Source organism: Sarcophilus harrisii, chromosome 5 (assembly GCF_902635505.1).
Source record: "Sarcophilus harrisii chromosome 5, mSarHar1.11, whole genome shotgun sequence".
Lineage (NCBI taxonomy): Eukaryota > Metazoa > Chordata > Mammalia > Dasyuromorphia > Dasyuridae > Sarcophilus > Sarcophilus harrisii.
In genome coordinates this window covers 238363319-238507497 of record NC_045430.1, presented here as the reverse complement: position 1 = coordinate 238507497, position 144179 = coordinate 238363319, and the positions used below count along the sequence as shown (strand labels likewise).

Genomic DNA, 144179 nt, shown 5'->3' with positions numbered 1-144179 from the left:
AATGTCACCTCTAGTAGCTAATTATATGTCCTCTCTTGAATCTCATTTGTAGAAAGCTATCTGGATTTTACTTCTCTCATACATTTATTATGAACTGTTTCTATTGTAGTTTTGGGGGTATATATATCATATGTCCCCCTAGACTGTAAGCTCCATGTGGGCAAGAATTCATTTATTTAATCTTTATTTCTTATATTTTCTCTAAAATATGTCTTTCCCAAGAGTCCATATAGTGTTTGCTTAATACATCTTTGTTTAAATGAATTAAATTATTATTCTTTTAAAGAACACAAAGTACTTCAAACTCTTTACAGGGGTGATTTTAAATCAAAATGTTCTGTGAAGTATGTTTTAGCCATCTTCAGCATTTCAGTGATTATTTATTCAGGATTAATTATGTTCACAATTGATATACAAGTCCAGGTGTTCCAGTTAACTTAACACTTGCAGAGAATGGTCCCAGATGAAGCTTCTTCCCTGGATCTCAAAGAAGTTTTATGAACACATGTAGCCCACATGACCTGGGGCCCTCACATATGAAGATGATCAGGATTCAGAGTTAATATTCAAGACCAGCTGTGATATACACTTGCTTAATTGGCTTGCAACTTGCCTTTTTCAGGTCATAGCATCCAAATGACTTGAATTCTGTTGCTAAAAAAGCTCTCATGTTTTTCCCAAACAGCACTGTTTTGGTAGTTGGCCAGTCTAAACACAGAGAGCATACTGAGCTGAAGACTTGTGCTCTTGGGTGTGTGACTTGGTTCTCAAATATGTGGCTTATCACACATTTCAGAACAAAATTTAGAACACAGTGTTGCTCTTCATAAATATTCACATTGAAGAAAAGGTTGGTGATGACTAATGTTTCAAAATAGATGCTAGGATTTGGGTCTGGAAGGGATCTCAGGTCTGGGTTGTCCAAACCCTTCATTTTAAAGATGAGGAAGCAGAGATCTGGTGAGAGAAGGTAAACTGGCTCAAGATCACACAGGTTGTAGTAGCAAAATTGGGATCCCAACCAAGATGCTCTGATTCAATACCTACTGCTCTTTCACTGACTCAAACAGGAATGGGAGGGGGATTTATCCAATTGCCTTTTATAAATTTTGGGTATTTGTGTATGTTCTTTTTGTTAGGAAAGTTGTTTCCTTTGACAGCATTCCTTGAGGTCAGGGGCATTCTTTTTACTTTTGGATTGCTAGTATACTATCTGGCATATTGTAGTTGTTCAATAAATGCTGATTAATTGAAAAAGAAAATTGAGCTTCAAAGAAGGAGAATGACTTATGATTATACAAATAGTAAGTAGTAGGAACTAGATTTCAATCTTGGTGCTTTTATTCCAAATTATGCCCTTTTCCTATTGTGCTATACTTCCTTTATTCATCTGAGCATTCTTACTTCCATTTGGACTCACATATAAACCCTGAGATTTAGAATTGGAAGCAAATTTAAGGCCATAGGTCCAACTCCCTTTCTTTACAAATGAGAAAACTAAGGTATAGAGGTTAATTCAGTTACCTAACCTCACACCACTAGTTGATATCTGAGTCTTGATTTGAACATACGTATTCCTGCCTCTAAACCTAGTGCTCATGCTTCCATATTCATGGAATTCATTCAGATTCATGACCCATGGAGACCATGTTGTATAAAAACTCATAATTAATCAGAAAAACAGAGAATACTTTTATAAATACTGGGGAGGTACAATCTGGTTGATGAGGTTATCTCAATCCCTGATATATGTCCCAAGGATTTTTTTGGTTTTCCATCAAGTTTCACAAAATCAAGAATCTGCTTCATAGAAGAAAATGGTAAAGATGGTGATTGGACAGTTCCTTAAACTAATTCTTCACGTGGTGTGCAAATCCCATGCTTTGCACTATCTTAATTTCTTTCCTCTGGATGTTCTTCAGTTTAACAGTGACTTTTCAAAATGACAGTACCCAGAATTGAAGCTAATATTCAATTATTCTGTCTGAGGCCACGACTAATCCTGAATGCCATACCTCTCAATGCAATACAAGATTGCAGGAATTTCATTGACTGTCATATCACGCTACTGTCTTAGGTGGACTAAAAGTGCTAGGTCTTTTTCAGACAAAATGAATAAATGAATGAAAAATGTTTATATTGTTGTTATTATATTATTTGTTATATACAAGGGAATAAGATAAACTATCCATGCTTCTCCCACATTATCAAAAGATCTTAAAAAATCATCATTCAGCAAATATTTATGACATTTATATCATGCTTATAGGGAAAAGGATTAGACCTGTGATTTCATTAGCATTGGACACTTCTAAGGAAGGAAAATTCTTCTACTAAAACCGAGTGCCACAGTACAGTCATGCTAAATATATTTTTACATTGGTCATGTTGTAAAAGAAGACTCAGAAAAAAAGGAAAAACTATGAGAAAGAAAAAAAAAGTGTAAATAGCATGCTTCCATAGTTCTTTCTCTGGGAGTGGTCTTCATTTTCTATCACAAGCCTATGGAAATTGTCTAGAATCATTGCATTGCTGAGAAGAGCTAAATCTATTACAGTTGATCATCACATAATGTAACTGTTACTATTCACTTTGTTGGACATCAGTTCATGTAAGTCTTTCCAGGTTTTTCTGAAATTTGCCTACTCACCTCTTTGTTCCATTATGTTCATATATCACAACTTGTTCAGACAGCCCCCCAATTTCCAGTTCTTTGTCATCACTAAAAAAGCTATTATAAATATGTTTGTACATGTGCATCGTTTTCCCTTTATTATGATCTCTTTGGGATACAGACCTAGAAGTGATTTTATGGAGTCAAAGAATTTGCACAATTTGCTTGCCCTTTGGGCATAGTTCCAAATTGCTCTCCAGAATAGTTGGATCAGTTCAGAGCTCCACCAAGAAGGCTTTAGGTATCCAATTTTCCCATATGTTCTCCAACATTTATCATTTTTCTTTTCTGTCATAGCCAATCTTATAGATGTGAGGTGGTACCCCAAAGATGTTTAAATTTGTATTTTTCTAATCAATAGTGAGTTAGAAGATTTTCTTTGACTAGAAATGGCTTTAATTTCTTCGTCTGAAAATTGCCTGTTTATATCAATTGATCAATTGGGAAATGACTTGTATTCTTATAAATTTGAATCAGTTCTCTATATATTTTAGAAATGAGAACTTTATCAGAAATACTGGCTGTAAAAATTGTTTCCCAGCCCTCTACTTCCCTTCTAATCTTGGTTGCATTGATTTTGTTTGTACAAAAGCTTTTTAATTTAATGTAATCAGAATTTGTTTTTGCATTTCATAATGTTCTCTATCTCTTGCCAGTCATAGATTCTTCCTTCTCTGTTTGCAAACTCCCAAATATTTTATGTTGTCTACAGTTATTTTATTTTATTATTATTTTGCTGAGGCAATTGGGGTTAAATGACTTGCCTAGAGTCAGACAGCTAGGAAATGTTAAGTATCTAAGGTCAGATTTGAATTCAGGATCTTTTGACTTCAGGGCTGGTGCTCTATCTACTGTACCACCTAATTACCTCTTGACTACAGTTATTTTAAATGGCATATTTCTTGCTGCTGGATTTTTTTGTAATATTTAGAAGTGCTAATGATTTATGTAGGTTTGTTTTATATCCTGCAACTCTGCAAAAGTTGTTAAATGTTTCAAGTAGTTTTTTAGTTGATTCTTTAGGATTCCCTACATATACCATCACATAAATACAAGAAGTAATAGGTTTTTTTTTGCTCAATGCCTATTCCAATTCCTTCAATTTCCTTTTCTTCTCTTCTTGCTGAAGTTAACATTTCTAGTATAATAGTGAATGATGTTAGTGACAATAGAGAAACTTGTTTCACCCTTGATCTTATTGAAAATGCTTCTAACTTATCCCCATTACATATAATGTTTGCTGATGTATTAGGTAAATACTGCTTATCATTTTGCCAGAATAATTTGGACTTACAGAATGATCATATCCCTTAAACTTTAAAGGTTTCAGTGACCAAAACTTATATTTCTTTGGACGGAGCATCCACATATAAAGATATGATGTCCTGCATAGACAGAGGGAACAGAAGGGAAAGAAGAAAGAAAAGAAGAGAAAAAAAGACTTGTGTTGCTGAACTTGCTACAAAGGTTACTTGTCCTTCTTTCTCAAAGCTGGGTCCAGGGGCAAGATATAAATCAGAAAGAGTGAGGAAAACTCCATTTATTCCTATGCTTTCTAGTGTTTGTTTGTGGGTGTGTGGGGGGGTGTTTTGGTATTTTTTTGGTTGTTGTTTTGTTTGGGGCAAGACATTTGGAGTTCAGTGACTTGTCCCGGGCCATGTAGTTAGTGTTAAGTATCTAAGGTCAGATTTGAACTTGGTTTCTTTTGACTCCAGCGTCAATGTTCTATCCACTGAACTAGGTAGTTGCCCCTCTCTAGTGTTTTTAATAGGAATAGGTGCTGTATTTTATCAAATGCTTTTTCTACAACTCTTGAGAAAATCATATGATTTCTATTAGTTTTGTTATTGATACAATCAGTTATGCTGATGAGTTTCCTAATATTTAACCTTGCATTCCTGGTGATAAATTGCTGTAATATCTTTGTATATTTTATTTAAAATTTCTGCATCATTATTCATTAAGGAAATTGTTTTTTAATTTTCTTTCCCTGTTTTGACTCTTTCTGATTTAGGTATCATCACTATATTTGCATCTTAAAAGGAATTTGGTAGGAATCATCTAGTTTTCTAAATAGTTCACATAATACTGGAATTAATTATTCTTTAAATGTTTGATAGAATTCACTTATAAATCCATTTGGCCCTGGAGATTTTTTCTTAGAAAATTCATTGGTGACCTGTTCAATTTGTTTTTTTTTTATGGGGTTATTAAAATATTTTATTTCCTCTTCTGTTAACCCAGGCAGTTTATAGTTTTATAAATATTCATCCATCTCACTTAAATTGTCAGATTTAATGACATACAGTTGGACAAAATAGGTACCAATTATTGCTTTAATTTCCCCTTCATTGGGGGTAACTTCACTCTTTTCATTTTTGATATGATAATTTGGTTTATTTCTTTTTTTTCTAATCAAGTCAATTAAAAGTTTATCTTGTTCCCCCCTCCCCCGATAAAACCAGCTCTTAGTTTTATTTATTATTTTGATAGTTTTCTTATTCAATTTTTGATTTTTATAATGTCTTATTTGGTATTTAATTGGAGATTTTTAAATTTGTTCTTTTCTAGCTTTTTAAGCTGTGTGCTTAATTCACTCTTTATCTATTTAATTCATGTAAGCATTTAGAGAGATATAATTTCCTCTAAGAACTTCTTTGGCTGCCTCCCATACATTCTGGTATGTTGTATCCTTATAGTTGTTCTCTTTAATGAAATTATTGATTTTTTTATGATTTGTTGTTTGATTCACTCATTTTTTGGATTAGATTATTAGATTATTTAGTTTCCAAATAGTTTTTGGTCCATCTTTCCATCACCCTTTATTACACATAATTCTTATTATATCATGAGTTCAAAGGGATGTATTTAATATTTCTGCCTTTCATTTGGTTGCCATGTTTTTATATTTTAATACCAATTTTTTATGTAGGTGCCACATACCCCTGAGAAAAAGGTATATTTCTTCCCATGTCTATTCAGTTTCTCTCTATATAACTTTTTCTAAAATTCTATTCACCTCAATTTCCTTCTTATTTATTTTATAGTTCAATTTACCTAGTTCTGAGAGGTGGTTGTTGGAGTCCTCTACTGAGGTTTTGCTGTCTATTTCTTCCTGTAACTCACTTAACCTCTCCTCTAAGAATTTGGATGTTATACTACTTATAAGTTCTTTGTGTATACATACATATGTACATACATACATACACACATATAAATGCTATGCATATGCATATATGTTTGATGTTGATATTACTTCATTATCTATGGTACCTTTTAGCAAGATGTATTATTTTTCCTTATCTCTTAATTAAATCTTTTTTGCTTTTGCTTTGTCTTTGATCTGGATCTGCCATCCTTTCTACCAGCACCATCTTTTCTTAACTGTTTTCCTTTCTACTTTTGCCATCCCTTTTATCAGTTCATATTTTCCCTTTTTAATAGCTTTCCCCCTCCTACTTCCCTAAGTTATAATAAATTTCCAAATTCTACTGAATGTATTTGCTATTCCCTTTTTAAATCAAATCTGATGACTCTCACCCTCTCACTTCTTTCCCTCTACTATAAAAGGGCTGTGTGTGCCAAAGTGATATAAAATCATGTATGTCTTTTTATCTAATAATACCACTACTAGGCATGAATCTCAAAACAGAGTTTTTTTAAAGGCAAAAGATTTATATGCACAAAAATATTTATAGCAACTGTCTTTTTAGGACAAATAATTGGAAATTGAGGGGATGCCCATCAATTAAAGAATGGGTGAATAAATTGTGGTGTGGGATTATGATGGAGTGTTATTGTTCTATGGGAAATGATGAGCAGGATGCTCTCAGAAAAACCTGGAAAGTCCTCCATTGATTAAAGCAAAATGAAATGTACTGTGTACAAAGTTATAGTAATGTTGTAGGATTATCAGTTGTAAATGAGTTTGTTCTTTTCAGCAATACAATGATGCACAACTACTCAGAAGGACGTATGATGAAAAATAATATCCATACCTGGAGAAAGAACTGATTGTGTCTAACTACAGATTAAAGCATAGTCTTTTTTTACTTTATTCTTCTTGAGGTTTTATTTTTGGGGGGGGAATCTATGGGATTTTTTCTCACAACATGACTTTTATGAAAATATATTGTATAACTTCACATGTGTCTTCTTAAAGGGGCTGGGGCTGAGGAGGAGGGAGAGAACCGGGAACTCAAAATTTAAACAATAAATATAAAACACTATTTTACATGTAACTAGAGAAAATAAAAATATTAAATATAAATTTTTAAAATATTTTTTTTCATTTAACTTTTGTACCTCCTTTTCCCATTTGGCCAATTCTCCTCTTAAAAGAATTGTTTTCTTCACTAGCGTTTTCCCCTCCAATTTAGCCAGTTCTATTTATTAAGTAGTTGTTTCCTTCAGCCAATTTTTGTAACTATTTTTTTCCAGAATTCTCCAGCGTAACTCTAATTTCCCACCACTTTTTCTCCTACCTCTCTTACTTGATTTTATAAATCCTTTTTGATTTATGAGCAATCTCATGCATCATCTTTTACCTTTTTTTTAATCCATGGCATTTAGCACAGAGCCTGCCACATAATAGGAGCATAAAAATGCTTGTTTGACTTGATTTAGGCATGGATGCTATTCTCATAACATCATTTTATAGAACAAAAGACAGAGGAATAGATAGATTATCTATATTGTAAATAAAAGGAAGAAAACTAGAAATTTGCTATGAAAATTTTCCTGGGTTATAGTAGGATCAGATTAATAGAACTGATAAAACTAAAGCTGTGGGTTCCATTCCCTTAACATTTTTACAGAACTCATTTCTTTGCAGATTAACTGAATTTTTTTGATGTCCTGGTTGGAAGCAGAATAGGAATTTCTCATCACTGAGTCTCCATGCTGTACTGGGGCCCGACTCCCACCCAGTTTGTGATTCAGTGTTGAAATCACATTTGCCCATCTCCTGCCCTTCTCCCTTCCCTGGCTACATGGGGAGAACATTTCAGTAGTGAGGCAGAGATGACCTGAACTCCTGTGAATGGAGTAGGAATAATACTGGGTTGCCAAATTCATCTACAAGTTAGACTATGTCTGCCTTCTATTTACTGCTGTGACACTACTCATAAGTATGGACTTCACTCAAAGTGAATAATGCTCCATCAGAACAAACATGTTCTCTTCCAGAGATATTTTAATGTAGTCAATGGAAAAACAAATGGCTAACCCTGGAGTTCAATTTTCAAAGCATTTCAAAGCCTGGCTATCAAAGCAAATATTTGGCCGGGTTGTTTGCCTAAAGTTGTAGCTCTGTTTCTTCTCTTATTCCCTCCCTCCACCCCCAATGAAGTTTACTAACCCTGCCTAGAACCATAAGAACATCACATACAGGATGTACTTTTCTTTTAGGTACATTTTATTAGCACATTTCAAGAACCTCTAACCCTTGTTAGGAAACTCTCTTTTGACAAAAAGGGAACAATGTAAGTCCTAATTTTCTTAACCTTTTAGCAGTCTGGTGAAGTCTATGGCCACTTTAGGAAAACAAAAAAAATTAGTTACTTACACTGGTAATCAAAAGAAATAACGAAATTTTACTTAGCAGTTAGTGAAAGTAATGATGATATTTTTTCTCCATTTGAATTCATAGACTCCTTGAACTTTATCCACAGATACCTCCTGTGGATCCAAGTTAAAAGACTTTCCTCTTCTTTTACTCCTTACACCCCATCTGGAAACCCTTCTGAGAAAGCCTCTGTAGAGGGTATCATGTTCTACCTACTTGCAAGTCCCTATTTGCAAGAATTCCTAATAGTACAGAGGAAAATTGTTTTAAAGAAGGAATACAAAATGGAAATGTTAAGATGAACATCCATTCAGCCATGGAGACTCTCAAACATTTAGGTATATCACTAGTCCCTTATAGTCCCAGATATGAGAATTTCCCTGCAGGGGTCCTCAAGCTTTTTAAATAGGGGCCAGTTCACTGTCCCTCAGACTGTTGGAGGGCTGGACTATAGTAAAAACAAAAACTTTGTTTTGTGGGTCTTTAAATAAAGAAACTTCATAGCCTGGGTGAGGGGGATAAATGTCCTCAGCTCCTGCATCTGGCCCACGAGCAGTAGTTTGAGGACCCCTGCCCTAATGGAATAGAATCACTGCCCTTTCTCAGGGGAGACAATTGAATTTCGAGAATCTTCCTATCTTTGAAAGTCATTTCTAGAGTATAAGAGGGTAGCAGAGAAAAGCTTTCCCACAACTCCATTTTGCTCTGGTTATTATTGCTTGCTTCTCTTTTGATTTTTTCCTCCCTCTGTTGCCAGGCCCACCCATCACCATATATATTTCTTAAGGGTAGATATACTTAATTTTCCCCAAATTCAAACAAGGAGAGAAAGAACAAGTATTTCAGGACTTATATACATCATCCTGTCTACTCAACAGGCTAGATTTTTTCAAGTACTTTCTAACTTGTTATCACTAGCAGAAATGGATGCTTCCATTAAAACCTAGGAGAATACTCAACAATATTTATTTCTTATTAAAAAAAACAATCATTTCTGTAGTAACTACTATGTGTCAGGCACAGTACAAATATTTTTTCATTTGATCCTCATAATAACCCTGTGAAATAGATGTTATATTTTCCCTTTTTACAGTTGAGGAAACTGAGACAAACAGAAGTTAAGTGACTTGCTTAGGATCACACAGCTAGTTAATGTCTGAAGATGGATTTGAATGCAGGAACATGAGTCTTCCTACCTCCAGGTCTGGCACTCTATTCACTGTGTCATCTAGCTATATCCTTTCCCCTAATTATCCTCCAAACTAGACCGTGTCTTAGAGAAAATAAGGCACTCCACTTTGCATTCCCTGAGATGCTGTGTCTTCATCTTTACCCTAGATATTTTTCCTAGGCTGCCATTACCTCTTCTTAACAAGCCCCCTTCCATTCTCTATTTCTCTGAGAACTGCAATCAATTCACCACAACATGGCCTTTGGGCAGGGCTCATTAACAGAATGCTCTATTTTCCATTCATTTTTGTTGTAGCTTTTTTATGACTTCCTAGATCATAATTCTTTTTTTTTCTGGCCACTATTCTCTATAATGTTGTTGCTACCATTAGAATGTAGGCTCCTTACTCTGATCAACACAATGACCAATTAAAATTCTGAAGGACTCAAAATGAAGCGAGCTACCTATTTGCAGAGGGAAAAGAAATGGATTCAGTACAGACTGAGGCATATAAACACACCTATATTTACACACAGAGACATACACATATATGCGCATATATAAATATAAGTAAATATATATATATATATATCTAGATATATATCTATATCTATATATATATATATCTATATATATATATTGGACATGACAAAAGTGAGAATTTGTTTTGCTTGACTACACATGCTTTTTTTAAATGTTTTTTTTTTTCCTTGCTTTCTCAATGAGTGGGGTAGAGGAGGAAGAGATCGAATTCAGACTTGAAAACACAATAAAATTGAATTTTTAAAAGAAGAATGTAAGCTTTTTGAGGACAAGAAGTACCTTGATTTTGTATTTAGCCAGCTCAGCATAGTGCTCAGCATATAGGAAATAAATGCTTTTTTTTCATTAATCTCCAGATCTCATGAATTATATAGATGATTTTTTTCATCTTTAACATTTTAAAAATATAGCACGAAAGATCAATGATCTCAAGGAAAATAGTGAACAATAATGGAGAAGAAAAGAACATATTTCAAACTCTACTTCAGAGCATTCGTCATAAAAATGATTTAGTAAAATTATTTCAATGATTTTTAAAAGTAAAAAGTCATTCAGAACAGATTAGGTACATGTTATAGATATGGCTCTACAGTGAGAACTCTCGGTTCAGGTTTGATATTGGGGCAAAATGAGGCAAGACTTGAGTCACTGAACATTTAATAAAGGAAGTTTGCTTTGCCATAACTCAACAAGAACATGCAGCAATGATACCCTAGCACATAGCATCTTCTCTGCATGTATACCCTATTATTTTTCTCTGGAAATTTGTCTGGTCAGTCAGTCATCAGCAAATGGGGACTTGTGGTTGGGCACCTACCAAGTCCAAGAGAAACCTCTAACCAGAAAGTTGTATTAGGTCCTTACACAGAAACAAGCAGACACAATAGTTTAGTCTTTGACAAACTGTTGAGAAAATGGGAACGTGATCTGTCAAAAAACAAAAACAAAAACAAAACTATGTATAATGAGTATCTCACACGGGATAACAGATACTTTCCAAATGGATACTTGACTTAGACACAAAGAGAAGAATCATAAACAAATTAGAGGAAATAGAAAGAAATTAACTTTTAATTCTTGAATTAGTGGAAGAGTTCATGATATGATGATAAAGGATAGAGAGGATCACAGATATTCTGTGCTAATGAATCTCATTAGCAATTTTGATCACATAAAATTAAAAAGATTTTGCACAAGCAAAACCAGTTAAAATTCAAGGGGAAAATAATCAGAGAAAAGTTTTTGCAGCGAGTTTCTCTGATAAAGTAATGGATTCAAATTTATAAGAATAAGGGCATTCCCTAATAGATAAACTATCAAAGGATGTGAATAAGTAGTTTTCAAAGGAACAAATTCTAGCTATCAACAAACATGAAAAAAAATCTCCAAATCGCTAATTAGAGAAATACAAATTTAAACTAATCCTGATACTCTACTTTATCTTCTTCTGCTTAACAAAATTACAAAAAAAGGAAGATGAAAAAACTAGAGAGGCAGTGTGAAAAGTTAAACTAATGCATTGAGGCAATTTGGAAATATATTTAAAAAATAATTGAACCATGCATACACTTTATTCAGTTTTCCCACTACTAGGTCCTAATAGGATAAAAGAAAGATTAAATAGACCTGTATGTGCAAAATCATTTATAACAACTCCTTTCTATAGTGGCAAAAATTGAAACTTAAAGGAGAGAGGGTTCCCTTCAAATGAAGAATGAATTACTAAATTATGGTATGTCAATATTATAGAATACTATTGTTGGCAAAAAAAACCCAAAAATGAAGAAATGGACTGTTTCACAGAAACCTGGGCAAGGCTTGTACGAACTGCTCCAGAGAGAAGTGAGCAGAACAATTTATAAAATCATATTATAAAGAAAACAACTTTAATAGACATAACTGAGATCAGAGTTATGGCCAACCATAATTACAGAAGACTGATGGTGAAACTTGTCCTTTTCTTGACAGAGAGGTGGTAGACTCAAGATGTCTAATGTCATCCATTTTCAGATGCAACTGATATAGGAATTTGCTTTGCTTGACTGTATTTGCTGTAAGAGTTTTCTGTTTTTGAGGGGAGGAGGGAGGCTGGGGCAGAGTAGAAGGGAGAGATTAATATAGAAAAGCAAAGAAATAGGAATAGGTGAAGCAAAAAGGAAAAAGAAAAAGAGAGTCAATGAACATCTTTTTAAAACCAAAAAAGAACAGAAAGAAAATCAGAAAGAAGGGTATGTAAGGAGAGCATCTAAAGCATCAGATTTATGTTATTAAATACTGAAGAATGAAAGGCAGCCTCACAGAATAGATTTGGAAACCTATTTTATGTTTTTCTAGGCAAATACACATTCTACTTAGTGTTTAAGTTCATAATAAAAACCAAAATTAATTTAAAAAAACAAAGTAAATCTTACACAGGACAACATACACCCCAAAAGTCTCTTATGCACATAAAATATATTTCCTAGGTTTTTGTGGAAAGTAAAAGCTATTTTGTCGTGGGAGAGAAAGTACATGGTCAGGAGAAAAGGGTTGGGAAATGAATTCTTAGTTATTTAAGAGGGAAAAGATTTTCTGGAGTTTTTTTTCCCCTTTTCTTAAACCAACAAAGACATAAGCACAACTTTGAGATTATCTGGACCAACTAAAAGGAGAGTCTATCAAAAGAAGTCAGAGATCCTTTGTATAGTTGTAATATAATCCTAGTAATTAGATTTAGCCTCTTTGGTTCTGGCCAATGATTTGGAGAGATGACAATAATCGAGATAGATAAGCTGTGTCAATTAGACATGAGAAACTAAAAACTATACTAAAAGTACAGAAAGTGGGATTCCTTAACCTTTTAGATAGAGGTGAAGTTAGCCACTGAAATTTGGGTTACCAGCTGGAATCAAAGTGTCTTTGTTTCTAAATGGTGCTAAATTACAACTGCAGAGAGCTTGGGCCTATGGTTCTCTCTCTCTGTGTCTCTCTGTCTCTGTCTCTGTCTCTCTGTCTCTCTCTGTCTCTCTCTCTCTCTCTCTCTCTCTCTCTCTCTCTCCATTTCTCTCTCTCTCCCTGCTCTATTTCTTTCTCCTCCCTCTTTCTCTATCTTTCTATTTCTGTTTCTCTCTCTCTCTGTCTCTGTGTCTGTCTCTTTTTTGTCTGTGTCTCTGTGTGTGAATGTGTTGTGTGTGTATATGTGAGTGCATGTGTGTGTGTGTATGTTTCCCCATCCCCCAGAATGATGGCAAGAAGGAAGCTTAAGGAATCAGACCTGACCCATGGCTTTCCTGTTCTGAAATTTTTAGAGAGAAAAAAACTACCTACCCCAGACCCTCTAAAATCTCATGTGGAAAGATTCAAGACCGCAGATTCTGGACAGACTTTAGTCAAGCCATTAATAGTTTGTTTGCTGTTACTGAATAAGGAAAGGCAACATGAAGCTGTCCTAGCCCTGATGGGACCTCCTACTTTTGGCTCTTAAGGCCCTTCCTGGTCATGAAAGTAAACTATTCCTTCGTTTGGCCTCTTCTGCCAAGGTCTGCACTACGTGCAGCTAGAAATCTCCAGAGCTCTCATACTAAAGAAATAATGAAATCTTCTTTTACTGTTAAACCAAAAAAAAAAAAAAAAAAAAAAAAAAAAAAAAAAAAAAAAAAAAAAAAAAAAAAGCCCATACCTCTCAAACCCCAATCCCACAAAACTACCCTTCTGGTCCCCAAATCCAACCAAAAAATTTAAACCTCAAACCATATATTTAAATTTAGAAGCATTAGAAGATTTTTAGGAAATTAGCTAAAGGAAAGTAAAATCAGCAACTCTCATTTAAACACTGAATCCAGAACATATAATTATATTCCCATGATTATGACACAATCCCTAGGCATCAGTGGATTTGATCTTAAAAAGAAAGCTGTGTATTTTGTCTTGATGGCATCGTTTCATACCCTCTCATGCTAAATAGAATAAACACACATGCTGAATTTAATACCCTTACTAATAGCACTTTAAATTGCTTATTAACATAATTATCTTTTCAAATAAATATATTCTATGTTTCAGGTCAGCTAGGAAAACTTTCAAGAAGTGAAAATGCAAGAAAGAAAGAAACCGGGTACATTAGATATATTTCTGGAAAGGCCATGATTGATTTTATCCAGAGATCCTGGGGCCAAAATATTTCTTCCTTTTTTTTTTTTTTTACTATTACATATGTATGAGCCTGGCTTAATTTCAGATGTTAACCTAACGATTCAGCAATTTTCATGGAGAATTTAATTCAACTAGTTGATCAAGTAAAATAAATTAATAGTGGGAATAGACACAAAGGTAACAATTTCCCTTTAAATCAAGGGTTCTTGACTTTTCTTGCATCGAGGAATAATCTAGTGATTAATAATCTGGTGAAACCTATAGATCCCTTCTCGGAATACCATTTTATTGCCTATATTCTTAGTTGATAGAAATAATAAACTTCCATTAGGGTTAATGAAAAATAAAGATGTATTTTTTCTACCATTCAAGTGTATGGACCTCTGAAATCTAGTCATCTTTTCATCATCTATGAACCTCAAGTTAAGAGCCGCTATTTTGGAAACTTTTCCCTGTACATAACACTCAACTTGATAACATTTATTGATTTATAAAATATATATATATAATGATGTGGCTTACCATTCTGAACTTCGAATTAGGTTTCCAATGCTAGTAATAAAGTCAGATGATCATTGATATACAGCTGACAAGGGATTTAGAAATTACTTAGGCCTTGGCTATCACTGTGTAGGCAAAACAAATGGCACATAAAGGGGGAAATGATTCTCCCAAAGAGAAGAAATAGTATAGTTGAGGTTTGAACCCAGTTCCTTTCAGTCCAAATCCTTAGCATGCTCTCCACTGTACTGCACTGCTGCTTTATTGTAATGCTGATCTGAACACACTGTTTCATGCAATTCCTTTGATTTTCTGTTTTAATGAGAGTGTTTTGATAGAATGATGTAGTAACTGGAACAACAGGAATATAAAAGCTGAAAAGAGATAGGTGTAATTAGCTTGAACATCTGGGATTTTATTCAGCATCTGGGACAGGACTCATCGTTTGTGATGATAATAGAGTGTCTGGTTTTCCCTTTTCATTTATTGCTAATAATATTATTTAAACATGTTAATTGAGATGTCTATTTCTCCACCTCTTAGTAAATACAAAAAAAATTCTATTTATTTCCATATTGTGAATATGACTTTCCCAGAGCTGAACTTAAAAGTTTAACTTTGTTGTTATACCTTATATTGAGATTTCTGCCTACTTGAACTATAACCCAGGAGTCCCTTTAAAGCTACTGCTAAGACTTAGTGGCATTGCCCACCATTTTATTAACTTTTAAAAACATGTTTATATAATACTTCACATATTTATGAAGCAATTTTCTATTTTTAAAAATGTGGCAGATCATTCAAGTCCTCTTATCTTCACTGGACTAATGAGAAAACTGAGGCCCATAGAAATAAAATACTTTGTCCAAGATGACACAGACAATAAATGGTGGGATTGAAACTGAAACTGAGCTAAGGTCATTAACTTTTCCATTATCTTTCTCTTGTCTCTCAATGGTAAGAATGCTTTCAGAAACTTCAAATCATTTTTTGTACCTTTAAACTGGCTCTTATTTGTTCAAAACTGTGATCTGGAGCTATTTAAATTTAAATTTTTTTAAATTTTACTTAAAAACAAAATAAGAAAAAAAGAAAAACAGAAAAGGAATACAAAACAAAAGAGAACATTGTCATGTGCCCAGCAGAACATCAGGGAGGATTCAAAATATAAAACAACATATTGCTATTTCAATAAAAAAACTCAATTAAAAATGATTGTATGCAAATATTTTGATATAATTTCTTGAGGAAAGAGTATATATCTTATTGCTTCTATGCTTATTGACTATTAAAGTCAATCCATCCTTGACAAAAATAGAAAAAAAGTTGCTCCATCTCTGACAAAAGTAGACGTCAGCATGTTTCAGATCTACATTAAGTATAAAATGTTACAATAGTATCTGAAAAGTTTAGAGGGAATTTGATAAACATGGTAAACTCCTTCCTGAGCCAAGCCCTTGACAGGCTTTTCTGCATTGGAAATGTGTTAGGAATGACATACAGAAACAACAAAGTGAGACATAAAGAGTATCTACCCCCTCCCTCTCTTGAGATTTAGTGGCTCATGATCTACCTTATATGCTTTAGAAACATAAATGACTTAGCAAAGAATTACATTTTAAAAAAATGAAACAAAGGACAAGGAGGAGACATAAAATATCAAGTTTTGACAGCTTAAATGACAGGATGAGAATGGAAACTTCCAAGATCCATGGAAAGTAAGATGAAACTTTTAGAACTCTTTGGTGAAAGTAAATCAAATGGCTCTTGATTGGTTCAGGCTTCCCTCCTCTTCTGACTTCTACTGTATCAAAACAGAATGGAAAACTCCTAGCAATGATGTTCTTTCTCTTTCCTCTTGCTACCATCCCCAAACTCTTTACCCAAGCTCTAGACTCATGTTTCCAATTACCTACTACAATGCCATCCCCTCAAATTTATTGTATATAGAAACAGACCGAGTTACCTTTCCCTCCCAGATTGCCTCTGCTTTTCAGATCCTTTCTCCCAGGTTATTCTAAGCCTCAACAACCATTTTTGACTCCTCCTTCTGCTCCCCTATATCCAGTTGGTCATTATGTACATGCTGTTGATTTTCCCACAGTCTTTCAAATTTATAGATAACATATATTTAAAACTTTAAGATTTATGAAATATTTTGTGTAGGTATCTCATTTGATCGTCAAAACATCACTTGGTGAGTTGGCTGTTATTTCCCATTCCCTTCATTTTATAAATGAAGACTTGAGACTGAGAAAAACCATGTGATTTGCCTGGAATCTCACAAACTAGGATGTGTGGGAAGTGGGATTCAAACTTGGGTCTTTCTTGAGTCTTAGGTTAGACCTATACCCACAGCACCATGTAGCTGCTTTAAAAATAACTTATTTAGATGGCTTCTTTGTGAGGTGCTTCTGCTGAGGAGAGGTCATTGTACCCTACAACAGCCTTGAGGGTAAAGGCAACACTAGGCAAGAGCAGCTCTAACATTCATGGTTAAATTTTTAGCAGGAGCATTTACATCTCAGAAGTGGGTAAAAGCAACAAATCAGGGTTTAATTTTTGTTCTGTTGATTATCCAGGCTCAGCTTATGCCATAATGTTTTTTTTTTTTTCCAGAAAGCTGGTTGTTAAATATTTATTAGCACTCCCCTAGGTAAATGTTATTACTAATCCTATTTTCCTTGAAACAGGTTCAATGAGGGTAAGTGCCTAGGATAACTAGTATCTATGGTGGAATTTGGATTTGTGTTCTTCACCTGACAGAGCAGTCAGGTGGCACGGAGGAGAGAGCACTGGGCTTGGAATCAAGTCCAATTCCTGAGTTCAACTCTGACCTTAGACATTTACTATCTGTGTGATCTTGGGCAACTCATTACTTTCTCCAGTTTCCTCATCTGTAAAATGAACTAGAGTAAGAAATGGCAAACCACTCTAGCATCTTTGCCGAGAAAATTCCAAGTAGGGTCATTAAGAGGCAGATATGACTCAACAGCCTTCTTCCTGATTTCAAGTTGTGTGTTCTTCCAATGACTAAATTACCCTTCTTGTTTACTATTCTCTCTTCCTTTAGTTTAGTCTGAGCCCTGATCATTTCACTCCTGTGTTAATGAAATCACTTTTGGACTGCAAATGAGGAAATGGTAGCTCTCCAAAGGTTAAGTATAATGTCCTTTCATAGCCAGCAGGTGTCATAGACAGAGTCCAAGTCTCTCCTGACTTTATCATGATCGTCCACTCTGTACAAAAATAAAATAAAGGAAAAAGAAAGTCTTTTTTTGTTTACTCTGTAAACGTATGAATTGTACAGAATGTGTTTCCTCTATTAAATTTTTAACAAGATTTCATTGTGTGTTTACAGACAAAATGTTTTAATTTATTAATGCTTATGAGACAGCTGGAAATCCCTCATATTTTATTTCTTGCTTCAAGTGTTTGTTTGAGATTATTCATATGATTTAATATGTAACACGGATTAGTGAGAATGAGAAAAGCAGTCACTGACAGGGAGCAAAACATTCATGCTTAATATTAATCAGTATGTTACTTTAATAGATGACTGTGTAAGATCATATACATCCTAATGCAGGTCACTGTGAAAAAATTCTCTCCATTGTAGACCTAAGTCCTTTGATCCTGTGAATTTCAGCTACCTTTAAAAGTTGTGGAAGGATTCTTGTTCAGGTATAAGTGGTTATTAAGATCTCTTCCAACTTGGAACTTTGGTAGTTCTGGGATCTCATAATTGCTACAGAAGAGTGAACCTGAAGAGATCGCATAATGGTGATAAGGTTTACAGCTCTCACTGCAATGAATACTTTCTTCTATTCTTGTGAACCTTGGTCCTTTGCAGATCTGGGCAAATGTACCAAGTGTCTTCTAATTTCTCTAGTGCATCCCCCAAAGCAGAAGCATAATTGTATTTAACTTGATACTCCCTTCATGGCCATAGCAGTCAGTCACCAAATGTTTATTAATTGCTTACGATATGTTAGATCTGGTGGTAAATGTTGGACATACAAGGGAAGACAAAAACATAGTCCCTGCCTTCAAGGAGCTTACAATCTAATGAGTTCACATGCAAATAACAACAGATAGATATAAAGTTATATATAGTTATATATATAAAATAATATGTAACAGACTCAGACATATATATTCTATAGAGTAGATGGAAGGTAATTTGAAAGGGAAAGGCACTAGCAGCTGGGGAAGAAAGTAGGAAAGACCTCCTATGGGATCTTGAAAGAAGCTAAGGGAACCAAAAGTTGAAGGTAAGGAGTCAGTGCAAAAATATGGGCATGAAGCATGGCATGGTATGCTTTAAAGAACATCAAATAGGCAAGTGTAAGTAGATTATAAAGTAAGTGGAAGGGAGCAAAATATAAGAAGACTGGAAAGGTAGGAGGGGATCAGGTGATGAAGTTTTAATACCGAAAGGCAAATTTTACATTTGATCCTGGAGGTAATAGAGAGCAGATGGAAGGTAGTTTATTGAGTGTGGGTAAGGTTTTGTGATTTTGGAAAATCATGCTTACTAGCTGTTGGGAGTAATCTCTGCTTAGATGGCCAAGAAGTCCAGGGAAATCTTGCTCATGAGCTAAATCTGCTAACTGATGGTCAAATAACTTAAGAAACTAACATGAAAATGAAAAGATTTGTTTGTATGCTAAGGAAGTCTGCTTACTGATAACAATTTCAGCTATTCAGGATATAGTTTTGGTTTTCATAACTTTCCAGATTCATTTGGGATGTGTAACCATTTATCAGCATTCTGCAGCAACAGGACAGATAAATAAAGGATTTCACAGAAGGGGAAAGGGAAAATCAACTGAGGGGAGATTTTTAAGGAAATATTTGTCATGCAGCTGGCATAATTTGTCATTAGAATGAGAAAACATACCCAGCAAATAAAAGGACGTGACTAATTACTTTTACAATTTTTGAAGAAGCCTACTAGATTCAAGCCAGAGGATTGAGATAACCATTTAGACAAAACTTCAGGTGTCTCTTATCCAAATACAAAAAATAGTTGTTATTTTTACAACAGTGGATGGGACCATACGGGAACTTACCTACTTTGTTATACAATATTACATTTCTTTTAGTTCTTCCCTTTTGATTCCATGTGGAATGCATGAAATCTATATTACTCAGGAGCTTTTGTTTGTTAAGATTTAAAAATTCCTCTGCTTGATCTTGTCTTTAGTAGTTTCCTTAACAATTATATTTTTACTTGAAAGATAGTGATAAAAGGGCTTTTTACTCCCTTTCATATTATATTATATATTTATGTTAATTTTATATTTATAATATATATTTTATATTATATTAAGAAATTATTTATTTTGAAGCTTTTAGTATTGATGAAATAAAAATAAATGGATGATAAATGATACATAGTGCAGAACACTTTTTTAAAGACTAACAATCATCTATCAGTCATACAAAATAAATCCAAAGGGGAATTAAGAAAGCAGCTTAAATAAACCTTAACAAGAATAGGAGGGTCACAATAAGGAGGAAAAAGTTTTTACCTATGCAGCTTCTGGAGTTATTGTTTTTAACAGGGGGAACTATTTGGCAAAAAATATCCACATGGAAATGAATATGTAGATGTCAAAATGATTAGCTTTTGGAGGGAGATTCAAAGTGCTTGTTGACTATATTATTACCAGTATAAAAGATTGGGACAAGAAGAACCTGGATTTAAATTACTAGGTCTGTCTAATCTATCCCTCTACCTTTACAAAAGGATTGGGCCACTGTGAGTGACAATGAATTAAAGTTATAACTTTATGATTAGTGAAACAAAAAAGCACAAGGAATGAATCTTAATGTTTTTTAGATAGCAAGTTTTTCTTGTTCTGTCACTTGCCATTTAGCTATCTACTTCATGAAGTCATCTACTTTGGAAAACATTTTTTCATTCTTTGTCAAAGAGGTCTGCCCTTGGCCACTATTTACAAATTGTCCATCTTTGCATATTGATAGTAAGAGATGTTCACACATGAATTAACAGCTTGGATTTTTTTCATTGTGGTATTAATTGTTAACCTGTTAACAAAAAGATAGGCCTTTTGACTTTGTTTCTAGGATAGATTTGCAGAGGTATTTGTTCCAGTAGATCTATTTGTCAAGTACTAGGTCATTCAGTGTCCCTTGAACTGGTCTGTTAGGTAATGCTACTCAGATGTGCTAGTGATAAAACTTAGAATTGTTTAGCAGAATCTGAGAAAACCCAATTACTATGGCCTTCCAAATAATTATTTTTCATAATATTAATGATTTTAAAAAGCTGGTACAAATCTGGTGATATTTACCTGATAATTATCAGGGCTATAGGAAGAACATTACACCTGTGTACCTACAACTCATCTGGAAATTTGAGAGTTTCCATTTTCACATATCAATTATTTATCTTTTTTAAAAATCTTGTTTGAGTTCTGAAGATGATATGGACAATGTAGTTTATAGGTTACAGGAAGGATCTTTTTTTAACTTTTTTATTTTCAAAATACATGCATGGATAGTTTTCAACATTTACTCTTGCAAAACCCTGTGTTTCAAATTTTTTCTCTCTCTCTTTCCCCTCCCAAGATGTCAAGTAATCCAATATAGTTAAATGTGTAATTCTTCTATACATATTTCCACAATTATGCTGCACAAGAAAAATCAGACCAAAAAGTTAAAAAAAAAGATGAAAAAGAAAACAAAAAGCAAGCAAATAACAAAAATTGAAAAGACTATGTTGTGATCCTCACTCAATTCCCAAAGTCCTCTCTCTGGATGCAGATGATTGCATCCCAAGCCTATTAGAAATGGCCTGAATCACCTCATTGTTGAAAAGAGCCATGTCCATCAGAACTGATCATCACATAATCTTGTTGCTGTGTCTATAATGTTCTCTTGCTTCTGCTCACTTCACTTAGCATCAGTTCATGTAAGTCTCTCCAGGACTTTCTGAAGTCATCCTGCTGATAGTTTCTTACAGAAGTGGATGGAAGTGGATATTACATTCATATATCACAATTTATTTAGCCATTTTCCAACTGATGAGCATCCACTCAGTTTCCAGTTTTTTTGCCACTACAAAAAGGGCTGCCACAAACATGTTTGCACATGTGGGTCCCTTTCCCTCTTTTAAGATCTCTCTGGGATATAGGCCTAGTAGAAACACTGCTGAGTCAAAGGGTGTACACAGTTTGATAAATTTTTGAGCACTAGCTCCATATTGTTCTCCAGAATGGTTGGATCAGTTCACAGATCCACCAATAATGTATCAGTGTCCCAGTTTTCCCACATCCCCTCCAGTATTCGTCATTATCTTTTCCTGTTATCTTAGCCAATCTGACAGGTGTGTAGTAGTACCTCAGAGTTTTCCTAATTTACATTTCTCTGATCAATAGTGATTTAGAGCATTTTTTCATATGACTAGAAATGGTTTTAATTTCTAGAGGAAGATCTTAAAAAGGATCCTTGATGAGCTGACCCACAAAATGAGCTCTTTTGTCACCGAATATTCTAAGAAAGAAATCTCAAATTGGAAAAAAACATGATTTATATTTTTCTTTACAGCTAATAAAGCAATTCTATATGTGAAAGGCTTAACTTAACTTGAGAATTTACAGTTAATTACTAAAACATTCAAAGCTTTTTTATTTAGGCATTTGAATGAAAATCATCTGTGGATATTCAAACAGACATTCAGAAGGAAATTTACCATTTCACTCCACCTTTTTCAGTCTTGTTCTCTCTGACATCATGGAGCAAGTATAAAAGGATATTGTTTTTTTCTGGACCTTTTGACATTGTTTCCACATGCAGAACAGAAGTTCTTTTCAAAAAAGTTTTAGATAATATCTTATTTTTTCCCCAATTACATGTAAAAACAATTTTAAACATTCCTTGTTTTTAATTTTCCAAATTCCCTCCTTTCTTCTCTCCTTGAGATGCTTATCTGATATAGGCTACACTTTTGCAATTATTATTATTATTATTATTTTCATGTTAGTAATTTTGTATAAGAAAACTGAAAGAAGGAAAGAAAGAAAGAAAGAAAGAAAGAAAGAAAAAGAAAGAAAGAAGAAAAGAAAGAAAGAAAGAGGGAGAAAGGAAAGAAGGAAATAAAAAATAGTATGCTTTGGTCTGTATTCAGATGACATAAATTCTTTCTCTGGATAATATTTGAATTCACCTACATAAATTTTTAAAATTTTTAAAATTTTTAAAATTTTAAAAATCTTTTAAAAATTATTATTATTATTTTTTTATCATTCTATCCTTTTTAAAACTTGAGTTCTAAATTCTTTCCCTCCCTCCCCCTTCCCTCACATACTGAAAAGGCAGCAAAATGGCATCAATTAATTATGTACATGAAATCATACAAAACACATTTTCATATTAGCTATAACTCAAAAAAGAAGCAAAAAAGTAAAGTGAGAAAATTATACTTCAGTTTGTACTTAGAATTTATTACTTCTCTCTTTGGAGGTGGATAGCATTTTTCATCATACATATCTTGGATCATTTTATTGATCCAAATCATTCACAGTTGATCATCATTACAACTTTACAGTTACTGTATACAAAGATCTCCTGATTCTTATTCCCTTTGCATCAGTTCTTATACATCTTGCCATATTTTTTTGTTTTTGATTTCCCTGAAACCACTCCCCTCATCAATACAATAGTAATCCATCACATTTGCTACAACTTGTTCAGTCATCTCAGAGTTAAGTTCTTTGTATTTTTCCTTTCTTTTTTTATTTCTGGGATACAAAGCAAGTAGAAGCATTGCTAGATAAAAGGATATGCACAGTTTTATAGCCCTTTGGGTACATCAAATTGTTCTGGTTGGACCAGTTAACAACTCCACCAATAGTTTATGGTGTACTTACATTTCCTTATCCCCTTCAGCATTAGTTATTTCTGATGAGTATCCTGTGTTATTTTAACCTGAATTTCTCTAATCAATATTGATTTAGAGAACTTTTGTCATATAACTTTGATTTTACATAGCTTTATTTCTTTTGCAAAATGTCTTTTCATATCCTTTGAACATTTATCAATTGAAGAGTGGGTCTCATTTTTTACAAATTGAACTCAGTTCCCTATATATTTAAGAAGGCCTTGATTAGAAAAACTTGTTAACTTTTAAAAATATTACTCCATTGTTGACAGCATCTTTTAGCAAAATGTAGTTTTCCTGTTTAATTAGATGTTTTACTTTGACATCATGATTACTACTTTTTTTTTTTATAGGACCTGAAGTATAATTGATTCTGCTCTAGTTATTTAACACTGTCTTTCTTGTTTGAGTGTGTCTTTTGTTGAATTATGGTTTCTAATCCATTCTGCTCTTGACTTTAAGAATAAGCTTATCCCATTCAGTTATAATTGCTGTGTATTTTCCTCTATTCTCTTTTCTTCTGTTTGTTCTTTTTTATTTTTTTATCTTATCCTTTCTCAAGTCTGTTTTGCTTTTGATCCCTGCTTCCTTTAATCCACTTTTCATTTTATATCACCTTTATACCCCATCCCTTCCCATCTCCTATCTCTTATTCCCTTCCCTCTCATTTTCTCTATTGGATAAAATAGATTTTTATACTCAAGCATTCTTTATTACCCTCAAATTTTCCATCCACTATAAAAACATTCCCTTATTTATCTTTTTTATGTAAGAAAAATTCCCTCATTCTACTTCTCCCTTCTGTTTTCACCAATTGCATCCTTCTTTCTCACCCCTTCATTTTTTTTTGAGATTGTCCCAAAATAATGCCCTGTGTCTACATAGACTCCTACAATCATAAAAAATAATAGTTTTTTTTTAATCAGTTACATGTATCATCTTCCCATATGGGAATGTAAGCAGTTTAACTTTATTGATACTCATGATTACACTGATATTTACTCTTTTATGCTTCTCTTGAGTCTTATGGTTGATTGTCAAATTTTCTTTTCAACTCTAGTCTTTTCATCAGGAATGCTTGAAAATCCTTTATTTCATAAAATATCCATTACTCCCATAGCTACCCCTGAGGATTATAGTCAGTTTTGCTGGAAAGATTATTTTTGGTTGTAATACTAGCTCTTTTGCCTTCTGGAATATATTTTAAGTCTTCTGTTCATTTAACTTAGAAAGTGAAAATTTTTCTTTTTATTATTATAGCTTTTTATTTACAAGATATATGCATGGGCAATTTTTCAGCACTGACAATTGCAAAACTTTTTGTTCCAATTTTTACCCTCCTTCCCCCTCCCGCCCCCCACATGGCAGGTAGACCAATGTTAAATATGTTAAAGTATGTGTTAAATACAATATATGTATACATATTCATAGTTATTTTGCTGCATGAGAAGAATTGGACTTTGAAATAATGTACAATTAACCTGTGAAGGAAATCAAAAATGCAAGTGGACAAAAACAGAAGGATTGAAAATGCTATATTGTGGTTCACACTCATTTCCCAGAGTTCTTTTGCTGGGTATAGCTGTTTCTATTCATTATTGAACAAATGGAACTCATTTGATTCATCTCATTGTTGAAGAGAGCCATGTCTGTCAGAATTGATCATTGTGTAATTTTGTTGCTGAAGTATATAATGATCTCCTGGTCCTGCTCATTTCACTCAGCATCAGTTCATGTAAGTCTCTCCAGGCCTTTCTGAAATCCTCCTGCTGGTCATTTCTTACAGAACAATAATATTCCATAATATTCATATACCACAATTTATTCAGCCATTCTCCAATTGAAGGGCATCCACTCAGTTTCCAGTTTCTGGCCACTACAATGAGGGCTGCTACAAACATTTTGGCACATACAGATCCCTTTCCTTTCTTTAGTATCTCTTTGGGATATAAGCCCAATGTAACTGGGATCAAAGGGTATGCACAGTTGGTAACTTTTTGAGCATAGTTCCAAACTGCTCTCCAGAATGGCTGGATGTGTCCACAATTCCACCAACAATGTATCAGTGTCCCAGTTTTCCCGCATCCCCTCCAACATTCAGCATTATCTTTTCCTGTCATCCTAGCCAATCTGACAGGTGTGTAGTGGTAGCTCAGAGTTGTCTTCATTTGCATTTCTCTGATTAATAATGACTTGGAGCATCTTTTCATATGGCTAGAAATAGTTTCAATTTCTTCATCTGAGAATTGTCTGTTAATATCCTTTGACCATTTATCAGTTGGAGAAAGGCTTGATTTCTTATGAATTAGATTCAATTCTCTATATATTTTGAAAATATATCAGAAGTAGGTGCTAAATTTTATGAGATCCTGACTGTGACTCTACAATGTCTGAATTCTTTCTGATTGCTTGCAAATATTTTTGCCTTGCCCTGGGAGCTCTGGCGTTTGACTCTAATATTCTTGGAAGTTTTCACTTTGGGGTCTCTTTGAGGAGGTGACTGATAGATTGTTTCCATTTCTGTTTTACTGTCTAGATCTATGCTATCAGGGCAGGTTTCCTTTATAATTTCCTTGAAATAATATGTCTAAGATCTTTATTTATTTAAATTACAACTTTTAGGTGATCTACTAATTCTTAATTCCAGGTCATTTTTTTTTTTTTCCCCAATGAGATCTTTTTCTTTTTTTTCATTCTTTTGATTTTTTTTTATTGTTTCTTGAAGTTTCATAGAATTGTTAGTTTACAGTTGTCTAAGTCAAATTTTTAGAATATTATTTTCTTCAATAAGCTTTTGTCTCCCCCCCCCTCCCCCAAGTTTGGCCAATTCTACTTTTTAAGGAATGCTCTTCAGTTAATTTTTGTACCTTCTTTTTCATTTGGTCTAGTCTGCTTTTAAGTTCTTTTCAGTGAATTTTTGTGCCTTTTTTTTTTTTTTTTTTTTTTTAAACCATTAGACCAATGCTGTCTTTTAAGGTGTTATTTTCTTCAGTATTTTTTATGCCTCTTTTGCCATGATCTTAATTCTCTTTTCATAATTTTTTTGGCAACATTCTAATTTTTTCCTCTATTGCTCTTACCTTGCCAATGCTTCCAGAATTCTTGTTAGTAGTAGGTTTTCTGTCAGTAAAAGTCTTTCAGGCAAAGGGTAGATGACTACTCAATGGATGTGTGATGAGAGGATTGTTTTTTCAGATATGGGTCAGATTTGACGGCCTCAAGGATCTTTTTATTTCCTGAGACTAATTCTGTGTATGCAATAAATTGCTTCTTTCCATTTTGCCAGTTACTGATTAAATGGCATGCTCTCACCAATATCTTATTCACTTAGCCAAATCCCATGTCTTACTTCAGGCAATTCTTTCATGTATCATAGGAGTGTCCTTATGGGGTTTGAATGGAGTTATAATAGATATCTTTAGCTCCTTCTCTCTCCCTCCCCCTTCCCCCCCTTAAAAAGGAAAACTTTTAATTCAGCCAGGAGGTTAAGTAGATTAGATTCAACTGAAATCTGGCTATTCTACTGGGCTCATAGAGCAGGGATACTAGACTAAAATAGTTATCTTCTCCCTTAAATATTTTTAACTTGAGGGTTTTCAAATCAAGCTACTTCTGACCAGTTTCATTACCAGAGGAAGAACCCCAAGCTTTATATCCAAGACTTGACTCCCTTCCCACCAAATACAAGTTTTATATTGAGCAGAGGAAGTAGCAAAGAAATCTATTTGTCCAATTCAATAGCAAAACAGAAATTAGAGAAGATATACATGAAAATATACATCAGACAGTGAAGGAGATTTTCCATTGGGAGTGTGGGAACTCAACTCAATTCCTTCTCCTTTTTTGTTTTCTACATACTATATATATCTGCCCAAAATATACTTGAAAGTTCCAAAATTTTTCCTTTCTTCATCCCTGTGTTCATATAGTCAGGTGATAAAATCCAACTTGTAACTTGGGTTCCTTAAAAGAATTATTCTGAGATGAAAATATTGCCATGATGTTTGGTTGAACACAGTAAAGCTAGGACTGAGCTCTTGACATTTTCCAGATCTAATTATAGTAGCTAGCTCTATACTCGGGCATAGGAGATGTTTCCAAGTTTATACAAACTTGCATCACTTCTTTCTGTGTTAACAACTATTTAACCATTGCAATGAAAATGTGCCTTAAAAACAAACAAAATCTCAGACAGGCATCTGCTAGACAGATTTCAGATTTATTCATAGCTCTGAAGGCAAACAAAAGTCTTTAGGCTTCTCTACACTCAAACTTTGAATGCTTTAGTTTCATTCATTTAATCATTTAAAATTAGTAATGAGGAAAAGGAAGTTAAGTTATTTTTGACCTAGTAGAAGTCAGATGTTGTAGCACAAAAACATATTACCTCTGCAGTTTACAAAATTATCAAAAAAAAAAAAAAAAAGAAAAAAAGGTATGAACAAGATACTACAAGTATCTAGATGGAGTAGATTTTGGTTAGGGCAAATTTGGAGACAGGTTAATAATAAAGGGAATGACTTTTGAGATATGCCTCCCAGGAGAGAAAGGATTTCAATAGGAAAAAGGGAAAGGAGAGAGAATATTCTAAATATAGGGATGGAGTGAACATAAGAAGGGAAAGTGTGCAATGTTTTTAGAAAAATTTTAGCTCAATTTGATTAGGATTTTTTTTTTTTTTTCTTTTTTGGTGAAGTGTGGTAGTGGAGGGTTGAAAAGTAAATTGAAATTTTACCATGAAGAACCTTGACTACGAGGCTAAAGTATTTGGACCTTATTCTAAAGGCAACAGAGAAGAGCTAATGAGAATTTTCAAGCAGTGTAGTGACCGAGCTACATGTGAGAAAGGGGTAAATAGTGCATATAAAACAGTTTGATTTAGAAGCAATATAGGCGAGGCATATAATTCCTGGCATAAAATGATAAAAGCATCATTTATATCTATATAATAGAAGAAATAGTAATAGTAGATGTTAGTAATTCCTAAATGAACAACAACAAAAAGGTAAACTATGTTTCAAAGCCCAGAGTAAGTCATACTGAAAATTTTGCCTTTGTTTTCTCTCTTTTTGCTTTTTAATCAAATTTTTCTTGTGAAGCATAATTGTAGAAACAGGTATAAAAGAATTGTACATGTTAACATGTATAGGATTATTTGCTGTCTAGAGGAGGGGAAAAACTTAGAACACAAAATTTTGCAAGAGTGAATGTCGAAAACTATGCATGTTTTGAAAATAAAAAGCTTAAAAAAAAAAAGTTTTGCCTTTAGAGTATATATGCTAATTCATATCATTTGAATAAGGTTATTTAAATCTATGCACCCAGCCAGGTGGTATGTTGAGCTTGGAGTTAGGCAGATGAATTTAAATTTGGCCTTATATACTTAGTAGGTGCATGATCAAGCAAGTTTTTGTCTGCCTCAATTTCTTCATCTGTAAAATGGAGATAATAATAGCACCTACTTTGCTGATTATTGGGAAGATCAAATGAAATATTTGTAAAGTGCTTTGCAAACTTTAAAGCATCACACAGATGTCAGCTACTGTTATTGTTGATATTAGAGACAGATCCTTCTAGAATACCTGTTGACCAGGTAGGTCAATAAGGAATATGTCCACGTGGGTACTACTCAGCCTCGAATTACAATGTTATTGCTGCAGGTCCTTTTCTGCAGAGTGGGGGCATTTTCTCAAGAGGAGGATAAGAACCTTGGTAATCTAGAAACTCCTGACTTGGTTCATTTAGTATTTTTGCTGGTTTATGAGATCTACTCCCGAGTTAGACAGATATTATCAACACTGAATGTAAGAAGAGATATTCATTTTGGATAATTAATGTAAAAGAAATTCTAGGTTATAGTTCAGGAAAAAAATCTGTTTTATTTAGAGCCATCAACTAGGATCATAATAAATAATGTAATATACTAATGTAATAACAGATGTTCTCATGCAGTTAACACAGTTACAAATATACAAGAAAGCTGGCTTACATAGTTGTTGGGACAAAGTCAGAAGAGTATTTGGCAATACAATAAAAGTGAACAGTTACAATTGTAGTACAGAATCTGTTGAACTTATTTTTATATTCCTTTCATAATCTCTGAATAAATTAATACATCATCCTCTTAAATTTCTGCCTTTCAACATGCCAGATAATTAAGCTTAAGCAACAGATAACTGTCAAAAGATGGAGTTGATGATTTATGTTACATAGGAATATTTCTGAAGTGTACCATCTGACCAACATTTGTACGAGCTACTTAGTTGAAAAGGGATTTTAGAAAAGAAACAACAAAAACCCAAACTTTTATGCATTTTAGTGCTGAGGCTAAGCTATGATATGATGTAAGCCAGCATTATTTAAGTAATAAAACATGCTTGGATGAATTAAAAATACAAGCAGAAGTGAAGTTTTTCAATTTTCTAACGTACTGTAATGTAATAATGTTTTCAATTTTGATATCCAGTATGCAGATGTTACAATGCTGGACCTTCATAATCTGCCTGTAAGGGATAGCAAATTATCCTAGACTTTAAGGGATGGCGAATTGTCCTAGAATAAACACATTTTATTTAAAGCTTAGAATTATTTTTTATTGTCATTGTCACAATGGCCCCAAATGATAAACTTTAACAGAAGACATTTAAAAAGAAATATAAATTAAATATATTCCAAACACTGAAAAAGTGTTTTAAAATTATTTACAATTTATCAATGATACCAGTGTATATCTTCATTTAGCCAAAGTATAATATTTTACATCTAACTGCCATTTTTCAACCCTTCCGTAAAGCATTTGTATGTACCACCTTCCTTATAAACACTTGGGCAAATCAGTTCAGTGAAGGAGAACGGTCTGTGGTCCAGAGCAGCTCTATATATGGCCATTTGGTTTGGAGACAGCGTTTAACTGGAGTGTCATCTGTCTGAAGCATAGGATCTTCAAAGCCCATAACAACTGCTGTGCCTTCAACATACATGACCTGTAAATAAAGATGACACCTACAAATTTAGCCTATGTGTTCAGAGAAACTCCATGAGGGATCTAGGCAATCTTTAGGATAAGCAAGTAAACTCTTCCACTTGGGTACAAAACCTTACATCTGATTTTGTCTCGTAGAAATTATGCATAAAACTATCTGTTCTTAGGCTACAGACTGGGTGCATTTGTGGCATTTCTAGAAAAAATCCAGAACTAAAAAATAATGTGTATATATGCAATAGCATATGGCTGGCTGACAGATTTGTTTCAGTTTAATAATTAAAAATATATAAAATATTTGTGACCTCACAGAAAATATGCAAAAGAGCTCTAGTCCATCCAGAAAGAAGACATTAAATGAATAATTTTTTTCTGATTGTTTAAACTTTATATATTCATATATATAATATAGTCTATATGTTTCTTCATATAATATAATATAGTTTATGACATATTACACATATATGGAATCTATAACTCTAATGACCAGATATTCATGCAGTAACAACTGACATATCCTAAAAGGCTCTTTTTGCCATAGTTCTCCCACCCTCAACCTTCAGTAAATGCTTCCGTAATTTTAATTTTGTTTTGCATTGGGTATGGACCTGTGACTTCATCATTGTAGAGAATTAGAGGTATGCAAATTTTTACTGATGCTAATCAGCAATGATATGTAACTTGTAGACTTAGAAAATGGCCTAGTACACTAAAAAAATTAAGCCATAGGCTAATAGTATGAGTCAATGGGAAGTCTATAGAAGAATCAATAGTAGAATAAATATATCTTATTTGAATACTACGTTAAAAAAAAAAAAGAGTGAATAGATAAATATGTTTTTTAAAAAAAGAAATTGGAAGCAATTGCAAAAAGGATATTAGGAAGAAAGACACATAAGAATAAAAATAATTTTATGGAAGGGAATAGCAGTCAGAAAATATTTACATGGGGAAACTATATACACATCATAGAAAGAAAGAAAAATAGATAGATTGGTAAGGAGCTTGAACTCCCTAAAACATAAGACTAAATGAAAAACAAAAGAAAAAATTTTGACCCAATTGTCTGCAAAGGATAATACAGATAGAATAAAGGAAAAATAAAAAGAATTTTGAGCTCATGTTGTAATGTAGAGCTCTTATAATACTTATATCCTCTGAACCAATAAAAATAAATAATTTATTTAAATAATCATACCTTTTCATTATAATTAGACTGCTTTAATCCATTGTAGTGGTATACAGTAAATGACTCTGGCACACTGGAATCCTATGACAAGTAAAAGTATCATTAAATGTTTATATCACAAACCAAATTGTTTCTAATTAGTAACTGAAAGTTTAAATGTCAAGACTTGAAAAGGATTTTAAAAAGCTGTATCTAGAAAAACATACCCCAGAATTTTATTCTCTTCTACATCCAGACTCAGAAATCCAGACTTATTTGCAGTTGTGCTCATTCTACTGCACAGACTTTGGATTCTCTGCATAGAATGTGCCATGAAGGCTGTTATTCTACATGAATTGGCCATCTGAAATATGACTTCTAGCTAACTGTAAATTCCCTGAAAAACCTTGTGATTAATCCCTGCTGCCTAAAGGGTAAAGAACAAACTGCTTAACATGGCATTCAAAGCATTCTGTACTCTGGTCCCTGCCTACCTCTCCAGGCTTTATTTCAGGGACTAATTTTCATGAACACTCTGCCACAGCCCAGGTATTTTATTCACTCTTCCTCAAAAATGCTTTCAATTTGAGACACAATTTTCCTATTAACACCAGACTATCAACTGAAATTTCATCCCTTCTCTCTAAGGGCTATGAACATTGTTTATTTTTTTTTCGAAATCCAGGTCACATTCATGTCCACTGACCACTGGGAAGTGATTTCCTTCTCCTTTTAATTACTATGGAAATTCTTTGAAACATTCATTGGTGATTGTTCACCTCTTGCTTTGTTATATGTCTGCCTGTGATAGAAAGTGCAAGTAGCTACAGGGAGCAAACAGTATCCTAATTGCTCTGCATTCTCTGGTATGTCTTACACAGCTGGTGCTCAATAGTTTTTTTTTTTTTTTTGTAAGAATTTTATATATAGCTTGTGTGTTAATAACAACATTTTAACAAGAAAATCTATAAAGCCCAAATGAAGTGATCTAATAAATTACTTGACAGTGTCAATAAACTATAATTTGAAAAAATGCATCTAAACAGATAACCCGACTTCTAAATACAATTCTATACAAACACATAGCCGTAGGACTTTTTTTTTTTTTTGGGGGGGGGGGGTAGAGTACAGTTTTAAATAGGAGGATATCCTACTTCTAAAAAAGTTAGAAATTACCTCAAACATTAAAATTTTTTTTAAGATTTAAAAATAAGATCCATTTTTATGAATCTTTCCAGTAGGATAACACAAAATTAAGTATTATATGGGTGGGACTATATTTTTTTTTATTTAAGATATCATTGAGAAATATACTTAAGATTACATCAGAAATGCATTAATTAAAAATCAGAGTTTTATTTCAACTACAGAAAACAAAGAAGATGAAATCTATCACGTTTAAATACTTAAGAAACCTACCATTTTAAATGTTACATTTTAAAACACTGGAAATCACTGGAAAATACTTTTCCAACTTTCTCATTATTAAGTAATGCAAAGAATGTTTTAATCAACTGTTTAGGATTTGAACCTCTATTTAAAAAACAAAACAAAACAAAACAATAACACCCTCCATTCTTTTTTCCTTTCTCAAATTTCTGGGGCAGTAACAGTTTTAGAAAGTAGGTGCTTTAGTCATTTAAAAGATGATCAAAGTTTTATGTTCATAATGCTATTACCATTTTAAGAACATTAAGTATTATAATTCAGAGCAATATGAATCTGACATATGGGATTAACAATTTAAATTCTTTTATACTTTTCTAAATGACTATTAAGTCTTTAGCATTTTTTCCTTTCTATTCTGAGTTATTTTTCTACTTGGCAGCTATCTCCTTTTTGTAATAGTGGTGAAAATGATATGGGTAATTTTACAAAACCACTTAACTTCAAGTTACAATTGTGTTATTATTTGAAAAGTAAAGGACCAAGGTATATTTGGGTAACTGAGCAACTCAGTTAAGTGACAAAATCTTACATTAGAAAAGAGATAAGGAACAATCTACAGAAGAGTAGTTAACTTGCCCAGTATTCAATGGCTCATAGGAGACCAAGAAGGGAAAGTCAAAACTGTTTTGCAGTAGAGCAAACACACTCTCTCTTTCTCTCTATCTCTTGTGAAATTTCTATCCCCAACCTGTGTGTGTGTGTGTGTGTGTGTGTGTGATTACCACCCACCCACCCCTCCAGAAGAAAGAAGGTATCTTTAAGATAATTAAGTTGTCCTTGGGAGAATTCTTACCATTTGCCGCCTTGGCTTTCTTTCTGGCAAAGAGATCATTTAGATTTTAAAGATTCCAGGATATGGGAACTGGCAGAAGGAACCTTGCTGCCATATAATCCTAGTTATGAGCTTCAGATTGAGTAGAACTCATTTATATCCTACATTATGAAGTGATTTTACATGCCACAATGTATTTTTAGTACACAATTATGAAATGCTATTTTTTAAATCACAAAATAAGCAAGAGCAGTATAAACAGCAATTTCTCATAACTAAGTGAACATATACAAATATTTGGAACTCGAGATAATCTTTCCATTAAATACAATGTAACTTAACTATGTCCATACACAAGCACATATATTATCAGTATGAGAAGCTTTAAAAGACTCTCAACATAAATTAAATCTATAAGCAGGATAGTTTTAAATGTGTAGGAAAATTACCACCATGATCTCTGAGGACTTCAACCATATTAGGAATCAACTAACAATTCCTTACGTTACCTGATCGGGAAAGAACTCTTGGAGAAAAGGACCCAGTAAGATAATTCCTAGTCCTTCTGGGTCTAATTTGTTCTTCATGAGGTTGACACTAGAACAATATCAAAAAATACAAAAACAATAAGTCCACTGGTACATTTTTATTCTTACATGATTAAAATATGTGGCATTACAACACATCTCACTGCCAAAAACTTTTGAGAGTTGTTCTTTTTAGAACCTTAATGACAAATACATAGGAATGGCACTTGATTTGCCAAAATGTGGTTATTTTTAAATCAAAGTAATTTGTTAACATTTACAATTTAAAATGTGAAGATAATTTTGAAGGTTTGTTCCTTATTAGGTAAAGTAATTTTAAAATTGGGTGTTTATAAGCCTAGATCCATAGCAATGCCCCCTGCCAGAAGAAGTTTCTTTCTTTTGTGTTTTTAAAGAAAAAATTTTATAGAAGTATATTTCACTGTGAAAATATAAATCATTCATCTACTTTTTCTCCTCCTCTTTCCTGGCAGAGTATAAAGTATACTGAACTGGAAGTCCAAGATCTTGTTCCCGGCTATTATGGTATCCAATTGTGAAATCTTGAGCAGATCAGTTTCTCTAGGCTTTATTTCGTGATCTGTGAAATAAAAGCTTGTACTTGTTCAATAAGGGTCCTTCAAGCTTGATCATACTATACTACTTAGGTATAAGAATGACAGTGTTATAGAACAGAAAGAATGTTGGGCAAAGAATTAGAGACAGCTGAGATCAAATCTCAGTTCCAACACTCACTAGATGTGTGATCATAGGCTTTTCTGTGGTTATTGTTCATCTATAAAAAGGCATTTATACTAACATGTATTTATACTAACTACCTCACAAGGCCGTTGTGAAGAAACACAATATCAGTGGGGAGTATAAACATGAGATCTTCATAACAAGAAGTGAATTTTACCACTCACTAAAAAACAAACAAACAAACAAACAAAAAAAAAACTTTTCAATTCTTTATTTAAAAAAAAAAGTCACTTTCAAGAACAAAAAAGTAAGCCCATGCAGTAGAAATTTTTAACCCATAAATCTTGGGGTAGAAAAAGGAAATTATTTATTCCAGAAACAGAAATGTGATATGGTTTAAAGTGGGAATATATGTTAGGCTAGTCGCTAAAGACCACAAAGACAAACCACATTGTGTTTTACCCCACTATTCCATTTTTATTCCAAGTTTTATTTGCTGGGGAGAAAGAATACTGCACACCAGTACTAAGGAGGACTGACAACAGAAAGTGGAATGAAAGGTAGAAAATAAAATTCTTCAAATCTGAAATTTCTATTTTAAAGCCAGCAATTTAGGGTTCTTTGGAATACCAAAATATAAAAATGTTATTCTTATTCATTTTTTAATTCTCTGGTGTGTCCTTTAAAGCGTGTATGTCTCTCTGTGTGTATTTACATGTAGAATAAGGACATCAAATTACCAACTATCTTAGAAAATAAAGGATTTGAATATTATATTCTATCTAATGGGTCTCAGATGATTAGGTCAGTAGGTTTGAACAGGAGGCTAATGAAATCAGACTCACGGATTCTAGCCTACTTAAAAATGATGGACTCTCCAGAAGGGAACAAGTCATTCTACTACCACAGACTGGACCTCAGTCATTTTAAAAATGTCTTTTTAATTCATCCCTACATACAGCTAGAAAACAATTTAAACAGATCACTGTTGCCTACTTCATACAGCAAGGATACCACCAAATATTATAGTAAGGCATGAGAAATGTGGATTAATTTAAAAATGAATTTAGACATGGGAGTGGAGGTAAGTTAAGAAAGCAAAGATTTGATCTTAAATGCCTCTGATTCTTAGTCCAACATTTGCTCTACTACACAACGCTGTCATTCTTATACCTAAATAATATAGAGGAAAACTGGCAAACCACCATCATACCACTTGCTAAAATAGCTGAAGTTCCTTTAGACATCTCCTTTATTTCTACCTATGCTTACCTATTGAATATGTCTAAGTCATAATTTAATATAAAATTCTTAGATATTAATTTAGATTTGATTAGTATATGTGTTTATATGTGGTAGTATATTTACAAAGAGATCACATCTTAAATTCATCTAAAAAACACCAACAGGATTGTGAATACCAATATTGTTTATGTTGCTTACACTGAAATTCCTTGTTGCAATACTTTACATGTTAAAGTTTATTTTATTATTGTCAGCTAAAAATCGTGCAGAGCCTAAAAACATTAGAAGCTATCATGCCAATGTTCAGAAGAAACTGTTCAAATTTCCAGATTCAATTTCATGTTTGATTGATTAATATTTCACTTAGTATAATAAAAATGCAAATTATCCCTAAGGAGAAACAAAATGAGAAAATGCTTTTTAAAGGAAGCTATTATATAATTTAAAAAGTGCCTCTGCATAACACCAACGTTATGAGGACAAGAAAAAAAAAATGAACAGAAGGACTAGATTCTTCATGTACTAACACTTAAATTATTTAATCCAGATCATTTAGTTATCTAGAAGTATTCAATATTTTTGACTGCCTTTAAATATATATGGTTGAAGAGTCAAAGGGGGGGGGGGGAATTGGTTATTGATGAAAAACACTATTATCTATAATAAGACTGTTATAATTTCCTTCAAAGTTGTCCAAACCAAGTTCAAAATGTCAAAATAGAAAAAAAAAATTCAAAAGTTTTAGTAGTTAACAGCACAATACTTTGAAATTTCAAAAAAAAAAAAAAACAAAAAAAACCACAATTCCAACATAACTTTTAAATGCCTAATAAAAAGAGACAAGAGTATAAACAAGAAAGGTAATTTAAATGAAGTTTTAAAATCTTTTTTATCCATAATCCAAACTGATTATTCCTTTAATTATACTATTATCCACTATGACATTTGTGTATATTAAACACATTGTGTAGAATGTATATCTCAATAAAATAATTAATAATGGTATGGTAAATTTTGATTTTAATGGAAAATTTATTTATGGTTAAATAAAAGCTTTAATTTTCTATTCTCTTACTATTCAGGATCTGAAACAAGGTCCAAAGCTTTCATCACATCTTCTAGAAGTGTATCAGGTATAAATCCATTATCTGTAAAAATACCAGAAAATAAGAAATTATGACAGAAAAAGTCAACATCAAAAATCATTGTAGCCATACAAATTCTTATAAAAATCAAATGAGAGGGTTGTCACATCCTCATTTGGACTTTTATTTCGCTTAACTTGGACTTTCCATGGCTATTAATTTTACTGGCAAGAGCTCAGCATTATAGTACAATCACATTTATATCCTAACTTGTTCATCTATTCCCCAATTTATGGGTACCCCTTTATTCCTTCTTTCTTTTCTTTCCAGTTTCCCTGTGGTGTGAAAAGCATCATATTTAGTTTTGCTGGCTAAGTTGTTCTTGGATCTAAACCTAAACCTTTTGCCTTCTAAAATATCATATTCCAAGTTCTCTGTTCCTTCAAAGTGGTAGCTGGTAAATTCTGTGTGATCCTGATTATGGTTCACTGGTACTCAAATTCTTTCTCTTTGCTTGTAGCATTAATCCATTGAAGGGATTCTATATCGACTTTGCTTTCTGGTTAAGATATATGGGTAGTTTTCTTTTCATTTTTTTTTTTTAAGTATGATGTCAACGCTCTTTTTTCAGTTATTGCATTCAGATAGTCTAATGATTAAAATTTTCTTTCTCCTCGTCAGTTATCTACATCAGATGTTTTTGCTATGATACTTTACAATCTGTGGATTTTGATTTAATATTTTTAGTTGCCTCATGGTGTCACTGGCTTCTAATTAGTCCATTTCAATTTTCAAGGTAGCTTTTTGCTCAGACAAGATTTTGTATCTCTTGTGCCAAACTATTAATTCATCTGCTAATTTTTCTTCCATGGCTTTCAGTTTTTTTTTTTTTTCCTTTCAGTTTTTTCTTCAAGCACCTTCATTCTATATATAAAAAAATATTTTAAATTATTTATTTTTTAAACTCTTGCTTCATCTCTCCCAGGAATTCTAGCTGAGTGTGTGCCCAAGCTATGTTCTTATTCTGTGGCTTTGTTTGTAAATATTTTGGAATCATTCTCTTATTTAATGTCTGTGTCTTGAAGGGTATGATTTTTCAGCTGATGCTTTTCCTGTTTCCTTGGGGTACTGAGTGTTGTATTATTCCAGGAACTCAAGGGAAAGGCTAGGACACAGAAGCTTCTAGTATTTCCAAAGTGGGCTGATCCACAAAAAAATTTAACTGCTGGCTTCCTAGTCAGAGTTCTTACATGCTCCTGAGCTGAGATTAGGGCTGAACAAGAGTAGACCATTACTGGATTAAGCTTCTGTCAGCCAGTTAAAAAACTTTTTTGGTTCAGAGTGGGCTCCTCTTTGGTTTGGGATTCCTACTTAACTATTCCTTTGCAAGCAAGCTTAGATGCTTCAATTGAGACTTTGTCTGTAATCTGAGCAATACTGCTTCTTCTGGCTTCTAGGCTTTCTCCTCTCAGTACACTGTCCAGCACCTCCTTCCCTGGAACGCCCCTATCCATGCACAGGTTTGTTCAGGAAAACTAGTGCCTCTTAAGTCTTGCTGAGCTCTTTTTAGGGCTCACCCACCTTTAGTATCCACCTGTTTCGTCCAATTCTCAGTTGTGGCTCCAAAAACCTGTAGCATGTTCAGTAGCCACACCTCACTGAAACCATCTTGGTTGGCAGACTAAACCCAGTTGAGGTCTCAAATCTGTCAGTGAGTTAGGCAATATCTACCCCAAGCAGTGGATGATTTCCACTAAATTTTCTGAAAAGGGCCAATAAGAATTTATTCCAGCAGCCATTGAAGGAGGCTGAGGCGGGCAACGCAGAGGGCTTAGATCTTGATCTAAAGATGTCTGCTCATGCTGGGCCACCGCTGGCTGACATGACGTCTGTTCTGTCACTCTGCAAGGATTCAGGAAGAGAGAGTGAGGCTGACAACTTGGTGCCCATCTGCTCCACAGAATTTCAATTCATGTGCAAGTCATCGCTCCATGATGTCATGGGAACTCTTTGAAAACAAAGTAAATACTGTCCTCATATCTGTTCTCTGTTGTCCCTGTCTCTGTGCTCCAGGAGTGGCCACAAAGTGGCTGCCTGACACCCACAATATGGGTTCGGTGGCCCTGAGACTTATTGTCTGGTTCCTCTTCCTGGGTGTCGAGCTGCTGCTTGTAGGGTGTTTCTGGCAAACTTAGTTCCCAGTGAGTGCACATATGTGTCTGACTCTTTGCTGAGCCCAGCTGGACAAAAAGGCTCATTGTGACTTTAACTAGATTTCCCTATAAGGAAATGGTTTGGTGCAAATTCTCACTTTGTTTGGAGAAGACTGAAGTGGAACTTACTGTGCTGCTTCTTCCCACATTGACATTGTAGCCCTGTTTACTTAAGGATATCTTTTAATAAAAAGTATTCTTTTTACTACTGTTGAAATAATTGCCACAAGTTCCAATTACAGAATACTATCACCCTTTTATCACCCATAAGACATACTTAACTTCTGAAAGGAATTCAGTGATGTTATTTTTTTAGATAGATAAAATAGATAAAAATCAAAAATCTTTACTTGGATCTAATTAAAGAATATTACAATGTTAAAATGCAGAGTAGTATTTAATGTGGATAAAGACCATTTTGTGGGGGAAAAAAAAAATCCCTTTTTGGCACAATGGGAAAACTATATGGGTTGTGGCCAAATCATACTCAGCAGAGGAAAAATATGACACAGAAATGTTTCTAAGATATTTTAAAATTAAAGCAGTTTTAAAGAGACATCTTTTTATATCCATAAATGTACACTGCCCTTTCCCCATACCTATTAATTCATTCCTGAGGATTTTCTCAGTTTTAAAATACCTTGCATATAATATACTACTTAGCAGTTTTACATCCTGCCAAGTAGAATAGGGTATTTAAGAACTCTGCTTCTATAATCAAACAAAGCAGTCAAGTCAAAGCAGCAAAGTAAGATTTAGTTACTCTTCAACAAAATGTGGAACATACTGTACTGCTTTCTTCTCAATATGGTATTTTTTTTGGCTCATAAGCAAAAATAAGTCCATGTGTTGATCTGGACAAATATATCAGTGGGGCCTGATTAAGTAATGAGAATCATTTAATAAATTTCAAAATTAATATACTTTCAAGTGATTTACAGTAATGTACATGCCAAGGTATCTTAACATAGAGATAAGCAGAAATTTAAAAAAGACATTTAAGTAAAGTACTTATGAGCCATTCAAGCTTAGAAAACTGTAGTGGGCAAAAAAAGGCTTACAACTATTTATTTTGTTTAGTTGTATTCAGAACAATAATATTAAATAAGTTTCCAGATTTGGATAGAGTTTATTTATTAAACTACCTAGAGAAAGACATCTCAATATGAAAATGAGCAAGTTTCTGTTCATGGGGCATAGCATATATGGCCCAATCCTATTTGTGTATACTAACAATTATCTTTTTAGTAAGATTACTAGACTGGTGCTGAACCATCCATACATGATCACCTAGTCTCTATATGGTAAAATAGCAACTATCTATGAAGCCATTGACAATTTCATGCTAAAGAAATTTTCCATTTGTTAATGCATACAAAGCTTATTGGGTTTCATGAGAATTGAATCCACACTTTTATCTATAAGACAAGTTTCAAACTCTTAGTCTACAAAATTCCCAAGTACAACAAGAATTAAATTAAATTGTAATTGATAAATGTTTACTAAAATAAATAAAAATGCAATATACCACAGATAATGCTAATTAATTTTCTAAGTTGATACGCAGTCTACATAAATTTGTCCTGAGTTTGACAATTCTGATCTACAGTATGCTCCAGTCTTAGTATCATTTAAACAACCTCTACATAACATTACTTTGATTCCTTAATATAAATATGCAGACCTACCCTACCTATGTATGTACATAAAGTGAAACCAATATTGTCTATTTTCCACATATCTCATTCTTAAACTAAAAACATACTGAAAATATCCTAACTCAATTAACGTGTAATACATTCATTAGTTCAAGAAAACAGTTTGAGATGACCAAGGTACAGAATATTTATAGTTTTTTTCTTTATTTTATACTCTATCCAATCATGAAAACTTGAGTAGAAGGATTTACTTTTAGAAAGAGACCAGAAATATTAATTCTCAAAATATAAATATAAAAACTTCAATAATCCAGTAGCCAAGCAACCAATATTTTTAAAAAAATTGGCACAATGGGGAAACTGGAAATAGGAAGAGATTGAAGAATACGTGTGTTACCAAAAATATACATTTTGAAGAAATTTAAAAGAAAACCTCACTAGTCATTTTCCTAACTAGGAACCTCTGTATAGTTGAAAATCTGATTGGTTTGTGATCTAGCCATAAAATTACAAAAGCCAAGATCTACAGAAGTTGGAGCTCAAAAGTGAGATAGTATTATATATATAAATGTAGCATAGTGCGGAAAGGCACTAGACTTGGGAGTCAGGAACCTGAGTTCAAATCGTACCTAAGTTAGCTATGAAACTCCAGGTAAATTACTTGATTTGTGACTCAGTTTCCATATCTGTAAAATGAAAGGGGTTGGATTTGACTTCCACTAAGGTCTCTTCTAGCTCTAAAATTTTAATATCATCACACTAGCCACACTAAGGTAAAAAGAGAAGAAAACACTGTATAACTTCTTTCTGAATTGCACTTTTTTTTTTTTTTTAACATGACCAAACCGTTATTTTGCTGTACAAAAAGAATCGGACTCTGAAATATTGTACAATTAGCCTGTGAAGGAAATCAGAAATGCAGGTGAGCAAAAATGCTTTCAGGAAAGCCACTAGCTACTGAGAGCTGAGCATGAGCAGAAGGAAATCAAGGCATCAGTGACTGTCAATTAATTCATGCAACAGGACAAAAGGCTTTTTAAATATTCAAGCTATAAATTAATTTGCCAGGAAACTAAGTTAAGGTTGATCATCTATGAATTTTCAAATGTTTGGAGCTACTATGAGACAAAATATAGATTTTCTTAGGAGAGGAAAACAAATTTAAGTAATTGCTATTGTTTAATGACAGTAATGAAGTTATTTGTGTTTCTCTAAATTTTGTACTGTAATCTTACTTTAAAATAGCTTACTTTAAATTTTAAAAAGTAAGTAAAGGTAAGAAGGAAGTTATTTAATTAAAAACATATTTTTAACAGAGGAAAAAAAAAAGAGATCTCTGGGCCTGTAGAAAAGATAAATCATGGGGTTGACCTAACTAAAAGGAAATCATTATAACTCAGATGGTGGTAGTAATTAGACTTGTATTCATAGTACAAAAGTGAAAATAAACTACAGGGATTTCTTTGCAAATCCAAAAATATCAGATGAAAGTATATGGTACAGGTGTCAAGAAAGGTATGATTGCTAAGACAAAGAAGAGAAATGCTTATGTGTATAGCAATTAGCAAAGCAGTGAAAGACTCACAGCAATCACTGTAAGAGAAGCAGCCCCACCTTTCATGGATGTGTATATGTGTGTAGATACACACACACACAATTATTTATTAGAAATATTTTCAACCATAATGATTGAAAAATGAGAGAATTTAAGTCAATTTTTACCAAAGTATATATAATGAACTGAGACACTGGGATAATCATCGAGTCTATTAAATTACTATCCAATAATTCAACAAAATAAAGTGCTTTCGATTGCTATGATTCCTGTTCTACGAGTTCTAGATTCAAAGAACATGTATACAAGTATAAATTTTAATATTCTTGAAAAACATTTTAAAATCAGATCTGTCAAAATTATTTGATATTTGCTACTTAGTATGTATTCTGATTCCATTCTCATTTGGTAATGTGTTTCTGAAAACATCCTTTTGAATTTATATACACACAGAAACAAATAGGAACTAAAAAGAAAAAGAAATCAAACTATTACATTTTCTTAGGTCCACAACCTGATTTTTATTAACTTTGTCTAATTAGCTAAATTTAGACCTTGAACACATGGGATAGTGTTTATTTTTACTTTCAATTAGGAATTACTCCATAGGCTAGGAAGTGAATAATGGAAGGTGATCTGCCAAGGTCTTTGTAAAATTAAAATATTGGTAGGATTCCAAAAGAAGAAATAAACAGTTTAAAAAATATATCATGTATGCAAATATATATATCTTAGATCTTATTTTTAAAAGTATGATAAGCATATTAAAATAATTATCAGTCTTCTAAGATTCTAAGCTAAATATTTCTTGATCTTAGACAAACTGAGAGTTAAAATCAGTCTCTATAGTTTCACCTTTTTGGGGTTTTTTCCCTTTCTCATATTTTTTTCCCTTTTCCCCTTCAAAACACAGACTTTCCTTTTTTTTCCCTGTGAAGCATAAATATGGAAATATGTTTAGAAGAATTGTACATTTTTAACCTGTACTCGATTATTTGGTGTCTAGGGAAGGGAGAGAATTTGGAATACAAGGTTTTGCAAGGGTGAATATTGAAAATTATCTTTGTATGTATTTTGAAAATAAAAAGCTATTATCAACATTTAAAAAAGAAAAACTTTTATATTTCAATAAAAAAATAAAATTTACTACATGTGTAAATTTGAGAAAGATAAATAATGTTGTCATTTGTGTATTTTTCTCTAAAAATATTGGAATTGACGAGAAAAATGGTTCAGTATATTAGTATTAAGAAAACTTATTTGGGGCAGAGTCAAGATGGGGAAGTAAAGGCAACCTCTTCCCCCAAACCATTCCAAATTCCTTTAAATAATGACACCAAACAAATTTTAGAGCATCAGAACATCCAAAAAGATGGAGTAGAATATTTTTCAGCCAGAGACAACTTAGAAGATCAGTAAAAAAAAAAAAGGTCTGTGATGCCAGGGTGGGAGTCTAGTGTGCAATCTCAGCACAGCCTAGGCCCTGGCCCCAAGCCTCAGCCCAGACTGACCTCTGAATCAGCGGCAGTACTGGCAGCTTCTGGACTTCTCAGTCCAGAGTCACCAAAGAGGACCTGGAAGGTCAGCAGAAAAGATCTGTGGGACCAGAGTGGGAGTGTGCCATAGCCCCAGCTCAGGTCAGCTCATTAGATCTTACAGTGAGGCAGGGATACATCTGACAGCTCCAGGGTAGAAAAGAGTGCTTGTGGTCAGATTCCTAGAAGGATTTTTGAAAACAGTTGCACAAATCCCTTGAAGCTTGAGATAGTGTACCTTCTATCCTGGAAACAAATAAGAGAAAGGAGAAAGAGGAGAGACAGAGAAACAGGGAGAGATAGAAGGGAGAGGGAGAGAGAGAGACAGAGACACATAGAGGGGGGAGAAAGCAAGAGAGAGAAGGCGAGGGAAAGGGAGATAGGGATGGGGGAGAAGAAGAGGGGGAAGAGGGAGAGAGAGGAAAAATTAGAAAAAGAATTAAGAATGGTACAAAAAGCTAATGAGAACAATGCCTTAAAAAGCAGAATTGGCCAATTGAGACAGGAGGTACAAAAGCTCATGAGGAAAATAATTCCTTAAAAAATAGAATTGAGAAAATGGAAGTGAATGACTACATGACAAATCAAGATAAAATAAAGCAAAACAAAAACAGGGAAGAAAATGGGGGGTGGGGGTGGCATTTTATTGGAAAAAAACAATTGACCTGGAAAATAGATCCAGGAGAGAAAATTTAAAAATTATTGATCTACCAGAAAGGCATGATCAAAAAAAGGAGTCTAGACATCATCCTTCAAGAAATTATCAAAAAAAAAAAAAAAAGAAATTATCAAGGAAAATTGATATTCTAGATATTCTAGAACCAAGGAAAAAATAGAAATTGAAAGAATCCATAGATCACCTCTTGAAAGAGATGCCCAAATGAAAACTCTCAGAAATTTTATAGTCAAATTCTGGAACTTTCAGATTAAGGAGAAAATATTGCAAACATCCAGAAAGAAACAATTCCAAGTATATTAGAACACAGTTAGGATAATACAAGATTTAGCAGCTTCTACATTAAAGGACCAGAGGGCTTGGAACATGATATTCCACAGAGCAATGCAGTTAAGATTGCAACTGAAAATCACCTACCTGGCAAAGCTGAGTATAATCCTTCAGAGGAAAAGGTGATCATTCAATGAAATAGAGGATTTTCAAATACAGGACTCAGGAGAAGCATGAGGTAATCAGGAAAGTGATATCATAAGGGATTTAATAAGATTTATCAATATACATTCCTACATGGGAGGAAGTCATACTTGTAACTTATTACAACTTTCTCATTATTACGGAATCTAAAAGAAGCATATATGGACAAAGGACACCAGGCATTGGTATGAGTTTAATATGAAGGGATAATATCTATTTGAAAAATTAATACATTAAGGAGTAACAAGGAAATGTACTAAGGGAAAGGGAGAAGTGGAATGATGCAAATTATCTACCATAAAAAAAGAGGCAAGAAAAAGCTTTTATAGTAAAAGTAAAGAGGGGGAGGAGAGGGAGAGTGAGTGAACCTTATTCTCATCAGAACTGGCTCAAAGAGGAAATTACATATATATTCAATAGGGGTATAGAAATCTATGTTACCTTGCAGGAAAATAGGAGGAGAATGGGATATGCGAAGGAAGGGTGATATAAAAGAGGGCACATTAGGGGAAAGGATAGTCAATACCAAAATACTTTTGAAAGAAGGACAGGAGAGAGAGAATAAATGGGAGAAATACAGTTTACAAAAATAATTATAAAAAGAATTTTGATGCAAGTTTCTTTGAGAAGGCCTCGTTTCTCAAACATAGAGGGAACTGATTTAAATTTATAAAAAGTAAGAGTCATGCCCCAATTGATAAATGATCAAAAGATATGATCTGTGCCCAAAGGGCTATACCAAAAAAAGATTAAAAAAAAAAAAAAAAAAGGAAATGATCTATATGTACAAAAAAAACAGTCACAGCAGCTCTCTTCTAAGGATAAAACAAGTTAGAAATTAAGAGGATGCCCATTAGTTAGGGGAATGGCTCAATAAACTGTGGTATGTATTTGTGATGGAACATTATTGTTTTCTGGGAAATGATGAGCAGGATGCTCTCAGAAAAAACCACTACCACCTGGAAAGTGCTCCATAAACAAAGTAAAATATACCGTATACAAAGTAATAGTAATGTTTGGGGATGACCAGCTGTAAATCACTTTTGTTATTCTCAGTATACAATTATCCATGACTACTCTGAAGGACTTATGATGAAAAATCCTATCCATACCCAGAGAAAAGGAACTGATTGTTTCTGAATACAGATTGAAACAAAACAAAATCAAACTTTATTTTTCTTAAGGGTTTTTTTTTTTTTTTTTTAATTTTCATTAGGGTACAAGATTTTTCTTTTACAACTTTACTTTTATGGAAATGTTTTGCCTAACTTCACCTGTGACTTCTTAATTGTGAGAGGGAATAAGGGAGAGTACCTAGAACTCAAAAATTTTTTGTAAAACATGTAAACATAAAATTTTATTTTGAATGTAACTGGGGAAATTTTTTAAATAAATAAAATGCTTGGGGGAGAGAAAACCTACTTGCTTGTCATAGAATTATTAATTACTACAGTGTGACCTCAGACAAGTCACTCTGAAATTTCAACTATAAAATGAAGATAATAATAAACTGTCTGAATCTCCTAAGACTGCTGTAAAAATCAATAAAAAATGGATGGAAATGTCCTTTATGAACTCAAATAACTTTTTTGTTGTATATAACATTTTCTGACTTTCCTCCTTTCTCATGTCTGCCTTTCGAGTTTTCTAGCTTCCTTAATGTCTCAGCTAAACTTCCACCATCAACAAGATTAGTACTTAAGATTTATTTGTAGATAAATAATATTTATATATATATAACATATATTACTATATATAATAATATAATATTACTCCACTAAGTTAATGTTTATAGACATTCTAGATATTAATTTTTGCTGCCTCCTTCTTGCTTTGCCTTCTCCTGGTTGATTTTGTACTTTTGTTTCTTGAATGGGCATAGTTAGGCTTTAGCACCAGGTGGCCAGTAGTAGACCTAAGCTGATCCTTCGACTAGCATTGTACTTCCAGGCACATTATGATCTGCTAGAGCCCAAAGTCTCTTAGAAAGTTGGGATCATTTTCATGTCATTATGACACAAGGCAGGTCGTTATGGAAAAGTGAGAGGCAGGAAAAGCCAAAAACGACTGCAGAGCAAATAGATAAGAGAGAAACTGACATTATTAAGGTATAGTTGAGTTGCAAAGATCTGACAAATAAGAACATATGGAAAATGGAGGAAAAGGCAGAGTCAAGGACACTATAGGCATATAGCCAATATCAGAAGGAATGAAGAAATTAGAAGAGTAGGATTTTTAGAAATGTCCCCCATTTTTGTTACAGATTGCAGGACAGAGATGGCACCTCAAAGGTCATCTAATTCAAAGCTTCTTAATCTTTGGGTCATGACCTCATATGGGTCTGAATGTGGTGGCCACAAAATTATGATTTATTATCAGCAAATGCTTGATTTTTTTATACCTGTTTTACTTACATATTGGGATCACATAAATATTTCTCAAGCAAAGAGAGGCTGTGAATGAAAAAAGTTTTAAGAAGCCTTAATCTAATCCAATCCTTTCCTTTTATAGCTGAAGAAACCTGGTACCAAGAGGTTAAATGAAGGTTATTAAATGGCAGAGTTTATAATAAGACCTGGGTCTTATGACTGCCTATCCAGCACTTTTTACTGTATTTTGTCTTCCACCAGGTTAAAATTAAAAGTGCTCTACGAAAATTTCAAGGGAACCAGTGCAAGAGACCATAATAATAGGGAAACTGAGCTGAGCTTGGGAGAAAGAGAAAAATGGATATTAAAATATGGACACAAAAAAAAAAAAAAAATATGGACACAATGTGGTGTGCATTTTGGATATGGAAGATGTCCTGTGGAAATGCAGGGAGGCAGTGGATGGCATTTAAAATTCAGGGAATATCTAAGTAGTCTAATTGACGAACATAATATGTGAACATATGCAAATAAGATTATGAAGCATTTTAAATGTCAGATAAGGAAGAAGTTTGCATTTACCCTAGAGAGTAATAATAGGGACCCCATGAAGTTTTTCATTTCAATTCAGTTTAAAAAATATTAAGTACCTACTATATGCAAGGCATACTCAAATCTGTTAATCTCACTTATCTGGAAGTTTGCTTTCACAACGTAAAATTGCAACAATGCCTGTAGATGTGTAACTCCCATTTACATCTGCTACAACTTCACCACAAAAAGTCTACCTGTGTTAGAAGTCTTCTTTGATTTCTCGATGCATTGCAAAGACATCAGTGATCCACTCTAAGCCCCTTGTTCCTATCATGAGCCTCCCCTATGTTCTTTTTTTGTTATACATGTCTTTGAGAGGTTTCTTTAATCCTAGTCCTCTTTGAAGTCTCTCATTGGTTATTTTTGTGTTGTAGCCTGATGGCCCACACCTAGATCCAAGTATGGCCCACGCTCTGTGATCTTCATTTTCAATCTTTCTGAGTCCACACTGTTTCATGTCTTGTATCCATAACATTATTAGAGTACCAAAATTAATGGATTAGGCTTTGTCTCTGCACGAAGTCTGGGTCATTCAAGGAGTTTTGTAAATTCCTGAAGATATTCTAGCTCAGGCTTCTTGGCCCCAGGACTGGTCTTTGTTATTGTGTTCTTTACATCCATTTTCTTGCAGTCAGGGTGTATACCATTTTCTTGTAACTCCACTTGTTTTCCTCTTCATTAGATCCAATAGATTTTTCCATTTTTCTCTGTACTTATCACATGCATCATTTCTTCCTGCATAGTAACATTTCACTACATTTATGTGCCATAATATTTAGCCTTTCTCCAAATGATGGGCATCCTCTTTGTTTCTAATTCTTTGCTTTCACAATAATTGGTGCTATAAAGATTTTGGTATATATGGAGACTTTGTTTTTATGAATGACCTCTTGATGTTTGACATGTTACTTCTTACTTTACAAATTGTTCTGTTATGTTTATTTTTCCTTCTGTCTTTCCTGTATATTTTAAGTAGTATTTCTCTCTTTTCCTTTTTGGCAGGCCTATTAATAGTTGCTTCTTTCCTCTAAATAATGAAATATATATGTACATACATATATACAGACACACACACACATAAACATACACATATAATAAGCACAGTCAAGCAAAACAAACTTCTATTTGAAACAGGTGCTATCTTCAACCATAATCTTTCTTCTTGAAAAGCAAGTCAAGTGTTTTCTGATTAAGGCTTTTTCGGTCTGCTTTTCAAGGCAATGAATTCCTATCAGTTAAAATTCTGTATAAAATTACAACAATAGATGTCAATGCCATTTATGTGTTCATTACACATTATTTTTCATGTCTTTCCTAACTTTTAAAAACAGATTAGGATTTTTTTCCCAACCGCAGTGTGTCTGTGTGTGTGTGTGTGTGTGTGTGTGTGTGTGTGTGTTCTCATGATTTAGATAACAAAGACAAAGATGTAATAGATCTTGTCAAAGAACCTATATTTTATTGCTAAGGTTACTGAGCATAAAAGAAGGACATGGTCTGATCTATGCCTTTGGGATGAATATTTTGGCAGCTGATCAAATAAGGGCAAACAATTAGAAGGCTTTAAGAATAATATATGAAAGGTGCCAGGAGATTTGTATAAAGGAAGCTGCCATCATTGGAGGTAAAATGAATTCCTTAGAGAATTGATAAATAAGGGTTTTCTGTGAATATTAAAATCATGACAAAGATTTCAGGGACAGAGAGAAGAGAAAGAGCCTAAGTGCTAAAGCCACTATGAAAAATGAATGTAATCATGGAGGTCAACACATAGCAGAGACAAAGAATGGAAGAAAATGCTATAATAGGATTGTTATAAAGCTCAAAGAGGAGGAAATTTTTGAATCACAAAGGGAGAGCATTATTTCTTTTTTAATGTGTCACTGCTGTTTTTTCCCCCATTCTCTTCTTTTCTTAGAAGCTTTATCTTTATCTACTTCTCTCCTTAGAGACTGTTCTCTCCTCATCCAATCTCCCAAATCCTCTCTTGTTACAAATAAGCCAAAAGAAACAAATCAACAAAATAGAAGTATCTGGAAAAACTATCTCTTTTAACAGCTCTACTCTATAATCTTTGTACAATGAATTCGGGGAATGATTTATTATCAGTTATTTGGATTTGTGTTTGCTCATTACATTGATCGTGGATATTGAATCTTACAGGTTTTTTCCCCCCTTTACAATGTTGTCATTGTTTATTTCTCCTGATTCTGATTACTTCAATGATGTTCATGTAAATCTTCCTAATTCATATGAATCATAAATTCACTGGATTTGTTCTTTTCATCATCTTTTTATGATACAATGCATTCATGTTACATTCACATACAGTTTGGCAAATGTCTTTCATGTAATAACACTTTCACATAACACCAGAGGTTATTTGGAAATATCATTTTTCAGATTAAATATAGATATAATGTTCTGAATATTTAGCAAATGTAAATAAATTAGTCTGATATTGTGACCATATTTAATATAACATTAATTTATATAATTTCTTTCTCAAGTTCTGAGTTTATAAACTGCTCACTAAAAACCTGCAGTTTGAAATTTGTAATACATGACTAAAATATTGGCATTATCTTACTCAGAAAGTAATATTACTCCTTTCAGACTGTGCCCAAGGTTTGAGTACTAGTATAAACTTAACTGTTAATTTTGATGACCCAAAATAATTTCTAACAAGTAAAATGAACACAGAATGAAAAAGAAATAGTTAACTAGAGAAAAAAAAAAACACTTAAAAATAAATTTTAAACAAATTCCCCTAGTGTCCAAATTTTCAGGAAATTCACACAAATATAAAATGAAAACTATTCCTAGATAGCTAAATAGAAAGATATGAATAACTTCAAATTACTACATGGAGCTTATCAGCTATCACAATTTAAAAAAGGGGAAAATTAAAATAATTTTGAGGTTTTACCTCACATCCACATGATTGACAAGGATGATAGAAGAAGAAAATGGCAATTGCTAGAGGGACCATAGAAGGACGGGGCACTGATATAAGTGTGGGAGAGCTGTGAACTAGTTCAACTATTCTGCATATCCTTTAATCCAATGATAACATCTTTAGGCACATTAAGAGAGGACAGATACAAACAAAAATATTTGTATCAGTCCTTTTTGTTGTATCAAAGTATTAGAAACAAAAAGTGTTGATCAATTAGGGAGTGGCTGAGCAAATTATAGTTTATGGATGTAATGAAACATTACTGTATCTTAAGAAATGATGAATCTGATGGATTTAGAGAAACTTGGAAAGACTGATTCAGAATGAAATAAGCAGAATCAAGACAGGGAAAACTTACAAGTTAATTATAGAAAAGGAACTCTGAAGGATTATAGAATTTTGATCAAATTAGAAAACAATCAAGATTTTACGCAACTGATCCACATATTGGCAGAGAGGTAACAGAGTAGAGGCAAAGAATAAGACTAATATCTTGATTTATTTTCCTTAACTATATTTGTTACAATTAAACAAATTTACTTGGAGGAAGAGAAGTTAATACTGACAGCAATGTCAGCTAAAAAAGCATCAATAAAACATCTTAATCATATACAAAAGAAAATGAAAACTCTGAGTCTTCTTGTTACTATTAAGTTAATTTTGATACATATTTGAAAACAAAAGAAAATCTGTTTCATAAATACAATTTTTGTTGTCCACTGAAATATACAGAAATGTTTGACATTTCTTGATGTTTAACTCATAGTTTTCACCTAATTATTAAATGATGAGTATGACTATTCTTTTTCTGTTTTATTTTCCACTTTGCAAGAAGTGTATTTTATTTTTTATCTGATTTCAAATTAACAATTTATTAAATATTTTTTGGTAAGATTGAGATGAATATCACTAAGTATCAGTTTATGTAGGGACATAGAAAGATAAAGTCAACAAAAGTGAAAACAATGACGTTTCTTACCTTCAGGGTCATATGTTTGAAAAACTCTCCTAGCTTGTTCTGAAGGAGCTTCAGGTGCAACTAAGGCCATATCCTGAAAAAGATAAAAATTTTTAAATAAATTCAAATCAACAACTCAGAGGGGTGGAGCTATTACTAAAAAAGGGGGGGAGGGGAAAAAGAAAAAGAAAAAAGAGACAGGAACAAATGAAGTAAAAGTTACCCAAGATCAGTTTTATTCACTATTCCACTTAACTACTTCTGCCTCTGCATAGACCAAAACTCCCCAATAAATAACCATCAAAGAATAAGAACAAACAGCCCTTAAAGTAAAACTGACAAACTATTAACAACTGTGTGAAAAATCTTTCTTAATAAGAAAAAAGCAAAGGAAAAACCCAGAGGTTTTAGCTAACACAGCAAACTGGCAAAGATACCAAAAGAAAGGAATAGTCAATGTTGGCAGAGTTGTGAAAAGCTAAGTGTACTGCTATGTTTTTGGTCAAGCTATAAATGAACACAACCACTCTGGAAAGCAATTTGTAATTATGCAAATAAAGTCACTCAAAATTATTTAGATCTTCTTGACCCTGAGATTCTAAGGTTTACTATAAGAGCGCTGACAAAAAGAAAAGCTCCATATACTTCAGAATATCGACAGCAGTACTTTTTGTGGCATCAAATAACTGGAAATAAAGTGGATGTCAATCAGTTTGGAAATGGCTAAACAAATTGTGATAGGCAAATTTAACAGCATAATTCTGTTTTCTAAAAAAATTTAAGCACGATGACTTTAGAGAATCATAGCTAGACTTCTATGAACTGGTGAAAAATGGAGGTAAGACGACTAAGGAAAACAATATCAAAATAACTACAACAATATAAATGGAAAGAATAATTGAAACAATCAAAAATGAATGTGGTGAAATTATAAAGAACAAGTCTGGCTCCACCGAAGAAATAAGAGGGAAAAAAAAATTTTTTTCTTGACTCATTGCAGAGGGGAAGGGAAGAAGCACTTCACAAGTGCTGACATCCTGTAATAATGTCAGATAGTTTTGATGTACTCACTGTTTTTGATGAATTTCTTTTAATTAAAAAAAAAACTTTCATTATAAGGGATAGCTTGTTGAGTAGAGAGACAAAGAAAGAAATCTAGGTGATATAAAAACAAAGTATCTCAATAAAAATTCATTTTTAAAAAAAAAGTTACTAGAAAAATATTCCCAATACACATTTGTGAGTAGAACACCTTTCTCCATAGCTCTTTGCTCAAAAAGCTTTTGGCAGATGTCCAGTGTTCAAAGGATAATAAAACATATGCTAAGCTCGACATTTAAGGTATTCTAAAATTGGGCTCCAAACAATATTTTTAACTTTATTCATTCTTCTCCTCTAAATTCCATACAAACTATACCTCTAATCTGTTCCCTTATTTTATCCTTTCTGAATTCGTGAGGCCTATCTTACATAATTGAACTGTAGTGTTATATCAGAATTGAAGTCATCTCCATTAAAGCCTTCTCTCTGATTTTCCTAGCTCAAAGTGTGTAGCATTTTGTTTGGAAATCTCCTTTGCTCTCACTACACTAAATTATATTTATCTTTGAACATATCTTATTTCTCATGTAAGTGCTTAAGTTCCTTAAAGACAAGAATTGTTACTTCCCACCATGCTTTGCACTATATAGATATTTAAATTAAAAAATAAAATCATAGTAGACACTCAAGTCTTTTGCAATATCCACAGTGAGTGAAGGATGAAGAATCAATAAGGAATAAGGACAAGAATTCATCAAAGAGATCAGAAAATAATCAGGAGAATGATATAGAAGCAAATGGAGGAGAATATTTCAAGAAAGACTGGATGATCAACAATGTAAAATGCTCCAAAGAGAGCTGAAAATGAAGACTTTTTTTTAACCTCTGGTTTGGATAAGAAAGAAGTAGAGATCAATTTTTAACAAAATAATAACCATGGGGATAAGGAATGTAAAAAAGGTTAACAATCTAGATCAAAACTTTAAGCTCATTGAAAGGCTATTCAGTTAGTTATTAGTTAAAGTAAGTTATTATTCTGAATAGTTATTCAGAGAAGAGGAGATATAATCATTATCACCATCTCATGTAATTCTTTCCTTGAACCTACTTTCATCAGATGACTTTACTTTTGCAAGTCTTCTCCATATAAGACTAACCTTTGTTATTTAACTTCCAAACACTCTAAAATTATGTAGCTGAAAGGAAAGTAAGACTTGGAATCCTTGCCAAAAACAAATGAATGCCCACATATTTTTAAAAGGCTTACTTTAAAAAATATCTAAAGATGAAGCATCTAACTACTCTAGATAACCTATTCTAATATTTAGTCAATCTGCTTATGTCTGATCAAACTATTGAGTCAATTTAAACCCACTCCCTCTTAAAACAGGTTGTTATGAATATAAAAATAGGAAGTTAACAAAGTATCATTAGAGATGGCATATCAACTCATTAATATTTAACATGTTAATAGATGGCTTTTTTTCTTTACAGTCTAAGTAACATGTGTATAACAAGTTAAAATATACATCTCTAACCATATAAAATACTTTAGGTTAGTGGGATAACCCCCACTTTTCTACTCTGGAGAAGAAAGTATGTTTTCTTTTCTTTTTTCCTAGAATTTTTATTATTTTTCTACCCATTACTTAAAGTCCTTTTAGTAATCAGTTCACTTACACTGCAGTAGTCATTCAGCTTGGTTTCTTTGGTTTAGATTATTTCACTAGGATAGTTTCTTAATATCTTCTCATGTTTCTCTGAATTCCTCGTATTTATAATTTTTTTGCTCTTCAATAAGTCTATGAACTCAGATTATTTGACAACTTCCCATCAGATGGGCACTAGCTTTGTTTCCAGTTCTTTGCTTCCACAAAGGGTGCTGTTATGATTTTTTTTTTTTGTTGTTATATAATAGATCTTTGTTTCTTAAGATCACTGGATCAAAGAGAATTAGCTCTTTGGGCTCTGAACCTGGGGCCTACAACTTGTTTAATAATATTTTACAGCTCTATTATTCATTCATGCATGCATTCATTTAGTTATATTAAAACCTTTTATTTTCAAAACATATGTGTGGATAATTTTTTAACATCAACACTTGCAAAATCTTGTGTTCCAATTTTTCCTCTCCTCTAGATGGTAAGTAATCCAATATATGTTAAATCCAATATATTCACACGTATTTATACAATTATCTTGCTGCATAAGAAAAATCAAATCAAATTGGAAAAAAAAATGAGAAAGAAAATAAAATGCAAGCAAACAACAAAGAGTGAAAATGCTATTTTTGATCCACACTCAGTTCTCACAGGTATAGATAGCTCTCTTTATCACAAGATCATTGGAACTAGCCTGAATTATCTCATCCATCAGAATTGATCATCGTATAATCTTGTTTTGCCATTATAGCTCTACTTTAATAGAACTGGTTTTTTTGTAATCATATTTTATTTTATGCATTTACAAATATTGTGTCTATGACACAAGATTACAAACTTCTGATTTAGTTACTTTTCTTATATAATTAAAAACTGGAATCCAGAATACCTGGATCACTTCATAAGATATCACTATGATGATGGATAAGAATGTTTACATTCTCATATGTCCTTTTAACATTGATATTCTCATCTATGATCTTTGTCAATATATATGGCTTTAAACCACAACTCAAAATTGTTTTAAGTTGCATTTTTTTTAGTTATTGGAAGAATGTGTTTTCATAGGCATTTAAAATCTGAATTTCTTTTGAAATTGTTATGTTTACACCTTTTGACTAAGAAATAAATTTTAGTGCCATATAATTATATCAATTCATTATATAGTTTGGATTTCGAATTTTTATGTTTTTTTGATGCATATAACTTTTATTCTCTTCTGACTTTATTTACATGAAAAGTCTAAGTTTACTTGTCTGTTCCACTAATTTGCTCTTCTGTTTTTAAATAGAATCTGATGATTACTGCTTTATATTACAATTTGAGATGTGATGTTATGCCCCTTCCTCAATACTTTATTTCTCCTTTTTTCCCCTAAAATCCTAGACTTATTTTTTCGAACAAATGTGGCTAACATTTTGTATAGTTCCAAAAGGGCTCTACTCGGTAATCTGAGTACTAAATATATTTAGATTGCATGTTATTTATTAAATTATACTGGCAGCTGATCCAGCAGTGTTACTACTGGGATTATATCCCAAAGAGATTATAAAGATGGGAAAGGGACCTGTATGTGCACGAATGTTTGTGGCAGCCCTTTTTGTAGTGGCTAAAAACTGGAAACTGAATGGATGTACATCAGTTGGAGAATGGCTGAATAAATTGTGGTATATGAATATTATGGAATATTACTGTTCTGTAAGAAATGACCAACAGGATAATTTCAGAAAGGCCTGGAGAGACTTACACGAACTGATACTGAGTGAAATGAGCAGGACCAGGAGATCATTACATACTTCAACAACAATACTATATGATGACCAGTTCTGATGGACCAGGCCATCCTCAGCAACGAGATCAACCAAATCATTTCTAATGGAGCAGTAATGAACTGAACCAGCTACGCCCAGAAAAAGAACTCTGGGAGATGACTAAAAACCATTACATTGACTTCCCAATCCCTATATTTATGCACACCTGCATTTTTGATTTCCTTCACAAGCTAATTGTACAATATTTCAGAGTCTGATTCTTTTTGTACAGCAAAATAACGTTTTGGTCAGGTATACTTATTGTGTATCTAATTTATATTTTCATATATTTAACATCTACTGGTCATCCTGCCATCTAGGGGAGGGGGTGGGGGGTAAGAGGTGAAAAATTGGAACAAGAGGTTTGGCAATCGTTAATGCTGTAAAGTTACCCATGTATATATCCTGTAAATAAAAGGCTATTAAAAAAAATAAATAAATATACATATTTTTTATGTATTGGCAAAATTATACTGGCAGGGCACATCTACAAGCAGTGAACAACTCTCCAGTTAAGTCTCATCATATTTCTATAGGGTGTTTTGTGGTAATATTCTAAATTAAAACTTTCTTGGTAGGTAAACTCCCAGATATTTTATGTATTATGTTGTTCTTCTGAATGGAAATTCTTTTATTGCCTGTTTCTGGTTTTTTGTTAGTACTGCTTAGAAATGCTGATTTTTGCAGATTTTATATCAAGCTACCAGGCTGAAGCAAGTCAACTAGTTTCTTTGCTGATTCTCTGGAGTTTTCCTAAGTAATTACATTATTTGAAAAGAAAGATATGTTCTAGTTTTACCTATTTCTAATGGGAAAGCCTCTAGTATTTTTCATTTGCAAACCATCTTAGCTCTTGATTTAAATCCCTTAGTTATCTCCCATACAAAGATCTGCAACACTGGTTTATTTGTTGTTGCTCAAACCGGGTACATCCATCTCCATGCCTATGCACCAGCTGTCACCATGCCTGGAATGTCTGCTTCATTCACCTCCATCTTTTAGCTTTTCTAACTTCTTTCAAGATTCAGCTCAAATCCTGACTTCTGAAAGTAGTTTCTGATATATCCTTTCCTATTACCTCCCATTTATTTTATATGTTTCTTGTATGTATTTAATTAACTGTTTTATGCCATTCCTTGTATCCCAAATGCTAGTTCTCTGAACATCATAAATACTTAAATTTTTGTGATTGAGAAAGCATACTAGATATTCTCAAAGCAGTTATACTAGGCTCATTTGAATACCATTCCCTTTTCAAGATATAAAGCAATTTGCATTTTAAATGTTTACTATTTTCCAGGAATTATGCTAGATTTGGGGGATGCCTTTGATAAGATAATTAATAACTAATTCTGTGAGGGCATGAAGTAAAGCTCAATGGTTTATATTTTTCAGATGTCATTCATTTCCCCTTTGTAAAATTAGGACCTTTATCCTTTTCTAGTTCTGTGGAACTTCCATAATTTTCCATAATCTTTTAAAGATCACTATCAACAACTTAGCAATCACATCTCCCAATTTAAGTTGGCTGATTACTGGACATCCTCTATGATAATCTCTAGCTCTAAACTGATGATCCTATGATGTATATATTTTCAGGCCATGAATAATTTGCTTACTATGGGTGGACATGCTGAATTTGAGATGCTTATAGAACATACTGTATGACATATCCAAAAAAGACGTTTGGTAATACTGATTTATAACTCAGGAGAGATGCTAACTGGATATAAATATTTGGAAATAATCTGTATGAAGATATTAATCTGATGGTAGCTGATGAGATTACCAAATAAGACAGTATAACTTGAAAAGAGAAAGGACTAGGGCAGGAATTAGGGGATATCCATGGTTATAGGTATATAGAAATGGAAAAAAAATGCTAAAGAGACTGAGGAGGACTAGATGAGAGTACTGTACCCAAAGTATTATCACTAAAAAAAAAAATAGTATCCAGGGGATGAAGGTGATCAATACATCAAATTCTACACAGAGGAAAAAGAAGAGTAACAATGGAGAAAAGTTCATTATGGGAGGGGAAAGGAGAGGAAACTAAGGAGATGCCCATCATTTGGGGAATGGCTGGATACACTGTGGTATATGAATGTATGTAATGAAGAAGATGGTTTCAAGAACCATTTAAGACCTAAATTAATACATGGTGAAGAGGACAGAACCAGAGCAACAATTATAAAAATGAATCATTATGAAAAATATGTGAATTTTAATCAACTATAATTCCAGAGAACTGATAAAGAAAAATATTGCTTTCTTCCCCTTTTTTCTGCTTTCTTTCAAGTAGATAGGGAGGATGTGAGAAAGAGAAAAAAGAATGCCCAACAACTGACAACAATAAAAGATAAAATGTTCATTATTTCCATTAGTATCTTTAGATTTCTTCTTCTAGGGAAAGGGACCTGCATGTGCCAAAATGTTTGTGGCAGCCCTATTTGTAGTGGCTAGAAGCTGGAAAATGAATGGATGCCCATCAATCAGAGAATGGTTGAGTAAATTGTGGTATATGAATGTTATGGAATATTACTGTTCTATAAGAAATGACCAGCAGGATGAATACAGAGAGGATCGGTGAGACTTACATGAACTGATGCTAAGTGAAATGAGCAGAACCAGGAGATCATTATATACACCTCAACAACGATACTGTATTGATAAAGATGCACTGGCTCCAGCAGACAGGTTTTATAACCCACCAGAAGAGCAATGTCCAGTGAGAGCAGCTCCACTATCTTTAGATAATCGCCAGGTGATGTGGAGAGATCCAGAAAGTGGTGAATGGAAGGGACCAGATAGGTTAATTGCTTGGGGGAGAGGGTTTGCTTGTATCTCCACAGGTGGAGAAGGAATCAGATGGGTGCCAATGAGTCGTATTCGCCTTGTCCATTAGAGAGAAACAGAAAAAGAGAAAAACCTCTAAACAAAGGAGAAGATTTAAGAAACATCTGACACTGAAGGAGCATGGCTGACAATGAGACTGTTAAAATAACTTTAAAATCTTCAGAAGTCATTGGATTTCTAACACAAGATGAGACTATTTCAAGTTCTTCAAAAACAAAGGAGAAGATTTAAGAAACATCTGACAGAGCATGGCTGACAATGAGACTGTTAAAAGAATTCTAAAATCTTCAGGAATCATTGGATTTCCTAACACAAGATGAGACTATTTCAAGTTGTTGAAAAACCAGCAAGAATCATTGGATTCCTTGAGATGAAAAATGGTTGATGAGACTATTGCAGTACTTCAGAGCTTACAGGAATTATTGGATTCTTGGCACATTAACTAATGGATAATGAATTCCTTTGGGGCTATTTTTAGGACTTATGGACATATAGAATTCTGTATGTTGATTCATGTTATGAAAAATTGTTTACTTCAAAGCTTACAGGAATTATTGAATTCCTGGCACATGAACTAATGGACAATGGCTTCCTTTTGGACTATTTCTAGGACTTGGGGACATGTACAAATTTTCATGTTATCTGTTACATTACTACTAGCCTGTATTATATTGCTATGTGCTTATGTAACTGTGTTTAATGCCTCCCATATTGATGGATTTATGTACACCTTGTTTCATACTTGTTTCAAGTGAACCCCTTTAGAAACCCGCTAATCTGATTTGATTTTCTACTTCCTTATGGTGTTTTTACTCCTTTTTTGAGCAGTCTGGGAAGGTATGATCACTTTTTTGGGGTTCTCACCTCTGTGAGAAGTCAGGGAGGTCATGACCACCTATGTTCTAAATCAAAAGAAAAGGGGAGATGTTGGAATCTTTACAAAATGTTAAGTCATTAGAGCTGATAGAGACAATAATTATCTAATTTAGCATGGTTCAGTATGATTAATCTGATCCTATGAGGAGATGTTATGGGCCAGAACTTGAAACAAGGTACGAAGTACAACTGATAGACAATAATGCTTATGTTCACATCTTTAGAGAGCTCTTATAAGCAAGAAGTATTTAAGTACTCATTGGAGTTCACACGTTTGGGAGATTTCAGGGTTTAGTATGAGATATCTGAATTCACACCTCCCGTGAAGCTCTTAGGGCACTCTGGGAGATAACCGATAATCCCATTCTCTCAGAGGAGGAGTTAACCTTTGGGAGATCATATATATAGAGGAAGCTCTTAGAACTTGGAGAGTCTTACTTTGGAACATTGACTGGGGTTGGAGAGGAGCACTCTGGGAGGAAGCCCACAAAGCCCTCTCTCCCAGGCAAGAGAGATTCATTACAACTTTCACCTTGTTCCTGGCTGGAGGCTGAAGAAAGCAGAGGCAGAAGCAAAGGACAAAGCTACAAGAACTCTTAGAACCAAGCGGAGAGATATGCCTCTGAGCTAACTGAGCTATATTGAAGGACACAATAAAAGATCTGAACTTTTATCAGCTGGCTGCGATTTTGGGTGATTATTTACTTTCAATTGAAACTAAGGCTGCCTCCAGAAAATCTCCCCGAGAAACCTGCCCTCTCCCCCAGAGAGAACCATCATATTATATTTTAAAGAACAAGAACACCACACTGTATGAGGATGTATTCTGATGGAAGTGGATTTCTTCGACAAAGAGAAGATCTAACTCAGTTTCAATTGATCAAGGATGGACAGAAGCAGCTACACCCAAAGAAAGAACACTGGGAAATGAATGTAAAGCTTGCATTTTTGTTTTTCTTCCCAGCTTATTTATACCTTCTGAATCCAATTTTCCCTGTGCAACAAGAGAACTGTTCGGTTCTGCACACATATATTGTATCTAGGATATACTGCAACCTATTTAACATGTATAGGACTCCTTGCCATCTGGGGGAAGGGTGGAGGGAAGAAGGGGAAAAATTGGAACAGAAGTGAGTGCAAGGGATAATGTTGTAAAAAATTACCCTGGCATGAATTCTGTCAATAAAGTTATTAAAAAAAATTCTTCTTCTATCTCACTAGAATTGCTTTTTGTATTTCATCATGAAGCACTTCTCTTCCCTTCCTTTTGTTCAGTTCTTTTGTAATAATTTAAAATAAAAGATGTCACCCAGGCCTTCCATGAGCTATGTAAAAGCTATTCCTTATAAATCTAGATTATCTTCCAAACTTCAAGAAAGGGCTGGAGTTTGAGCTATGCCTGGAAGGATGGCTGAGATTTCAATAGAAATAAAAGAGGAAGGAAGCATGTCAGCTGTAGAAAATAAAAAATATGGGGAAGAAGTGGCTATTTGGGGGGAAATTCTTAGTTTGGTTTTGATATTCAGTAAGATAATAATCACAATAATTTGATAGTTGATGACTTACAAGGAAATAAACATTAATTATTTCAAATGATACTCATAATTAGTCCTATGCTATAATTAAACTCATTTTACTAATTAGGAAAACTGATTCTCAGAGAACTAAGTGATTTGCTAAGAGTTACAAAGCTAAGAAGTATGTGAAGTTAAGATTTACAACAAGAAGTTTTAGGTGCATAGGTCTAGATTATACATTGCTGTTTCTCAGCTTACAACAAGCCAGCAATATCAAGCCAAGGAGTTTTGCTTTTGTGTGTGTGTAAGGCAATGAAGATTAATTAAAATTTTTTTGAGCAAGATTATCAAAATTACAACTGTTAATCGAGAAAATGTGTATATGCTAGGAGTAATCATTTAAAGAATAACATTTCAATTAGAGTTATTGAACATCAGTTCAATACAATTTAAAATCTAAATCCAAACAAAACAAGAATTTTAAAATGTGTTTATGAAATAAAGAATGAGATTAAAAGAATTTTTAATTTAATTTTCCATCTTACTCAAGAAAAAGCCTTAAATACACTGAAGGATCTTTTTTGCACTACTTACTTTACCATACAAGTGAAAAAAGTTTCAAGAAAATATATTCTAACAACAAAAATCCCTTAAACATTAAACCTTTTTTTTTTTTAATCAGTAACCTAATCAAGCTGGTCACCTCATCTATCCAGGAATATAGCAAGTACCAGAAATCAAAGGGAAGTTTTGATTTTTTTTGGGGGGGTCACTCAAAGTATCTAAAATATGCATAACCATATGAGCTATTTTTTTTTAATACATGTATACAAGCAAGGGAAGCTAGGTGGCTCAGTGGATAGAGTATCAGGCCTGAAGTCAGAGATTCAATTTCCAGAGTTCAGATCTGGTCCCAGATACATACTAGCTATACAAATGTGGGCAGGTTATTTTACTCCATTTACTTAGTTACTCATTTGTAAAATGAGGTGGAGTAGGAAATGGCAAATCATTCTAATATCTTTGGCAAGAAAACTCAAAATGGAGTCAAGAAGAGTTGGACATGACTGAACAACCCCAATGCTGATGAATTTCAATATCCAAGCTCAAAGAGCAAAAGTGGCAAATTAGAAGTGGAGAAAAAAAGCTACTACAGGTAGACATACTGATAACAGTGGACAATAATAAAGGAGAAAGAACACTATAAAAAGCACAAAAACTGAAAAAAATATCATGCTGGAGTCACTTGGAATAAGGAAAAATTGCTCTTAAGTAGTTTATGAGGTCATCACTGTTTTGTAGCCTACTACAGTAATGAATTTGGCCAAGTCATTGAACTTCTTTGATGATTTCCAACATCCTTTTCAACTGTATTATTCTGATTCTTTTAATGACTGAGTAATAAAGGTTGAATTATATTCAGAACATTTTTTTTTTTTTTTGCTGAGGCAATTGGGTTAGATGACTTGTCCTAGGTGACACATCTAGGAAGTGTTAAGCGTCTGAGACCACATTTGAACTCAGAGTCTCCTGACTTCAGGGCTGGTGCTCTATCCACTGAGTTACCTAGATGCCTCCAGAACATTTTATTAAACATATTAAGACACCTGTAATATATTTTAAAATAAATTTCCATCAACATGATTAATCAATTGTATGGAAAATCTGATTGTTCCAAAATGATTAATTTTTTCTGAAAGGTTCCCAATAGTCAAGATTTTATTATATTTGGTTTGGAAAGTATTATGTGATTGTACTACCTCATATTTACAATTTTAATTATGTTTCAATTAGGCTGACAAGAAAATTAATATTCATTTTCTGGGTAGTGAAGATATATCCCCAAAGTGTATTAAGCAGTGAGAAGATGAAGCTTAGAATTTAAAGCACATGTAGATTTTTAACAAAAAAGGTCACTTTAAACTTGATTCTAGAAAATTGTCATATATCATATATATATACATGCATTTTATATAATTTTCTACCCAAACTCTTCTACGTTTCCCCTTGGAATACAGACAAAGGATTACATTTAAATGCTCACTTTTTTTCCCCTACAAAAAATTAAAGTGTAGCAAGTCATAGATATTAAAACACAGTAAAACCCATCATTATTTGTACCAGATTGCCAGGACAACCAACTACAGTAACAGATCTTTCTCTGTAAAAAAAAAATAAACAACACATTACTTCCCTTTCAAATCAATGTTATAATGGAGTTTTGCTCCATTAAATGTAGAGAAATTCACTGAAGTGATAAAATGGATGTCAAATTCTCAAAATACCCACATATCCTTCTTCTTCCAGAAAATTAAAAGCAAAAGATTTTAAATGGATTTCTAATATTACATAAGTGAATAACAGACAAAAAGAGCCTGACTGCAGAAACAATCCTATCTAGTCTCCCAGTAACAGATATCACAGTAAGAACATTGTCAACAAACCCAGAAAGGTCAAATGCATTTCTCTTAGTCTCACATAAAACTAGTTTCCTTACATATTTAAAGTTTAGATCTTAATGTGTTTTAATGTACCCTCAGTCTGAAAGAAAAACTGCTTCATCACAAGAAAGGTCAAAGTTAGTACTCTGTATATGTACAAAGAGTCCCTATGTAATCATGAAAGGGGAATAATAAAAGGATGAAAGCAAAACTCATCATTTCCTGCCACATCAAAAGAAACTTTGAAATGGATTTCCAAGTAAATTTAGTCACCCAGCTTCCGAAGAGTGAAACTAGATGCCATAGGTAGGTTTCAATGTTTGTTGCTGTTACTGAATCAGTAGCTGTACCACCACACAGTAAGGTCTTATGCCCAATCATTCTGTCACATGAGAAAAAAAACAAAAGGATTTCAATTACCACTTATTAATGTAATTTTAAAATCAGTAACAATTTTGTGGTGTTTTAATTAATCACATTTTCTTTAAAAAAAAAAATTGTCACAAAAAATAAAGGAGCCTAGAAAAATGTTCCTAAAATTCAATTCTGGGAGACAAAGTAGAAATTTAGGGATGAAAAAAAAAAAAAAAAGAACAAAAGGGAGAAACCTGAAGGCAAAAATTCATTATTCGAAGAAATATCCATATATAAAATATATCTACATGTGGGAATTTTTAAAGAATCAAAAAAAAAGTACTATTTAAGATTGAAATCAAGTGCTAATTCCTCATCGTTCCCTTTATTCAATTTTTCTCACATTAAGAACAATATACTTTAAAGATGAATATGGATAAGATTACCTAACAAAATGGATTTCTTATAAATAATGCTTTTTACAGTCTAATTTATCACACCAAAAGTACCACTTTACTCCTCAACATCTGTAACAACAATCTCTGAATTACATTCAATATTCAACATCTGGAATTAAAAAGGAAATGGGTTGGATAAAAATACAATTCTAACTGATTACATGTGTGTATGATGGTCAAAGTCACCTACAAATTATTAATTTGCAAAGGAGTATGTATATACATAATGCTTTGGACTGTAAAAAACTATAGGTGGTTTGGGCTATTTTTAAAAAATATAACTTTCAGAATTATTCCTCCCTCCCTCCTTTCCTAATTGCTTTTTCAAGTTCCTTATATAGCTGCTAGGTGAGCAGAAGGTTTCTCACATAAAAGTCCCACTGTAGTTAGAGATAGCTCAGATGACATGATAATGAAATCCTTTAATTCTATTTAAAGAACAACTCTCCATCTTTAAATAAGTTATGTTTGTTACTTTTAACCTAATAAGAAGGAGAAATATGGAATTATAGAAGCACTGGGGTCTTGTTCTTGTTACACTGAACAATTTCCATAAATTTTGTGATTCTCATTCTTAAAGAAAATGACTGATATACTGAGTTGGGCTGCCATCAGTGTGAAAGTAATTATAAATTACATCCCAAACACTCACCTCAAATTTCATGTGGGCAACAAACAGTATCTTCATTCTCTCCTTGTCCTTTACCCAAAACTAAACAAATAAAAAAATAAACAACAACAACAACAAAAAACCCTACTTCTTATAAACTTGTATATTTTGGTCAAGGTCACCACAACTACTCTTGTCATCCAAACTTCTTATTCTCACTAGCCTTTTCATTTCTATTTTTATATTTCTCATGAGGAACTTCTTTTCTCTACTCAAACAGCTACTACCCTAATTTAGGCCTTTTATATGAAAAATTTCAATAGTTTTCTAATTGGATTGTCTACCTCAAGGTTGTTACTAGTCCAGTCTATCCCATATGGTTCTATCAAATTGATTGAATTAACTAAAACTTTGATCATGTCACTCCTTGTTCAGGATTATTTGGGAGAGAGTTGTTCCAAATGTCTTTGAATAGTTTTAGAGTTTTAATAATTTTAAAAATATTAATGCTACAAATATGCAAAACCTATAATTTAAAATTTCAATTATTTAAATTTCTCTTTGTATTTATAGTTTTGTGAATTTTGAACAACATTATTATTATTATCATCAATTTTTTTGTTTCAGTCTCTCATGCAATGGCAAATATTAAAGTAAAGGTCAATGGTGTTCTTTGTTTAGCTGAAATCAAGTCTACAACAGCAATGAGAAGAAAATTTACTTCCCATTAAAAGAAAGTGGTCCCTCCATGGAAATTTAGAAAAAAAAAAAAAACCAACAATAAATATTGTTTTAATTCATAACAAAGCTAGATGCAGAAAATGCCAAGATAATGAAGAAACTTTGACTGAAACTGAGAGGGCATTTGAACAGTCCTCCAAAATGAGTGTGCCATGAATATACTGAATTGAAAATTCCAAAGCACAATACACAAAATTCTAAAGGAAAATTCCATAAGTGTGCTTCCAAGGTCATAATTGTTCAAAAGCTATAAAAGATTACTATTCATGGTCAACTGATGAAGTCAAAATTTTAAATTTCCTGTGGCATTCTTGACAAGTTGATTTCTTTTCTGCTGAAGCAACTTTCTACATAAGTGAAAAATTTAGCCTGTGTTATGGGCCACAACTCTACTTAAAAGAAGGATTGGTTTTGGACTATTTCTAGGACTTATGGACATGTATAATTCCTCATGTTGATTCATGTTGTTTGTTGATGGATTTATGTATACCTGTTTCAAGTGAGACCCTTCAGAAACTTGCTAATCTGATTTGATTCCCCATTTTCCTTTAGTTTTCATCTCCCTTCCTAAGGTGTCAGGAAGGGTGTGATCACCTCCTTTTTTGGTGTTTTCACCCCTTTTTTCTGAGAAGTCAGGGAAGGTATGATCACTTCCTTTTTGGGGTTCTCACCTTCCTGAAAAGTCAGGAAGGGTGTGACCACTTATGCTCTAAAACAAAAAAAAGAGGGAGATGTTGTGGGCCACAACTCTATACTTAAAACAAGGATTCTTACAAGGTACTAACTCAGTGGAATTGATGAAGACAATGTTTATCTAGTTTAACAAAGTGCTTAATAGTTCTCAAGTTCAGTACATGTACTTAGTATTTAATATAGTTCTACAAGATTCATACCTATGATGATGTAATTATAATAGAGTATATAACAGCAGGGACTGAGGGACAGATTCATTCCATCTTCTACCTTTATAGTGGCTGGAGCCTGAAACACAAGCTGGGGGACTCGGAGCCAGATTCATTCACTTCATCTCATACCACTGTGGTGGCTGGCCTTCTGCACTTCCCCCGCTGAGACCAAGGCTGGTCTGAAAGACTCTCCAGAAAGCTGCCCAGCCCCAGGCAAGGGGACAATAAAGAATTTGGACTTTAACACCTGGCTATTCTTGTGGTGATTACTCTACTGAAAAGGCTGGTCCCAAGACCTCCAAACAAGACAAAACCAACAAGAACACTACAGCCTCCATATTTGAAGTATAGAACAGTCTCAGAAGTCAGGCAACATGAGGTACCCCAAAAGTTAGTGTTTGGTATGCCATTACCAAGTCTAGTATCACTGGCTTTCTTTTTTTGAGAATCTGTAATCAGTGATAAATCTAACTTAGAAATGCTTAAGAATTTTTTTCATTCCTGATCTATTAGATAGATAGTTTCTATCAATTAAATAACATCACTTTTCAAAAAGCTAGGCAGGCCACTTTGTGTGATAGCTCCTGGAAGATTATTTCTCAGACTGATAGATCAGTAGAGAAGGCCCTTTTGGAATTTGATTACCTTGGTCACCCAATCTATATCCCTTAGACTTTTTTCTTTGGAGTCAAGTCAAAACTGTTATGTATGTTATCAAAACCTTCTATCTTTGGATAATCCTTACTGAGCCTGGGATTACAAATGCAATGCTTTCAGTTACTAAGCAGCAACTGCTATAAAGTTTTACAAAGTTAAAAAAATTGATTAGAGCAATACATCATAGCACTTTGGTGACTATGTTAAATTGAAAGAAGAAATACTAGTATTTAAAAAATTTAAATAGTTAGCTTTTCAGATGTTTGCATAAATTTATAGCATTTGTATTTCTTAAGTGATCATTGCTTAAAACTGCACTAAGGCTTTTGGGATAACCTGTATAAATTCCTATTTGGCATTTAAAGCCACTAACAATGTGGCCCCAAAACCTATGTCAGGTCTTATATATTACTCCACCACAAACAATGTGGTACAACTAAATTGTCATTCTTGTGGATTCTCATACATGGCACATTCTATGTCCCTCTCTCTGCCTTTATCCAGGCCACTACTCCCATGTCTAGAATGTAGTCCCTTCTAATATCCATCTATCAGAATATCTAGTTTTCTTCAAAGCTTAACTCAAGTGCCACTTCCCATATTATACAATTCATGATCCATCAGCTGCTAATTCCTTCTTCCCCAAATCATCTTTTTGTATCTATATATGCATATATTATTTCCCTAGGCTACACTAACCTTTCAGGACAGAGAATGTTTTAACCTTTAGCTATTCGCTGTGTCTAGAACACTGTGGATACTTAATAAGATGCTTGTTGATTAATTATATTTTCCTATATAATGTCCCCTAAAAATGTTACTGAATTTATAATGTACTAAATAATGTACTAAATCTGTATTGCTTTTCACAGATAAATCTCTCTATCTGTCAAATAAATTAAATGCTTGTTCCTTATGGTAGATTTTAGGCTGTTTGGTTTCCCTTTTATGAGAAATGATTTACTTCAGTTAACTTCCTTTCATGTCTATAATGTATTTGTTATCATCAGTAACTTGCTTAAATAGGTTAATTTTAGAACTGTTTTAGAACAGTCATTTTAATCACTTTTTTTGGTTATTTTACTCTTTCATTTATATTAATTTTGATTTTTATTCTAATAAGACAGTGTCCCTAGCTACATAGGTAGTTGGTCCAGGAATAGCTCCCAAACTGGTGACAAGTACTTTATTGTTGAAAATACAATGAATTTCATTTTTCTAAAATGTCCAGTGCCTTTCCATTCTTTAAGAAAGTATACATGATGAATATGAGGCATCTCTGTAGTATGAAAATCTTTGGTCTCGCCCTTCATCCTTAATGTATATCTTCCAACAAAGTTTGTACAGTTCTTTAGTATTTTCAACTGTGTATTTAAATCACTAGAAATGGAACTGCATTATTTTCATTTGTTATTAAGCCCTTCAGAGAATTGTCTATTTCTCCACAACCAATGTTTCCTTTTCTTGTGGACAGTTAACAAGCATCTATTAAATACTTACTGTATACTAGACACTCTACTAAGTGCAAGCAATACAAACAAAAGGCAAAATATAGTGTCATTCCTCAAGGAGTTCACAATTTAATGGGTGAAATGACATGTCAACATTTATCTTGTATGCACATGGGCAATGAAAGGTTACCTTAAAGGAAAGGCACTAATAGTGCGAGGAACAAGAAGTAGGTCCAAGATGTCTCCTACCAAAAGTAAGATTTAAATTGAGTCTTAGTGAAAGCCAGGGAAGCCAGGTAGGAGAGGTGAGTAGGGAGAGCACTCAAGGAATGGAAGAAAAATGATGAAAAAGCACAGAACCAGGAGACTGAAAGCTGCATACAAGGAACCATAAAAAAGCTATTGCTAATAAGTATAGTTAGTTAGCAGTGAAGGCAGGACCCAATGAACTTTTTTTTCTTTTTTTTAAGGATAGAGAAAAGATAAGCATATTTCTGTGCTGTAAGGGAGAAATTTGTTGCTAGAGATTGAAAATTACAAAGCAATCACATGTGCTTTGTAATCACATGGTAACACGAGGAGCCATCTGCTGGAGAAGTCAGGAAGTGATGAGATCAGGGAAGCATATAGAAGTTTGCCTTGGCAAGGAGAAAGGACATTTCTTCATTAGATAGTGCTGAAGGAGATAATGGGGAAAAGGCATCTGAGCAAGATGAGGAAGATGGAAAAGGAGGAAAATCTTGTTGAATAGCCTTGCTTTTTTAGTAAAGTATGAAAAAGGGTGCTTCAGCTAAGAGTCTGGAGAAAGAGGTGCTGCTAGATCACTTTAGAACACCAAGGTCTGGATTCAGAGGCTGAATATATAGATCTGTGAATTAGTCATACAAACATGAAATTAAACCTATGGGAGCTATTAATCTTCCATGGAGGATTTATCCATATTTTCATGAATTATACAAAATGATAAGATATTACTACAGTTGCAAACTTTATTATAGGTGCAATTACAAAACAACATTAAACAAAGGTTATATATTATGAAAAAAATGCACTAAATGTATTTTTTAAAAGTTGCCCTTAAAAAAGTAAATAATGGGTTTTTAAATTATTCTGCATTAATCACTTATTTTAATTTCCAACAAATTCAGCCATGGACATGGAACAATTTGTTAGTCTTTCAAATTGACTTTTTTATTTATTATAGGTATCTATATATATTATATATACACATACATATACATATATACATATAATAGATATACATTATAGGTATCTGCAAGTGTTATTGACAATTCTGCTACAAAAGAATACCAATTTTTCTCCATGCCAAAATGTGCACCAATAATAGTTACTGCAGAATAATATCACCCTGGGATTGCAAAATTAAGTTCTTTAATCTTTTCAAAATATTTCAATATAGAACAATGTATTTTATTTGTTGGGAACTGCAGAATAGAAAGCAACACTGTAGCTGTTTAAACATGTGAGTCAATAAAGCAGAACTACTTCAAAGTTATTCTAATGAATTCTGATCAAATCTCATCATACGATAATAGTTTTTTTAGGTCTTTGTCAATATCATTACTACATAGGTAGACTAATGTTAACCAACACTCAAAAAGTTCTGTAATAGTATAGGCCACTTACTCTAAAAACAAGATTTTTCTGAATTGGGTTTTATAACTTGTGAATTTTGCATCTTTTTAAGACAATAAAATGCTATGGAAAATAGATGTACACTGCTAAAAAAAAGAAGGCTAATAATTTTTCTGACTCCTTGATGAATACTTTAAGAGGATAATTAAATGAAAACTTGTTTTTTCTTGGTCATCTAAGTATTCTTACTAGGCAATTTCAAACATCTGTCAGGAAAAAAAATCTAAATATGCATATATTTCAACTACCAATATGAAACAAGATGATGGCAAATTTATTATACACTTTTAAGAAAAGATAAAGTCCTATTTGAAAAGGCAAAGATTCAAATATGACTATTTTGTGTAAATTTCTAGGATAGCTATTAGAATTTGTCATTTATGAATTCTTCCTTTGTAATTTTTAAAAGTTCTTGGTATCTTTTTACAACTGTAAATTTAAAATTAAACTGACCAAAATTTACCTTCTCTCCCAGAACTATCAAAATTACTTTACTTCATCTTTTGTTAGGCAGCTCCGAAAATGAGGGTTTTCATCAACACGGAACAAAACCTTTATTTCCATTTCAGAAGGGCAGGTCCTCATTATATATAATACTTTGGTAGGAAATAAGAGCCACCAACAGGACTTCTCAAATATATGCACTCATATTGAGACTCATGTACTTGCACAACCAACATTTCCTTGGAGTTTAACACTATAATTCAGTGTTAAACACCTCATCTTAAAGAGAAAACATAAAACACATGGATAAGTGACATTTCCCCAAAAGGAAACAATTTTCTTGTTCATCTAAGGGCACACACAATTACATTTTCATGGTCTAACATCAACCAACCATGAATATTAACTTTAAACAAGCTATTTAGAGTGTATATAATGTGACAAGCTCTATTAACCACATAATTAGTTTAGAAGGAATTACTACATTTTAATTTGAAGAATTGCTTTACATGTTTGGAACAAAATTTTTAAAAAACTAGAAAGGAGTATAACTTTAGAAGTTAGTAGTTCAATTCAATAGATAGGTTAAAATAACTACATAGAATGGCTATAGTTGTGTGGTTGCTATGATAAAGCTGAGATCCTAAACAAGGGCCTTGGAAATGATCAATAAAAAACTATATGTGTGTGTGTGTGTATATGTAGATATGTACATACACACACACATACATAAATAAAGAATACTAAGTTACTTTTGTTGGAATAACACTAAAGGAAAAGTCAAGAACTATAAACTGTACAGTTTCCTGTACTTCATTATAATTGGTACTGATCATATATCCACCTGACAGAGAAGAGGAAGAAGGAAAAATGGGAGACAAACATACAGATAGAAAGAGATCAAGATTGAAATTTGGTGAGAATTCTTGTTATATTATGAACTTAATATATCAGTAAGAGTCTATAGGTGAACACTCATTCTGAGAATGGTATTGGAAGAATTTTCCTGATCAGGTTCCTAGAGTATCTTGTGTGCTTTTGTGCCTTTAATGTCTGTTGCTCTGGATCTGATTCATCTGCACCTGGAGGGAAAGGGGAAAGTTCTGATCAAAGGACCAAAAGTCAGTTCCTGAGAAAATCCTTGGAGTTGTTCCTTTACTATAATGGTATGTCTATGTTAAGAATTGTAGGACTCTGGAAGTCAAAGTTCATGGAATGCCTGACCTGCAGGAAGAATGAAAATGTTATGAGATCAGGGGAAGAAGAAATCACTTCCAGCTTGAGGAAAGGGAATGGGCAGAGAGAAGGGAGAGGAAGACTAAAGGAAGACTTCATGGATTACATGACTTAGAGTCTGGCCTTCAATCAAGGGTAGAAAATCTATAGGTAGTGACCAGAAAAAATTATTTCAACCTGTAAGAACAAGAGACAAAGGCAGCAGACAACAAAGCATCAGGAATGTTTGGAAAATATAGAACAAAACACTTGGGCTGTATATAGAATGAGGGGAACATTATACTGAAATGGAAGATTAGATATATAACCGATAGGCCTTGTATGACAGGCTAAGAAGAGTTACTTTTATTCCAAACTCAGGGTGGAGTTACTGAATGTTTATAAGCACTAAAGTAACAAAATCATATTTGTACATCATTTCCACCAATTTGTAAAATTCACATGGATTGGGTGGAAAGATCTGTTGCTAAGCAGTATTCTAGCTGAGAGGTTAGGAGGATCTGAAACAGGATGGTGACAGTGAGAATTGTAGGAAAGGAAGGGAAACTTGACTATGGCCGAGAATCTACAGGACTTGGAGAGAGAATGAGTGTATGGGAGAAATGATATGGAAGTTAAAATTGATTCTTAGGTTATGAATTCTGGTGCCTGGAAGAGAAAACTAGTATCACTGGTAGAGAAAGTAAGGGAGGGATATCAGAATTTGAGGGGAAAAAAAATGATGAATTTCACTTTAGATATGTTGGAATTAAGATAATGGTGAGATTTTTGGGTGGAGATGCCTAATTTGAAGTATGAAAAAGAGAACAGGGCTAAAGATGTGAAGATTATCATCACAAAAATGAATGAGTGAGATGATAAGTGAGATAAGAAGACTAGAAAAATCCAGTTTAGAATCCTAGGGAACATCTAGGAAAACAGGAGGGAAGCAGTGTTATGGAATCTGAAGAAAAGGGAAAGAATGAAGGAGAACAGGTTTACAAGAATGTTCAAAATTACAGAAGTTGAGGAAATGAATACTGATTGCAGGGCACTGGATATGACAATTAGAAAGTCACTAATGACTTTTACAATTGCAATTTCAATACAAAAGTGAAGCTCAAAAGGAGTTTAGTATTGAGTAAATAGAGATGAAGTAGTGACAGTGAATATTGATTATTGATTCACATTTTTTGGCAGTGACAAGTTTGGAAAACATGATTCAGGAAAGAGAAATGAGAGCAGTCAAAGGATTTTAGGCTATAAAGAAGTGTCACAAGAATATATCAAGAATGCTTCCTTCCAGAGAGAAGGAGAAAGCACTAGAACACTGAATAATAATATAAAAAAACTGAACTAGTTATAATGGAGAGAAAACAATTAATTACAAATGTGGAAATTATCTCTCAGTTGGCATTTGAGTCCAGTGAGGCTACCTTATACGTTGAAACAAAGATAAAAGTCAATATGAAACTCGTAGAATGAATAAAATAGGAAGACATTGTATACAACTGTGGCAACCCCAAATTGACCTATTTTAAGTGATGGGAAATCCATAAAAGAAAAATGGACTACAATTTTCAAAGACCTTTTCTTTTAACCATTGTAAATTAATCTTTACAAAATCAAAAAGTAGCTCAGGGCAACAATGATTTAGAGGATAACTCATTTTAAAGATCTTATGAAGGATGGTTGACTCTATGATTAACATTACCTCATAAGAGTCAGACGTGGTGGGAGAAAAAAAATGAGACTGTAGGAAACTTCATGAAAGATCAATCAAATTCATCCTATGAGTATTAAAAGATGAAATAAAACATATTAAAGTATAATTAGAAAGCAAAACAAAACTTTCGTTTCTCTCATTTCTCTCAACAACCTCAACTTATCCTAGCTTTAGTATTTCTGATACTATTTTTGCAGGACCATGTCTCATTCACATTTATTCTGTTATCTAACATTGCCTCCAATGAAACACAGGTGTCTTCTTTGTTCATGGTCATTTCTTTTTTAAAAAGGTATTCAAAATTCTTTACTCTGTAATGATCATAAAAGGAGCTAATTTCATTTTTCATAACATGATGGGTGATATAACTGGCTCTGCTTTTACATGAACTCTCAAGAAAAGATGATAATTAACTGGCAAATTTACATGAAAGAAAATAAGAATACAGGAATAAAGGACATATAACCTACACATTTGGATCACAGATCTAGAACTGGAACCAAAAATCATTTGCTGAATATCCTCATTTTACATAAGTAGAGGTCTAGGAGAGTTAAAGTATTTCTATAAAGTGACACAAGTAGTAAAATCTTAGTACTTTTGTCCGTTTGTCTATCTAAAAAGAAATATCACTATTCACCTCATCACCAGAAGCAGTGAGATGGCACACTACATACAAAGTGCTGGCCTTAGAGTCAGGAAGACATGAGTTTGAATGTGGCCTCATACACTTATGGCCTTAGGACCTTCAGTAAATTATTTAATCTCTATCCACAAAATGGGATTAGTAAGGACTACCTACTACTATTCCAGGGTTTAGTACCCAAGCCCTGTTAGTGGCAGAATTACCTAAACAAGTGGTCTTGTCCCAGTCCAACTTAAACAACTACTATGGAAAGAGGGCAGCCATCTCCAACAGCTGCCAATTAGCTGTAGGGTACTCACAGAGTAGCCAAGTCAGTCTAGCTGAAGCAGCAAAGCACCCTGAGAGAAGAAACAGAAGGCAGCAGATGCCAGGCAAGTCAAACCTTTTGACCACTATCTTCCCTCAGACCCTGATAGATACAGTCTAATTCTCTGAACCTGAATCAATCCTTGTAGAAAGAAAAAGCAGTTTGAAATGCTACTTAGTATGTCTGGCTATGTGCTAGAGATGTAAATATAAAAACACAGTCCCTTCCCTCAAAAATTTTACATTCTAAAAGGAAACAACATATAACAGGGCAACTGATCCTGCATATGATAAAAGTAGCCATAGCTACTGAAGGCCTAGGAAAGAAAATTCTTGTAAATAAAGCCCTTGGCACTGTTAAACAGATCAACATCAGAAACTGATTATGACTTTAAAGAAGAACTATTATCATCTGCTGTGTCACTGCACCCTAGCAATCTTGGGACCTTCCATCTGATCTGCAGTGAAAACCTTTCATAAATTTGTCTCCTTCCTTAGAATAGGAGCTCCCTGGGAGGAGGAACTACCTTACTTCTCTCCCTATATCCCCAGAACATTGCACAGTGCTTTGCATCCATGGCCCAGTAATGCTTCCATTCATTCATTCCTTTTGCTGGCCTAGTTTCTCAATCAGGTTTGATCCCAACCACCTTCCTTCCAAGTTGCTGTGCATATTCCTTTTCTTCTCCAAGTTCTGGAAACAAGGATCACACCAGTGTCGGGGGTTTCTGAAAAGCCTGTCATCAGACTTCCCTAAAGCTCTATCCAACCATTTCTGTTACTTCCTTGACTAGCCAATGCTGTTATATGCTGTTTCCTCCTATTAGGATGTAAGTTTTTTTGAGGAGAGGGACTTTTGTCCTTCTGTATTTACATCTCTAGCACACAGTCAGATATACTAAGCAGCACTTCAAACTGCTTTTTTGCTCATGTATTCTCACCATTTTATGTATGAGAAACTGGAGCAAAAAGAAGGAAGTGATTGCTCATCATCATGCATCTTGTGTCGGAGGCAGAAATCAAACTTAGAACTCTCCTGATTCCAACATCATATTTTAATATTTTGTCTTCTCTAATCTACCATAGTGAATACTGACCTTGAGTCAGAGGACATAGATTTAAATGTCTCTGACATGTACTACCTGTGTGACTGGAAAATATCTTGCTGGATGTTTCTGCATCTGTAAAATGGTAGGGTTATACTAGAATACATGGAAAGAAGAATGGACTTGGAATCAAATGATCTTGGTTTGAATCTAATTTCAATCCTTATTGTAGGTATTTAATTTCTATGAGCCTTAGTCCTCTTTCTTCTCCTCCCCTACACACACACACACACACACACACACACACTTTCTGTGAAACTCCAGAGACAAAAAGTACAAAGCTAGCAAAGAAATAATTATAACAAATTATTTTATAATTAGCTAACAAAAGAAAATAGAGAAAAATGAAGATGTATTATTGTATTTTTGAAGAGGTAATCATGAGATTAATCACGGGTTTCAGAAAAAAGATTTAATAAAGTTTGCACAAAGATCTTGATTTAACAAGGCCATATTGTATCTGTATGCCAGAAGTCTTATTACAAAAAATAAAATAAAATAAAATAAAATAAAAATATCTAAATATCATACCTTGGCAAAAAAGACGGTGAGATGAGTTTCACTGCCAACAATCCAAATGGGGAACTTTGGCGATTTCAAGTAAGAACCAACCTAGGAAAAATTTAGCAACAAAAATAACAGGTCAGGTGGATTGTTCTATTTTATCATGATAACAGGTGTATAAAATTCTTAAATACTTTTACTACCAAGGAAGTTTTTATTTTCTGCAGATTTAGGTATCCCTAACCTGGTTGATAAGACACTGCTACTCTAAAGCAATCCCAATAAACTTTAGATAAAAAACACCATCCTGCAGCTAGAAAGAGAATTATGGAGATTGAATGTAATGTAATGTGTTGGTTATATACATGCTATATACACTTTTTTTCCTGTTCACATTTTTTCTCTGCTGTCATTTTTCTTTTTGTTCTAACTTTTTTCCTCAACATGATTCATAAATAAATGTGTATTTAAAAATTAATATACATTTATAACTAGAAAAAATAAAATACAGAATAAAAAAAAAGATAATACAATACTACTCCTTATTAAATCAGCAAAAGGAGGAAGCAGCAGAACCTCAACTAGAAGTAACCAGAACAGCTCTGATGAAGTTTTCTAAGCTGCAAAGTTATTCAGAAAGCTATGCCCTGAATTCCAGGACAGTATTATATGCAAAATACCTCAAAACTTAAAATTCTATCAGTAATAAGCAATGTAGTGATGAATGATTCTTCTATTATTACAAAGAATTTCTAAAATGCAGATCTTAAGTCAAAAACAGCCTTGTAATAATAGGCTTATAATGAATATCTCTCTAAAAAAGAAAGCATGTAAAATATTTTCACTGTAGCAGTGTTCTATAATTTTAACTATCATAAATAAGAAATAGTTAAATCACAGTATATAAAAATGTGTATCTTCCAACAAAAATTCATGACAAAGAAATACAAAATATTTGATATTTGTATAGTACTTCAAATTTTACAGAATGCTTCCATATGTACTCCTCAAAGCAATTCCATCTATGAGGTAGGCAGATGCATTACTAAAATGGGGGTGCTGCTATACCCATTTTGAAGAAAATTAACTGATTAAATCATCTGCTCATGCTGAAAGTGGCTGAGCTAGACTTACAATGCAGATGTCTTCATTCTTAGACCCCAGTATTTTCTTGTCAAATAATAATTATTAAGTATCTACTAGGTGTCAGGACCTATATTAGGGGCTAATGACACAAAGAAAGGTCAAGATAGGCCCTGTTCTTGAGGATCTCACAGTCTAATGGGGACAACAACATGCAAACAATATGTACAAGGAGTTATAGATGGGGGAAGAAGGATGGGGAGGAGGAAAGGTCATGAGACTTAGGAGGGATTGAGAAAGACTTCCTGCCAAAGGTGGTATTTTAGCTGGGGACTTAAAGGATGCCAGGTCTGTTGGAAAATAGAAATGTGGAGTAAGAGCATTCCAGGCTGGGGGCACAGGCAGTGAAAAAGGCCTGAAATGGGGAGAGGAAATGTCTATTTCATGGAACAGTTGGGGGCCAGTGTCTTGGGATAAGAGTATGTGGTGGAAGAGAGTATGAGAGGAAGATGATTGGAAAGATAGGTTGAGTGGCGGCAATTATGAAGGGCTTTGAATGTCAAATAATTTTGATCCAGAGCTCTGTAACTGGTTATGGAGATGACATGATCAGAATGCTCACTTTGGTAATTGAGTGGAGGGAGCATTGGAACAGGGAGGGACTTGTGACACCGGTAGGCTCCTATAATCATACTGGTGGTAGGGATGATGGCCTGATCTGGCTGTGGGAGAGGGGCAGGGACCACTAGGAAAGATATTACAAAGGTCAAATGTTTAAGCTTCAGCACACTGGATATCGGGCCAGGGGGAAGGAGTTGGGGTGACAGAGAGTGAGGTGAAAACCTGGATGACTGGGCTGGTGGCCAGGTCCTCTTCAGTAATAGGGATATTTGGAAAGGAAAAGAACCTGAGGGAAAGATGATGAGTACAACTGTGGACATGGAGAGATGTCTATGGGTCATCTAGTTCCATTATTGTATACTTTTTGTGACCAATATTAGATATTGCAAAAGCTTCAAGAAAAATCTGATACATGTAATTAATTGCCAAAACCAATGGCATTATTTGACACCTCTCATCCAATCTCCTACCCTGCCATGCCAATACATTTTCCTCTGGGTTTCTATAATACTGCTTTCATAGATTCTCTTGTTATCTGTTTGAACATTCTCTCTCAATTTCCTTTGTCAAATCAACAATTCACCAAAAGGCATTTACAGAATGCTCACTACATGGCAATTGCTTTATCAAATGCTGAGGATACAAAGCCAAAGCCATCTTTGTCTTCAAGAAGCTTACATTATAAAAGAGTAGTTTATATATTTTATATTCATCACTCAGATCACACTCCATAACTGCAGGGTATACCCCAAGACTGTATTAGGCCCTCTCCTTTTCTTTCTATACTCCCACTTGGTAATCTTAACAACAGAAATGGGTTCAAAGTAAACTGTTTATATTCAGTTTTTATCTCCCTCCTTATTTTTGAACTTCCTATCACTACTGAAGGTGTCACCATCCTCTTCAATACTCAAATTTGCCATCTTGATCATCTTAGGCATCAGATTAAGTTACAAAATACTGCTTTTATCTACACAACATACTCCATTCTTCCTCACTTTTTACATAGCTATCCCCCAAGTCAAGCCCTTACTATCTCTTGGCTGAACTACAATAGTCTCCTAACTTAGTCTCTTATCTCAAGCCTTTTGCCTTCTCCAATCCACACTCTATATAGGAAACAAAGGAATTTTCTTCAAAAGCAAGTTTACTCATATTATTCCATTGATCACCAAACTCCAGTGGCTCCCTATGGCCTCTCGGAACAAAAATAAACAACTCTGGCAATTAAAACTCTTCATAATCTGGCTCCTTAGTTCCTTTTCTCAGTCTTTTCATACATCACAGACTCCTTCTTGTACTCTCCAACCCAGCTCCCCTGGCCTACTTAAATTTAGTACAATGTGTAATTTATTATTGGCTATTCCCCAAGGCTGGAACACCTTTCCTCCTTGCCTCCACCTAATAAGGGAGAAAACATGCAAGCAACTATGTTCAAATAAGATAAATATGGGGCAATTTAGAGACAATAAAATGAGGGGAAGTAGTAGCATTGAGAGATTAGTAAAGGCCTCTTGCGAATGGTGGGATTTTCACTGGAACCTGAAAGAAGCCAAAACATGGAGTTGAGGCAGAAAAAATATTCAGACATGGAGAGAGAAGTGGTGTCAATGAATCAAAGAGTGTGTAGTAGGGAATAAGGTATAAGACTGAAAAGTGGGAGTCAGGTTAGGGAGGACTTTGAAAGTCAGAGTTTCATATTTGATGCTCAAAATAAAAAAGATCCAAGAGTTAAGTGAATGGGGATAGAAGGAAGGCAACATGGTTAGACCTGTACTTTTAGAAGATCAACTTGAAAACTTAGTAGTAAGTAGACTAGGGTGGATGAGGCAGGTTGAAGCAGGGAGAACGACTAAAAAGCAACTGTTCTATTCCAAGCATGAGATGATGGAAGATCTACCAGGATGGTGGCAATGTCAAAGAAGAGGAGTATATATGAGAGATGTTACAAAATTGTCATGGAACTTGGCAACAAATTTGATACAGAGAAAGAAAAGGAAGCTTGGAATAGAAAATATGTCCAGATTGCAAATCTGCACAACTAAAGGGTTCATGGCAGCTCAACAGTAATAGGGAAAATCAATAGTCAATAATGATTAAGCAACTACTATGTACCAAACATTGTGCTAAGAACTAGGAATACAAATACAAATACAAAAAAAAAAAAAAAAAAAAAAAGAGAGAGAGAGAGAGAGAGAAGTTCCTGGCCTCAGAGACCTTACCATATAATGGGGGAAGACAATGCCCAAAAGGAAGCCAGAAAGGAAAGGTAGGTTAGAGGAAGAAAAGAAGGTACAAGAAGTGTCCTGCAGAGAAGTTCCAAAATAGCATAACTAAGTGAGAAATAAGATGTCTGAGCCGAGTTCTTTCCTTAAACAAAGATTTGGAGTTCTTGGCCCTATTCTTCAATTAAAGAGGAAGGAAGTAGTGATGAGGTAGAGTACTAAGGCTGATAAGATCTTACAAGATGATGAGGTTGAGAAAATATTAAATTTTGTTTTAGACATGTTGAGTTTAAGATGTCCAAGGGATCCAGTTCAAGAAGTCTGACGGGAGATACTACTCAAGATTTGGATTAGTAAATTCAAGAAGCACAGAGTTAAATGAATACATGGAAGTTGCTGAGATCACAAAGTGAAATAGTTATAGAGGTAGAAAAGAAAATGGATGAAGACAACCTTGGGCATGACCTTGATGAAGATACAAAAAAGTGAAACTGAGGAGTGGTGAGAAAAAAGAACCAGGAAAGAGAATGCGTCATGGAAACTTAAAGAAATGAGTATTAATGAGAAGCAGGTGGCTGGCAGTGTTAAAGACTGAAGAGAGGTCAAGAACTAAAAGGATTAAGAAAAAGCCTTCCCATTTGGCAATTAAGAGATCATTAGTAACACTGGAGATAGCTATGTCAGTTAAATAATTAGGAAGCTAGACTGGATAGTACAGAAGAGAATAAGAGGAAAAGAAGCAGAGGAATTGATTGTATATGGCTTTCTCATAGAGTTTAGCTGTAAAAAAAAGGATGGCTAGTGGGGATGGATCAAATAATTGTTAAGGATGGTGGAAATATGGGTATGCATGTAGGCAATAGGAAAGCAGCCAGTAGACAGTGAGAGACTGAAGATAAATGACAAGTGAGAACTATAGAAGATGTAATGTGCTGGAAACAAGAAGATAGAATGGTATCACTTGTGCATGAAGAAACATTATGCACTGGCAAGAATAAAAGCTTTATGTTCAAGTGAGAGATAACAATAAGATTATATAATGACCAATTTTGATGGATGTGTCTGTTTTCAACACCATGGTGATTCGGGCCAGTTGCAATAGACTTGTGATGAAGAGAGCCATCTGCATCCAGAGAGAGAACTGTTGGGACTGAATGTGGATCACATAGTATTTTCACCATTTTTTGTTGTTTGCTTACTTTTTTTTCCCCCTTTTGATCTGATTTTTCTTGTAGAACATAATGTGGAAATATGTTTAGAATAATCACACATGTTTAACATATATTAGATTGCTTGTTGTCTAGGGGAAGGGGTGAAGGGAAAGGAGGGAGAAAATTTTGGAACACAAGGTTTTGCAAGAGTGAATGCTAAACTATTTATGCATGTATTTTGAAAAAATAAAATGCTATTATTTAAAAAAAAAATGTTCAAGTGAGATAATGATTGTAGAAGACAGTTATGACTTTGGGCAAGTCACTTAACTACTATCTGCTTCAGTTTCCTCATCTATAAAAGGAGGATGATAACAATAATAGCTTCCTAAAGTTGTTGTGAGAATAAAATAATTTTGGTAAAGTGCTTTGTAAACTTTAAAAGAATAATGTATTACTTTTACTTTTAAACAACATTATTGCTGTTATTATGTGAGTAGAGAAAGGGTAAAGAGAGAATTCTTGGTGAATGGCTTCAACTTTTTCAGTGAAATATAAGGCAAATTTCTCAAGTGAATAATAGATGGGGATGGGAGGAGGGCTTGAGGAAGAAGAAAAAAGTCTGGAAAAGCCACTGTGGGAAGTGGGATAATGAGACAATTAGGGAGCTGTAGTCTTGGTGCACGAGGGCCTAGTGGAGATTAGGTTACATTGAGTCTGAGGTGGATCCAGGAAGGAGAGTTTCTTGATTTTCACTAGCAAAATGTTTCCCTTAGTTCTCCCTTCAAGCCTCAGCTCAAATGCCAAATTCTCCATGAAGACCAGATCCAAAACCTGTCCCTCTTTTCTTCTGTATCCGGAATAACATGCTATACTCCTTGTTATATATACATCAATACTTTTATGTTTTTTGCATTATTGTTTCCTTGAAGCTCTTTAAGGTAGAAGGCAGTTTCATTTTTACCTCTATAAGGCATACTACCTGGCACATAATCACAATATAATGGTTGTGAACTGACTGCTGTATATAATGGCAAAAACTAAATTAAATACAAAATTATAAGAATCATATAGTAAGTTCTCATTTCCCAATATATTGTGCGTTATTGCAAAGTTAAGAAAAACAAAGAGTTAATACACAATCATGACCTAAAAGGAATAAAAATGCATCTGCAAAAAAGTAAATAGAGTTTGGGAGAGTATTACAAACCAATTATTATAAACCAATGTAACAGGTCTGGCTTTTAACTAATGAATAAAAATACTTCAAAATGATATTCAATGTTAACATAGTCTCTAGAATACATTTCTCTTGGTTGTCAAATCATTAGAAAAGGGATAGAAAATGTTCAAATCCAATTACAATGTTCTTGACCCTATTCTTCTAAGCAGCTGGGGCAGAACAAATATACTGCTCATAAAGTTGATGCATCTTCAATACTTTACAGATATGAGACAATATAGCTGCTGCTAACATGTTAGATTCATATTTAAACAGGACAAAAAATAAGTCAAAAAGGGAAAATTATTCTTCATTGGTATCTTAAAGAGACATTATTCTCTTGTATCCAATGGTTGAAAAAGATTACATGTTTATAAAATAATCAACTTCTGATCAAATGAAAAAATTCATGTTTACTACATCACAATTAGAATCATCATGACAACAACCTTATGCGTCAATAGATTTCATATAAAAGCATATAACCAAAACAAATTGGAGAAAACACATTTTTTTTTTTTTGTTTTTTAAATTCACATCCGTGCTTCTGTAATGATTTAAAAAAGTAATTCAGAGATTTAAACACATTTCACTCATTAGGGATTAAATTTCATAACTTATTAACATTTTTTCATCACAATTAAACCGTTCTTAAAAAAAACCAAACACAAATGAGGTTGATTCTTCTCTATGCTTGATTTTCTGTAGTGATGATAGAAAGATAAACATGGTCTCAGCTGTTAAAGAGCTTACGATCTAACTGGCAAAACTAATACATATCACTATACTAAAGAAAAACACAAGATGGAATATACAAAAATAATGTTGCTGAAAAAAGTTCAACCCTTATAAAAATACCCAACTGTCACCTTCCAAATGAGAAGCTACCAACTCAAAAGCTGATAAGTAGTGCGCCAAAATAAAGTGACCATAAAGGCATCTAAAATTTATTCAGTAAACAACTGACACTCAATATATTAACTAACTAATTGTAATTAATTTTAATAAAGTGAGATTTAGATGCTCAGGTCAATTGTAACAGACTTTTGCTGTGGCCTCACTTGAGAATCTAACAATTTCCTATGGTAATGTCCTTAGATGAAAATAAATCACAAATAGGCTAAGCATTCCCAGAACCTTTCAAATGATCTTCACATGGTATAATCCCCAAGTCTTCAATGTCCCTTTTAAAAATAGTGTATAATACTTTAAATGTGGTCTGACAACATAAGAATAGCAAACAATAAGTTCCCTTATCCCTAAAAATAAACCTCTTTTAATGCTTCCTCATTTCTCATTAGCACATATAAGTTCCTTGAGAGCAGGAATTATTTTGTATCCTTAGGGTTTTACAGAGTTCGTGGCACAGGGTTGGGAATTAATAATCACTGATTGACTCATGCTAAGCCTTCAGTTCTCTCCCCACCACCTCCCAACAAATGCAAATAAATTATATAGATATTTTTAGATATGTAAGATTCTGGTAGCTGATATATTCAGATACAAGGTTAAAATTTCATAATGATGAATATAAGGCTAAAAGTAGCAACAGTAAGGGAAATGGACAGGTCAAGTGCTATTTCCCTAGGAGCTACAAAATATTACAACCAAAAGCAGGTCCCTCATATATTGGGTGGAATTTTTATAGGCATTTTTCAAAAGATATGCCCCCCCCCCAAGAAAAAAATCACACCAGATAACAAAGATCAAATACAATCTGCCTAGTGTGTCCGATTAAATAGCTATATAAATTGTTTGCAATCTCCACTCTCCATCAGATTGTGAACACCTTGAGTGGAGGGGCCATTCTGATCTTCTTTTTGAATTGTTAGCATGGCACTTTGCATATGGTAAACATTTAATAAATGCTTCTCAAGTCATTCCTATATGCACTAGTGGGAAAGTCACCTGGCTTTGTTGTATGCTAATTGTTGGAGGTTAATAAAATGAGAACTGAGTGGGAAGGGTCAAAACTGCAGACCAGAGAATGAACTAATTTATACGGAGGAAGTCACTATTATAAGATTTATTGACCTGTAAGACAATTTTGCCTTTTTTATTATTGATGAATAAAGTCAACAAAAACTATAAGAATATAAGACACAAAGGGAACAATAAGCAGGAGGGAAGGGAAATGATTATTACTATATTTTAAAATTATTCTTAGTATAAAATCCTACCATCACCAAGTAACTAAAATAGATGAAACATTTTCCTAAATCTGTCCTTTCCCCCAAAAAATTCTATCTCCATAAATATAAACCTTTACAGATATCATGGCTCCATAAAATAAATATTGTCAATATTCAAAAATTAAGTTTATGGATATATTTTATTACTAAGGAAAGGATATGAGGGATAACAAAATAAGAGTGCTAAATGGTTTTTGCAGTTGGAAAAGATAAAAATAAGAAATTCAGATTCAAATTTCAATTTTTTTTCCTTTTCTTCATAAACAAGTAAAACTTCTACTAGCTCTGGATTTGCTTTGGAGAGAAACATGAAAACTTTGGACTTGAACTCTACCCATTTCAAAGGCTTGCAATTCACTGCAATACAAAACATATTTGCCTTCATGAGATAAATCAACATACGGGTACAGATTCATTTGTTATTTTCAGGAAATGAAATGGATCATTATATATTTAGAATCACTATTGCCTAGCCCTTGCTCTACAACACACTCTCAATATATCCAGCAACAAAATACACTTTAAAGCAGTCAAACATTTGAAAAATTGTATTAAAGTTACTAATATTCAGTATTTTAAAAAATCAACTTACCTTACAATATCTTAAAGATTCCATTAATGTTAAAAAGCCTATAGTTGCTTGCTTATGTATGCCAAGAAGTTCTGTTTAAAAGGAAAAAAGAAAGATCATTTTATTACTATAAAGATCTGTATAACATTTTCTCAGTTTGGCTCAAAACTAACACTTTCTTTACTCTTTAATAAGGTTTTAATTCCTATCTCTTAGTAACATTACTATAAAGTCTTATAGACTACCTATTTGTTATCTTATGCTATTGGCTAAAATTTAGCATGTGTAAACATAAAGAATCCAATATAGTGGGATGTTTACAGAGATACACATATATACACACACATACAAATTATGTATATAAAATACATACATATGTTATGTTACATATATATGTTTTTAATACTATCAAAGGTTCATATACTACTCATTCAGATGACAGCAAATTCATCATAGGAGATAACAGTAGACCATAAACAAAGTTAGAAAGGATTTTAGAGATCAACTAATTTAACCCCTTCCTTTTAAATGAGGACTCTGATACCCAGAGAGGCTAAGTCACTTGCTGAAATTATACAGTTAAGGAATTAGCCTAAATGACAGCTGAACTTATATTCTTTGGCCCCAAATCCACTGATCTAACTACATAAGCAAATTATGTAAAATTTTAAATTAAGTATAAACACTAAAAAACATCTTTAGAAAATCTTCCCAATAGTAAGAAGCCTTTTATTCATTTAACAAAACAAATACTGAAAACTGGTAAACTACTGAGGAAAAAAAAATTAATTGCTATTTATGCAAAATAGTAGTTTGATCCTTATTTCTTTTTATTATTTCCAATAAAAATTAAGATTTTTCCACTGTGTACTTGCACATTACCAAAATTGTGGATATTCACTGTAATATAGTAAATGCAAATATAATAAAACCTCACTAATTCAAAACCAAACAAGGGGTATACAATTTTGAATTAATGAAAAGCTTGATTTATGAACTTTAATAGAAAAATTTATTCTTTCAAATAACTTAAATAGTTCTCCAGAAATCCTGTTTACACCATTAGCTGAGATTGTGCATTGTATATGAGTTAAATTTTTTGGCACTGGAATAGCAGACATTCTAATAACAATTTAGAAAGAGTACAAAGATAACTATCAATTCTTTTTCTGTTTAAACTTTATAAATTCTGAATTAATACAAGCAAAACTGAAGTTTTGTTTTTTTATTGCCTGAGGACTACTTGAATTTTTAACAACTTAATTTTCATTGTCAGAATTGCCCCCCACCAAAAAAATCCATCTTAATTATGATATAAAGTAGCTAAAGTGTTTTTAGATTCTTATCAAAAGCCAAGTACTAATACTTCATTTGATAGAACTTTGGAAATTTACAACCTAGTCTAGCAAGTTTTGTCCAATCAAACTTTTCTGTTGATAAGGGGCAAAACTTTCTATTATAATTGTCTTGATCATAAAATAAACAGAATTCAAACCAGAGTCAAAATAATTTACCTATACATAATTCGATCTTTTTAACTATTTAATTTACTATCTAAGAATGGTATGATTTAAAACTAGATTTGGCATACAATCTTCCTGATCTCATAAAATAGGATGCTGAAGGAAGTAGTAAGGACATTGTATAGAATATGGAAAAAGTCTTAACTGAGGGAATAGGAGATCTGGAGTTTAGTTCTGTGTGTATAATCAACTAGCTGCATGATTTTGAACAAATTATAATTTCTTTGGGCTTCAATTTTCTTATCTGTAAAGTGAGGGTGTTAAAATAAATTATCTCATTGTGGATTAAAAACTCCATGATTCCAAGCTTCTATATGTATGTTTTAAAACAATTGTGCATATGTATTACATATTATTAAGATATTAAATATGATCTAGGGAAAAACATGTACATTAAAATGTCTATTTCTGAAACCACTAAACTTAAAAGTTCTCAAAGAACTACAGATGAATCACAAAATCTTATGTGACAATGACATGTGACATAATCATTAAAGTCCTTAAAACTTCAAAATTACCCAGCCAGGTAGTATAACTGTTAGTAGAAAAATTCAGAATTTAAAAAAGTGACATATTGCTAACTTCATATTTGGATTTCACAAGACTACTTTAGTTTAAACCTACATAGCAGGATAATGTAAAGAAAAATAACCTTGTTAGTTCATAATGACTTTCAGGTAATTCAAAAAGATTGTAGCTGAAACTTATGCTATGTAGAAAACTTCTCATTTCCTTTAAAAGAAATATTTAAGCTTTTGTAGAGTTATGCCATATACTTACAGAATTCAACTTAGAAGGAAAAAAATTAGCAACAGACCGCTAAGAATGTAGGCAATGTACTTCTTACTAAGAATGTAGGCAATGTACTTCTTACATATCTATACCAACAAAACCCTGAAATTCTACCAGATGTAATAAAGACCAAGAAATTTAATTAAAAAAAAAAAAAAAAAAAAGGAATTTCTCCTATTGAACAATGCCACAAAAATCAGCTAAACCCTTACCACCACCAGCAAAGCCAGCATCAGCATAGGGTAACTTTCAAGTTAAACCAGAGGTGACCAGGGACACATGTAGCCTACAAAACTCTATCAGCAACAAAAATCAACTATCTTCTGCAGGACACAAGCCAATGGGATCAGGGATTTCACATAGGCTTTAAAGATTCCATACTCTGAACTTCAAAGATCCAGGCAGGGCTGACCCTGGGAGAAAGAATAAGTGCAAGAAGGTAGGAGACTCAGGACAAGATTTAACAGGGCTGATAATTCTATGTGAAAGCTGAGCCTGGCCTTAGAAGAAAAATCTCATTTCAGGAGCTAACGTTGAAGAGATGAGTAAATAAAACCAAACAATATGAAGTATTAAAATATAAAATATGTTATAACAAAAAGAGTTGACTGGGAAAAAAAAAGGTGACGATGATTAAAAAGTCATGGGCTTCCCTAAAAACTATCATTTAAAATAAAAACAAAAACGTGAATACCATATTTCAAGATATCATAAATGAAAATGCCCAGAATTATTAGGACCAGAGGTTCTAAAGGAATACACTAATAACACATACAACCATAATACATAATACACATAAGAAAGGAATACACATAAAATATGAAAGAAATCCCCAAAGTCTCAGGAACAAAACAGCTAAAATCTAGAGGCTACAATCAAAAGAAAAAATACAGCAAACATAAAGAATGAAGCAGTTTAAGTACTAAGGTTCTATACTAAAGATCAAATAAAATCTGTCAGTTCTACTAAAAATACATTATCTTGGAATCCCCAAAAGACAAAATACTAGATTTACAACCAAGAATATCTTACCCTGCAAAGATAAGCATAATATTATAAGGAGGGAAAAAATGAGCCTTTAATAGAACAGAACTCTTTCAAGTATTCTTGATGGAAGGATCACAGGTGAGCAGAAACTCTGAAATTCAAAGAAAAGAGTCCAGAGAAACTTAGAAAGACATTTATTTGAATAAACAGAAGGTGCTGTAAGATGCTATAATGCTAACATACTAATGGGAGAGAAGAAATATTTTTTCTTCAGAACAGTAAATGTCCTGAAATGATAGTGATACATTAATTCTATTCTGGAGGTCTTAGAAGAAAGAGGAGGAAAGTTATGAAGAAGGAATATATCAGTGCAGAAATAAATAAGTGGGTGGAGTTTGCCATTTCTCCTATGTAGGGTGTTTGTGAAGAATTTCACTCTTATCTAAAGTATATAAAGGAGGGTTGAATATTCACTCACAAGTCAGTATAGAAAACTATAGTCTTTTTAGTTAATCAACAGCTGACAAAATGCTCACCTGTTGAGCCCCTTTACTGGATGATCCTCGGCTTATCAAACTTTTATTTCTTAAAATAAGTCACTCAAACCCCAAACCAATACTCAAAAATAGTCTGAATAGGACAAGAGTACACATGTATTAAAATTCCTGGAGAACATCTCTCTTAATGCAGTCTAATATTTTCATCAGGATTTGTTTTAGTTTTGTTGTTGCTGTATCATATTTTTGATATGTATTATAGGTTTTGCAATCCATTAAAACCCTGAATCCTTTTTTTCAAATTAAGTTCTATATGGCCATAATTTCCTTACCTTATACTTAGAAAATTAATTTCTGAATTTGTATATAAAGATTTAACTTATTTTTTTATTAAATTTCATCTTAATTTGTACTGGGAAAATATAAATAGGTATTCTAGACATGATCTTATCTATAATAAGTACAAGATTAAAATCTTTCAAGACTTATTTTCTCTCATCCCATTTTCTTAGGAAATAATTATAATCCTATCTTTAAAATCTACTGGCTTTTGTTCTAAAAAAAAATCATTTTTTGGGAAAAAAAATATGACATGCTCATATTTTGAAACTCAAGTAATAATGCTAAGGTCATCTTATAATCTCAATTCATGCAAGATATTTCATATTAAAACTATTGCATACTAAACAACGTTGCATACTGAAATATTTCATTCTAAGTCATTCAAATTGTAAGGAAGGGATGCTTCCCAGATTGTATATTCTTGTAACATTTATCATGATTCTAAGATCTGAAACATCTATCACAATAATAGGCATACTTCTTCCTAAAGTAAAGAATTTTAGCACACTCAAGACTTTTCATCACATACAATTCTTGTTCATATCTTCCTATAAACACAGATTTTTATAAACTTCTTTCTACTCACAGAAGTCTTATTAGTTTTAATATTACATGGTACCAGTGCAACATACTACTGGTTCATCTAATCTCATTCGTCTTGTTATATGGCTGGCCAAACTCCTTTCTCAGCCATGTGTCTATTGGATATCTCTCAGAATAATTCTTGAATAATCAGTAATATTTTATAGTCTCTTTTTGTCAAATACATGAATCTCGCCACTGTCTCTGAGGAGATGCACAAATTCTTAGAAATCATGGTGGTTTTATGAATCACAACTATATAACCAAAAAGGACATTTCTGTTAAACCCATCTTTTATTGGTTACATGTTCCAAATGCAAGTTAGCCATAGACTGTCAATTCAGCTTGTAGGCCTACACCGCGGCACTATGTAGAAGATGATGCTAGTTTTTCTGGCACCTATTAATCCAGGTCCAAGTCACAAATTCAGGGTTTCAGAGGAGGATGTCTGTGTCCTGGATGTGTTCCTGGGGAGGAAGTCATAGGTCCCAGGATGTTCATTATTAGAGGAGCAGAAGTAACCAACACTGGTATCACACCCCCTTCCCTCAAAAAACAACAGAGCAAGGTCTCTGCTGCAACTTCTAGACCAATGTGAATTCTGCAGCAGAATAATCAGGACAAGAATTCCAGACCTAAGCAAAGCCTTGGTTACATCACAAAGTTTTATCACTTAGGACTAGGAGAGCTTTCTAGATGGCTGACAACAGCCGAGTCCAAAAGTGTCTACTCTTGTTTAGACTTAACCCCAGGTTGGGAACTTACACAGCTCAGGCCTGAGGGTGAGCTTAGATATCCTAAGTCAGAGCATTCTGGGAAAGCTTACTAATCCTAATTCTGAGCTAGAATAATAATAAAATAATAATAATAATAATAATAATAATAATAATGATACTCAATATTTCAATAAAACAGCAATGGGACAAGCCCAGGTCATTCCTCCAGGTATGTGCAGAGCATAATCTAAATAGGTCCAAAAACAAAGTCAAAAGATGGAAGAATGAGAAAATAAAAATAGAATCCCATGACAAAAAAATGTTAATGTTCAAGACACACAAAGAGAAGAAAATTACTACAAAATACTATAAGCAAAGCTTAAAAGAAAAAGCCAAAGGCATAAATTCAACTTGATTTCCCAGAAGAGATGAAGCAAGATTTTAAAAAGCCAATTCTGATGAGAATCTAGTTCACTCATTCTCTCTCCTCTTCCTCTACTGTAAAAACTTTTTCTTGCCTCTTTTCTGGCAGATAATTTCCCTCTCTCTTTCTATCAGTATATTTCTCTCACATCTTGATTTTTTTTTTTATACATAGTATCCCATTATATTCAACTCACACCTGTGTCCTCTGTCTATATATACTTCTAACTGCCATAATGAGAAAGTTCTAGAGTTGCCAGTATCATTTTCCCATGTAGGAATATAAACAGATGAATCTTAAGTTCCTTATGATATTCTTTTCCTAACTATCTCCTTATGCCTCTCCTGAGATCTGTATTTGAAATTCAAATTTTTTATTTAGCTCTGGTCTTTTCATCATGAATGCTTCAAAGTTCTCTATTTCATTGAATATCCACCTTTCCCCCTTAAGGATCAAATTCATTTTTGGTGGGTAGGTGATTCTGGATTGTAATCCTAGTTCCATTGCTCTCCAGAATGTCATATTCCAAGTCCTTCAATTCCTTAATGTAGAAGCTGCTAAATCTTGTGTTAACCTAACTGTAACTACATTATATTTGAATTGTTTCCTTCTAGATGCTTGTTATATTTTCTTCTTAACCTGGGAATTCTGAATTTGGCTATAATATTCCTGGGAATTTTCATCTTGAGATTCAGGAAGTGATCAGTGGATTCTTTCAATTTCTAATTTACCCTCTAGAATATCAGGACAGTTTTCCTTGATAATTTCTTGAAAGATGATGGCCAGGCTCTTTTCTTTAGATCTTGGCATTTAGGTGGACCAATAATTTTTAAATTATCTTTCCTGGATCTGTTTTCAGATCAGTTGCTTTTCCAGTGAGATATTTCACAATGTTTTTTTTTTTTTTCCTTATTTTTTCATTCTTTTGGTTTTATTGTTTCTTAATTTCTCATGAAATCATTGGCTTCCATTTGCTCAATTCTAATTTTTAAGGAATTATTTTACTCATTGAGTTTTTTATCTCCTTTACATTCAGTCAATTTTGCTTTCTAAGGCATTCTTCTCCTCATTATCTTTTATATTTCCTTATTTCTCTTCCTAATTTTCCTTCTATCTTTTTTGATTTTCAAAATCCTTTTTGAGCTCTTCCATGATCTGAAAGCAATTTTTATTTTTCTCGGAGGCTTTAGATGTAAGAACTTTGACTTTGCTATCCTTCTTCTGAGTGTGTATTTTCATTTTCCTTGTCACAAGAGTATCTTTCTATGGTCAGAATCTTTTTCTATTGTATACCCATTTTCTCAGTATATTACTGGGCTTCTATTTCCAGGATGGAGAGGGCAACATAGGGTCCAGAGATTTTGTGCAGCTGTTTTCAAAGATCCTTCTAGAGACCTGTACTGTGAGAGCCAGCACTGCTACCCAGATCTGAGTATGAACAAAGCAACAGAGTGTTATCTCAATGTCAGCAAAGAGGGCCCTACAATCTCCCTCTGACCAACCCTTTGTCTTCCCATCTATGAGTTGAGATCTCCAGAAACTGCTGCTGTAGCTACTATGGCCACTGTTGATTCAGGGGTTCCCAAAACTTGCTCCTGATTTGTTGGGGCTCCCCTTACATTCTAGTGGGACAAACCTGTCTTGCCGACCTTCCAAGTTGTCTTTAATGTCTGTGAGATGAGAGGTCTGGAGATTGTTGCCACTGCTGCTGAGTTAGAGGCTTGGAGGCCCACCTTGGCTTGCTGAACTTGGGGCCATGCTCCAGGCAACCTTCCAAGCCAATTTCACCTGAAAAACTGTACTACTCCATTTTGTTGTGCATTCTGATGCTTTAAAATTTGTTTAGAGTCATTATTTAGAGATATTTGGAAGGATCTGGGCAGGCATTGGCCTGGTCTTTTGCCTTCAATACACCATCTTGGCTTTCAAAGAAATCTCAGAAAACTACTCAGGTCTCTTAGGAACAGAGTATTAAGAAAGATTATAATTCATAAATCACATCCTAAAAGAATCACCCAAATTCCCATGAACACTGATGTTAAAATCCAGACTGTGTAGGTCAAAGAAAAAAATACTGCAAGCAAACAAAAGAAAAGAATTTAAATACTGAAGAGCCAGTCAGTATCGCACATAATTTAGCAGCTACTATCAAAATAGAGCAAAGAGCTTGGTATACAACTTATTTCAGAAAGCAAAGGATATAGATTTAGAACAAAGAATAATTTATCCAGCAAAACTGAATATAAACCTATGGAAGGAAAAAAAAAATGGACCTTTAATGACAGAGAACCTCCAAGCATTTCTGCTGAAAAGAATAAAGCTGCATAGCTCTGAAGTTCAAACTCAAATGTAAAGAAACATAAAAAAGACAAACAAATGAAAAATCTTAAGATGAAAAAAGAATGAACTATTCATATTCAAATACGGAGAGATGTATTTATGTTCCCTTTGAACTCTATCATCATCAGGGGACTCAAGAGTCTAGTTAGATACTACAATTGGTTTTGTAAAGTCTTGTTGATCTTAAAAGAATGGAAAGAGAAAGGAAAGGACTAGAGAACCTGCTGGCAACTAAATCTCATTCTCACTTAAACTGGTAAAAGAAGGTAAAAATCATATATATATACAGATAAGCACAGAAATACACCTGACTAAACAAGGCAACAGAAGAAGAAAGAGAGAAAGGAGAAGGAGTAATTAGAGGAATTACTATTAATTGAAACAGACTAATTCAAGATCTACAAAAATATTTATAATTCTGTTTCTGTGGCAGCAAAGAATGTAGATCTGAAGAGACGCTCATAAAATAGGGAATAAATGTGATATATAAATGTGATAGAATACTGTTGTTCTATAAGAAAGAATTTTTTTAAAAAAAAGTTGGTTTCAAGGAAGATTTTTATGAACTGGTACAGAATGATGTGAATAAAATGAGTAAAGCAATTTAAACAACAACAATGATACAGTAAATCACTATTGATCAGAGAAATGCAAATTAAGACAACTCTGAGATGCCACTACACACCTCTCAGATTGGGTAAGATGATAGGAAAAGATAATGATGAACGTTGAAGAGGATGTGGGAAAACAGGGACACTAATACTTTGCTGGTGAAATTGTGAATACATCCAGCCATTCTGGAGAACAATTTGGAACTATGCACAAAAAGTTATCAAACTGTGCATACCTTTTGACCCAGTAGTTTTTCTATGGGGCTTATATCCCAAAGAGATCTTAAAGGAGGGAAAAGGATCCACATGTGCAAAAATATTTGCAGCAGCCCTTTTTGTAGGGGCAAAAAACTGGAAATTGAGTAGATGCCCATTAGTTGGAGAATGGCTGAACAAGTTATATGGTATAGGTAAATGAATATTATTGTTCTATAAGAAATGATCAGGAAGATGACTTTAGAGAAGTCTGGAGAGATTTACATGAACTGATGCTGAAGTGAAATGAGCAGAACCAGGAGATTATTATACATGGCAACAATAAGATTATATGACAATCAATTCTGATGAACTTGACTCTTTACAATGAAATGAGATGATGCCAGTTCCAATGATCTTCTGATGAAGAGAGCCATCTACACCCAGACAGAAAACTGTGGGAACTGAATGTGGATCACAACATAACATTCTCACTCTTTTTGCTCTTGTTTCCATTTTGTTTTCTTACTCATTTACTTTCCTTTTTGATCTGATTTTTCATGTGCAGCAAGAGAATTGCATAAATATGTTTACATATATTGGATTTAATATATATTTTAATATGTATAACATATATTGGATTACTTGCCATCTAGGGGAAGCAGTAGAAGGAAGGAAGGGAAAGTCTGGAACACAAGGCCAAGCAAGTGTCAATGCTGAAAAATTATCCATGCATATGTTTTGAAAATAAAAAGCTTTAAAAAAAAATAACAATGATATGGTAAAGACAAACAACTATGAAAACATTAACAACTCTAATCAGCAAAATGAGCAATCATCATTTTAAGAGGACAAAAGATGAAACATGCTAACCAGACTCCCGGTAGAGAGGCGAAGTACTCAAGAGTGTAGAATGAGACATATTTTTATTGGACATGATCAATTCTGAAATTTGTTTTGTTTGATTATAGATGTTTGTAACAGATATTTTGCTTTTCTTTTAATCTCATTTGGGGGAAGGAAAGTTGGATGGAGTGAGAGGGAGGGAAGACTTTTTTTTTTTTTTGCGGAATAAAAAATATAATTTAACAAAAGGAATGGAAAGATCACAGATGAGAAAAAGAGTACCCTAATGCAGGAAGATTTATACTTTGATAAATGCTATGTTAAGAAAGTTAGGTATTTTTTCCTTGCCTTATAAAATAATGTTTATTTGAAGTAAAAACCAAGATCCGTTTTGTCTGCAAGCCTTTTTTATATGAAGAGAACCAAAAATTATTTTCACTTAATTATGTGAACCAGAAATTTTTCTGTAAGCAATGAAGTAGGTCAAATAAAGGTACAGCTCATGATTTTCTTAGTCCTTAATATACCTCAAGCCAAAACTGCTTTAAAGTTTATGAATGTTGAAAAAGAAGGGAAGAGGAGAGGGAGAGGAAGAAACGGGGAAAGAGAAATTTCTACATTCTAAGTTATTTCTCTAAATCAATTACCACCACCTAGTGTTAAGATTAAAAATTGCATTAGCTATTGCTTTGTAATTTTAAATAGTATCATTAAGATAAAAAACAAGGTTTTTGTCCAATTCTCACAACCTCTAAATTCTTACTAAAACAGGAATCATGTAAATGAAAAAAAATAATTTCATCTGTAATCCACACTCTAGGACACCAACAATGAAACAATCCAACAAACTAACAACAGAGAAAGCTAATCCTAGCTCGTAATATACTTGCTAAGTATCTTCATCTCAACCATCTACCAGGATCTTGCAGAGCTGCACGGATTTGCAACAGAACTACTTTTAAGCATCCTCCCTCTCTGTTGTTGGAAACCAAAAGACAAAAGCTTATCCTAGTAGGGAGGACAGTGTGGCAGTGTTATTTTGTAGGTCAACCAAAGAAATGAGGATTAAAAGGAACTGGGCAGGGCATGGTATATGTGTGTGTGGTACTCCAGTAAACTAGAGGGAAAGAGCCTACCATCCATCTTGGGTCAGTACTGTCTCCCCCCATGACTCCCCCAAAATCACTTTGGCTACGAACAAGGGCTGGTAAAGAAAGGAAAGAAGAAAACAGGCATTCGTTAAGCACCTATCATGTGCTAATTACTGGGCTAACCACCTGAGGAGTTAGTTGCTATCATTATCCCCATCTTACATTTGAAGAAACTGAGGCAGACTGCCCAGGCTCAAAGATTAAGTGTCTGAGGCCAAATGTAAACCGGGGTAGGTTTCTCTCCAGGCCAGGTGCTCTCTGAAACAAGTCACTTAACTGCCTTTTGTGAAATATAACTGTCCAGAATTATGAGTTCTAAAGCCCGGAAATATCTTCAAAGGGGAAGGAGGCAGAAAGTGAGCAACAAGGAAGGGAAAAAAAGAAAAAAACAAAACTTGATTACCAAAGATCTCAAGAGGAAGAAAACTCAGTTAAAGACCTTGAGCACAAGAAGATAAATCAACAAGGAAGCTATTAATTAACAGAAAAGAATAAGTCCTCCAACAAATTCATCTATGAATAAATATTGCAAGATAAAGGAAAATGAATCAGCAGTGACCCTCTGGAAAGGGCATGGAACCACAGGTGGCTGTTCCTGAATGATTCAAAAGAGAAAAAAAAAAAGAATTGTGAAAGCAAAATTCATGACCTGCACAATAGAAATAAGTAACAGGACAAAAGAACCCAAAACAAAACAAACAAACAAAAAAACTTTGGCTCCATAGAAGCAATTTTCATCAAAGAAACAGAAGACAGAATAACTGATTGGGAATACAAAGAGAAGTTTAAAAAAAAAATCAATAACCTTAAAAGAACATGATCTCCATATAAGCAAAGCATCAATCCCAAGGCAGAATGTGAAGCCAACTAAAGGATTGCAGGTGAACCAGGGAAATATGAAATCTTCTTTTTAAATAGGCAGCTACCCTAAAATACTATAACAAACTATTTACACATAGTAAAATGTGTATTTGAAACACTTTGGAATAGAGTTATTCTGGAGAGCAAAATTTTCTAGAGCATTAAGTGCTTATCTATTATTCATCAAAACCTCTTTTATTTGTTTTTGATCAACAGTTTTGTAAATATTAGACTTGGGAGTTAGGAAAATGTAGGTTTAAATCTACCTCAAGCACTTATCATCCATGTAATCCTATGCACGTATTTAGCTCCTCTTAGCCTTAGTTCTCCATGAGCACCTGCCTCATACACATGCACATATGCACATGTGTATGTCTATGTCTATGTATAAGACTGGTCCTGTGATCAGACTAGATCTGTGATTTTTCTAGTATAGAGAAATACTTTTTGGATAAGGAAATTCTACCAATGTAGGTGGCTATCTTTTCTGCAACTTGCAATCTTCAAGTGCTGTTGAGGTATTAAGAGGTTAAATAAGTTTCCCAGGGTCCCAGCTACCATGTGCTAGACAGGATTTAAACACAGGTCTTCCTGATTATGAGGCTAGTTTTCAATGCACTAAGCCATTGTATCCCTTGTATAACCTATCAGTTTTTAAAAGTTCATATAAATATGAGTTATTTTTTTGTTTTTGTTATTATTATACTTTCTGATCAGAGTATAATGTAACAAAACTGAACCTTTTGTTGGTGGCTCAGGACATTATTATGAACCAATTATTCCCATTTCAATGTTTTCTAAATCTAACTCTGGAGGTATGGAAGGTTAATTGCTTAAAACTATTATAGCTCCAGACTGCTGGGCACTTTTTGTTCTTCTTTGTATAGCTTTTTCTGTATTTTGCCACACTAACACTCAAAAGGATAAAAAGCAATCACTAAAACAATAATAAATAAGATTGACTAAAAGAAAATTGTTTAAATTGCTTTAAATCTAATATAAGTTGAGAAAAACCAGTATCAAGTCGGAACAAAACAAAACAAAACAAAACATAACATGTCTCCTCCCCTAAACTGGGGTGAATGGAACAGTATTCAAATGAGGCAATTACCCAAAAGAGGATTATTTTTACCTTAATAGATAGCTTCCAGTTACTCATACTACATTTTAATGTATAATATTTTTGACAGAAAAAGAATATGCATCTGAATCATCTATGTTAATTTATTAAAGCTATTCATTTACATTTTCCACAACAGTACTGAGAGTTTGAAAGCTCACAGAAAATTAGCTTCATTTTTCATTTTCATTAACCCTTGACACCAGTTCACTCACTGTGGTACACCAATTCTCTATTGAAATCAGAATATCTACAATATACTCAAAAGCAAGAACATAAGGAAAACAAGCAAAATGTCTGTCATATACTGGCAAAATATTGCCCTGAACATTAACTTTTCACAATTTTATCATACATTATATTCAAAATCCCATAATGTTAAAAAAAAAAAACCTTCTATAATGCTATTTTTCCAGACACCCTATAAAATTAATGTTTTTGCTGTTTATAACTTAATGGAACAAATTAGCTAAGTTGGGTTTGCTGTACCTATATTGTAAGTCTCTCCCTTGATTTCATCAGCTCCTACGGGTTCTCCTGAACTTCAATCCCACAACATCAATTTCCAGTTGGACATCTGCAATGAGGCATCTCAAACTCAACATGTATAAAAGAGAACTAATATTTTCCCTAAAACCATCCTCCTCCAACACTTTCCTATTTCTCCTATAATCACCATCATCATCTATGCAGCCACTTGAATTTTATATTCTTAAAGCCATGTTTAGCTATTTTCTCTCTACCCTCCCCTTATATCTAATCATTTGTCAAGACCTGTTGATTTTTATTTCCATAACTTACCTCACAATAACCCCTCTTTCTCTGTATATGATTCCATATTAGTTTGGATTCTCGTCAAGTTTCACCAAGTCTACTACAATAGACTCTCTGTTTCCAGTCTCGCCAAATCCAATCAGTTCTCCACAAATAAGTCAAATTAATATTCTTAAGACACACATTTGACCACACATTACTCAAAATCTCCAAAAGCTCCTTAATATGTCTCTAGGAAAAATATTCAAATTCCTTAGTCTAGTATTTCAATCTCTTCCCATTTTGTTTTCCACCTATTTTTTGGATTTATTTCTTATTCCTCTACACCATTAATTCTCTCTTATTGTCCATGAAGGTGGAAAGTCTGTGGACAAGATATTATAGTTCCCATATCTATGTACTGGAAGTAGTTCTTCATGTCTAGAATTAAATTTCTCCTTAAATTCTAGGTCACAGAGTCTTTAATTTCTTTCAAAGTAAAGCTCAGGTGATAATTTCTACAAAGTCTTTATTGATATCACCTGATAACATCCTCTTACTCTAGCAAATACTCTATATTTATTTGTGGACATGTATTCTTCCTTCCCTTTGAAAGCAGGGATCATTTCTTTTTTTGTATTTTTTAGCACCTAGCATAATACCTTGCAAAAATAAATGTTTGAAAATCTTCTGAACTGGACTCAGGAAAAGAGAGTCAAATGAGAGAAATTGCCATAGAACTGGACAGCTTTAAAGTTACAATTTTCTGTTTATTATTTTGGCTAAATGTATGGACTTTAGTATTGTATAAGACTTATATAAAGGGGATGCATCAACCAAACCACCTAATTATACCTTCTTCAGCATACTGTGAATCTCCTAACTATGAGCAATATCTTCTCCCTCCTTAAAAGTCTGTCACTATGATGAACAAAGCCTTCTAACCCTATGTTTTTGATCTATGTACAGTACTGGAGACAAGAGGTTAAGTGACTCAAGGAAATGAATTCATGTTACTAAAGAAGAGAGAAAGGAGTTAGTAGCATAGTGCAAAGAACAATAAATTAAGATTGCCAAGAAAATTAAAATCGCCACCCAACTTTGTCAATAACTGATTGAATGACCTGGAGCCACTAACTCTCTTTAAACTCCATGGGCTTCAGTTCCCTCATCTGCAACCCAAGAAGCCTGAATTAAATGATCCTTAAGTTCTCTTCTAGTTCTAGAATTGATGATTTGGGGAATTTAGGAAGAAGGAAAGATATGTTTCTGTGGGGTTTTTTCTATGAAATTGTATTCTTTCAGCTATTTGGAACTAGGACATTTCCAATACATACTTGTAATAAAACACACACACACACACACACACACACACACACACACAAAACCAATTATTGTAAAAATAATGATTAAGAAAAATGTCATCATTTTAAATGCAGTTACTATTGTATGGCTTTACTCTTAAAGAAAACCGTAATTTAACCGTATCATTTTATGAAAGGCATGCATTGGCAAACTATGGCAATTACTATCCAACTTTTTCCATACTTTTTCCGGTAATTTCTTTTAGAAAGTCAAGCCTATTCTATTTTCAACTGTAATCAATTAGAAAATTGTCTTTCTTTGAGTAGTTGGACTGAGTAAATGATTTCTGCAACACATTAATATTAAATGGGGGAAAATGGTAGATTTCTGAAATGAAATGATCAGATTTATTATTAGATATAATCCAAAAAATTTAAAGTAGCAAAAATATTAACTTACAAATAATGGGACATAGGAATTCCAAAATTGTGAGTATTTGTGAGAGTTCTCTATATACTCTTGTTTATAAAGGCTTCTCAGATTTATTTTATATTTCAACTTAAGAAAATTAGGTAGATTATAAGTACCTCTGACCCTGTAAAGGATTCTACTATTGGGACACTCTTGTCCTCTATAAGGTAATGGAAAGCTAGAAAACAGACAGAAAAAATAATCAATTTACACTAGACAAAAAGTATACAATCAATAAAAGTTATACAAATAATAAAGAATATACTTACTCATTCCTGAGCACTCTCTATCTCCATCCCATACATTAGAAACAGCATGCCCAGTTAGTAGAAGGTTAATTAAACTTTGGCTATTTAACATAAAAAAAATCTGTAATTAATAAACAAAAACCCAGAAGCAAACAATTATTTGTTTTTGAATAAAATTATTTTAAAGGCACATATCATTTAACTTTTAATTCTTTGTATTGAATTCTATGATTTTAGGGAGGGGGGAAGGGTAGAGATGTCTTAATTCCAAAATTTTTCATTTCTTAAATGTCACCTGATCCTTAAACTTTATTCCCTATTCTATATATTTATATAGAACATTACATATTCTATATAAATTTAAGATCTTTACAAAAGATAGTATTATATAAGTGAAGAGAATGTTAAACTGATAATATTCAATATTAATACCATTTACTTTCATTACTGAATATCAAAATTATTAATTACAGGTATTGAAACGTGTTGAATTCACTCGAGAAAGTCTGTGTGACGTCAAGAAAATAAGTGGCAATTAGTGACTACAACAATGTAATGGACAGGATTAATCTTTTTGCTATTTTCTTTCCACATCTCTTGAAAATTATTTTGAATAAAAGTAACAGAATAAAGTGAAGAAAAGAATTAGCTAAACAGTTAAGGTTAGAGAGATGGGATGAAATTGGTACTAATTTCATTTTTAAGAAGAAGTAAATTTTATTTGGAAAATATTCATCTATGAAATGGAAACAAAATAGAATTTCAAAAATCACTAAGTTTCATTTTCCTAAAGCAAAAGTATTATCCTGTGAAATATAAATATCTTTAATATATGGAAGAAAACTTCATTCAATACTTTATATATAAGAAAATCAAGTCATAAAAGAACAAGTTATGTTCCTGAAAACAATACTGTTAACTAGTTCCTAGTACAGTGTCTTATATTATGTGATGACTGTATAAAGACATCTTAATTCATTACCTGCCATGTCCATATACAGGATCTATCAAAGGTTCTGTTGAATCTTCAATTTCATTTTTTATGTTTTCAATACCCTAAAGAAACCAATTATTACAATTCATTGGCATGTTTTTAATTAGATTAAAAGTGTTTTACACTGATCAATCCCTAATATAAAATAAACAAACAGGAAAAACAAATAATGTTGCTTGTGGCGAGACATCTCAAGTAAAAAGAACAAGAAACTTTATTAGAAAGGAACACAAGTCCTAACATTATTTTTTTTTGGGGGGGAGGGGCTACAATAAGTTCTGTGAACTTAGAAGGATAATGAGATATATTTCTTATGTTAAAAGATTTAAAATTATGCTCTGAATTTAGGAGGTAAAAATTACTTAACATTTTAATTTTTACTTTTTTAGGGGGGAGGAGACAAACATTTCAAGTTATGCCTTTATTCATGGGGAAAATCTGATGTAGAAACTGTTTTCACAATCTGTATAAGACAACTGCTTGAGGTCATTGAGAGGTTTGATTTGTACATGGTCACACAGCTAGTATATGTTAAGGGCAGGGCTTGAATACAGGTCTTCTTAACATCAAGCCTAACATTTTATTAATTATGATTCAGTCTCTCAGTTTGCCTATTATATCTACTCAGGTATATATTAGATTATGGTACCTAAATGAGAAATGCCCAAGTATATTTCAGAGAATTCTGTGTGCTTAAAATATACACTAATTGTATTTGGGAAAAGAAATTACCCACAGTAAAAGGAAATGTTTACCCTACACAGTGGGGTTTAAAAAAAAAAAAAAAAAGGCTTTAATCTGATCTTGTATTAACATAATCTTCTAAAAATTAAGTTGAATAGTATTAAAAAAAAAAGATATGACTTCCTAACTTATGAGTAGACTATATGTATTTGTGTAACAAAGACACAGGATGCTTAATTCACTGCTTACAAAAAGAAATAGATTCAGATAAATGCTCAAACCAACATAAAGATATAGTTGGATTAGGCTAACAGCTATCTGTAAAACTATAATGACAGACCAATATCAAATGCATCCTGAATACCTCCAACACTCATAAGTACTGCAGGAGGATACAAAAACAAAATAATCTCATTGAACTTTTTACTAATCAACTCACAAGGCAGAAAAGTACATGGCAATTACCAAATATGGAGGGAGAGATCACCGTAATGAAATGATCTATGAAAACTTCACATTCAAACAAATGACAAATAGGTAGAAATTAGGCAGAACAAAGTTTTTAGGCAGGTAAAATGTCATAAGCTCAATAAAGAATGGTCCTGGTAGTTTATCAAAATAGGTCAATGTGCACAGATAATGTAATGGATTTGTGTAGTTAAGTAGTGAGAAGTATGAATGAAAAAGTAAGTAATCAAATTAGAAAGGGATTTAAAATGTCATACTACATGTCAAGAATCCCAGTAAGCTTTTGACCAAAATAGTAATTAGGAAAACTAGTTTGAGGGCTAGCTGCAAGATGGACTGGAATGTAGAGAGATTTGAGAAAAGTGAGGAAATAATGATGGTAAAGACCTTTACTGATGGAGGTGGGATAAAAGAAAGAGGCAGATGCAAGAAACGCCATGAATAAATAATCAATGGAATTTGCTGACTGATTCAATATTGGGGATAAAGAAGAAAGGTAAAAAGGTTATTAAAGATCACTGTGGTTTTGAATTTACATGACTCTGAGAATGGTTGGCAGAAACAGTAGCCAGGAGGAGAAAGCACTTCAGGGTAATGATGAGTTCTATTTAGACTTGGGGAGTTTTGGGAAATAACAGGATAATAAAGTAAAAATGATCAGTAAGAAATTAAAGATGAGGAGCCCAAACTGGAGAAGACAGGATTTGAGGTATAAATTTGGGAATCATCTAGCTAGAAATGATCATTAAACCTGTGAAAACAGAAACTAAGGAAAGAGAATGCTAAGTAAAAAGTGGTGAGGAAAAGAGATAAAAGAGAAAAAAACAATTGGATTTGGTCATTAGAAAGTTACTGGCAATCTCTACTGATTACCTCACTATAGTGTCTGAGAGTGGGGAAGTTAACTCTTAAAAGGGTAAAGAATAAGTAGATAAGGATTTTTTCCCTTATAGTATGAAAAAGAATATAGCCATTTCTAAACTTTAAAACAAAAACATCTAAAATTTAAGACTAAATAATATTCATCTAAAAGAGGAAAGAAAGTACTCAACTGAAATTAACAAGTGATAGGTATTCACTTCTTAAACAAACCTTTGTGAGTATCACCGAATACAGAAAAAGCAATACTCCAAATTTGTTTGCCCACATGGAATACTGATCCCAAATAGCTTCTTTTAGTTCAGGAAAACTTTTGAATGATTTTTTGCTGGGGGGAAAAAGGAAATGAACATTAGTAACTTAATCATAAAAAGTATAAACCAATAATCAAGGAAAAGGCAGAATTGTTGATATTTTAAATTATTTTATATGTTTAAAAAACTATAACAAATAAGATGTTGAGTATTAAATAGGTTCTCATACAATCATATCCTTCACTACATTGAATTCCCAATCCCTGTATTTATGCACACCTGCATTTTTGATTTCCTTCACAAGCTAATTGTACAATATTTCAGAGTCTGATACTTTTTGTACAGCAAAATAACGTTTTGGTCATGTATACTTATTGTGTATCTAATTTATATTTTAATATATTTAACATCTACTGGTCATCCTGCCATCTAGGGGAGGGGGTGGGGGGGTGAGAAGTGAAAAATTGGAACAAGAGGTGTGGCAATTGTTAATGCTGTAAAGTTACCCATGCATATATCCTGTAAATAAAAGGCTATTAAATAAAATAAATAAATAAATAAATAAATAGACCTGAAAATGTCAAAAACAAAAAAAAAAACAAAAAAAAACAATCATATCCTTCAGCAGAGATGATTAGACTATTAGTTTTGCCCAATACATGGAATCCAGTAAGACAGAAATGCTACTTGGGAGGGATATCATCATATCTCGGACCTAAACATTATATGGGTAATGTCTGGGATTAACATTATTCAATTATAAGTGTGTGTATGTGTAATTTAGAAAATAAGGTAGATTTGATGCAATTCAGTCAAAAAGAATATTGAATTTCTCATGATAAAAATATTTGCTAAACAGAATACTTCAAATGATTACAAAAATTTTCTTTTTTGGAAGTTCTTTAGAATTATGAAATCACTGGAAAAGTTAAAAAACAAAAAAATTTAAAAAACACCTCCTGAAATATCAAAAAAAATTTATTATAGATATGAATATGAGAAACCAAATAACAATTAAGCTAATTTCAAAGAAAGTGCTGTCTAAATTCTGATCCAAACTTCACTTTAATAAATTAATCAGGAAGCATATCTACTCTTTTATCATATAATAAAGAATTGAAAAGAAGTTGGGAACCATGTAAATCCTTCTATTCTCTTAGAGTAAAGACAATTGTAATTTAGCATTAATTACTTTTTTTTCCCATTTTCCCTATGAAAATAATTTCTATGAATAAGTTATTATTAATTTTAATAATTAAGAATTGGGGAAATTTTTATATATAATAAGCATATACTATTTTCTATCCTTTAAATACAATATAAAAAAGTTATTCTCAAAGTATTCATTTAAAATTCACATTCAAAAGTTTCAATACTATATTTTAAAGCACCTTTCCCCTTTCCATAGTATGAATGAACTTCAAAAAGTAATGTGCCCACAAAATAAGTATTTTAAATGTTCCAACATGTTACTTACTGAATTAATGAATGAAACCGCTCAAAGCCAAGCTCTTCGACAGCCAAGGCAGCTATACATAAAAGACACTTTTCAGCACTACACATGGCAAATAAATGACACAAGATACACACAGCAAGCTATAAATATTTTCAAGCTTCAAATATAATGTCTGTCTCTTATTTCCTTCCCCCGCTTAAGATTACCAGTTTATCTTCAATTTTATTATTATATAAAGAAATAAAACATTTTGGCATTTAAATTTTTGTGATTAAACTAAAATATTTTTGACACAAATTACAAAATATTAATTTGATAGTTACATTTCCTTTTAATTAAGCTAAGCTATTAGGGCTTGCAGAATGGGAAGAAATTTCAGGTTAGTGTTTTGCCCAATTTATAATTGTAAGCATAAATTTAGACCTTTTAAATTTTTATTAGCAGTGTTAACTAAGTTACACTTTACAATCAACTAAAAAAAAAATTACTTTTTAAAGAAAGGTGAGTATCATTTTGTAATGCAGGAATTCTACTTTTTAAAAGTTAAAATATCTAACATTCAATTTAGTAAGTCTGCTTTTAAAAATACTTATTTTTTAAATTTTGTCATCCATTGTAAAATATTCTTTCATTATTTTTTTCCTTTATCTTATTAATTTTTGGTGTTAAATGCCTCAAATGTCAAAGACATAGCAATCTGAGTATATTCAGGTTCAACAACTGCTTTAGATCTGTTTCCTTGCAATTATTCAAACAATTTTTGAGTACTTTTGTCAATTTACCTCTTTATCAATTGTATTTTAAGAATGTACAAATATAAATGAAAAAAAAACCCCACAAAATAATGAAATAAAAGGAAACAATATCCCTAAAAGTCTTGTATCAATGCAAATGCCTCATTTCATTTAAAATAAAGAGGCCTTAAATTCTAGCATTTAAAAAAAAAAAGAGCTAATGAACAAAACTTCTCAATGACCAGCTATGAAAAATTCCTACTGAATGATTCTGAATTCAGTTTAAACCTAACCTGAATCTTCTGAAAAGACAAAAACTTAAGATACTTTAATAATTAAGTAGAGAGGTGAATTCATGTACCAAATACATTACTCATGGAAACAAAGTTGTAATTGAACCTGAGACTCTAATATTGCAAACAAATGTGCATTTACTAATAAGCCACAAATATACATCACATAAGCCACTGAAATTGGTATGCTTACACAGAATAAAATATGCAATTCAGAACAAAACCCAAACAAATAATTTGTACTAAAATGTTAACGGATTGTGCTTAATTTTCTACAAATACAATTAATTCTACTGGATCATAATCCCAATAATTTTTATTGCACTGTATCCCATGAAAGCAGACAAAAAGTTAATTTATAGTAAAATGTACAGCAAAAAACAAAACAAAACAAAAAAAAAACAGAACAAGACAAAATTGCTTAGCAGGCAAGAATAATGGAAAAATATTACAGAAATACAAGAAACAGAACAAAGCATAGAAAACAGGAAATAACAGGCACAAGAAAATATTTATGATGAAATCATATTTTACATAAGTCTAATTCACTTTTATGTATCTAAGATAAATTTTCAAAATTTCCTGACAAAAACAAAGACAATCGTTTTAAAGGATATAATACTACCTTAAATTTTTAAAAAAATATATACTTTGAATGAAATATCATGCAGAGTCATAAACTTTTAAATGAGGCTGTACAATACTACAATATCAATTTACTACATAAAAGGCTTTGGTATGATACCAAGTATCTTGGGACCTCAACTGAATTAGTTAAGGAAGTACCGATCTCATTTTTAGAAAGACTCTAGACCAGATACCTAAATTAAATGTCTTACCAAATATGATAAAATCTTGAGAAAACAAGAGAAAATAAATCCATAATAAGACTTTTTAAAAAATACAAGGTGCTCAGGTTTTAGCACATCTCATATATAATAGCCTTATTAAAAGATTATATTTGATTAATGGTCATTTAAATAAGTTAGGCTTGAAATGAAATACTTTGAATACCCATATACCATCCATATCTCAACCTAAGAATATTATATTAAATCCTTAAATGATCTTTACATTACCTACAAAACAATACACATAATATAAATCATAATTAGGTCTTCTACTATTTTCACTCATGAAATAAACATTAAAATTTTCCTTCAACACAAATAACTACAAAAGTAATTTTAAAAATTTGGAGGGCCACTTTTATCAAATGAAATTACATTAAATAGCTGTCAGAGTTCAGTGGAATGGGATTATGAAAGAATCAGGATAGATATTGTAAGGATAAAAAAATTAATTTTTTAGAAATCTGGCACCCAATTTTGAGAAAGAGAGGGTACAGGAAAGAGGAGAAGCACATGGAAAGAGAAAATAAGAGTTTCTAAACTTTTTTTAGTACTTTAATTTCTTTGGCTGAAAATTGAAATAGTGTAAAATGCTTAAGATTGTCAAATGCTATAAGGTGTTATCTAGAACTGACTGTAGAACAAAAACTAAGTCTTTATAACTATCAACTGACTTCTATAAGCAATTCAATAACTGAACTAAAACAAATTTAGAAGTGGCTTCTTTACTACTAGAAGATAGCATATCACAAAACTCAAAATTTTAGAGAATTTCAGTCAATTGGCACACAGAGATTGAGAGTATTTTCAGGATTAAAAAAAATAATAATAATGTCTAATAAAAATAGCTAAAAATTTCTTGGATTTTCACTTTAGATATAAAATCACCATCCTGTATTTTGACATACTTAAATAAACGTACTTTAAAACTCTTTTTTTAAATTACTCTTTTAAAATCATAATGCCAGGTATGTCAAGGAAAAAAAATCTGTTTTGCACAAACAAGACAGACAAATAATACTGACAAAATCTGGTAAGAAATGTCTCATGTAAAAAAATTCCCTTAACTTTATTTTAGGAAAGATCTAAAAAACACCAATGATATTATTTTTTTTTTTAAAGGAGGAAAGTACAGTAAGAACTTTACTGTAGATTATCTTAATCTTCCCTTTTGGAATACCTGAGAAGAATGTTAATTACAAATAATGATGAGAGTGTATAGTAAGAGATACTTTAATAGACTGAGCTCACAAGATGAAGCTTGGAAAGTACAATCCATGTAATGAAAGAAAATATAACCAAAATTAAAACATTTTTGCTTTTGATAGATGTATTTTTCCCTTTCTGAAAAAGTAAACATGAAAGAGGACTACTAAAAGAAAGCTAATGATTCACGGCCTTTAGATAAATGAAAGCCTTATTCAAAAAGTATCAGTATTCAAACTCCAGGTTCACAAATGAAGATAAAACATAAAAACAAAGGTTGGTTTTTTTCTTAAATTGTGAAAATTTAAATAAAGTGCAAAATGGCATTAGTATCAAAATAAAGTAGCATCTTACAAGTATGTTCTTCTTGACAACTAGATTCTGCAGGGCCTTCTGAAATACTTGCAGTGTCCTCTGTAGTTTTCCCTCTTATCCATGCTGCCAATGAGTAAGATCCAGAGTTCTCAGAGCAGGCAGTTTCTAAAATATCACACAGGGTATGACAAAGAAGATCCTTCCGTTCTTCCTCTAAAATTGACACAAGTTAAAAAGTTATAATAAATACTGCCTCTAAAAAAAGATTAAACATTGTATCTTGTCAGGAATTATAAAACCATCAAAGTAAGTGTGTGTGTGTGTGTGTGTGTGTGTGTGTGTGTGTGTGTGTCTGTCTGTCTATAGAGGAGAAATAAAAATAATTAACGGAAGAAAAAACATACTAGGGGGGCTGGAGAAGGTGCTGTAGAAGGTGGGATTTTAGTTGCAACTTAAAAGACAGCAGAGTTCAATGGTTAGTTAAGTTAGTTAAGTCTGTTTCAGACATCAGAGATAGAGAAAATGCATGGAGCTGAGAGATGGAGTATCTTGTTTGTGGAATGGTCCAGAGACCAGTGTTATGGGATCAAAGAGTATATTCATGTTGTCTGACATTTGGAAAGGTAGCAGGGGGCCAGGCTTTGAAGTGCTTTGAATATCAAATTGTGCATTTTGTTTTTGGTCTAAGAGGCAATGAATGGGAAGCTCTTAAGTATTGTTGGGTAGGGTGTGACATGATTGGACCTGAACTACAGGGAAATCACTGTAGTGGCTGAATGGAGGATGGATTGGAGCCCGCAAAGACTAAAAGGCATTAGACCCAGCAATAGGTTATTGCAGTAATCTGGATGTGAGGACCCGTACCAGGGTAAGGTCAATGTCAGAGGAGAGAAGAAGTCAAATAGAAAGGTCTTGGCAAGGGCTTGGATATTAAGAGAAACAGTGAGAAATCCAGCATGAAGCCAAGGTTGGGAACCTGAGGGATGAGTAGGATGGTCTTGTCCTCAGCAGTAAGTGGAAAGAAAATGTGCCATATTTTAGATGAACAGAGTCAAGTCATTTCACTTTGCCTGCCTCAGTTTCCTCATATGTCAAATGAACTGGAGAAGGAAATGGCAAACCCTTCCAAGATCTTTGCTGAAAAAACCCCACATGGTTTCCTGAAGAATTGAACATGACTGAACAAAAGCATAAAGATAATTAAATCTATGGGAGCCGAGGAGCTCATCAATTGAGGTAGGTAGGAGCCAGAGAAGAGAAGGACAGAACTTTACGGACATCTGTGGTCAAGGGCATGTTCTGGAGGAGAATCTATTAAAGACGACAGAGGTTGGAGTTTAAATAAGAGAGGGCTGAGAGATAATGTGAGAATAAGGACTGAGGAAAGGCCATGTGACTATCTGGAAAGAGCAGTTGTGGAGGGATCGTAAGGTCTGAAATCAGATGTTAGGGGTTAAAAGAATGAGAAGAAAGAACGTGGATGCATCTATCATGGAAGCTTTTTCAAGGAGTTTGGCTTCCAAGGACAGATATTAAGAGATGAAAGCTCAAGTGAGGGTGTTTTCAGGATAGGGGAGAATGGGCATGTTTGTAGAATGGGAAATGATAGGAGCGCTGACCTGTTGGAGAAAACGGATGGAATGGAATTTCCTGAACAAGTAGAGGGTAAGGAATCAGGGCACTCCAAAATGTGAGAAGGGAGAGAACAGAATGGCAGAAGACATCTGAATGAGGAAAGATGAGGAAGAAGGAAGGAAGAGGTGATAGTGAAAGGCCTCGATTTTTTTCTGTAAAATATAAGGTTCTCAGCTGAGAGAGTAGAGGGATGGGGAGCCATGGAAGGTTTGAAAAAGCAGTTTTGGAGAGTGGGATGGTGAGGTGATAAGGGAGGTACAGTACGTTTCCTAGCAGCAATGAGGGCCCAGTTGAGATTTTATAATATAAATTTGTAATGACCCAGTCAGAACAGTGTGTGTCTTTTCTCTATCTTCATTGAGCATCACAGGTGCAGGAACAAAAGTGAAAAATGGTGGAAGTGATCTAAAGATGAGAATTGGATAGCTATAACTAGCGATAAGCTAAAGGGACAAGTGAGAGAGGAGAAAAATTTCATTATTTTATATTATTGTATTACATAGACACACTTTTTAAAAAAGGAAAAAAAAAATCAGCTGTTACAGGATTGAAACATTTCTTTTTTTTGAAAGTACCATCTAAATCTCAGGGAGTGAAAGAAAGAGGAGAGCAGAAAGGAAAGGATGAAGAGTGGAAGGAAATAAAAAGAGAAAGTTTCTTTACTGAAAGTTTTTTTTTACTTTAAGAAGTTAAGGCATTTATTCAATGTTCCAATTATGGGGAAATTAGTTTATATGAGTGCATATTAAAAATACTACAAAATTATAAGCAATCAGTTTATCACATTTTCAGAACATAATGTTTATTTCTTAAACTGTTCATATTTCATTTTCTATCTTTTTGTAGTACTCTTAAAAATAAATTCAATCAACATACATTTATTTGTTAAGTGCTTACTGGAGGATTCTGAGAGGCAAGGTTTAAACACTTGATTCTGTGCCATAGGATAGCTTAAATTATGAAAGGACTGACATATTTATAACATGTATACTGATGTTCTATAAGATTCAAATAAGATCTTTAGTTAAAACCATGTTTTTAGAAATATTCTAGAAAAAAGCACTTTTCTATTTGGATTTTATGTATATTTAAAACTTTCTGGAAAGGACTTGAAGTGATACTGTATGTTACATAATTATATAATAGAGTTATGTCTACACTAGCATTTTTTGCTTATCAAAAGTAGGCATTACTACTTCTTGAATAAGATTTTGTATATATATATATATATATATAGTCAAGTACATATTTAGTAGTAAAACAGCAACTATGAACTTTAAAAAATTATACATTCTGTGCATTTCTTAATACAGTTTTAATGATTTATAAATATTTTCACATAAAAGATTAAATATGAAGTTATAAATTGGGAAAACTTATTTTAGAAAAATTCATTTCATTTAAGAATTGTGGATATTTTTTGAGATCTCATTTTAAGGCCGAATGGTGTGCCAGAAAGAGTACATAGTATAGATCATGAACATATGCATTTGATTCTGTGCTGCACTTATTTACTGTTACAAGTTTTAATTTCTTAATCTCAGTTTCCTCAAACTATAAAATTAGGATAATGCCTATTTAAGATAATGTTCTTCCTGAACTGAACAGAGTAGTAAAGAGTAAATTGGAAAGGTAGAGTTCAAAGAATCAACTGAGAAAATGTATTTTGTAAAATGTAAAAAATTATTTTAAAAAAAGCGATGTATACTATTTTACTTTTTCCCCTTGTAGTTTTCCCCCTGATTCTTCTTTCACAACATGAAATATGAAAACATGGACTGTACAGGTATTATATATATCAGGTTGCTTGCTGTCTTAGAGAAGGTGGTTGAGAGAGAAAAATTTGGAACTGAGAATCTTATAAAAGTGAATGCTGAAAATTATCTTTACATATAATTGAAAAATAATAAAATACTATTAAGTGGAAAAAAATGATGTAATTATAATATACTTGTTGATTAGATAAAATGCATTTAAAGTAAGTTCCTAAAAAAATCAAGATGAATAATTAACAAAATAATAATAATAATAATAAAGTACCTTGGCAATCTCTCCAAGAAGACTTTTCAGAAGTAAACAATAGCTTCTTCAAAAGAAATGCCTTTATGAAATTGAAGCAATAATTATTAGAATACATAACAGCAAAAACTCAATCTCTAATTTTAAAGTATAAGTAATCTCTTATTGCTCTGTTCAGATCTTTTAACTATACTTTGAAAGTTTCTTTTGGATTGAAATTTCCCCAATATGAAAACATTCTTTTAGGGTTTTTTTCATTTGAACTTGTTTTAACTGCTAAAACTGATTTAAAGTTACATCTAATTTTAAAACTCAGTTTGCAATGACAGAAATTCAAAAATATTATAATTGTGTATTACATATGTTTATGCTAATATATTTTTACATACACAATATATATTTAGAGCATAATAGTATATTCTTCTGTCAGGCATATTATTTCAACAAATGGAAGTGAATGAAAGCAAAAAGCTTTACAATTCATTTGGACTTTTTCCATCATGCTCTCAGGAACCTCATCATCTCCCAAGACTCTGTCCCTAGGAGACTTCTGATTAGAGAGTGAAGAGCTCTTCTCTTAAGGAGGGTACTCAAGCCAGTCATCTATTCTCCACTCCTTTTCCTTTTGTGTTATCTTTCCTGGTAGATTATAAGCTCTTGGAGGGCAGAGACTTTCCTTTTTGTATTTGTAAGCCGAGTATTTAGCACAATGCTTGGCAGGTAAAATTTTATTGAGTGACAATTATTATTTGTTCATAGTGAGCAGACTAGTGCAGTGGAAAACATACTGGTCTTGGAGTTAAAAAGATTTGAGTCCAAATTCTACCTCTGATATTTCTGAGCTCTATGATCAAATATGTCTCTGACCTCTCTGACCCTGGGTTTTCCCTATATCACTGGATTATCAAATAAGATAAAAACCTTCAAAACACTTTGCTAACTTGAAAGTGCTACATAAATATTTGTTTCTATGATGGTAAAGTGTAATATGAAAAAACTTCTCTAAGTATTCAAAGAAGTACATGCATGAACATTGTGGAAATATATATTTATAAATCAGCATTTTATCCTTTTAGGCTTATATAGCACCTTATGTTAGTTCAAGATGAGTAAGAGCCTTATGTCCATGATTAACTATTATACAAATTTTTGTAAACCAACAACTTTGCAAATATGGGAGGCAATGTGGCACAGGCATAATATGTAAAAAAGGCAGCCTTGAAGCAAGAATACCTGGATTCAAAATCGCCTCTGCTTATGTGACTATGGGCAAATGATTTATCCTCACTGCCTCAGGAAACCTAGAATTTTAAGTTATAGGTGAAATACCCAGAGATATATATATATACACGTTGCTTGAGAAGTTCCTTAAAGCAATGCAAACATGGGCCCAGATGAACCCCCTTACAAAAACAAACAACCCTCAGATTTAACACTGAATCTCCTAACCATGTATGTTGTAATAATCATCACTAGCACATATTACCTGAACAGGAGCAATAACTGCACAGGGGCCACCTTCAAGTTGTTCCAATGCAGAACCTTCTGATTCACTAAACACAAAGCCTAAAAGTAAAAATAAATAAAATGATTAAAAAGATCGTGAAATAAATGTGTCTATGAGAAATACCACTCATCAGAGCAAACAAAATATCTATGGAGTTCATTGATTAGTGGAGTAAAAGGCTGGAGACATCTCAAGTCTATTGTTATTAGTATTAAGTATACCTTAGATCTTCCTGAGTTTGGTTTCAGGGTGATGAATCTCTAAAGCTTACTATTTAATATTTACTCAATGCTCAAACAAAAACAGGCTGGGCAAAAAATGACAGAGGTCCTAGATTACCTTTATTTACAAATGTCATTATTGACTCTTCTGGGATTACAAAAGTTTGTTTTGCCTATCATAAAAGTTGTGCATAGGCAAAAGCTATATAACAATTAGGAGTCTAATAAATGTATGCTGGTACTAAAATGGTTTTGCTCCTTCCTAAAAAAAAAAAAAAAAAAAAAAAAAAAAAAAATTCAAAATGCAGTCTTCTTGGAGTGAAACTGCCTTAAAGAGATTATTATTATTATTATTATTATTTTTTAAGGAACAAAGAGCTGAATTGAAGAGTATGTGTAAAATTATATATTATGTATTATGCAAATGTGTAAGAAAGCCAGAAAAGTGGGTAGGGGAAAGGTTCTTTGAAAGTCAAGTAGAGAATTTTATAGCTGATCCTGGAAGTGATAGGGAGCCATAGACGTTTACTAAGTAGGAAAGAAGTAACAAGCTCAGACCTGAATTTCAAGGAAGATCATTGAGAGCTAAATGGAAGATGAACTAGAGTGGGAAAGACTTATAGCAGGCAGACCAACCAATAGTCCAGATATGAGATAAGGGTGGTAGTAGGGTTGGAGAAAAATAGGGTCACATTCGAAAAATTTTATGAAGGTAAAACAGACAGGCTTTTGCAACAGATTTTATAGTGGGGGGATGAGAGAGAGGAAATCAAGGATGACACCAAGGCTGTAAGCCCTATACTATAAGGATGATGGTACCCTCAATATTAACAGGGAAGTGTGGAAGAGGGGAGAATTTGAGTAGAAAGATAATTAATTCAGTTTTGGATATGTTTAAGATAGGACATCCGGTTCAACATGGCCTAAAGGAAGTTTGAGATATAAGACTGGAGATTAGGAGACAAGTTAGGGTTAAATAAGAAGATTTGAAACTCCCTTAAAGTTGATGAAACTGTCAACTGGGATCTAGTGGGAGATGAGAAGAAAATCAAAGACAGAGGCCTGAGGGACACTCACAATTAGTGGAGGTCAGCCACTGGATAAAAATCCATTAATGGAGACAGCGAAATAGTGTCATGAAAACCTCTGAGTTATCAAGGAGATGAAGCTGATCAACTTTGTCAGAAGCTATAGAGGTCAAGAAGAATGTGGATTAAGAAAAGGTCATTAGATTTAACGAACAGATCACTGGTAATTTTGGGGAGAGCAGTTAATATCCAACTTAGTTGATTAATTTATTAGTTTGGCTTAATTTCTTCCTCCTCCCCTTTTATTCTTTATTACAAGGAATAGTTGTTTAAAGAGGGAATATGATCAGAAATTAAGATGATGTAAAGGTCAGATGCCAGTAAGAACTTTAAATTAGAGTTGAATTGATGCCATAAAATGAGGGTCCCTTAAATAAACTTAGGGTGTTTAGCTAGGAGAAAAAAGAATTTTAAGAAGAACATGAAAAGAATATTTCAGTACTGAAAATCTATTAATTAGAAGAGTGATTAATTTGTTCTGCTTGATCCCAATGCTGAATTAGGAGCAGGGAGCAGAAATTGAAGAGGCAGGTTTGATTTAAATGACCTGTTTCAAACCATTAAAGGTAATGTTTTGTGGCTAGTTTTTCCAGTAGGAGAAGAAAAGAGTAATATGCATTCATCAAGTACATATTAAGTGCCAGGAACTATGTTAAGCACTTAACAAATATCAAGTTATCAGATTCTCACAACCTCAAGAAGTAGGTATTACATAGTTACTAAGTGTGAGAGCAGATTTGAATTCAAGTTGTTCCAACTTGAAGTCCAACATTCTATTTACTGTACTTAGCTGTTTTTTAGCCATTTTGGTCATTACAATTAATTATATGTCATGAACTTTAAATGGTGGGGTTTTTTTTGGTTCTGTTTTTTATATTTTGTAGCTATTAGATTTTTATGTTGTTTTTATTTTTAATTTATTTTTGTGAGACAGTTGGGGTTAAGTGTCTGAGGCCAAATTTGAACTCAGGTTCTCCTGACTCCAAGGACAGTGCTCTCTCCACTTCACCTAGCTGCCCCTTGTTTTTAGTTTGTTCTACACTAGTTCATATTATGTCTTTATGTGTTAGAATTTAAGTTACAGAAAAAAGAAGTATGTGTTAGTATAAACTTTTTCATAAACTTTAAGTGGGAAGACATGCCAAACATATGAAAAATAATTTCCTGTGAAAAATACATTCATGAACTGACACTGAATGAAATAATTACCAAAAATGCAAAATGACTATAACAACGTAAATGAGAAAAACCAGAACAAAACTGAATGTTGTATAATTATGTGGAAACTTGATACTTAAAAAAGGAGAAAATACATCTCCCTTCCTTTGCTGCAAAACGGAATTTTTCAATAAATAGTTACTAAGTACCCTTTGCAAAACACTACTAATCTCTGGGGGGTGGGGGCTATAGAAAGGGGTGTAATAAAAAAAGGCAAAAAGTAAACCCTGCTCTCAAGGAGTTTCCAGTCTAAAGCGGGAGATAACATGCAACTATGTACAAAATAAGCTACAGGATAAACTGGAAATAGTAAACAGAGGAAAAATATATGGTAGGCAACTCAAGGTCCTTCACCAGTTATGACTGTACAGAGGAAAAAAAAAAAATTGGAAGTAGAGGAAGCCAAACTTCAATCAAAATAAGTTTCTTTCACTTACACCTTGACTGACTTTGGGCAAGTCACAAACTATCTGGGCCCCAATTTTCTCATTTCATCAACTCTCATCTTAAGAGTTTAACTAGATGGCTTCTAAGATCCCTTCTAACTCTAATTCTATGATCCCCATTACTTTCTCTAGTCATTCTCCACTTCATCTATGACTTTCCTGAACATAAGGTATGATCTCACCAGGGGAGAGTAGTACAATGATACTATCACTGTCCTTGTCCTGGACATTAGACTTCACACTATGCACAGTGAATCTAAAGTCCACTAAAATACTCTTCCATGTCTGTGAAGATCGCGTATTTTAAAATCAGCCAGAGTCAGGAATTCAGGTTAGGGGGAAATCGTCAGTCTTTATTCTCAGTGAAGAAGGATCGGATGTGGAAGAGAATGGGCAATAGCAATGTGTGTAGCTGAGTCAAGAAGCTAGCTAGACCAGCAGCCACAGGACCAGCAGCTAGGAGTATGGAACCCAGGCCCAATCTCTCCCAGCTTCTCTTCCTGTCTCTCTCTGCCTCCACCCACCAAAATCGTCATTTCCTATACAACACACATCAGGACTTGCAAGGAGAGTGGGCAGGGACCATTCTTTATCCAATCATGTATATTAATAGATATAGTCCAATTACTATTTAGCCTCACTTACTTGGGACCTCAGTGCATCAACTCAAACCTCAGCCCATTACACATGTCCATCTTCAATCCTGTATTTTTAAAATTGATTTTATGATAATAAAAAGCTTTCCATGTCCCTGTTTTTTATACAGCATCTTTTTAATAAACCATAAACATTTCAGTATACAAAGAATAAGAAATAATTTCGAATGTAGTTTTCCTTAAATATATGCAAATTTTAAAAATAGTAAAAACCATTAGTTTATGTCCCTTTCTACATACTCTTTGTTTGTTTTGTGCATTTTAAATGTTATGATTTCCTTTTGGGGGGAGTTGCAATCATTATTCACTAACTTATCTCTATCCTGATACAGAAACTTTCCCTTGTAATACCCACCCCACATACATATGTGTGTGTGAGTGTGTGTGTGTGTGTGTGTATTTTAAGCCAATGTTTTGGCCAGTCTGTTAAATTTCACCATGCAGAGATCAATTGTAGCTTATCAAATACTTTTTGTGTCCTGTTAGCAGTGTATTAGCTATTTCTACCTTATGTCACCTGAATACTTCATATGAACACAAATGTACATGCCATATATGTATAGATTTGCTGTTTGCATTATATATTTAACTATAGTATGTGTTTACATTTAGAATACGCATCTTATACACACATATCTACATATGTGTGTGTATATACACACACACATATATATATATTTAATCGATTTCTCTATTTAGTGTATAAACATATCCCTATATTCAGGTCATAAAGGTATTAAAACAACACAGAGACAAGAAAAGATTTCTAGAGTAAGTCATTAAATACAACTGCCAAGTTACCATCAAACTACTAATGACTCATCTTTCTGTTCTGCTCTTTAATGAGCTTCCTCTCTCCTTCCCTAACCTATCATTTAGTCCACATTTCTACATCTTGTTCATAAGAATAATTATCAAACATTTTGCTACTATTTAGATAAACCATAAACCACACTTATAGCCTCCTTCTGATACTAATTAACACAATCCAAAACAATAAAAAGGAATGAGATTAGCCTGTCAATGTATTTTTGACAAGTTATGCCAGATCTATAAGGATGACTTTCATTTCTAGATATTCATGAAAATAATTTGTACTGGAATTCTGCCATTTCAAAACTCACTCTAGTGCAGTTGCCAGCATATAGATGCCTATGCTCCGATTACATTTCAAAATTTCTCCATTTGATCAGCCAGTGGCAATTCTAGAAGAGAAATATCCTCTAAACACGGTCTTTAAAAAAGCCTTATTTCTAAAAATCAAACAGACAAACCAACCCCCTCCCCAAAAAAAAAAACAAACCAAAAAGCAAATCTTAAATCTACCAATTTTTTCTTTATGATGGCTCAAGATCTGAATGCAATCCAATACTAAGTACCATTATAGATTTGTGAAACAATGCCAGAGTTGATGTCAGAACACTAATGCAGCATTTTAAGTGCAGCAAAGTGGAGTCTCATTGTCTACTCTGATATCCCAAATGACCACTGGAGCAATCTCTAGCAATTGGAACTTCAATAAATAAATAAAATAAAACAAACGCCAACTCCAAACTTCATTTCAGTGTAACCAATTTAATCACCAAATGCATATACTTAGTAGCCCTGAAACATTTACAATGTTTGGAATTGCTCATCTAAAGTATTTTGTTCTGTTAAGTATTTTTCTAAGTGAATATGAAACATTCTAAATTCTGAAGTGATATTTATTAAATTATTCCCTGTAAAAGCATTTACTCTAATTAATATTTTTCAGCAATTTTATACATATAATCTTGTATCTGCAAAAATCCAAAAGTCCATTAGTTAATCATATTTTAATGCTGAAATGTATGTACTTTTCAATTTGATTAAAGTCTAGGTCAAGACTTATGGAAAGTTAGAATCACAGAAAACAGGCATGCACTTACTAGCAGAATAGCCACAAATATTCCACCTACTGGACAACCTTAGTTAATTTACCACTTCCAAAAATAATAATAATAATTGTGATATTATTTATCTCAACCAGCTGTAGTGAAGAAAGCATTCGGCAAACCTTAAAGCATTAAAACTACACCTAAAAGTAGGTGTAGTAGTTCTTTAGGTGTGGGTTAACTGTCAAAGAAAACTTGAGAACACAAGCATTTCTTTCAGAACTGAGAATACATCAGGGTGAAACTATCCAATGCAAAAGAACACTATTACAAGAAAATGATATGCTTCATCACTATTATTCCTTTTGAAAACTTGTCAAGTTCAATTTTATTTTACATTTTATAAAGGATAAATATAAGAGAACATATTCTCTCAAACATTTTATTTGGAACTAAAGATTGACAGCTTCTTGAGGACAAGAGCACCCATCTAAAATCTCTTTCCTTCAACTTTCTCATCTATAAAATAAGGCAGTTGGGCTTGATGATTTCTAAAGTAGCTTTCTGGTCTAAAAACCTGGTATTCTCTAGGTTTGGCAAAGCCCACAATTAAACTATTTCAACTACACTAACCACACTGTAAATTTACTTTAACAGTTCAAAATATAAGTTTAATATTTCCTTATTTTAGCAAGGTAAAAACATTATCACAGATTACATATAGATTAGATGGTGAGTTTTGAGGCAAGCAAAATAATGTTACATTGAGTTTTTTTTTAATTTCAACACAATGCATAAATATCACCAGTTTTATTCATGTTTGTTATCAAAATACAAAGATCCAAAAAGTAATTAAAAGGAAAACGTAAAATTTAAGATTTGAAAATGCAAGATTTTAGACCAATTACATCCCATCAAGAGATATATATATATAGAATGATCAGAAATTCCATCAAAACAATAAGATGAAAATGGTGCAGAAAATAAGGAGAGCTGTATTTTAACAGAACTATGATGACTTGATGTCAACTTAAAGGAGGTCTTCAAGGCCCTAAAGAATTAATGCAGTCTTAAGATAAACATGAACATTTATATTCAGAGGTATAGATGACTAGATAGTCAATTGTTCCCCCCCCCCCAAAAAAAAAGCCTATATTAAGTGTGCAAATGAAACAACACTGAGAAGCAATTCTAACACAAAATCAAAATTCAAAGATTCTGATGGGTTAAAACAGTGGACATAAGATTTATTCAAAGTATCTAAGTATCTACTTGTGCCAAGCACTATGCTAGCACAAGTATCACTGCAACAACCACAATTCCTAAACCAAATATAAAGTAATTTTGAGGAGTAACAGCAGTACTAAGGAAGAGAAAGGCAGAAATCAGTATAGATCTCATGCAGAAAAGAAATTAGTGATTCTAAGGAGGAGGCAATGTATTGCAGGTACGGAGGATATCCTATGCAAAGGTTTAGAAGTAGGGGATGTTTTAAAGTGTTTGGGGAATAGCAAACAGTTTAAATGGAAATGATTTAGTAAAGAGTTCAGATCATATACTGGTCACTGAAAAAGCTGGGAAATTTAAGAATGGAGGAGACTGGGATATGAATGGCTGTGTTCATGTGTTTGAAAGATTGCTATATGGAAGAAAGATCAGGCTTTTCTTTCTGGTCCAAGAGGGCCAAATGTAGAACCAAAGTATAGAAGTTACAATAAAAGGAAAAGAAGGGGAAAGGGAGGATAGTTAGGCTCAAATAAAAGAAAAACTGACTAATTTACTCATTTGAATTATAAAAAATAAAATGGGCTTCTAAGAGGGTAGTGTGTTCCCTCTTATTGGAAGTACTGAGATAACTACTTAGTATGACACAGAAAGGACTCTTATTTAGACATAAACTGGACTATTTGGCCACTTGGGAATACTTCCAATTTAAAGATTCTATGATTTTACTACTAACCAGAGCTATGATTTTGACATGCCACTTACCCTGGGAAAGGAACCAATTTCTAATTTGTCATTAATCAATAAATATATATTAAGCAGCTGTCAACACACTATTTTAGGTTTTGAGTTTAAATAAAACCCAACTGTCCTAAAATGAAGTAGAGAAAGGATGGAGTAAAGTATCTTTAAACTTCCAACTCTAAAATACGATAGTTCTTATTTTGAAACATAGTGAAACAATTCCAAGAAAGGGATTATTATCTTTTTCTTTATGATGTATATTCTGTTTTCAATTTTAAATATTCAATAATCACTTTCTCCAGCAGATATTTGTTCCATAAGTGAGCTGTTTTAGAATTTAAAAAAAAAATACCCAAAAGGTTGTCTCAAAAGTAACCACAAACTTTTACTCTCATATCCAGAAATACAATTCCAAATGTGATCTGCCAAAATTACCACAGCACTGGGGGAACTATTTGGTGTTCTTGGCTCCCCTGGGCTCTGAAGATAAAATCCCCCACCCTTTCATAAGAGAGATATAATGGTCCACAAGAAAACAGTCTTGTCCTCTCATCTAAACTTTGAAGGCAATAATATAGTGTAATCTTATATCCTGTACCACACCTTGAACATTAGTGACATACCACAAACAATTACAACATCTAAGTTGTAATAAAATAGCTTCTTCTGACCACCCATCCACCTCTTATTTTCCTCCCTTAACACAATCTAAGTCTAAGAAAAAAGCTGATGTGAACAGCAAAGAGGCTTCTTAATTTATCTCAGTCTGGAACAATCTAATTGAGTCATCCTTTTTTGGTGGTGAAGGGTGGAGGAGAATTGATGAGGGTACAAAGTGTGAACCAAGAATTTTTTATTAACCTTACCCTAAAATATTCCAACTTAGTCACTCATTTCTATGGGAAACTAATGAGAACACAAAATATAGAGAAAAAGTTCTAAACCAAGTTGAAAACAATACAATTAAATCATCACAGCCATCTTTTTTTTTTTTTTTTTAAACGGGAAACTGATAAGGTTAAAAGTGTAGAAAAGGGACGTTCTTAACTTTAGCCTAAAACAGGTGAACTAAATCATTTTTTTTTTTTAAATAGGAAACCGGTGTGGACAAAGTGTTGCCAAGGGGATCTTCACCAAAGGCCAGACTAATCCAACTAAAGGGAATTTTTAAGGAAACTGATGAGGACTTAAGTGTAGTGAAGGGGTTCTTAACCTTAACCTAGAATAATTCGATGAGGTCACCCTTTTAAAAGTTGAAACTGACAGGAATGGAGGGTAGACAAGAGGCTCCGTAACCTTAGTCTAGAACAATCCAACTAAATGGACCTTTTCTAGGAAACGGACGCGGATGAAGCGTGTAGCCCCGAGAGCTTTCATCTTTTTGTTCCATGCCCCACTCTGGCAGTCTGAAGAAGCCCGCCTCCCTTCTCGTAACGTTTTTCCATAAACTAACCCCCTGGGGAGCAGGGTCATTTTGTATGGCCGTCTGTCTTTGTATTCCCAGCGTTTCACAAGGTGCCAGACACATCACGGGGGCTTAGTCACTGCTTGTTCACTTGCTAAAATGCCTTCCCCTGTGTACGATTACAAAGGAAACCGATCCTAAGGACGTAAGTTATCTTTCTTTTGAAGTTCCCGGGCAGCGCTCTCGGAGCCAGACCACACCACCGCCCTCTGGGAGCGCCTCGGCTGGGACTTTCCCGCCCCAGGCGGGGTAGGGTCCCGATCCCCGAGATCTGGCACCTGCCCGCCCCGCGCCCGAAGGGCCCAGGCCAAGGGGGCGACGAGCCCCGCGGGACCCGGGGGAGGGGCGCGGGCCCCGCGGTACCTTGAGTCCAGCGGCAGAAGATGGTGTCGGAGAGGCCGGGGCTGGACTTGGGGCCCCACACCAGCTCCATCAGCTCTTTCGTCAGTTCGGACATGATGAAGGGCCGGCGAACGGGTTTTCGCTTCCAGGCCTCCCGCCCCGAAACATGGGGATTGGGGAGGCTGGGAAGGCTCGGGCTGAGGCAGCGGAGGCGAAGGGGAGGAGATGGCAAAAGAGGCGGAGGGAGAGAAAAAAGAGAAAGAGGAGGAAGAAGAGGAAGGAAAGAAGAAGGAGGAGGAGAAGGAAGACGAGGACCGGGAAGAGGATGGAAGGGACCGGGCACTTCTGCACGGGATCCGGCGCCTGTCAGCTAAGGCACCGCGCCGAGTTTCCGCAGGACCGGAAGTTGTTCTCCGCTACTTCCTCCCTTTGGCCCCACCCACCCGTCCGAGCCTGGGAGGCGGGACGCCTCCCGGAAGCGGAAGTGGCCGAAGTGCTAGGGGCGCGCCTTCCTTCTTGAACTTGGGGAGCTGTCCAGCCACTCCTTCCCTTTGGTTCAGTGGGTGAATGGAGACTGGCCCCCGCTGGGGAAGTTTCTTCAGAAGCCAGCCACCGTCCTTTTTTCCTCTTCCCCATCCCCACAGCGCCTCAGTCATACCCTGAAGAGGGCTTTCCAAGGCTCGCTGGAGGCAAGGTCCCAGCTCCCTCTGTCTGTGAAAGTATCATTCAATAATAATAAAACAACAGTGTTGTTCTGTCCAGTCTATGGGTAACCCCGATGAGCGGGTGAAAACTGGGCAAAGAACGGCCACCTGCCAGTCCCTGAAGAATCCCACTCCTCTGTGCTCTTTCTCTCCAGCTCTTACTGTCTTGTGTGTGTTAGGTATTGTCAGTGGTAGTAGTAATGTGACTTACAGTGGGACAGAGCCAGCCAGGTGGCGTCCAGAACACCTACTGATTGTAAATCTGGACAAGTCATTTAAATCCTAAACTTGGAGCCACGGGACTATGAATCTGAGCTCTGCTGTTTTCTGTGTTGAACCCAGGCTGCTCAAAGCCTCTAGGAATCCTGAGATAATTCTGATGGAAAAACCTCATCCACGTGAAATTGAATCCAAATTAAGCTCTCCCTTTGCGTACTTGTGCAGAACAAGTCCCCAAATCTCTGGACTTCTGCTTCCTCTAGTGGGATTTGGCATCTCTGAGGTCGACATGTCTAATTCTACAAGCCTATAAATTGCAAAATGATTGTTTCTACATTTCCTGTTTAAATTTGAATGTGAGTTATCATCGGTTTAGTGTGTGGCTATAAGATAATAATATTGACATTTGGTTCAATGACAGGTTAATTAAAAAGCAATTGTTATAGATAGGCAAATATGAGAAATGAAAGTATTCTTCAAAAAGTTACAAAGTAACATCATCAACCACATGTTTATTAAATCCCTAGTACATGATAGATATACTAAATACTGAGATACAAAGAAAGGAACAAGTGAAAACAACAACAACAAAAAAGTTCCTACACTCATGAAACTTACAATCTAATGGGGGACATGGTATGCAAAGAAATATGTACAAACAAGTTAGAAGTAATTCTATGAGGGAAAGCACTAATATTAAGGATGACTAGGAAAGGCTTATTGCGCAAGAGATTTTATCTGATACTTAAAAAAGGAAGCCAGAGAGACCAGAAAGTGGAGGTGAAGAGGTGAAGAATTTCAGATACAGGGGATAGTTAGTGAAAATGGATGGAAGGGAGATGAAGTATCTTCTGCAAGAAGCTCAGTATGTGCAAGTCTAAAAAGACTAGAAAGATATGAACAGAGCTTTGAAAAAAGAATTATGGGGTGGGGAGTAATATGACATGATCAGATCTATATTTTAGAAAGATCATTTTGACAACAGAGTGATAGATGAACTAGAGAGGGGAAAAACCTGATGCAGAGAGGCCAACAAGAAAGTATGGTAGTAGTCAGGGAGCAAAAGGGAAAAGCATTTGATCTATAATTTTCCTTACTATTGGGTTGGTATGAACCAGGAAAATATGAGTCAGTAGATATTAATGAAGTTTCTCTTTGTTCACTTTCCATTTCAAGACAGTATCACCACTTTCAAAGTATCAAAGCAATAATTTTGATGTCTTTTTTATTAAAGTCAGTATTATTGGGACTGCTAGATTCCACATTTTGAAAGATAACAAAACATTTTCTGTGCCATAGCAACCTATGAAGATAATATGAAAAAATGTATTATTCTATCTCTTAACCTGTAACCTAAATGGTTATCCTTCTACCTCATATAATTTTGTAGTCCTCCTTTACATATTAAATTTATAATTAAATTAGATTAATTCAATTAAAAAGTATTTTATACTCAACCCCATAACTCTTAGTATACACATTTACTTCTATAAAATTGCAGCAGGACCTGAGGTCATAGCTATTGAGTTATAAGAATCAGTGATAAAGTGATAATTGTGGATAGGTTTGCCACTTCTTTTCAAACAATCTTTTTTAAAATCTTTTTTTTTAAAATAGAATTACTCCTTTAGCTGGATTATAAAAGTAGGACATTCTCCATGACAATGACAGATATTGGGTAAGTATGTCCCTAATTATTTTATATATTGACTGATATAAAAATAATTTAAAAAAACTATGTTATCTCTGTAGTTACTTTTTCCAAGTATTTTATATGTTAACATAAGCATGGTAGAAAATTTGTTGGAGGAGATTCTTTGCAGCTATGTTTTGCTCTTCTTAATCAAATAGTTTTTGTAATTAGTGATTAGTAAACATAGTAGGAACTTGTATGATGTATATTTTCCAGTCACAAACATATAAGAATTTGGTCTTTTGTAGAAAATCATCTCAGACAGCCTGACAACAGGCTTACATTTTCATCAAGGATAACTTAAATTATGTGTGGACCCTATTTTCATAATTATATTGAGAAGAGAAAATTGTCACATGGACAAGTGGTTCTTAATGTTCTTTCAAACACTTTTCCCCACCAAATTATAATTTCTTTTTTTGGCATCTTCTTTAATATATCTTGAAAAGTGATTCCTCAGTGCTTTAAAAACTGTCAGGTTGGTGGGCATAAGTTTTAGCATGTTAGGAACAATGATTTGCATGCAAATAAGAGATTCCCTACAAAAAACATATGACCAGAAAAAGAGATGAGATGATTATGAAATAGAGTGCAAGGAAAAACAGAGATAAATTGAATGTTATGATTGGATCATAAGACAGAAAAAATATCTTGAGGATGACTTTAAGCATGACAAATTTATCTGTGGACATATACAAAAGTCATATAATATAAGACATATTTGGTATAGTCTACATCAGTGAAAGAATGCCCTATATCAACATCGCATATCTATTATTGTGCTAAAGTATTCATATACCCATTTTATAATTATTTTCTTAATTGATGTTAATGAGTATATTTCAAAGTAAATCAGTATCATTTTACTTTATAATAGATATAGAAAGAAGCAATTTGGAGCAAACTAGGAAAATGTTGGCAAGAAATTAGTCAAGGCCTTCACTAACAACTGACCTGTTAGCTTTCCTTCCTGTAATGTATAGAATCTTTTTGTGTGTGCTTGAGCTGATTGTTCCAATTTCATCTTGGTAAGCATTGCATTTGTAGTAAAAACACCTGAATGAAAATCCCACTTTTGCTACTTACCAGCTGTGTGACCTTGAACAATATATTAATTTGGGGGCCATGGTTTCCTCATATGAAAAATAAGGGGATTGGATTCAACCTTAAAGGTATTTTTGAGCTCTAAGTACATGATCCTAACTGCTTTTTCCTTCCTTACATTGAATATCATGTTCTAAGATTTTTAGAACTCAAATATGGCAGAGATCAATAACAAGAACAGATAATTGTAGAAATGCTGATGAATCTTGTCCATACTTTTTATTCATTGCTTTAACTCTAATTCTGGGAATAACTATTTTGGAATGATTTTCCTTAATTATTTCCCAGACTCTTTTTTTTTTTTTTTTTTTTTTTTGCTTAGGGTGGAAGGATTATTCTAAGGCCTTGTTCCATTCAGGCTATATTAGTTTTGCTTCTTAGAAAGTATCATAGATTTCCTTAAGATTTAATTGACTCAGGATATTAATTTGGCTTTTTGGTCTCCTAGAGAAACAAACTGGGTCTTGAGGTTTAATGGGTAAGGCTGACATAAGTAGCACAGGGGCAGAGGAACTGCCCTCCTATTAATCATGAGAGTGTCCTCACTGAATATTCCTACTCAATATCCCTCTGCTTCTGTGTCTAAGTATATATTTATTAGTTGTCAAATTTTATAAGAGCATTTACATTTAATTCTAGTATTGAATCTAAATTACTGGAGGACCAATATTTCCTATATTACTTCTCCACTTTTTTGTTGTTTGTTGTTTTGTGAGATGATATTGCTTGCAATCTTCTGTTTTTCTCTATAGTGTTTTTTTGAGTACACCAATTAGTGGCATGTGGCTACTCTGTCTCTCTATTTGTGAAAAAAAAGTTTCTTTTATTTCTGCTCATATGAAAGGATGTTCCAAATCACTACTGATCAGAGAAATGCAAATTAAGACAACTCTGAGATACCACTACACACCAGTCAGATTGGCTAAGATGACAGGAAAAGATAATGATGAATGTTGGAGGGGATGTGGGAAAACTGGGACACTGATGCATTGTTGATGGAGTAGTGAACGAATCCAGCCATTCTGGAGAGCAATCTAGAACTATGCTCAAAGAGTTATCAAATTGTGTATACCCTTTGATCCTGCGGTGTTATTACTGGGCTTATATCCCAAAGAGATATTAAAGGAGGGAAAGGGACCTGTATGTGCCAAAATGTTTGTGACAGCCCTTTTCGTAGTGACTAGAAACTAGAAATTGAATGGATGCCCATCAATTGGAGAATAGGTTGGGTAAATTGTGGTATATGAATGTTATGGATTATATGAATTATATATATATATATATATATATATATATAATTATATGAATGTTATGAATGTTATGTTATTCTTCTGTAAGAAATGATCAGCAGAATGAATACAGAGAGGCTTGGAGAGACTTCCATGAACTGATGCTAAGTGAAATGAGCAGAACCAGGAGATCATTATACTTCAACAACAATACTACATGAGGATCAATTCTGATGGAAGTGGATATCTTCAGCAATGAGAAAATTCAATTCAGTTCCAATTGATCAGTGATGAACAGAACCAGCTACACCCAGATAAAGAACACTGGGAAATGAATGTGGACTGCATGCATTTTTGTTTTTCTTTCCAGTTTATTTTTACCTTTCTAAATACGATTTTTCTTGTGTAATAAGAGAACTGTATAATTATATACACGTATATTGTATTTAAGATATACTTTAACATGTTTAACATGTATGAGACTGCCTGCCATCTGGGGGGGGTGGAGGGAGGGAAGGGAAAAGTTGGAATAGAAGTGATTTCAAGGGACAATGTTGAAAAATTACCCATGCATATATTCTGTCAATAAAAAAGTATAATAAAAAAAAGTGTTTCTTGACTGAGATAGTTTCTGGGCTCTACTGACTTCTTGTGATGATATTGGTAAATTTCTATAAGAAAAGTGATAGTCTGATTTCTTGAATTTCAGTTTATAAATTTCTCATTTTTTAGCATTAAGAACTTACTTGGATAGATTAAGATAAAACTATTCTCATTGTATGCAGCTTTTCTCTTGTTAATCCCTTCTTTGAATTTTTTTATATTTTTATTAAAACTTTTCATTTTTCAAAACATATGCATGAACAATTCATCAACATTAGCTTTTGCAAAACCTTGTGTTCCAATTTCCCCCTCTCTCACGCCCTCCCCTAAATGGCAAGTAATCCAATATATGTTAAACAAGGTAGAAATATGTTAAATCCAATATATGTATACATATTTATACAATTATCGTGCTGCACAAGAAAAATCAAATCAAGCCATTAAAAAAGAGAAGCAAAATAAAATACAAGCAAACAACAAGAAAAAGAGTGAAAATGCTATGCTGTGAACCACACTCAGTTCCCACAGTCCTCTCTCTGGGTATAGATGGCTCTCTTCATTACTGAACAATTGGAACTGGTTTGGATCATCTCAATGTTGAAGAGAGCCACGTCCATCAGAATTGATCATCTTGTTGCCGTGTATAATGATGTCCTGGTTCTGCTCACTTCACTTAGCATCAGTTCACATAAATCTCTCCAGGCCTCTCTGAAATCATCCTGCTGGTCTTTTCTTATGGAACAATAATATTCCATAACATTCATATGCCATAATTTATTCAACCATTCTCCAATTGATGGGTATCCATTCAGTTTCCATTTTCTAGCCACTATAAAAAATGTTGCCACAAACATTTTTACACATGTGGGTCCCTTTCCCTCCTTTAAAATCTCTTTGGGATATAATTGAATTTGTTTTTGATGTTGATTTTTACTCTAATTTGTTGATTTTGCTGCACATAATTATCTTCAGGCCAGTCACCAGTCACTTCTTGTCTGTTAAATTTTTTTTCATTTGTTTCATTTTGCTGTGATAATATTCATTTTTCATCATGTCCAATTTTTTTTCTTACTTAATATTCTTAAGTACCAAATTAATGTTCTAAAGCAATCATTTTTTATGACTATCAGAATGCAGAGAGCACTGTGCTAGGCACTGAGAGAAATATGAAATTGGATATGACTTCTCCTCTCTAAGAGCTTGTGATTTAGTAAGGGGATGAGGCACTAGCCATAATGCAAACTATGTTAGATAAACTGGGTCACCGGGGAGGGAGGAAGGGAGATCATTACTGACATTCTTAGTGTATCTCAATAGACAACACTGCTCTCAGTTCTGGTTTATTTCAGTTCTGCCAATACCTCAACAGGTGGTGCCATTGTGTTACAGTTGAATTTATTTTATGGAATTTGAATTTATTTTATGTATATCACATGTCACATTGTTAGATATCTGTAATGTTTGGAAGGAAGCCCCTAGTGTAGGGACTTACTCCAACCAAATAGGTGCACAATTTATAGAGTTGCCTAGAATACCATAGTACATGCTCATCTGAGGTACAATCTGTTCCTTCTTATTTCAAAACTGACCCTGTATCCACTGTGCCAAGAAGTCTTTTATATGTATACATGTGTGTATACACATGTACACACACTTTTTAAAAGGATTTAAGATCATCTATCTATTGAGTTACATTGTTTCATTTTTCAGTTTATTTAACAGTATTTGAAACTTTAAATTTATTCATTTTCTAAAGCAATAGATATTTGGATCTAATGGTTATACTTCCTGACATAATGAAACAATATGTACATATTAACATCTTTTGTCAGGTTTGAAAGGCACTATAGATTTTGTCCCCCTCTCCAATTCCTTTAAAATGACACAAAGAAAGGAAGTATAGAACAGTGAAAAGAGGATGGGCAATGGAAGGCAAATCAGATTTCAGTTCCTGATGTGAGTTTACTAACTTGGTAACTTGTGAAGTCACTTAACTTTCCTGGATCTTAGTTAAAATGAGGCTTAACTCAAAGGCCTCTGAGGCCCCTTTACACCATAGATCTAGGATTCTAAAGATTATTTTCTAATACCATTGCATTAGAAGTTTTCTTTATAATAAGAAACTGAGAATTTTCAGAAAGTCAAAATTATATATATATATATATGTGTGTGTGTGTGTGTGTGTGTGTGTGTAATGATTTACTGATAGTACTATTGCAATTGAGTATATAAGGTGGACTTTTATACCAGATTTCCTTTATTCCTACTCTATGATGTCATACTGCATCTCAGAAAACATGCAGACATACATAAATCTTTATACATAAAAATTATGGGATAGTCTTTCTCAGAAAAAAAAATATATATATATACACACACATATACGTATATGTGTGTGTGTTCTGAGAAAGGCTATCCCATAATAAAATGGGAACATAAATTTAAATTCTGAAGCTCCTAACTGAAGGAGATATGTCTTAGAGAAAAGGAAAAGTTTTAAAAGATGCTGACAAGGATGTGGATGCATTGATTTTCACTGACTGAGTTGTAATCAGATGACTCTTTCATGTTCTCTGTGCCTAAGAATTAAATTCACTTGCTATCCAAATCTTAACAGAAAACTTTTCTAGGTACACATTAAATATAAATTCCTTTGTGTTCAAACTTGCTACTCATTCCCCAAAAATCTTTCTAGGTTTTTTTTTTTTTTTTTTAATACTTTAACCCTTCTCATTTCACTTCTCTGTATTCTCTGATCTAGTGATATGACATCCTTAGCTTTTTTCATGTCTGGACTCTAGGCCTTTCCCATGCCTGGAATGCTCTTCCTCTGTACTTCCTTCTCCTAGCTTCCTTCAAGTCCCAGGTAAAATCCTGCATTTCTTGTTCCCTACTAATTTTAGTGCTTTCCTCTTGATTATTTCCTGTTTATTCCTTATATTTGTTTGTGCATAGTTGTTTGCATGTCATCTCCCTCATTAAACTCTGAACTCCTCAAAAGCAGAGACTATCTTACCTTTCTTTTTATCTCCAGCACATAGCATAGCACCTGGCACATAGAAAGTGCTTAATAAATGTTTACTAAGTGACTGACAAGGAAACAGAGTGCCATTCCATGAAACCACCACTAGTGGTACATTGTGCTGGACGGATCAGATTGTTTTTTTTTTTTTTTTCCTTTAAATACTCACAATTTCATGATTGTACTTTAATAAGCCAATCAAAAACATGCCTCTTTCTCTTTGTATATACTGTCTACAATTAGATTCAAAATGGAAGAGAGAACAATGGAATTATTGGAAATAGCTATTCCTTTACTGTCTTTCAGATCAATAACACACTGGATGACCAAAGAGCTTCATCCTATACTGATTTCTGCCATAGACCTTGAATAGGCAACTTCTACTCAAAGTGACATCAATCATATTGTAATCATTGTGCAAAGTATTGGGGGACAAGACAGTGACACAGAATTGTTTGAGGCTTATATGGTCAATTCAGTGATAATTAATGTACAAGCATATTTTAAACACTTATTCTGTGCCAGGCATTGTGCTAAATGCTGGGGATACAGGCCAAAAGGAATAGCACCTACAAATAATGAGCTACCATTATAATGAGAATGCTATTTAAAATTGCACATAGACATGCAATATATACACAATATGAATGTGAATATTCTTCCATTGCTATGGATGATCTGAACAATGATATAATTGTTCTTTCTAAATGTATTCTAGGTAATCCTGACTACTGGTGATGTCTTGTAGCAGGTGGCTATGTTAGACTTGGAATGAGAAAACCTTAGGTAGAAATATTATCAAAAAAATTTAGTAAGTCTATGACCCTAAACAAGTCCCTCAAATTAAAAAATATAAGAAAGATCATTCAGGATTTTTGTAAAAAACTTTTTTCTTCATTAATGACAGTGGAGCCAATACAAGTCAACTTTTACATAATAGCCTCCATTGTGTTGCATAAGGAAATAATGGGACTTAACATTATTATTTTTTGTCTTTAATTTCTTGTTACATTGAAAATTATGTTATAAAGTGGCAGCCATCAAAACCATTTGGTTTTTCTTGGCTAAGAAACAGAGTAATAGATCATTTAAATAGATTACATACACAAGATATATACTAGTTAATGACTATAATAATCTAGTGTTTCCAACTTCTGAAATAAAAACTCACTATCTGTACAAAAATTCCTGAGAAAATATGAAAATAATATGACAGCAACTAGGCACTAGTCAACATTTCACACCCTATACCAAGAAATATATAAAATTGGGTTCATGATCTAGACATATAGGGTGATATAAGCAAATTAGTAGAGCAAGGAATAGTCAACTTGTCAGATCTGTGGGAAAGGGAGGAATATATAGCCAAAGAAGAATTAGAGAACATTATGAAATGCAAAATGGAACATTTTGATTACATTAAATTTTTACAGCTAATGTTTTTGATAAAAGTCTTATTGTAAAAATATATAGATAACTGGCTCAGATTTGTAAGAAATTGTAAGAATTTCCCAATTGACAAAAAGTCAAAGGATATGAACAGACAATTTTTAGTTGAAGAAATTAAAGCCATTTCTAGTCACATGAAAAAATGCTCTAAATCAGGGTTGATTAGAGAAATACAAATTAAGAAAACTCCAAGGCACCATCTCACACCTGTTAGATTGGCTAAGATGACAGGGAAAGATGATGATAAATGTTGGGGAGAATGTGAGAAAGCTAGGACACTAATACATTGTTGGTGGAGTTGTGAAATGATCCAACCTTTCTTGAGAGCAATTTGGAATTATGTCTAAAAGGCCATAAAACTGTGCATAACCCATTGATCCAGCAGTGTTACTGCTGTATTCCAAAGAGTCTGTCTTCCAAAGAGATGATCAAATAGGGAAAAGGACCCATATTTGCAAAAATGTTTGTAGCAGTTCTTTTTGTAGTGTCAAGGAATTAGAAACTGAGTGGATACTCATCAGTTGGGGAATGTCTGAATAACTTATGGTATAGGAATGTTATGGAAAATTGTTGTTCTATAAGAAACAATCAGCAGGGTGATTTCAGGGGCTTAGAGAGGCTTATATGAACTGATGCTAAGTGAAGTTGTATACACCAACAAGATTATATGATGATCAACTCTGATGGACTTGGCTCTTCTTAATAATGCAGTGATTGAAAGCAATTCCAAATTGGGATAGAAAATGCCATCTGCATTGAGAGAGAGAGAACTATGGAGACTGAACTGAATGTGGATCAAAACATAGTATTTTCACCTTTTTGCTTTGCTTTGTTTTTTCTTTCTTGTGTTTTTTTCCCTTCTGGTCTGATTTTTCTTGTACAACATGACAAGTATGAAAATATGTTTAAAAGAATTGCTTATTGTCTTGGGGAGAGAGGAGGTAAGGTATGAAGGAAAAAAATTGGAACACAAAGTCATACAAAAATGAATGTTGAAAACTATCTTTACATGTATTTAGAAAAATAAACTACTACTGTGGGAAAAAAATCTCTTGTTGGATTTCTGGATTTTTGTGTGTTGTTGCTACCATTTCTTTTTCCAGAATATAAACTATTTATTAAAATTTTATTTTTTCTATGCCAGTTTTTCTTTTAGAATTATTTCTCCATTAATAATTCTGAGTTTTTATATTCTTTAAATTTTTTAATAGTTCTGGAAATCTGTTTTTTCTCCTCTTTGAGTCCAATTTTAGTAATTACAGACTTATTTCCTTCTTTTAGTCCCTATTTATTAAAATTTCATTTTTTCTATGCCAGTTTTTATGCCAGTTTCTATGCCAGTTTTTTTAAATTTATTATTAATTCTCCATTAATAATTCTAATTTTGTTCCTTATCTTTTGAGTTTTATATTCTTGAAGTTTTTTAATAGTTCTGGAAATCTATTTTTTCTGCTCTATGACTCCAATTTTAGTAATTACAGACTTATTTCCTTCTTTTAATCCCTATTTATTAAAATTTCATTTTTTCTATGCCAGTTTTTCTTTTAGAATTATTTCTCCATTAATAATTCTGAGTTTTTATATTCTTTAAGTTTTTTAATAGTTCTGGAAATCTGTTTTTTCTCCTCTTTGAGTCCAATTTTAGTAATTACAGACTTATTTCCTTCTTTTAGTCCTTTTTTCCCCTATTTTTCTTTTACTGCATACTTTAGTGATTATAAGGGGAAAATACAGTACTTTAGTTATCATAATGGTACAAAAACCCACATTATTTAGAAAATAAGTTCATTTTGAAACAAGCTTAAATTTCAATTTTTAAAAATTATTTTTTTGTTTTAACCCACTTTTATTTGTATTCTCTTTGTTATTTAGTAGGAATGTTGTGACATACATTAATACTGTTTTTTGTCAAACTTAGTAGAATAGGGATTTTTTTTGTTTTTGTTGTTGAGTCTTTCAGTTATGTTTGATGCTTTGTGATCTCATGGACCACAGCATGCCAGGACCTTCTATTTTCTACTATCTCTTGAAATCTTTCCAAATTCATTTTCATTATTTCCATGATATCTAGTTAATAGATAAATCATCTATTTATCTCTCATCTTCTGTTGTCCCCTTTTTCTTTTGCCTTTCTTCAATGTCATGGTATTTTCCAAAAAGCTCCTTCTTGTCATTGAGTGACCAAAGTACATACACTTCAGTTTTGGTGTTTGAATTTCCAGTGAACCTGAATTAATTTCTTTAAGTATTGACTTATTTGATCTTGTTGTCCCAGGGATTCTCAAAAATCTGCAGCACCACAAATTGAAAGCACTGATTCTGTGTCATTCAGTTTTCCTTACAGTCCAATAATATATTTGTTACTGAAAAAACCACAGCTTTGATTATATGGATCTTTGTAGGCAAGGTGATATCTCTGCTTTTGCTATGCAGTCTAGTTTTTCTTCCACAGAATAAGCATCATTTAATTTATTGACTATGATCACCATGTACAGTGATCTTTGAGGCCATGAATGTAAAATCTACTACTGCTTCCATTTCATCTCCCTCTATTTATCAGAATGTGATGGAACCAATTGCCAAGACCTTAGCTTTTGTTTTGATGCTAAACTTTAAGCCAAATTTGACCCTCTGCTTTTTCTTCTCAGAGAGAGGCTTTTTAATTCTTCTTCATTTTCTGCCATCAGAATGGTATCATCTATATATTTGAGGTTGTTGATATTTCTCCTGGCAACCTTAATTTCAGTTTTTGATTTATTCAGCCTGGTATTTTTCACATCTGTATCAGTTAAATAACTTTATTCTGTGTATAAGTTAAATAAATAAGATGACTTGTTATACTCCTTTTCCAATCTTAAAATCAGTTATTCTATGTTCAGTTCCAACTCTTGATTCTTGGTTTATCTATAGGTTACTTAGGAGACAAGTAATATGATCTGATACTTGCATTTCTTTGATGACTTGTCATGGTTTGTTGTGGGGCACATAGTTAAAGCCTTTAGTGTGGTAAATGACACAGAAGTAGATTTTTTTTTTCTAGAATTCTTTTGTTTTCTCCATAAATCAGAAACATTGGCAATTTGTTCTTTAGTTCTTCTGTCTCTTTGAAAACCAGCCTGTTCTTCTGACAATTTTAAATACTGCTGAAGTTTTGCTTGAAGAATCTTAAGTATAATCTTACTGATTTAGAAATGAATGCAATTATTTGATAATTAGAATATTCCTTGTAATTGTCCTTCTTTAGGACTGGGCTATAAATTGATCTTTTCCAATCCAAAGGTCATTGATGAGTTTTCCAAATTTGCTGCTATATTTAGTGTAGAACTTTAATGGCATCATATTTGAGGATTTTAAATAATTCAACTGGAATTGCATCATCTGCAGTACTCTTGTAAGCAATGCTTCCAAAGTTCTCAATCGACTTTATTCTTCAGGAAGTTTGCCTTGGGATCAGTAATTACACCAGTTTTTGGTCTTTTAAATATATTTCTTGTATAGTTCTATTGTATATTTTTGCCACCTCTTCTTAGTCTCTTTTGCTTTTGTTGTCTCTACAATTTTTTTCTTATCATGCCCATTTTTTGCACAGAATTTTTCCCTTGATATATTTAATTTTATTGCAGAGATGTCTTTTTTTCCTATTCTATTTTTTCCATTTCTTGTGTAAGAAAACCTTCTTTTCTTTTCTTGTTATTCTCTGAAATTTTGCAATCAATTGTGTATATCTTTCCCTTTCTCCTTTCCCTTTCACTTTCCTTCTTTTTTCAGTTATTTGTTGAGCCTCATCAGACAGCCATTTTGTTCTCTTGCTCTTTTTCTTCAGAATTTTGTTGTTGTTACTCCTGCTCTCTGTACAATATTGCAAATCTCTGTCCATAGTTTCACAGACATGCTACCAGATACAATCCCTTAAATCTAGTTATCATTTCCACTTCATTTTATCAAGGGATATTACTTAGGTCATACTGATATGATGTGATACTTTCCCCCACTTTTAAAAAATTTAAATTTTGGGTAATCCTACATAATGTATATCATAGTTTCATTGAGCTATTCAAGTTCTTCTACTATTACAAGGTAATTCAATGTTAAATAGTAATAAAAATCTACCAAATGAGAAAGCATGTAAATAATTAAAGAAAAATCTAACTGGATTGTAAAACCCTTATTTAAATAGATAATTATAGGTGATTTTAAACATTATTCTTTTGAACCTTAACAAACTTGACAGACTTGAAGGAAATTATAGCTCTAAACAAACTTCAAAAATTATACATAATAGACTTTTATGATTATTGAATACAAATCTTAAAATGTTCGCATTTTATAGCATAACATAGTACCTTTGACAATTTAGAATGTAAATGATATAAACAGATCATAAATGCAGAATTATTAAACATTCTTTATAGAAAATTGAAAAAAGGGTGAGAACAACTATATTGATGGAGACTAAATATATTTTCAATAATTACTGGATCAAAGAATAAATCAGAGAAATAATACCTAATGATAAATGTAGTTATAAATGATACATAGTTATTCCAAAGAGAACAATAACAAATAATTAACATACAAAATGTGTTGGATGTCACTAAAACAATCCTTGGGAAAAAAAATTTAATAAATATTCTACAAAATATAGTACTTGTATAAAGAAAAACCATACTAAGAAGCTTAGGAATAAAAAGATCCCTAATATGATCAAAAACATTTTTCTAAATTGAGTTAACATCATTTAAAAATACTTTAAGATAAAATTTTATTGTGTTAAAAATGTGAAAGCCATTCTTAACTTGGCCAAAAAGAGGGTAACAGGACTTTGCTTAAATTCTGGCACTCTAGTTATAGTCTATTGACCCATGAGCTAGTCCAGCAGCTTTATTTAACAAAGAATTAGTATTATTCATAATAGAAAAACATTTGTAGTTTTCTGAATAAATTCAGGTATGAAGCAATATGCTTTGATTTTTATCTGACAATGATGGAAATACTAGTTAAAGAATAAAATTTTTAAAAAGTAAATAAGATAACTATAGGGAGAGAACTATTTATAGATACTATGGTAGATAATCATCAAGAAATTGAGATAATAGCTTTAGCGAAGTAGAGGAATATGATAAATTCTTCTAAATCATTATCATTTCTATATATTCTAAACAAGTAAGCAAATATTTATTATTGCTAAGGCACTGTACCAAGTGCTAGGAACACATATAAAGGCAAAGACACTACCCTGGCTCTCAAAGAGTTCATAGTTTATAACATAATAAAGACCAAGTTCATACAAGATATATAAAGAATAAAGTAGATCTAATCTCTAAAGGCAAAGAGGGAAAACATTCCAGGCATGGAGACAACCAGGGGAAAGATATAGAATAAGGAGATTAGAATGTCTTGTGTGGGAACAATAAGGAAGTCTTTGTCACTGAATTGAAAGTATATAGAAGAAAGTTAAGTATAATCAAATTTAGAAGTGACCAGAAAATGGCTTTAAAAGCCAGAGGATTTTATATTTCATCTTGGAGATAATAGACAAGGAGAATGAGAAAATTGGAATGAGAAATTCCACTTAAAATTGTAGCAAAAGAAATTATAGCAGCTAACCTATTTAGATATACACATGACTTATAAATACAACTACAAGATTTTTTTTTAGATTTTAGATTTTAGGCCTTCATTTGTGAAGGCCTAAATAATTGTAGAGATGTCCAGTATTTGTGGTTGGGTTACACTGATATAATTTAAAAAAATGAAAATACTAACCAAATGCAATGTTTGTGTTATCCTAATTAAATTACCAATATGCTTTAGTATTAAACAAATAATAGCAAAATTTATCTGGAGAAATTAGCTCAAATGATAAAAAATAGAAAGGATTTTAAAGTATAAGAAAAACACATTTAACTAAAACAATCTGGCACTGTATTTTTAAAATGTGTAATAAATGAGATGAAATTTATAATCATTAGATGAACAAGATCTTAAATGACTATAAAAGAACATGGTCATCCAAAGTTCAGTAAACTCAAAAACACAAATTGGTGGCCCAATGGTGTTTGTACTTGGAGTCAGGAAAATCTGAATTTAGATTAGTTGTGTGACCCTGGGCAAGTCAGTGAATCTGTTTGCTTCAGTTTCCTCATCTGCAAATCTTGGAGGAGTGTTGGGAAAATAAAAATGAAATATGTATAAAACTCTTTTCACTTTGATCATTATGTAAATGCTAGCTATTTTTTCAGTTATTTTGATGATGATGATGGTGATGATTGCATTTTAAAATAAGAAATGATAGAAAAAATCAAAATCAGTTTGGCAAAAAAAAAATGGTTTAGATAAGCATTTTTTACTATATCTGAAAAGAAATAACAAATAGATTATTAGACTGAGAGATGGAAAGTGACTTAGAGATCATCTAGGACAACTCATTATATATAAAATAACAGACTCAGAGAAGCAAAATAACTTGTCCAAGATTGCACAAATAAGAAGTGGCAAAGGTCAAATTCACAGTCATGCCTGAATCCCTCCAATTTCAAATCTAGTGTTCTTTCCCCTACACTACACTGACTTTCTAAATAATGTAAATATTAGAAGTTATACCATTTATAAAGATTAGGGGGTAAAAAGGGAAGCAGGGTAAAAAATAGATTGAGGAGTGTTGTGTGTTCATTAATAAAATAGAGGGCTTATTTTAGGGTCAGACATATTCATGCAAAATAAACTTTTGTGCTAAATTGACTGGCTTTACTGATTACATATTCACTGGTGGACAACCCTAATCTTGCACATAGTAGGTGAATGATGAATGTTCATTGAACTGAATTGAATATTGAGAAGGTGATAAAATTCTAACTAATATTAAACTACAATCAGGATAAATATCAAGAATTAAAAGTAACTGAATTTAGAAACATTGTATCATTTATATGAATGGACCGGTTGATGGCAAACGTAGTCCAAAGTAGACAGAATACTGAAGTTCTGAGAAGGGTAGATACGAAGTTCAATTTGAGCACAACAGAACTTATCTATTTTGATTCTGAATAGATGCATTCTTTCCTATTTAATTCTATGTAGTCATCTCAATTTTCCTAATTTAGATGTGTCAGCATTTATGAACATTTTGCAAAATGACAGCTCTTTTGATAGATATTTTAAGAATCTTTTCTTTCAACAACAAAAAAATTCATTCAACATAGTTTGCATTTTTAGTGTGGTAGGTACCCGGAATGTATTAAAAAGAACATTGCATTTGTACTCTAAGTGCTTCAGTTTGAGTTTTGGCTTTGCTGCTTATCCATTTAAGTTTGGCAAGTCCTTCACCTCTGGACCTTTATTTTTCTCAGCTGTGAAAATGAATCACTTGGACTAAATTATCTTTTTGGTCCATCTCAACTTTAAAAATCCTCTAATAATCACTGTTATTATTTTTATTGGAACACAGAATGGAAAAATCCTTAAATGCAATTAGAATGCAACAATATCAGTGCGACCATTTTATTTCTTTATACAGATTTATCACATCTTTAAATCTAATGGCAATATATCTAAGATAAGAACTGCATTTCCCAGAAGGTCCCAGGTCACAAAGATAGTCCTCATTCATTTGCCATAGGACTGTGTAACTGAAACACAGGATGATTGTATCATGAGAATAACAGAAACTTTTTAGAAATGGGAAGACCCCTTAAGAAACTACTGTGGTAGTATCCATGAAGCTAAGAGCCTGAGCAAGTCCATGATGACTTTGTCACAGAGGAAGAAGAGAGAGTTTCTGAGTTCAGATAGTTAACTAGTCTTGGCTCTTTTAAGACTAGGTCAGGGGAGCAGAAAGGGAGAGGGACAAGGAATAAAAGGAGAAAAAGAAAACAGAGACAGACAGAAACAGAGATGGATATAGAGACATAGTGATTCTGAACCCCTGGAAGTCTTTATTCTATCCATGTTATCCACTCCCTACTGTCCATTTCTTTATTCTCATCCCTCTTAACTCGATTTTTCTCATACCCCACTACTGCCCTTGTCCCTCTCTAAAACTACTCACACTTTTCACTGTGCACTCTAGAATATTTTCTTTGATTTTAAACAGTTTCATTTCATTGTCCTTTCATTATTTCTTGATTCTTACTGAGACCTGGCTCCTTCTTGATGTCAAAGACTACTTTAGTCATCTTTTAGTAACTGGTTTAACTTTCATTCTTACTTTTTCACTCCCTGGCAGAAGTGGAGGAGTTGGAATATTCCTTGCTCCCCATTAACACCTCCAGGCTATTCCACTACTACGATTACCCAGTAACCTTTTCTCCTTTAAGGTTAAATCAATCCATATTTATTACCCAATCAAGATTATGGTGGCTGTTATCTATTGATCTCCACTACACTTTCCTTCTTTCCTAAATTTGTTCAACGCCTGGCTTACAGTCTTTCTCTCCCAACAGCTCTTGTCTTTATAGTAGGGAACTTCAGCATATATATTGATATTTTCTTAAATACTCTAACCTCCAGATGTCTCTAATAAATATTTAACAATTTGCCATCCAAAACAAAGATAACACTTTGAAGTCTAGTATATTACTAACATTTTTCCTATTCCTTTCTTAAATCTAGACAATCAGTAAAACAATAAACCAAGCCCTAATTTGTGGTGTTTGTCATTTTTGAGTTATAAATGTTCACACTAAAATTTTAACAATTAGTTTTTGGAAGCTCAAATGAGTTGACTCCAACATATCCCTACTAACTTCCCAGGCAATTTATTTCCCATAACCTACTCTTTCATCTCACCTCAGTTGTAGAACAGATCTTCATAATTCCTAATTGTGCCATCACCCCATAAATGTTCCATTTCTATGTTTGTGAACATTGAAAATGCTGTGTCAGATCATACTGTTGTCATTCTATTTTCCCCTCTATTTTTCAATCTCACATCCTGTTTTATGTCCTTTCTCAGGTGCCTTCTACCCCTATTTCCCTCACTTTGTATCAAATGAAGAGGTAATTTTTCTGTTTGTCAGGGCAAATTCCTCTATATGTAGAAGCAATCCTGTTCTGTCCTGTCTTCTCCAGCAGATTATCCATTTTCTATCTCTACTCTTGGATTCATTTCTTGGATTTTTCTCTGTCTACTAGCTGTTCTTCTGCCTACAAACATATCTAGGCCTCTCTCATTCTCAAATATCCTAACTTGAGATGTTTAATTACCTCAATTACCTCTTCCTTTTTTGTGGCCAAACTTCTGAAGAAGGCCATCAATAATAGGTGCCTACATTTCCTTTTCCCTCACTCCTTAATTCTATAGTCTGGATTTCAATCTTAACATTCAACTAAAACTGCTCTTTCCAATGTTGTCAATGAATCTTCAGCCTTCTT

General features: G+C 33.2%; 1 protein-coding gene across 2 annotated transcripts; it reads right to left on the bottom strand.

Annotated features, from left to right (window-relative positions):
- Positions 1–29356: 29356 nt before the first annotated feature.
- MINDY3 (MINDY lysine 48 deubiquitinase 3) lies at positions 29357–125226 on the bottom strand. 2 transcript variants are annotated; one of them, XM_012551269.2, is made up of 15 exons: positions 124806–125226; positions 115504–115583; positions 114039–114099; positions 110403–110576; positions 106986–107037; positions 105468–105582; positions 103212–103285; positions 102251–102330; positions 86487–86557; positions 77428–77508; positions 52440–52512; positions 37418–37490; positions 34378–34465; positions 31678–31749; positions 29357–30480 (listed from the first exon to the last, which is right to left on the bottom strand). In XM_012551269.2, the coding sequence occupies exons 1-15, from the start codon at positions 124897–124899 to the stop codon at positions 30331–30333; spliced, it is 1338 nt and encodes a 445-aa protein (XP_012406723.1). In that variant the 5' UTR covers positions 124900–125226; the 3' UTR covers positions 29357–30330. The 2 variants fall into 2 exon arrangements, with proteins under 2 accessions (XP_012406723.1, XP_031795784.1); XM_031939924.1 differs by lacking the exons at positions 106986–107037; positions 114039–114099; positions 115504–115583; positions 124806–125226 and having other exon boundaries at positions 110403–110486.
- Positions 125227–144179: the final 18953 nt, after the last annotated feature.

Bases quoted from the DNA above. Each gene is read 5' to 3' on its own strand.
- MINDY3 (XM_012551269.2), bottom strand. From the start codon at position 124,899: ATGTCCGAACTGACGAAAGAGCTGATGGAGCTGGTGTGGGGCCCCAAG. The intron at 52,513-77,427 runs GTATGATATTTA...TATCTTTTTCAG, and splicing joins TCACCGTCTTTTTTGCCAAG to GATATGGCCTTAGTTGCACC. The intron at 30,481-31,677 runs GTATGATTATTT...CTTTATTTACAG, and splicing joins AGTCTAATTATAATGAAAAG to GTCATGTATGTTGAAGGCAC.